We start from the raw sequence: 143,617 nt of genomic DNA, 5'->3' as shown, positions 1-143,617 counted from the left end.
AGCCAATAATTTTTTACTACCCAAAAAACACATAAAGGGCATGAGCTGAGAAATATAAACATTATAAGATTTTTCACTATATTAGAGCAAAGCAGGGCCAACCATGCCACTCAGATAACATCAAACAAAATATTTTGATTTATACCCAATGAAAGCAATTTTCCCATTATTCCTCTTTGGTCTCTTTAATTCAACAAAGGGTGCTCTGCTTAGTTCTCTTTTCCATTCCTCTTCAACATGCACACATGGTCTCATGTCTCAGACATGCTGTCAAAAGCAAAACACAAAACTAGCATTTGTACCCAGTCTTTTCTTCATGGAGACTAGTTGTGACACAGTTTTCAAGTCAATCACAATATGAAGTGTTTTCTCTAGGTGAATTCTGCTTAGGCATACAGAGAAAAGAAACAGTACAATATCATACTTCTCCATTCCTCTAACATATTACCTGCACAGTGAGAAACATATCTGCAAAAATGCAGAGCACTTTCATGAATGCCCAGAATTTTCATATTTTCCTTGTGGGAAAGAAAGTAATTTATCTGGAATGTTCTATACAGGAAATAATTAATACTGCACCCCCATAGATATCTACAATTATTGTTAACATAAAATGAAAAAAAAATCCATGTTGTGGAACAGAAGAGTTGAGAGGTGGTGTGACCTTTCTTTCTTACTTTAAATGAGGTTGAACTTGAAATTCCTAGATCTAGAAGATCAGGCAAACAAAGTCAATTGAAGGAAAAACCAGTAAAGCAAATGGAAGCTGATTTAGACTAACATTTTTTTCCTCCATAGGATTCTTCTCACAGCATCTTTAACATCCTTATTTCTTAGAGAGTAGATTAAAGGGTTCAACATAGGAGTGAACAAAATGTAACAAACTGAGGCTACTTTGCGAAGTTCTGGGTTGTTTGGAGGTGTGAGGTACACGAAGGAGACAGTCCCATAAAGCAAACTGACAACCCCCAGGTGGGAGCTGCAAGTGGAGAAGGCTTTCTTCCTCCCTTCTCGGGAGGGAATCTTTAAAACAGTAGACACGATGTACATGTAAGATACTACAATGACAACAATCGTGGGCAGAATGATGAGGACCGCCAAACTAAACGACACCAGCTTGTTGATAAAGATGTTAGAACAGGAGATCTTTTCAATAGGATTTGAGTCGCAGTAGAAGTGATCAATGACTCGGGAGGCACAGAAGGACATAGAGAACGTTACACTGATCTGAAGGATGGAACTGACCCAACCACAGAGATAGGAACCAGCCACCAACTGGACACAGACGCTCCGTGACATACGCACGCTGTAAAGAAGTGGGTTGCAGATGGCAATGAAGCGGTCATAGGCCATGGCTGCCAGGACAAAGGCCTCTGTGACCATGAAAAGTGCGTAGAGGAACAGCTGAGCCACGCAACCTGCAAAGGATATGGTCTTTTTCTGAGAGAGGATGTTGGCCATGGCTTTGGGTACAATTACTGTGCAATAGGAGAGGTCAATGACGGAGAGGTTGCCTAGGAAGAAATACATTGGTGTGTTCAGCCGCGGATCAGTCACAATGATTCCAATCATGCTAAGGTTCCCCAGAAGGACCATCCCATAAATAACCAGGAAAAGTAGGAAGAGGAGAACGTGGAACTCTGGACGGACCCTGATGCCCACAAGGATGAAGTCAGTCACTTCCGAGTGGTTGTTTCCTCCCTTGTCACCCATGGCAAACTCTGCTTCAAGGTATGAGAGAAAGTCAGCAAATGAATTTACTCTATCGTAAACAATACTTCACATCAAAGAAGACTTCAGAACTGATATGCTTTCTCATCTATTATCTATTATCCATTTTCTTGAGATTACACACAAGCAAACTCAAGATGAGAGATGGTTTGACTTGCCTAGGGGAACATAACTGGTTAACATGGAATCTGAACTCAAGGCAAACTATTTTGTGTTGAACATTGGCATTAACTTCAATGCAATGTAACTTGATCCTTTTTTATATTTCTCTCCTTGTCATAATAGATGGTTTGCAAGATATCATTTTTGATTAAGATGGCAATTTCAAATATTAAAGTCTGAGAAGTTCCTAATATTTAGAAAAAGATACTGCCTAAAATTTTAACTTATTACTTAACACACAGTTTTCTCTTTAATTATATTTTATTTTACTATCTTAATAAAAAATAAAGGAAAAGGAAACTAAATGTACACTACAAGGTAACATAAATTTTCTACCAGACTCCAACAACTAAAATTAAATTACCAAAATGTTATTTTACTTATATATCGTTTAAAATGCAATCAACCATTTCACATGCATTTCTTTCTTCTGCAATAAATCACAAGTTTGGAATTGGTTAGCCTGATTTCATAAGGCAAATAAATCTTAAAACATTAAGCTCTACACCTTTATATGTACAAGTTTTTGTGTTAATGAATCTGAATAAAGCTATTTTTAAAAGTCACAAGCTGGTGACCAGTGCTGTGGCTTATTAGGTTAATCTGCCTGTGGTGCCAGCATCCCATCACATATGGGCGCTGGTTCAAGTCCCGGCTGCTCCACTTCCTATCCAGCTCTCTGCTATAATGGTCTGGAAAAGCAGTGGAAGATGGTCCAAGTGCTTAGGCCCCTGCACTCACGTTGGAGACCCAGAAGAAGCTCCTGGCTCTGGATCGGCCCATCTCCAGCCATTGAGGCCATCTGGGGAGTGAACCAGCAGATAAAAGACCTCTTTCTCTGTCTCTCCCTCTCTCTGTCCATAACTCTGCTTCTCAAATAAATAAATAAATCTTTTAAAAAATTTCACAAGCTTATAGGCCTTGTTTTTTGAACATACTTTGAAATAAAATAAAAGGAGGAGGAGGAAAAAGGAAAGAGAAGAAAAAAACTTAAGTTATTGTACTAAATCTTATGTTGCTTTTTTGAGTATATATAAAAGCAACCTACTAATTTTTCAAAGGCAATCTATTTCCAACTGTCTAATTGTGCATTAATGTGTCCATTCAACATTTTAAGGGTCTGTCTGTGGCAACTATTATGTTTCAGACAGAATATGAAGGCCAAAAGAATTGAATGTAATTTTAACTGATGAGATAGTACAGGATATAAAATAAAATGTTTAGTGTGATATAAAGCTGCCTCGAGTTCATTACTAAGTGACAAGTACAAGTAAATACACGCACGTCTAGCTTTTTAAATAACACATTTTCAAGGTACTAGCTGGAGATGCTAACACTTTGAGCTTTCTATGAGCACATCATGCAGATCACAGGCAAGCTTTTGAGAGCAAGCCTGACTCAATGGGCCCACAATATCCTCAAAAATTCATGGAAAATGTGAATATGAACAAGCTACACATAAATTTCAAAATTACCTACACCAATATAAACATATTTTTATTTCCATTTTCTGCACCTTTTAAAGTACCCTTATGTATTCTGGCCACATTGTGTCATTTTTTTTTTTTAATGCCTTTACTTACTACATATGTTATTTATTTGAAAGTCAGAGAGACAGAGATCTCCCATCCACTAGTTCACTCCCCAAATGCCTGCAGTAGCTAGGGTTGAGCCAGGGCAAAGACAGGAGCCAGAAACTTGAGATGGGTCTCCCACTTACAGGCTGCCCCCAGGGTACACCTTAGCAGAACTGTGGATGGAGTTGGGATCTGAACCCAGGCACTCTGATACGAGATGTGGTACCAAGAGTGCAATACCAAACAATCACCCGGCGTCACGATTTTTGATTCAGGATATGTGGTGAATGGGCCTGTGAGAAAAAGCTGATTAATCTATCCTCATTACTTGAGTACAATTGCACAGTGCTGCTTACCGCTTTCACGTAAAACTGCAGAAGAAAAAGACTATAAAATCTTAATCTCCATGAATACAGAATTATGAATAGTGAGTAGTCGGTATGAAATAATTGAAATGGAGATCAGAGGAGGATTTTATGACAATGAGATTTTTTCCAAGCAGTGAAATAAGAAAGATGAGCTAATAAACACCACGAGGACTATATTTTTATATCAATGATCACGTTCTCAGCCCAGTTTAGCCACGATTTTCCTTCAAGCAATGGACCGTGAATTATCCAAGTTTGTTCTCATCTTGGTCATTTTTAACTTTGGCAGGATACATTATTAAACTCAAGAAAAAACATATTTTTAATATCTAGACAATGTTCTTAGATATCTCATTATAGGATAACAATAGATATTATTGTTTTATGGTTATTCTTACCTGAATTGATATCTCTTTTCTGTCTTAGGAACTTTTTTACATGAAACTGTAGAGTCCAAATCTTTTCTATTTCATCCTAGAAATGAAGATGTATTTGACAAATAAAAATTATCAATGACAAAGTCAAAATTATCTCAAATAATCCCCAGTAAAATAACAACTCTCACCAGCAGGGCGCGACCATGCTCTCAAGGGCAAGGCCCAGGACTCTAATCTTACAGCACCTGGTGTCAACGTTTGCTCTTCGTTTGATATGATTTTGTCCAAAGAACTGCTGTGTCTGTCTTCCTGGACAAAGAGTGAAAGTGATGGACAACTCTTCAGCTGTCTTGCAGAACGGTGACTACCTCAGTACCCAAATTGAGTACGTGCCAACAAATCTGGGAGATCAAACTCCATGAAAATTTTCCGTCCCCATGCTGATGTGTTTCACAGACCTCTGAGTGAAGATGGGAACAAAATGGAAATTTAAGACGAGCGACGAGACTCCCTGATCCCCGAGGACCTCCAAAAATATCGGCTGCCAGAGTCCGCATTAGTGTGTTTTTCTCATCCCACAGATCTGTGTCGGAGGGTTGCAGCATAAAGTTTTTCAGAACTTGGAGGAGGAAGTCCCTCTGAGAGAGGGCTGAAAATAGATTAATTAAATTTCCTAACAAGAACTAACTTTACAGCCATCCCATGAGGGCTGTATGAGAGCAGACAGTGTGATCCTCACCTGTTCAATACTCGCGGGACAATCACAAAGTTATTTTGGACAGACTCCTTGTTAAAAGTTTTATTTTAAGCCTGTTTGATTCTTTGAAACTTTTCCCCACCCCAATCTGATTATCAGAGCTTCTCCCCAGTATTCTGCTTTCTGCAGCTATCATGAGTCCTCCTGTTTTACCTTCCAACATCCTTTCAAAATGTAAAAGATAAATATGGGCTTGCTCCATACCCTTCTCATCTCTGCAATGTCCAGCATGTCTATCAAGATCTGCTTTCAGCAGCAATCAAATGCTTTCTATTTTGCTGATGTTCATGTTAAAAAAAAAAAAAAGTTTTGTTGCCTGGGCCAACATTGTGGCACAGTGGGTTAAGCCATCACTTACAACACCAGCATCCCACACTGGAGAAGCGGTTTGAGTCCTGGCTGCTCCACTTCCTAGCTGGCACCCTGCTAAAGTAAGGCAGCAAAGGATGACCCATGTGTTTAGGCCCCTGCCACCTACCTGGGAGTGAATGCAGTTCCAGGCTCCCAGCTTCAGCCTGGCCCACTCCTGGCCGTTGAGACCATCTGGGAAACAAACCAGCAGATAGAGATTGCTCTATTGCTCTTTCTTTGTCTCTCCCTCTATCTCTGCAATTCTGCCTTTCAAATAAATAACCTTTTTTAAAGAAAACTTTGAATTATGTTGTTTCTTTTTAATCTGACAGTCAAAAAAAACTTAATTTTTCTTTTGTTTTATTTTGACCTTATATGTGAATTACTACTAAGCCAGATGTTCTCTATTCTTGTTCTGGGATTTCTCCTATAAAATCTGCTGTCTTTCCCACTATCCCCTCTCAACTTCCAGTGTTTTATGTGTAATCTCTTTTTAACCTTTTTGACTATTGCTTTTACACAACATTTCAATGTTAGAAAAATTTCAGAGTTAGAAAAATCTAATATACTTGAGAGCCCTTCACATTTTATTAGTGAATGCTATGTGTTTTGGACACAGAATGTTTCTGTAAATCACCTAAATTTTAATTGAAATGATTTTATATATTTTTTTTTGACAGGCAGAGTGGACAGAGAGAGAGAGAGAGAGAGAGAGAGAGAGAAAGGTCTTCCTTTTGCCGTTGGTTCACCCTCCAATGGCCGCCGCGGCCGGCGCGCTGCAGCCAGCGCACCGCGCTGATCCGATGGCAGGAGCCAGGAGCCAGGTGCTTCTCCTGGTCTCCCATGGGGTGCAGGGCCCAAGCACCTGGGCCATCCTCCACTGCACTCCCTGGCCACAGTAGAGGGCTGGCCTGGAAGAGGGGCAACTGGGACAGAATCCGGCGCCCCGACCGGGACTAGAACCCGGTGTGCCGGCGCCGCTAGGCGGAGGATTAGCCTAGTGAGCCGCAGCGCCGGCCTGATTTTTATATTTTATCTATTAACTTCCACAAATAAGGAAAAATATTTTATATTCGTCTTTCTGGATCTGATTTGCTTCACTTAGCTTAATTACCTCCAGTTGTACCCATTTTGTTGCAAATGTCAGTATTTCATTCTTTTTTATGGCTAAGTAATATTCCATCATATATATACATATAATATATATACATATGTTAGATTTTCTTTGTCCAATCATCAGTTGATGGACATCTAGATTGATTTCATATCTTTACTGTTGTGAATTGAGTTGCTATAAACACAGGAGTGGAGGTATCTCTTTCATGTGCCGATTTCATTTCCTTTGGTTATATTTCCAGGAGTGGGATAGCTGGGTTATATGGTACATCTATTTTTAGTTTTCTGTGGAATCTCCATATTGTTTTCAATAAGGTTGTATCAATGTGCATTCCCACCAGCAGTGTATTAGGGTACATTTTTCTCTACAACCTGTCCAGCATCTGTTATTTTTTGATTTTTGAAAAACGGTCATTCCAACTGGAGTGAAGTGATACCTCATTGTGGTTTTTGTCTGCATTTCCCTGATGGCTAGTGATCCCAAGCTGTTTTTTTCCTGTGTCTGTTGGCCATTTGAACTTCATCCTTTGAAAAATGGCTGTTCACGTACTTTGCCCATTTCTTAACTGGATTGTTTGTTTTGTTGTGAGGTTTCTTGAGCTCCTTAGATACTCTGGATATGAATTTTTTGTTGGATACACAGTTATCAAATATTTTCTCCCATTTGTTTTATAAAACTGGGTGCCCTAGTATTGGATGCATGAACATTTATGATAATCACATCTTCTTGTTGAATTGATCATTGAATTATTACATAAGGATCTTCTTTGCCTTTTAATAGTTTTTATCTTAAAGTCTATTTTGTCTGATATTGAAATATCTTTCAATAGAAATAATTCAAGGTTATTTGATAAAGCTTACTCCTAGGTTAATGAAGCTCAATCAATAACTTAAGAAGTGCATACTTTTGGATCAGTGTGAATCCAGCCTTTCATTTGCAGACTATAAGATATCTTAATAAAATGAAGGCACATAATATGATAAACTTCCCAAATGTCAATTACTTTAATCAGAAAAAGATTTCAATTTCCTTTTCCTAATTCTGTACTTATCGGATAACTTTGTAAAATCTAAGGATATATCAGAGCAAATGGTCAATTATATTCTAAGCCCTAAAATATATAACTATAAAATTAATATGTAAATAAATGTGTATTGGAGCTGGCACAGTGGCATAGTAGGTTAAGCCTCCATCTGCAGTGCCAGCATCCCCTATGGGCACCAGTTCAAGTCCTGGCTGCTCCACTTCAGATCCAGCTCCCTGCTGATGGCCTGAGAAAGTAGTGGAAGGGGCCCAAGCACATGGACCCTGAAATTACGTGGGAGACCCAGAAGAAGCTCCTGGCTCCTGGCTTCAGACCAGCCTAGCTCCAACTGTTGCCACCATTTGGGGAGTGAACCACTAGATGGAAGATCTGTCTTTCTACCTCTCTCTGTCTATAGCTGTTGTTGAGTTTCTTGATCTCATTATAGATCCTGGGCATTCATCCTTGATTAGTTGTATAGTTTGAAAATATTTTCTGCCATTCTGTCAGTTGCCTATTCACTTTGTTGAGTGTTTTCTTTGCAGTATGTAAGCTTCTTAACTTGATGTGATCCCATTTGTCTATACTTGCTTTTATTTCCTATGCTCTTAGGGTCTTTCCCAAGAAATCTTTACCTATACCAATGTCTTGCATAGTTTCTCCAATATTTTCCTCTGGTAATTTGATGGTATCAGATCATATATTTAAATCCTTGATCCATGTTGAGTTGATTTTTGTATAAAGTCTAAGGTAGGAATCTTGTTTCAAACTTCTGCATGCAGAGATCCAATTTTTTCAACACCATTTGTTGAAGAGACTGTCCTTTCTCCAGGCATTGGTCTTAGCTCATTTGTCAAAGATTAGTTTGTTTTAGCAGCATGGATTAATTTCTAGGGTTTCTATTCTGTTCCATTGGTCTACACATCTATTTTTGTGCCAATACCATGGTGTCTTGATTGTAACTGTCGTATAGTACGTCTTAAAATTTGGTATTGTAATACCTCCAGTATTGTTTTTGTTGTTTTGTTTTGTTTTGTTGCTTAAGATTAACTATCTTTCTCTGTTTCTGTGTGTAGCACATCCTTAAGGATCATCTGTAAGGTTTGACAAGTGATGACAAAATTTTTTCATTTTCTGTTTGTTTTGGAAGATCTTTATTTCATCTTCATTTATAAATGAGAGCTTTTCTGGGCACAGTATTGTGGGTTGACTTTTTTTCTTTTAGGACTTGGACTATGTCTCTCCATTCTCTCCTAGCTTGTAGCGAAATCAACTGGGCTGGTGCCGTGGCTCAATAGGCTAATCCTCCACCTGTGGCGCCGGCATACCGGGTTGTAGTCCCGGTCGGGGTGCCGGATTCTGTCTAGGTTGCCCCTCTTCCAGGCCAGCTCTCTGCTATGGCCCAGGAGTACAGTGGAGGGTGGTCCAAGTGCTTGGGCCCTGCACCTGCATGGAAGACCAGGAGAAGCACCTGGCTCCTGCCTTCAGATCAGCACAGTGCGGCAGCAGCACGCCAGCCGCAGCGGCCATTGGAGGGTGAACCAACAGCAAAGGAAGACCTTTCTCTCTGTCTCTCTGTCTCTCTCTCTCACTGTCCACTCTGCCTGTCAGAGAGAGAGAGAGAGAGAGAGAGAGAAATCAGCTGTTAGTCTGATTGGAGATCCTCTGAAGGTAATCTGGTATTTCTCTCATCCACATTTTAGAATATTTTTGTTGTTTTACTGTTGAAAGTTTGACTATAATATGTCATGGTGAAGGTCTTTCTTGATCATGTATATTAGGAGTTTTATGTTCTTCCTGTGCTTGGATACCTCTATCTTTCTCTAAATTAAGGAAGTTTTCTGCTATTATCTCTCTAAAAGGCCTTCTAATCCATTCTCTCTTTCCACACCTTCAGGAACTCCTAACATATATATGTTTCATCATTTCATAGTATTCCATAAATCTTGAACACTATTTTTGGTTTTTCTAATTTTTCTCCTTTTTTTCTTTTCTTTTTTTTTTCTGTCTGACTTAGATATTTCCAAGTAGTTGTCTTCTAGCTTTGACATTCTTTCTTCTGCTTCACCAAGTCTGTGTTAAGGCTTCCCACTGTATTTTCTATTTAACATATTGAATTTTTCATTTCCAATATTTAAATTTGATTTCTCTTCAATATCAACATCCAGAGGCATGTGCTGGGTGGCGCCAGAGCTCTGGCCAGTGCTCGAGGGTGGGATAAGAATCCCAGGTGACGCTCAAGTTGGACATGGTAGATCTCTCTGTAGTCAGCAGAGGGCAGGATATGATCCCACCTGATGGCATGATCAAAGAGTCAGACCTCCTCTACGAACCAACCACCCTGGGTGAACCCACAGTGCCCAGGCACTGACTGCATGAAGGATCTGCGTGCTCCTCAGTGTGAGCACTGGAATCCTGAACCTCTGAAACCAGACACAGCGACTGCCCAAAGACCCTGCCAACCCTATCATACACCCTATTGCAGTCACAGGGAGCAGGTGTCTCCAGCCACAAGGAAGAGGGGATCCACTCTCAGTCCCACAAGCCTCCCTCATCCATGGAAAGAGCTGTGGCATTCCCAGAGCCAGCTGCCTAACCAATAAAGATAGGTCATTGCTCCACCTTAGCAAGCTGAGGCAGGGTGCCTTGATAGAGTGATGGGAAGGGGGAGCTTCAGGTGCCTAAGTGGAGACCCTCCGCCTCCCCCAATCCTCAGGACAGACTCAAAGTCAGTGGTGACCAAGGATTTATCCTTTTGGTAAAATCCTCCATTCACACAAGGGCCACAGCAACCTCTGCTTAGTGTTTCCTCCCTGCTGGTTGCCAGGTGCCTTGCTCCAAGAAGATGGCATCTCCTCCAGCAGTATCTCCTCCTGCTGCCGATACAGGGAATCATCGGGTTTCCTGCTCATTGCTGCATGATTGTAAAGTCTCTGCTGCTCCACCATGTTGCTCCTCTTTTTCTAGAGTTTCCACTGCCAACTCCTCTCTAGCAGTCCTCTGGGCATGCAGTTCCTCCCTTTTTCCTTCTGTCTTCTCTCTGTGGTCAGAATCAGCACATCTTTTCCCTATTCAGCCATCTTGCCAGAGTTCTGATTTTTTTTTTTTTTTTTTTTTTTTTTTTGCAAATCCCTTGTTAATAGCAATGGAATAGAACATTTCAACATTCGTTTTAAAAGCCAGAATAAATGCTATCCTGAGGGGAGTGATACTAGCGGGACACAAATGAGCCAACACAAAAGATTGAAATGTGTTACCCTTCCAACCACCAAGCACACAGGTCCATCTCCTCTCCTCCACCACACATCCATACACACACACACACACACACACACACACAATCCACATCAGCTAACAACAACCACAGCTTTTAATGGGCTTCTATCCCAGTTACAAAATGTCTCTAAGTATTGGGGTCATCGCAGCATGTTAAGCTGCTATTGTGACCCTAGCATCCCAAGGCTCCACATGCAATGCAGCTTGGCCCCCTGTCACCCATGTGGGAGTCCGGGATGGAGTTCTGCCTCCTGGCTTCAGCCTAGCCCAATTGTGGCTGTTGTGGACATTTAGGGAGCGAACCAATACATGGATGATTAGAAAATCTTTCTCTCTCTCTTTCTCTTTCTTCTTCTTCTTCTCCTTGCTTATTATTATTCTTTCTGTAACTCTACTTTTCAAACAAATAAACAATTAAATTATTTTAAGAAATTCCCCAAATATTAAAAGTATATTTTCTATTTTATAAAGTAATATATAAAATCTGGTACTCCAAAATAATCGTCAGGTTCATCCTTCTTTCTCTATATTCACTGCTACGGTGGTACCCAGAGTTGGACTTCCTCACCTCAACTTGAATGAGCAATAATAATTTTTTAAATCATGTGAGATTTTTTTGTGCTCTCAGTATTCATGTCTTTATAGTTCCAGATTTGTCTTTCTAAAATACTATTTTAACCATGTTAAATAACTGTGTTCTTTCTTAGCAAATTGGGTTTCTATTGCTCGTCCAGTTGCAACCTCTGTGAAATCAGATGAGATACCTTCCTTTGCAGTCATTTAGCTCCACAGTGTCACCTCAGCACCTTGATTTAAATGACCCTCCATGCCTTTTCCCTCTGTCTGGTTCCAGTTCCTACCAATACCTAATATTCAGTTGAGATCTCTCTAGTAGCTCATTGCAGTAGCCACTTTTTAAATCACTTTCAATTCTCTTTGTAACTTGATTATACGAGTTCTCGCATACAGCAGCACCTACTTGTGCTTCAGTTGTTTCATGCATCTCATTTCACATTTCCAACTGAATTCTCAGCTCCCTTTGGATGGAGTGAATCACTCTGCGAGCCCCTATGACGATAACCACAATCTGAAGTGCCTCATAAGTGCTCATTTTTTAAATTATTGAATTCATTTATTCATCTTTATCCTTCAAAAAATAAAATGAATTTTGGATTAACTAAGCAGCAGTGACAGAATAATATAATAAATTAATGGAAAATTCTATTTGTGTCAAGCATTTTCTATGGGTTGAATCTTTTAATCCTAAAAACAATTCATTCACAATTCTGATATGTCAAGTCTGATTTGTTTCTTTGTAGAGATGATGAAACAGAATTGCAGAGAAATTTACTATAGAGCAGACAAGAATGAATTCTAATTCAAAAAATAAATGAATAATTCTAACTCAAAATTCTGGTTTCAGAAATAGTGATCTTAGTCATTAAGCAACTGTATAGTATTTAGAATTTTAAGGTGAAAATCACAATATCACACAAAAACAACATAATGACACACTTCATATATACTAGCAAGATTGTTTCCTGTTTTTTAGCTTTGTGTTTATATAAACCAGAAGTGAATAGAAAAGCTTGAGTGTTAGTGTTTCTCTAATTTCCTGCTCCTCTGAGCATTGTACATTAGTAAATGCCTACTTGAATACATTAGTTGCAAAATAATAACAACCCAAAAAGGAAAAGAAGAGAAATAAAACACACCTGTGTTCTATATCATCAAAGACTGAACTATAGTAAATATAAAATACAAAGAGGACACTTTCCAAAGAGGACAAATACCATTGCAAGCATACAGCCAGAGTTCATGAAATGGTTATGTAATTAATAATAATAATAAATTACATTGAGATCACGCAACTTGATCCACAGCTGGAGTAAAAGGCCTCTGAAAATACACGGAAAAGCAGGTCTCCCACACCAGTGGCAGGGACCCAATTACGTGAGCCGTCACTGCTGCCCTTGAGGGTCTGAATTGGAATTGAAGGGAGCATCAGGACTCACATGCAGCCACTCTGTTATGGGATGTGTGTGTCCCTATCAACAGCTTAGCTGCTAGGACAAACAGCCACCCTGCCATCAGATTTCTAAAAGGCTACACTAAAAAAAGAAAAAAAGAGAGAGAGTCAGCAAATTAGAATCTAAAACTGTAAAACTTAAAGGAAGGGATGTCATAAAAATATCCACAGATACACAAAGCCTAAGAAACATTACCACAAAAACAGAACAGTTTCAGGGCTGGGCACTGTGAGCTAAGCCACCGCCTGCAGTGCCAGCATCCAGTGTGCTCACCAGTTCACTCTTGAGAAAACAGCAGATGATGGCCCAAGTGCTTCAGCCCTCAAAGTGGCTCACATGAATGGAGTTCCAGATTCCTGGCTTCAGCCCAGCCCAGCCCCAGACAGTGTGGCCGTTTATGGAGTAAACCAGTGGATTCATTCATTCTCCACACCCCCCCCCACTTCCTCTCTCTTTCTCTTGTAAGTAAATAAATAAATAAATGTTTTTAAAAAAGAATATTTTCAGAATTCTTGGAATATGTACAAAGCAGCAGAAGAGCATGAAAGTAAGATGAAGTCTGAATGGCTATATAAGGACCCCAGGTAAGATCTGTAACTCCTCAGATTGCACTTTTTTTTAATTGTTAAGGCAGGACTGGTGATAGCGCATACCCCTGAGGACTGGGATGATCAAATGGAGCAACGCACCCCACGCGTTTGCAGGACTTCTTGAAGACAGCGTGCACACCATCAATGCTGTCTGTGAAGAGCCTGCTGCTAACATATTTAATGGTGAAAATCATGAGGCCAGCACTGCGTGTAGCAGGTAAGGCCACCACCTGCAGTGCCAGCATCCCATATGGGCGCTGGTTCAAGTCCCAGTTGCTCCACTTCCGACTCCGCTCTCTACTATAGCCTGGGAAAACAGTAGAAGACGGCCCAAGGACCTGGGCCCCTGCACTCATGTGGGAGACCCAGAGGAGGCTCCTGGCTCCTGGCTTCAGATGTGCGCAGCTCCGGCCATTGCGGCCATCTGGGGAGTGAACCAGCAGATAAAAGATCTCTCTCTCTCTCTCTCTCTCTCTCTCTCTCTGCCTCTCTGTAACTCAGCTTTTCAAATAAATAAATATTTTAAAAGGTTGTTCATTTTATTTCTTATAAATGTATTTATTTTTCTGGGGCCAGGAGCTTCACACAGGTCTCCCCTGTGGGTGATAAGGGACCCAAACACTTAGGTCATCTTCTGCTGCTTTTCCCAGGCCATTAGCAGGGAGCTGGACCATAGTGGAGCAGCCAGGACATGAACCAGTGCCCATATGGGATGCTGGTGTCACAGGCAAAAGCTTTACCCACTATGTCACAATGCCAGCCCTCCACTTTCCTTTTATTTCCAAGTGGCATTCTTTTGTGTGGATATACTACCATTTGTACATTTGCCTATCAGAGAACACCTTAATTGCTCACAATATTAGGTGATTATGAATAGGGCTTCTACAAACATTTTTCATTTTTAGTGTATGTGAGTTTTCAAGTCACTTTGACATTTTGTGTACAAATCCTCATTTGATTCTTTAAAGATTTATTTATTTACTTGAAAGTCAGAGTTACACAGAGAGAGGAGAAGCAGGAGAGAGAGAGAGGTCTTCCTTCCGCTGGTTCACTCCCCAGTTGGCCGTAATGGCCGGAGCTGCGCCGATCCAAAGCTAGGGGCCAGGAGCTTCCTCCATGTCTTACCATGTAGGTGCAAGGGCTCAAGGACTTGGGCCATCCTCTACTGCCTTCCCAGGCCATAGCAGAGAGTTGGATCGGAAGCGGAGCAGCCGGGACTCGAACCAGCGCCCATATGAAATGCCGGCACTGCAGGCGGTAGCCTTACCCACTATGCCACAGCACCCTCATTTGATTGTGTAAGCAGCTGACAACTTGCCTGCTCTAGCACTGTGCATCCCCACCACCAGTAATGGAGGAAATTCTATCATCCTGCATTATCACATGTACTCAATACTGGCAGGTTTGGGGATTTTAGCCATTTTCATAGGTGTTCCATTCTGCTTTGAAGATTTGCCTTGTTGTAAGCAGGTAAGGCATAGCCAGGGACCAGTTAGTTATCCCCCACTAACAGGCAGACAGGTACCCAAAAGATGGTCCAGCTGGTACTCCCGGTGAGCATTCACATTTACAGAAAAGGGGAAAGGAGTTTCAAAATGCTTGCAGTTGACATGTTTCAGATGTCCATGAGCCTGGATTCTTTTTTTTTTAACTTTTATTTAATGAATATAGATTTCCAAAGTACAGCTTATGGACTACATTGCCCCCCCCCCCCCCCGAGCCTGGATTCTGTCAGAAAACTCTTCTTCAGCTCTTGCTACGGCATTCCTCGGGGTGTGTCAGTCTGTATCCAGTTAAAAGGCGTTGCTGGTTGAAGTGCAGAATCATCTGAAATATAGTAATTGACTTTTTGGAACCATTAGCTAAAAAGTGAGAAGAGTCTCTTTTCTCTCGTAAAAGATGTTGAACTTTTGGTGTCATCTCCTATGCCACCCAGTTTTTTTAGTTGTGAATTGTTGCACATCTATAGAAGCTGAGTTTGAAGATATCCAAATTGCCAATCACCGCACGAATCAAGTTACCATATTTATTGTTGTATAATGCGTTTCTCTACATCTAGTCAATGCCTTTCATGTTGTAACATATGTACCTTTTACACTTAAAATGTTATTTCTCAGGGCCGGCACTGTGTCATAGCAGGTAAAGCCACTGCTTGCAGCACCAGTATCCCATATGGGTACCGGTTCAAGTCCCAGCTGCTCCACTTCTGATCCAGCTCCCCGCTAATGCATCTGGGAAAGCAGCAGAAAATGGCCCAGGTGCTTGGGCCCCTGTACCCACATGGGAGACCTATTAGAAGCTTCTTGCTCCTGGTTCTCTCTCGCAATATCTCTCTCAACTCTTTTTGACTTTCAAATACATAAATAAATCTTTAAAAATAAAAATGTTATTTCTTTATACTTATTTGGTGCCTATTTGAGCTACATGGTAAGTTTAATGTCTAAAGAACATTTCTTCTTACCTTTGACAATTTCAAGTTTATTCGTTTTGATGCTCAAAAGTGCTTCTGGGGCCTGTGCTGTGGCTTAGCGGGTAAAATCGCTGCCTACAGTGCCAGCATCCCATACGGCCCCGGTTTGATTCCTGGCTGCTCCACTTCCCAATCCAGCTGCCTGTTGATGACCCGGGAAAGCAGCGGAAGATGATCCAAGTCCTTGGATCCCTGAACCCATGTGGGAGAACAATAAAAAGCTCCTGACTCTTGGCTTCAGATCAGCCCAGCTCCAACCATTGTAGCCATTCGGGGAATGAACAAGCAGACGCTTCCATCTCTCCCTCTCTCCCTCTCTCCCTCTCTCCCTCTCTCCCTCTCTCCCTCTCTTCCTCTCTCCCTCTCCTCTCTCTCCCTCTCCCTCTCTGCCTCAGCCTTTCTGTAACACTTTCAAATAAATAAATAAATCTTTTAAAAAATAAAGAAAATAGTGTTTCTATTTCACAACCAAAGGACCAAATTAAAGAGTAATTTAAAACCTGTTAGAGAACACTACACTTTAATGGAGGTTAGCTTGAAATAGATTACCAAAAGATGTCATTGAATATCTTTTAAAAAAAATTCTTGAAAAATGGGACACATTGTCAGCTTGTGGAAGTACACAAATTTCAGACAGGCTACCAGGAAGAGATGGCCAAGAATCTCACAAATCTTCCAAGAGGCCAATTTGATCTTCGCACCTGTAAGAAGAAAGGAAATTTCGAAATAGTACTTTGGCTAAACAAAGTGAATTTTATGATCTCTGCATTTAGAGAGAAATGCATAAATGTTTCAAAATCATTATTTTCATAATTATATCTTTGACTTTGTCACAAGTAGTAGACTGAATTGTTTGTCCGATAACTTTGTAAACTTTCTTTTTTCCCCAATGAAACAGGACAGCTGCTTCTTTTTCAAATTCAGACTTCAAAAATCAACTATTATATCAGGCCAGCACTGTGGCACAGCTGGTAAAGCCCTGGCCTGCAGTGCCAGCATCCCATATGAGCACCAGTTTGAGTCCCAGCTGCTCTGCTTCCAATCCAGCTCTGTGCTATGGCCTGGGAAAGCAGTAGAAGTCCTTGGGCCCCTGTACCCGCATGGGGGACCCGGAGGAAGCTCCTGGCTCCTGGCTTCAGAACAGCACAGCTCCAGCTGTTGCGGCCATTTGGGGATTGAACCAGCAGATGGAAGCCCTCTGTCTCTACCTCTCTCTGTAACTCTGCCTTGCAAATAAATAAAAATAGGTCTTAAAAAAAAAAAACTATTATTCAAGCACCTCCCCCACACACAGAGGACAGTGATTATGTGGCTGCATCAAAAGCACAAATGCTCTGAAAACATTCATTTTTGGTTTGGTGGGAATGGCACAGTCACTAAGCCTTGACCTAGACCCTCAACCCTTCATGCACAGGACTCTCTGTCCTCTTTCTCTTCTTCCCAAATCCTTCAGCTCCTGTTGTCCTCATCTTTTTTCCCATCATTTGATCTTTCTCCTCTCCACTCAGTACCAACTTCTCTTAGAAAGTTAACAAATTAGTTCCCAAGAGGAAAAACGGAGGATACTAGCTCATGATGTGATGGTTAGACCTCTTTCTACCCTGCTGCTCCTATTCCATACTGAAATCCATTTAGATAATCTTAATTAAATCTGCTGATGGGAAAAGCATTAGGTACCCCATGTTAGCTTCTATAAAAACAAGTAGGTACCCCATGTTAACTAAAGATGTAGAAACGAAGCGTTAATGGGAGAATTGCATCCATCCATTGTGAGATACATGGATAACACATGGAAAAGATTCAAAATTCTCATAGAATGTAAGAAAGCCTTGTCAAAGCTACCAAATTCACACCACAGAACTGGGTATTTGAGCAATAAATGTTCTGGGTTTCATTTCTAGTTCCCAATTTTTCAATCCAATTATTTAACACAAGAAGAGACTACATTTTCTCAACTGAGCTTCTATTACATATATTGAATGGATATTAAAGAAATCTTAGCTGAGGAACGCATTCCTGAAAATGAGTGAGAGCATCCTTCCAGGAGTTCAGTGGAGTAACCCACACTGCCTTCAAACAACGGCAGCCCTAGGAAACAGGCCAAGGCCTTTCCCATTGGGATTTATTACACTCATATTGTTTGGTGTTAGTAATTATTTTTAATTAAACAAAATAATTAATTTTGACTTTTTTTAAAAAAATACTTTTTTCTTGCCGCCTCACTAACACATCCAGTTTAGTGATTTTCCATTATCATCACTATTTCATCTTAATTACTTGCATAAGACATTGGAAGTAGTTACTTCCTTAAAAGAATTACGTATTTTATTTATTCAAAAAGCAGAGTGACAGAGAGAAAGAGAGAGAACTTCCATCCACTGACTCACTCCCCGCAAGGCCACCCAACAGCTGGGCCAATCTGAAATCGGGAGCCAGGAGCTCCAGCCAGGTCTCCCACAAGGGCGGCAGGAACCCAAGTACTCACGCCCTTATCGGCTGCTTCTCAGGCACATTAGCAGGGAGCTGGGTGGGAAGCTGAGCAGCCGGCACTCAGATCAGCACTATGATATGAGCAGCTTAACCTGCTGCACCACAGCCCCTGCCCCTGAAGCAGTTTTCTTTATATATCTATTATATATATAGTTTTCTTAATATATATAAAAATAATTTCTTAATACATATATAAATAGTAAATGGTCATTGAGAAAAGTAAGAGGACATAACCAAACAGTTTATCATTTCAGTACTTTCGAATACCTCGTTTAAATACGAATGCAAATTCCAGAACAGTTAAGGGGATGATAAGTGTGAAGAGGAAGAGAAAAATATAACTCCTCCAATCTGTTCTCTAGTATAAAGAGTAGAAGGCAAAGAACGTTAGCAAGTAGTCTGTATCACAGGACTCAGTACTGGGTGTCCAATAGACTGTTCTTTAGCGATTATTAAATCAAATTGTCTTTCAATGAACTTTTCATTATCCCTAGAAAAGTGTCCTATAATCATTATTATTATTATTATTTTTTGACAGGCAGAGTTAGACAGTGAGAGAAAGAGAGACAAAGAGAAAGGTCTTCCTTTTTCCATTGGTTCACACCCCCAAGTGGCCGCTACGGCCAGCGCTTTGCGGCTGGCGCGCTTTGCCGATCTGAAGCCAGGAGGCAGGTGCCTCCTCCTGGTCTCCCATGCGGGTGCAGGGCCATCCTCCAAGTACTTGGGCCATCCTCCACTGCACTCCTGGGCCACAGCAGAGAGCTGGACTGGAAGAGGAGCAACCGGGACAGAATCCGGTGCCCCAACAAGGACTAGAACCCGGGGTGCCGGCGCCACGGCTCACTAGGCTAATCCTCCGCCTGTGAGCCGCGGGGCCAGCCCTATAATCATTATTATAACACCAATCCCATTTTATTGTCATGGGTGTGCCACCCAGACTTCAAAAACACACATGAGGGAATTTCAAGAAGTTCAAAGAAATGCGTTTTATGGAAAAGTATGTGCCAGCTCCAGGGGCCAGTGCTGTGGCGTAGCAGGTAAAACCGCTGCCTGCAGTGCCAGCATCCCATATAGGCATCGGATCCAGCTCTCTGGTATGGCCTGGGAAAGCAGTAGAAGATGGCGCAAATGCTTGGGCTCCTGCACCTGCGTGGGAGACCTGGAAGAAGCTCCTGGCTCCTGGCTCCTGGCTTCAGATCCGCACAGTTCAGGCCATTGTGGCCTTCTGGGGAGTGAACCAACGGAAGGAAGACCTTTCTCTCTCTCTGTCTCTCCTCTCACTGTCTGTAACTCTACCTCTCAAATAAATAAATAAAATCTTTTAAAATTTTTTTTAAAAACAAATAAAATAAATAAATCTTTAAAAAAAAAAAAGTATGTGCCAGCTGCAGGAGTCTTTGTACCAAAAATAATCTTACTTCTTAATTCCATTTTCTATAAACTTTTTAAAAATATTTTATTTGTTTACTTGAAAGTCAGAGTTACCAAGAGGCAGAGGGAGAGACAGAGAGACAGAGACAGACAGAGACAGACAGACAGAGAGAGAGACAGGCAGAGAGAGAGGTCATCCATCTGCTGGTTCACTCCCCAAATGGCTGCAACAGCCAGAGCTGCGCTGATCCAAAGCCAGGAGCCAGGAGCTTCCTCCGGGTCTCCCATGCAGGTGCAGGGGCCCAAGGACTTGGGCCATCTTCTACTGCTTTCCCAGGCCATAGCAGAGAGCTGGATTGGAAGTGGAGCAGCAGGGACTCGAACCAGCACCCATCTGGGATGACAGCACTGCAGGCAGTGGCTTTACCCGCTAAGCCACAGCGCTGGCAAGAAGCCCTACTTATAACAGAATGTGGGTAAAATGTGATATTGAGCAACGTGTTTCTGGAAACTGGTTAGTAAAAAATATGACTTTAAATTTTATAAATTCATGAATCAGAGTATGATTACATTTATATAAACAAATGTGGTGCGTGATCACTTATAAGATCTGCAGAAACAACCTCAAGGATGAGGCCTGATGTCCTAAAGTTTCCAGTTGACAAGCAAATGTTTGCATTTCTTTGGGAGAAAATAGTACCAAACTATTAAAATAAGAAAATTTCCCTGTCAGGCTATTGCATGCAGGCAGCCTAAAATACCACCAGGTGGCAGCACATCCCCGTGGTATCACCATCAATGCCTGAACCAGTCCGTGGTCAAATGAAGGGCATCCTGTTCTCAAAATTCTATCTATGGACTACGTTAAATCTGTGCTCCTTGTCTTAGTATCACATTAACATGAAACTATGAGGTGGAACACAGGAAGAAAAGGTCAGCTTCTAAGATGGTCCCCTATATCCTAAGTGTTAGATTTAGAACAAACTTCTGATTTCAATTAAGTCCAAGTTTCCCTGTATATTCCAAAGAGGAAACTGAGTGTCTGAAAAATTAGGCGCTTTAGCCAAAGTGAAAACAGGTATGGGTGAGTATTTGGCATAGTGGGTAACACGCCACGTGAGACTCCCACATCCCGTATGGGATTGTCCGGGTTCACGTCTCAACTTCACTCCCGAATCTAACTTCCTGCACATGTGCACTGTGGGAGGCAGCACATGACAACTCAAGGGCCTTGGGTCCCTCCACCCACACGGAAGACCCAGATGGAGTCCCCAGCTCCTGGCTCCAGGTTGGCCCAGCCCTAGCCATTTTGGCATTTGGGGAGTAAATCAGAGTATGAGATCTCTCTCTCTCCCCGCTGCCCTTTCAAAGTTTTTTTTTTTTTTTTTAATGTTTTGGGGCATGCACAGTGGTGTAGTGGCCTAAGCCTCCACCTGCAGTGCTGGCATCCCATATGGGTGCCAATTAGAATCCTGGCTGCTCCACTTCCAATCCAGCTCTCTTCTATGGCCTGGGAAAGCAACAGAAGATGGCCCAAGTCCTTGGGCCCCTGCACCTGCATGGGAGACCCAGAGGAAGCTCCTGACTCCTGGCTTTGGATCAGCCCAGCTCCAGCCATTGTGGCCAGTTGGGGAGTGAACCAGTGGACGGAAGACCTTTCTCTCTTTCTCTCTCTCTCTGCTTCTCCTCTCTCTGTGTAACTCTCTGACTTTCAAATAAATAAATAAATCTTTTAAACAATTTTTAAAAATTCACAGCACACACTTGATGGAGGAATGAAAGGTGGATGACTTTATCTCTCTGTGGTTTAGGAGACCTGGATTCTCACTCTGGGCTCGCACGTGCTCAAGAAACTGGTACTATCCTAGGCTCTAGCCCCCACTGCCATTGCTGCAAGCCTGGTGACTCACATGGCTCAACCACTGGTGTCAGCTTCACCCCTACCCTACTAGGATTCAATGCTCCTACTTCCCTGCCCGCACCCCGGCAAAGTTTTAAGAGGACCTGTTCCTGAACGCGTGGCTCTGTCTCTCTCTCTTTCTGTCTCCTGATCTCTCACTCGCTCGCTCGCTCCCTCTCTCTCTCTTGATCTCTCTCTTATACTCTCCTTCTCCCTCTTTTCATTCTTCCCTTCATTCTGTCAGTTTTCCCCTAATAAACCCATTCCCTTAAAAAAAAAAAAAAAAGAAAGAAAAGAAAAGAAACAGGACCTCTCACTGGGCAGGTGCACGTGTGGCCAGGCTCTGAGTTTGTGTCAACTTTTGCCTGCCCTGAGAGTCGCTTTCTCATTCTGTGCCTCACATGTCCCAGCCAGGAAGTGCACAGAACCATCTCAAGTCTCCCTCAGAACTGTGTTAGGATTCCCATCTTCAACTGCATGTCTCTTCCTATTACTATAACTTACATTTTCTTTTTTTAAGATTTTATTTATTTGAAAGACAGAGTTACAGAGAGAGGTTGAGACAGAGAGAGAGGTCTTCCATCCACTGGTTCATTCCCCAACTGGCCGCAATGGCCGGAGCTGGGCTGACCTGAAGCCAGGATTCAGGAGCTTCCTCTGGGTCTCCCATACAGGTGCAGGGGCCCAAGGACTTGGGTCATCTTCTATTGCTTTTCCAGGCCATAGCAGAGAGCTAGATCAGAAGAGGAGCAGCCGGGACTAGAACCGGCGCCCATATGGGATGCCGGTGCTTCAGGCCAGGGCTTTACCCCACTGTGCCACAGCACCAGCCCCCTTACATTTTCATGTTAATAACCTATCATAGCTGGCTGGTGCCGTGGCTCAATAGGCTAATCCTCTGCCTTGCGGTGCTGGCACACCGGGTTCTAGTCCCGGTCAGAGTGCCGGATTCTGTCCCGGTTGCCCCTCTTCCAGGCCAGCTCTCTGCTGTGGCCCGGGAGTGCAGTAGAGGATGGCCCAAGTACTTGGACCCTGCACCCACATGGGAGACCAGGAGAAGCACCTGGTCCTGGCTTCAGATCAGTGCGATGCGCCGGCCGCAGCGCACCAGCCATGGCGGCCATTGGAGGGTGAACCAACGGCAAAGGAAGACCTTTCTCTCTGTCTCTCTCTCTCACTGTCCACTCTGCCTGTCAAAAATAAATAAATAAAAATAAATAAATAATAATAAATAAATAAATAAATAAATAAAAATCTACCATAGCACAAACATCATGCAAAGGTACTTCAAAAAAGATCACAGAAAATTGAAACCAAGTACAGATTTTGAACTTTATGTACCAAAAAATAAAAACCCTTATTTTTTAATTCCATTTCCCACAACCCTCTTGAAGTACCCGTCTGTAAATTGTATTTTTGTGATGTACAAAGCATTACGCTCTAATCGTAATCATTATAAAAGCAAAAAAAAGATTTTGCTCTCTTTTTACCAATCTTGTTGCTGACCTCTCCAAACTACACTCAAGTCCACTGTTTTTGACCGATCACTAACCTCACTGTGTGTTGAAGGAAGTTACCCGGTGTAGCCTTTCATTAAAGCATTGTGATGGGTCCCACAGAACTAAATGAGAACTGTCACCAGACCTTGGATTGCAAGGGCAGGGAGATGGTGACTGCCTCTTGCCACCTCCCCTCTCCACCCCCTCCACGCTTCTCACCCACAAGGGCCTGGGAACGCAGCCCTCGCTAAGCTGTTGTTCTCCGCGGCAGCCACTGAGAGGCGCTGGTGAGCGCGGCTTGGAGGGCCGAGGATTTGCACCCTGAATAGCCCCAGAGGGAGGGGCTCCACCCGGGGCGGCACGCGAGGGAACAGCTTGTCAGCAGCGCCCAGATGGATTAAGCCCTGAGATTTAACGACTTGCTCAAAGATAGGCTTGGAAACAAAATCAGAGCCGACTCCCAGCCTGCCCACAGCCTGGTCCTCCCTGCCACTTTCCACGGCCTGGGACTCCAGGTGTTCCAAGTTTGAGACCCCCTCAGCATCCTTCCCGCACTCAAAATCCAGAAATAACATGGCGCTGGGCCTTGGCCAGGAGGGGGCAGCGGGGACAGATGACTGCATCGCGGCATCGGGAAAGAAGGCTTTGCCAAGGCAGAAGAATGCATTAATTTCCTACTTGTTTCCATGGTCCAAATTTGCAAAAGCCCTGTGTGTAAGACAACCTCAGATATCAATACACCCTGCCCCTGGGTGTTTTCCTTCCACCCCGCAGACAGGTCTGACACATGCCCCACCCCCACCTCCTCTGGCTGCCGCTTGCAAAGCCCAGCTCCCTGCAAGCTGAGGCGCAGGCCGGAGACCCAGACTGCGCTCAGCTAACTGGGGTGGGAACCGAGGGGCAAGAGGCTGGCTGGGGACTTCACAGAAATGTGTTTATCCTTCAAATAAACAAATGCATATAGGACAGGTTCTCTGAGTGAGACATTGTTTGCAAAGGGACTCCCTGCTCCCAAGGATCATAAATGAGGTCCGTGATGAAAGGCGTTAGAAAGAGCTGTAGAATCCGTGACGCGTAACTGATCACTCCATGCCTGCTGGTGCCCACGGAAAAAGACCCCTTGAACTTTATAGATGCTGAACTTGAGATCCAAAGTTGGAAGATGAAAGATGCTTACTCTATAGGCAGGCAGTATACAGCTGTGGGCTTCATATCTGTGGACTTAAACAGTCAGGGGCCAAAAAGTAGTCAGAAAAAAAAAACCAACATGTCTGTACTACATACAGGGATGTGTCTTTCTTGTTTTTATTCCCTGAAGGACATAGAATAGCAACAGTTTACATCCTGTTAGATATGATAAGTAACAAAGATGATTTCAAACAGTCCGGAGGGCTGCGCAGGTTAAAGACAAGCACTATCGTCGCTTTGCTGAAGAGGCTGGAGCAGGTGGGGGCTTTCATCATTTGGGGGATTGGAACTAATCTCCCACAGACATTGGGAAATAACTCTATGTGTGCACAATATACATGTCTAGCTTATGTATTTCTCATGTGTGTGTATGTGTGTGTAGTGTGTGAGAGAGGAGAGAGGAAGGGGATAATATATTTCTTTTTTTTTATTTTTTATTTTTTTATTTTTTTGACAGGCAGAGTGGACAGTGAGAGAGAGAGACAGAGAGAAAGGTCTTCCTTTGCCGTTGGTTCACCCTCCAATGGCCTCCGCGGCCGGCGCGCTGCGGCCGGCGCACCGCACTGATCCGATGGCAGGAGCCAGGAGCCAGGTGCTTTTCCTGGTCTCCCATGGGGTGCAGGGCCCAAGCACCTGGGCCATCCTCTACTGCACTCCCTGGCCACAGCAGAGGGCTGGCCTGGAAGAGGGGCAACCGGGACAGAATCCGGCGCCCCGACCGGGACTAGAACCCGGTGTGCCGGCGCCGCTAGGCGGAGGATTAGCCTAGTGAGCCGCGGCGCCGGCAGGGGATAATATATTTCTAAGGCATGAGAGAAAAAAAGTTAAGATTAAAAGCAATAAATAACAAAGATGGAGAACTGTCTAGAACACTTAAGGAAAAGGCCAAATCCCCTCCAGCAGATTTCAAGGAATCAGGCACAACAGAGATAGAATCGTGGAGGGGAGAACTACAGTGAGGCAGAGCTGGATGCCAGGGCTTCCCAGCCAAGGAACTGAGCTAGGAAAATCCAGGAGCAGAATCTGCATCCACAGGGAAAAAGCAAAAGCCCGGTGGCTGGGGTTAGCCAGTGAAGTTCATGTCTGGGCAAATGGTCGGAGTGCGCACTGACACTACTGTGTGGTAGACTGTTCTTGGTAATCCTGCTTCATTCCATAAGAAGTCCTGGAGCCCTTATCGTTCCAAAAAAATAAGTAAAAGGAAGTGTTCTGATAAGATGCTGTCAAAGAATAAGCTGTAGGGAACCTAAAGGAAGAGACATGGAAATCTCAGCTGTCGGGGGTCTGTCCATTCGCTCACCTCTGATCCAGCTCCCAACCTTGCCCCCTACTCGAAGCCCCCTCCACACTGCCCCCTGGGGAGAACACCTGAGCCCCAAACAAATTGTCACCAATGTCTCAGCTTAGCAAAAATACCTGTGATTCTAGGTTGTCCTGTTTTTTGTTGTTGATGATGTTGTTGTTGTTTCCCTCAAATAAACTGCAAAGCAATTCCAGTGAAATTTGAAAGTCAGGTGGAACTATTGGAAGCAAATAAGCAGATGAAGTTTATAACCGATTAGCAAACTTGTAGATGTTTTCTCTGCAAACATTCTGGACAGTGTGCGTAACCAGCCAATTAAAATCCACATCCTTCCAGCTGTGTCCAGCACGGCAGAGATGAATGACTTTCAGACATGCCTGATATTTACTTGTGGAATTCTTGGTATAATCATAAGATGGATGAGGTGTCTATTTATGTCACTTTTAAGCTGATATCCTGACATGATACCATTTAGGATAGCCAAGGTAGTCTCTCTCTCTCTCCCCGTGTGTGTGTGTGTGTGTGTGTGTGTGTGTGTGAGAGAGAGAGAGAGAGAGAGAGAGAGAGAGAGAGAGAGAGAGAGAGCGCCCTGGAAATCTGCATGACGAAGGCAGGCACATGTCTGCTGCAACTCCCTGATTCTTTTCCACCCTGCCTCGCTGTCTGTCCCTCCTGGTCTCTCCTCTGCTTTTCTGTCCCATTCTCTTTCTCAGGCATCTGTGAGGGGTTAACAACTGTGTCCCCCCCCCATCTCCATCCACTCTGGAAGAAAATGAATACAAGAGAGCAATGCGATTCCCCCTGGGGCTCCACATGGCTGATTTCCATAGGAAACAATCAACTTCACTCAGGTCCCGATTGTTCAGGGCAGAGAGGGAGCCGGAGGTGGCCCTGCCCACTGCTCTAATGAGGGACCCGGTCGGCAACTGGAAGCTGGCAGATGGGGGATGAATACCAGGCTGGCACCTTAAAAAAATTTCTCATGGCCCGCGAGGGGTAGGCGTCAAGTCCACATCTGAAGAGCCAGCCCTGCCTCTGACCCACGCCTCACTTACGGCAAAGGCACTGAGTGTTCTGAGTCCTAGACCAGTTTGGAAGAAAATACACCAGCCGAAGAAGACCCCACAGACTTCCCTGTGGGAAACGCTGGTGCAAAGAGCACCTCCTCTGCCAAGATGGACCATTCCTCAAGCCAGCAGGTGGCACCGGAGAACCCCGCGTCCTTGTCACTGCCCTGTGTGCAAACTTTGTCTTACCTCTCTACCACCAGCAAGGCCAAGTCCAAGCACCTCGGGCTGATGCTACTTGGTCAGAGTTTACCTGGGCTCATCCTCCACTAACCTCCTGCACACACACATAAAATCCTAGAAACGGGTGCCTTGGCACACTCCCTACTCCCGAAATAACCCCAAAGACTTGGAAGCTTGTGTTTTACATTGCCATTTCCACTGTTTGGATTGCTTCTTTTCTTTAAGATCAATTTAATTATTTAAAAGGCAGAGTTGCAGTCAGAGAGAGAGAGAGAAATATCGAGAGGTCTTTCATCTGTTGGTTCACTCCCAAAATAGTCACAATATCTGGGACTGGGCTAAGCTGAAGGCAGGAGGCTGGAACTCCACTTGGCTCTCTCACATCAGTGATGAGGACCCAAATATCTGGGCCATCTTCCACTGCTTTCCCCGGGCACATTAGCAGGGAGCTATATCAGAAGTGGAGTGGCCGGGACTCAAAACCATCAGTCTTTCGGGATGCAGGTGCCACAGGCAGCGGTTTAACCCACTGTGCTACAGCGCCAGGCCCATACTTGGGTTGCTTTCATCTGCACTCCTTGAGAACAGCTTAAATGCCTCTGTGACACTTTCTCCCTTGAACTCCTTGAAGATCTCAGCATGATCTGAAGTTCTGCATCCCAAGAATAGATCCTGGTGACAGTTTGAAAAAGATGCCTATGAAATTGAATTGTTTGATACAGGTCAACACTTGAGATGATGGATGTGTTTGAAGCATAGGTTGTGCTGTGTTCTGGTAAATTCCCTCTGCTTTCATGGCAGGTACAGAAAGTGCAGGCAGCTTATATGCGGATAGCGGATGTCTAACCGATACCTACGCTTAGATGCCACGTGGCTGATGGCTCGTGTGTGCCACTCGCCCACAGCCCCCTCACCTGTGTGCTCTTCTTTATTCTCAAAGCCATCCTGTGAAGGCCACGCTTTCTCATAATTTACAGACGACAAGAACTGAAGCTGAGCTCCGGGGCTTTCCTCGGCCACACACAGGGTGTGGATGAGGGGTACTGTTGGAACCCTGACCCCTGACCCCGCACTGGCACTTTTTCTAGGGACCTGTGTGTTCTCGCTAAGGCCACAGTTTAACGAGAAATGTGTTGGCCAACTTGCTTTTGTGCTTTCCCTCTACCTCAAAGCAAAGGGCAGGAGACAGAAGTTTCAGATTTCCCACTGCCTCAAATACAATGACAGTGCTTCAGAAACATCGTGGACAACAGAATTCAAAAAAGTTTCAGTGCTTAAAATTTTTAAATCCATGCATTCTCATGGGTAATGCAAATTTGAGGGAGAAAATCAGTGCGAGCAAAATGTTCCATTTTTGGCTGGTGCTGTGGTGCTGCCTGTAAAGCCGCCATCTGCGATGCTGGCATCCCATACGGCACCGGTTCGAGTCCCGGCTGTTCAACTTACAATCCAGCTCCTTGCTAATATGCCTAGGAAAGCAGCAGAGGATGGCCCAAGTGCTTGGGCCCCTGCACCCACATAGGAGACCCAGAAGAAGCTCCTAGATCCTGGCTTCGGATTGGCGCAGCTCCAGCAGTTGCAGCCATCTGGGGATTGAACCATCGGAATGGAAGACCTCTTTCTCTGCCTCTCCCTCTCTCTGCCTGTAATTCTGCCTTTCAAATAAATAAATAAATCTTTTTTAAAAAAAAAAAGTTCTACTTTCAAGCCAAACCCTTTCTCTATGGAAAATATATATAAGTTATAAGCACTGCAGCTTTACAAAAATGTTAAAACATTGAGAGAAATTGAATTCTGAAATAATTGTATGCAGGGAGATGAAATGCAAAGAACACTGTTATAGGGGTGAATAGTCCTAAGTCACAGCTTTCTCATCCCATAACTAGATGTAGGGTCATGAACACCTTGTTAAATATTTCATAGATTCCTCTTCCTCATCTTACTAATATAACTGAAGGAATTGTATTAGACAAGTTTATTGCCATATGTGGTTACCTTAAGTTCTAGCCTGTCATATTCTGGTCTCTGTCAGTATAGTCTAATGATTTAAATAGGAGAAATAAATGCCTTTCTCTCTCGCTCACTCTCTCTCTCTCTCTCTCTCTATATATATATATATATATATCATAAGTATTAAATAGATATCTTTAGAATGGATGAACACAAAGGCAGTGGCATGAACAGCTACTCCAAGAAAGGAAGATGCTAGAACATAGGTTGACTTTGGTGTTTCCTTGAGAACTTCAGAGGGGCAGAGATCTAGCTTCAGCTGAAAGAGAAATACTTGGTGCTAGGCACCCAGGAGGAATCAGAGGCAAAGACAAAGCCAATGGAAGGAACAGAGGCCGTGTGGCCCAAAGGAAAACAAATCCTGTCTCCTAGCTGCCAAGTCACCTGTGGATGCGGAGTTCCAGCCCCAGTCCAGTTTCTGGGGATGGAAAGCGCTTCACTGTGTGGAGAGAGAAAGCAACCCTCCCACTCTTGAGCTGTTGGGAAACAAAGACGAATAAAGGAGGTTAGATCCTCATCTGAGCCCTATTTTCTGCAAAGCTGGATGCATTAGATGCTAATCCCCCAGGCCTTAGGGGGCTGCCACACTGTCTATTACCCCTAATCCCCTCATAGAGGTCCCCCAGAGGAAGTGGCACTGGACCGACTGTCCGGATGGGACCCTGGCCACATCTGGTCCCAGGACCCACTGCTCTGCATTGAAATGGGAGGACGCAGAAACAATTTGGACCTCCTTTTATGCTCACTTGGAAGGGTGCAACCTTATTACCCGAAGTGCTGAGCTCCGACTCAATCAGTCTGCTAATGTGATTATATGTTAATCTGGGCTTTATTTTGCATCTGATTTTCATGTTATTTACTGGATTTGAAAATAAGCAGAGGTCCTCCATCTACGGTGCCCAGTCCCTGTTGGAGGGCATCAATCCTGACTCCATCTGGGCTCCAGGTTTTCCCCAGGACAACTTAGATTCACTGAGAGTGCGGACCCGTGTGAGGACACCGGCCTGGCTCTCCTGTCTGATGCTTGCTAAATGTTCAACATGTTTCGGTTCAGTCCCTGACATGTATGTATCCCTTGCAAGACTATAGAGTATTTTTAGCCATGTTTTGAAAGTTTGCTTCTCTAAAGAAATCTGGGCTGTGGAAATGAACTCTGAATGATTCTTAGAATACAGGAAAGGACTATCAATGACTCGGCTGGTGTTTTTGAATTTGACTTCCCTGCTTTAGATCATTTGGGAGAATGGCAGGAACAAACAGCAAAGAATTGCATATACTTGCTGTGGCACATGGCATACAATAGATCCATAGGGAAGTTAAAATACTTATTCCTGTCTTACAGATATGGGATAGAGATATCTTATTACTTGCTTAATGAAAGTTAGAAATAAAATGTGTGCAAACTATGTTACTAAATTGGCATATACTCATAGGTGGCTAAATAGCAAGGCATTCTGGCCCAAGTGCATTCAGAATTTCAGGAAAATCACGTATTCTTCTGGGGCTTCCCAGAGATAGACTTTAAATTAAAGCAGCCTGGGTGAAAAATACTTACAGCTGGATGAGGAGCAGGGAAAGGGCAAACGACTTGTGAAAGCAGCTTCAGGTTCTAAGTTACATTGTGTTTCTAACTGCATCAGTTAGTGTTCTCTTTGGAAAAGGAAATTAGGCAAGGAGAAGAGCAGGCATTTAGCCTAGTGGTTAAGGGGCCTGTGTCCCACGTTTGAGTGCCTAGGTTTGATTCCCTGCTCTGGCTAGCAGCTTCCTGCTAATGTGCACCCTGGGAGGCAGCAGTGATGGTTCAAGAAGTTAAATCCCTGCCACCCACGTGGAAGACCTGAATGGAGTTCTCAGCTCCAACTTCAGCCCTACATGAGCCCTGGCTGTTGTAGGTGTTTAAGGAGTCGACCAACAGATGGGAGCTCACGCTCCCTCTGTCTCTCTCCCCTTCTATCTCTTTCCCTCTCAAAAAAATTTTTTTTTAATTTAAGAAGAGTTAAAGAGGTCAGGGTAAGCAATGTTTCTCATATAGGTATTTATGCTCAGTAAACCTGTACTTAGTGGCTATCATATACACTAATATATTATTATATCCCAATGCAGAGGATATAGAGATTTGGAAAATACTAGAAATCAATTTACATATAAACAAGTTAAAACAATATGATAAACTTGAGCTAATGCAAAGTGTCTCAATGGAATATTATGGATTCCTTTGAGAGAGTTACAAAGTGCAACGGATGCTTAGACAGGAAAAACAGCTGACAACTCTCTAGAACTTTTGGAGTTGTGCCGTGGGCCTTGATGGGTGCAACTTTGCACCAATGAGGTAGAGTGAGAATGAGTGCCTAAGGGCTCTGTGGCAGAATTGGGAGAGATTCCAACAGAATGATATTTTTCTCGAAATCCCAACGACAGGCTACCCCTTGCCTAGATACATGCCTGTTGGCTAGGGAAGGGGAAAGCTGAAGAATGAGAGTCCAGGATCTTTGACACAGAAGAGATATTCAGGATTGTGAAGACTCTAGGTGCCCCTGGGCTCTATCCTGGGAATGAATGGGGGTTGGAAAATCAAAGAAACTTTTTTTTTTCTCTGACCCTGACACGGAAAAATACAAAATCTAAAAAGTGAGTGCTTAGGCCCGTTAAAAAGAAAGCCACTGATAGGGAGCACTGTTCTCGCCCCATTGTGTTCAGTAAGGTTCTGTCCAGCCCCTAACGGCAGAGCCTGCTAGCACAGATGGGGCCTTTCAACCTTGGGGGGGTTTCTATTCTGTGGCTCGCACCAGATTCCAGCCAACACAAAACTCCCTGCGAATTGTAATTGAATCCACACTTTTATAGCTCATTACCTCTCTGACAGATTCGATTAGAGTAAGCGAGGCTGTGGCCAGCCCCACCACCCGCTCAGGTTGGGGCACAGAACAAGGGAGCAGGCGAAGATGGAAAGAAAGCACCTGACCCGGGGTCTGTCTTTCCTCCCAGCCACTCATCCATCTCTCTCCACGGCAACCTCCTCCTTCTGCGCTCCTACCCAGCACACACGTCTGCCCTTCAGGGATCAAAGGTTGCGACTCTGTAAAATCAGGGTGGGTAAAGACATGCATAGGACCTCCAGGTCATCCAGCGCCAACTACTTTATTTTATAAATGAGGGAACAGAAGCCGCAATAAGGAGGGAAATAATTGAAATGGCAGAGAACACAGTTGCGTCGGCCGTGGAAATGCACTACTCAGATCTTCGGTGAGAGACCTACAGGGAGCAAAACTGACCGACAGATGCAGCTTCGGCGCCGCTGGCTGCACCACGGTGCATGCAGTGAGATCCCATTACCCTCCGTGCTGCGCTCAGCCGATGACTAAGCACAGCACAGACCCTGAAACATGCAGGTCTCCTTCCACAGATGACTTTGGCCCAGGGACCCGCCGTGGGCAAGACCAAAACTTTCCTGAACCCATGCTGCTGCAGTCTACGTCTCTTCCTGCTGGATCCTCCGGCCCTCCGCTCTCTGTGGGTGTGAGACCTGCGTCACCATTTGAGGGCTCTCCCCACCTACGCATGTTCCTTCACAGACATTTCTAACCCATATCTTGGCATCTTATCTGTTTCTCAAATGTGCCAAAGTAGCACCACTGGTCCCTTGCTTTCATCATATAGTTACACTGGCACCTGTCGGGAGAAATCCCGTCTTGATCTGTATATAGTTTTTGCCTCTGTTTTATGTTCTCTCCGAGTGAAATTTCCTAGGAATTCATGGTTTTTGTTAAGGTCACAGGTGTGACGGGGCTGATTTCTAGACTCCTTCACACCATGGGGTCTTGTTGGGTGCTTTTGTGGACTGGTGCGGTAGCCTGTTTCACCCTCTTTAAACTCCATATTAACACACTCTCTTCCAGAGAACACCACCCTGATGGCAATCATTGGAGGGATTGGAGCAGAATTTAAAGACAGGATTATTCCTGTACAAATTCTGATTAAAATGGGCTTCCCCAGCCTCAGCCAAGAAAGATTAACAATGGCCCAATCTCCTCCAGCCAGCAAGTCCTCGTGAATAGCGCCCAATCTCTCCACTGTTAGTTTATCTGCCAAGGATTAAACCGAGAGGCTGCTCCCAAAACCTGTATTAAAAATAACCTCAAAGTATAGTGCTCTCATTCCTAGCAGCTGTTGAGCTCAAATCAAGGGGCCTACACATCTCTTTCCAACCAAGCTTAGGGTAGGGAGCAGGTTGGGAGGGAAGTGAAAGAGCATTGCTACCTTGAAAAGTATCGGCAGGACTGAGTCACAGTGAGTTACTGGGTATAACTGGGAGGTGAGCAGAGCTCTTTCTTCACATTGCTTTAGTGGAAAGAATAAGAACCTTGACATTGGAAGACCTGGGCTTAAAGACAAACTCGGCCACTTGTAACTTATGCCTCTGGTTTACTCATCTTGAAATGGAAATAACACTGACCATAAGCCCCCCTTGCCTCACACTGATAACATCAAATTCATGGCTGAGGTTTGAGAAGTGAACACTTGCCTGTGGGAAGCACTCCACTGAAATTCTGCAATGTCTGGTTTTAGTTCTCATCAAGAATCTTTGCTGAGGCTGGGTGTGTGCAAATCGCTAAACACCCTCTCCCTCCCAACCCGCATCACCAATCCCTGTCTTTCCTTCTGCCTGGAATGTGGCTATGAGGTAGGGATCTAGAGCTACCATCTTAAGGATAAAGAAAGTCAGCCTGTTTAAGATGGCAAAAGCCAGAGTCGTGGCACAGTGGGGTAAGCTGCCGCCTGTGACACTTCTATGGCATATCCGAGTGCTGCTTTGAGTCCTGGCTGTTCTGCTTCCAATCTGGCTTCCTGCAAAGGGGTCTAGGAGGCAGCAGAAGATGACCCAAGTACTTGGGCTTCTATTGCCCATATGGGAAACCCAAATGGAGTTCCTGGCTCCTGACCTTGGCCTGGCCCACTCCTGCTATTGTGGTCATTTGGGGAGTAAACCAGTAGATAGCAGATCCACCTCTCTCTCTCTCTCTCTCTCTCTCTCTCCCCCCCTCCCCCCACCCCTGTGTGTCTGTGTCTGAGCCTCTGCCTTTCAAATAAATAAATCTTTCTTTAAAATGTCTAAAAAAGCCTAAACAGAAGCATCCCAAGTCCCTGGTAACTGGGTATTTCCCCTCCCATGACTGCTCACACCTTCCAGACTTTTGATAAGGAAAAAATAAACTTCTACATCTTGTTTACTGCAGAATTGCTTTGGAATTTCGTGATTAAGTAACCAGACTGATATCCTGAGATCCTCACTGCTCTACCACTCTGGAAATTAAAATTCTTACTAGTATTCCACCAGCAGAAAGTACCAAAGGAAAATCTAATCTCAGTATTTTGAAGTGACTCGGTGTCCCAGGAACTTTCACACTGGCTGTGGACGACACATTCCTCCCCTCCCTTTTCATCTGATGGTCTCAAAACCTCCTCCATCCCAGCGCCTCAGTTCCCAGGATCCCCTTTCCTTTTCTCATCTCCCCTCCCTCCTCAGTCCCCCACTAGCATTGAGTCTCCCCATCTCCTCTCTACTTTCTTCTCACCTAAAACACCTCTTTAACCTGTTAAATGAATACATTTTCTGCTTACTGTCCATGAGGTTCTTGCCCGAAGTCGAGGGTTGGCATGGCTGCTGGTTGAAAACAGGCTGTTAGTACCCCCAAACCTGAACCTTTGCCAGCTCTGCTTTCTCCCTCACACACACACAGTGCAATTCTGATGCATGCTACAAGTTGAGTGCCACTGACGTTGGAAAGGCACCCCTATAGCATTTGTCATTTGCCACCGTCCAACATCTAGAGTGCTACTGCACAGTCTTGGGGCAGCGGAGGTCATCAGAGAAGAAGTGCATGTAGCAGTGAGGCTGGCATAATGGTCCACCCATTGCAAATTTTTGAACTCATTATGTCACACACGACAAGCTGTATGTGAAAAATTATTACAGGAAGGTGGGTGCTTGGTCTAGCAGTTAAACTACCAGCTGGAATAGCCACATAAGAGTGTCTGATTCAAGTCCCAGCTCCACTTCTGACTCCCACTTCCTGCTACCTCATGTGTGCCCCGGGAGGCTGTGGTGATGGCTCAGGCAGTGGAGTCCCTGCCACCCAGTGTAGAAGACCTGATCTGGCCCAGCCCCAGCCATTGTGTGCACTGAGGGAGGGAATCAGTGGATGATGAAACTCTCTCTATCCGTGTGTGTGTGTGTGTGTGTCTGCCTCTCAGATAAATAAATACATTGCAGACAAAAAGAGTCCATCCTCTGTCTCACTTCAGTCACTCCAGAGGAAGGTTAAACCCGCCCCTTTGCTGCAGCCCTTAGCACCAACCGAGAACAATGGGCTATTTTTGGGGCCTTCAAGGGGGCACAGAATTGCTCGCAGGCCCAGGGATGCAAAGGAGAGGCTAGAGATGCCCTGTGCAAGTGCCTCCCCGCCCGAAACGACACCCTTCCCCCTGGAAGTGTAGCACGTTTGCTGGCAAGGGAAATCTCCCTCCAGGGCAGGCCAGGGAGGACAATAGAGCCACGTCACCACCCGCCATCTGTCGTGAAAGCAGGCACCAGCTGACAGGGAAGGGAGCTTCAGAGCCCCGCTCCCACCCCCACACCAACGTCAGCAACCTCTCTGCCTGACCTTCCCAAATGGTGGCGGGGAGGAGAGGCGGGGATTAGCCCAAGGGGCCTGTGGGGATCAAGTTCGGGGTCACCCTGCCCAGATTGCTCTGGTTCTTCCATCAGGGCCCCAGAATCCTCAAAGCTTCCTTTTCCTCTGTGAGATGAAGAGACAAACCAGTGCAAGTTAGCAGAGACCAGTGCACGGGGAGCTCAGGAAAACAATCCCATTTCCAAGGGACCAGACTGTCTGTGGATGTCCAAGGCCTTGCAGAGACCCCGACAGAGGCACGGGCCAGGCAGCCCTGGGTAACCGGCAGCAGAAACAAGTTAACACAGTCGAGGCAGCAAGCAGAGTAGAGGCCGTTGACACGAAGTCCCAGAGGGAAGGTGGCTTCTGGGAGGGAGTCCTTTTAAGAGTTGTTCCTGAGGGAAAAGGCTGGACTTCCCAGTGAGTGTTTGATGCACTACCCTGGTAAGAAGAATCTGGAGCCACTACTTTACAGCTATGATCACAGGCAAGCTCCCTCTTTGTCCAACAACTCAGTCCTGGTTCTTCTCTAGTGTAATATTATGAGGTTGGATGAGCCCTCCAGGTGTCTTCCCTAGCTCATGGGTAGCACTGGTGAGTGCTCAAACAGAAGCTGTCAGAAGGAATCAAATTGTCTTAAAGGGCCCAAGACAAGGCCAAGAGTTGCCAAATCTTAACAGAGTGAAATAGGGGCTGACATTGGTAGCACAGCCGGTTGAGCCACCACCTCATATGCTAGTATCCCATATAAGTGCCAGTTGGCGTTCCGGTTGTGCCTTTTCTGATCCAGCTCCCTGCTGGTGCACCTGGGAAAGCAGTGGAGGCTGGCCTGAGTGCTTGGGTCCCTGCCACCCATGTGGGAGAACTGGATGGCATCTGGGCTCCTGGCTTTGGCTTGGCCCATTCCCAGTTCTTCCTGCTATGGCCATTTGAGGAATGAACCAGTACATGAAAGATCCAGCTCTCTCTCTCTCGCTCTCTCTCTCTCTCTTTCTCTCTCTCTCTCTCCTTGGCTGTCTGACTTTCAAATAAATAAATAAGCCTTTAAAGCAGGATTAAAAAAAGTGGACTAATTCCAGCCCCTCCCTCACCCCCAGGACAGCTGTGTTGGCCTCCCAAGTACAAGGAAGCCCCTGGTCTGATGAGAACACACCCACAGAGCACACCCACAAAGGAGCTAGGGCATGGCCGTCCCTCTTGTCTAGCCTACTGTACACTGGGAAAGGCTACGTGATGTGGCCAGGCTAGAAGGAGACTGAAAAAGGAACCATGGCTAGAAACCAGCAAGATTGACACCCAACACCTAACAGGTTTCAGTGAGTCTGGGGTGTCTGGGACCTTGACCCAGAGGGCCTTGACACTACCCTCAGCTTTGATGAAACTCTCGATAGCCTCCAGTCTGACCTTTCTTTTCTTAAAGCATTTTCTTTAGACTGCTAATCCGGCTGCTCGCGCCTGTTGCAACAGCCTTGAACCACGTCTTCCTTGCCTGCTTAACTTCGTCCAGTGCAATTTCTGCTTTGACAATATCCTCAGCACTATTTGCTACAGCGAAGTACATTTCCTCTACTTTAGGCTTGTAATATGTTGTGCAGATCCAAGTCATGCCTGACTCGTTTCGTTCATTCAACAATTATCAAGCATCAGGAGTTGAGTTAAATCCTGCCCGGGATTGTGTTTTAATAAAATATGGGGACTGGCACTGTGGCGTAGCAGTCAAAACCACCACCTGCAGTGCTAGTATCCCATATGGGAGCCGGTTCAAGTCGTGGTTTCTCCTCTTCTGATCCAGCTCTCTGCTGTGGCCTGGGAAAGCAGTAGAAGATGGCCCAAGTGCTTGGGCCCCTATATCCACATGAGAGACTTGGAAGAAACTCCTGGCTCCTGACTTCAGATCAGTGCAGCTCCGGCCATTGCAGCTGTCTGGGAAGTGAACCAGTGGATGGAAGACTCTCTCTCTCTCTCTCTCTCTCTCTCTATATATATATATATATATATATGCCTCTCTATATCTCTGCCTTTCAAATAAATAATATAATAAATCTTTAAAAAATAAATAAATAAAATAGGGTATATCTTCAGTTCATCTGTGAGTGATTCTTTAAAAGGTAGGCCAAGATTTTCTCCTTTTGGCCTAGATGGACAGTGCCTAAGTCCATGTTACCTTCCAATCGACCACATTCAGAAGAAGTTCCGTATTACTTCTCTGTACTACTCTGTACTAGATTGAGAAAATTACAGAAGTATACAAAATAAAATACATCCCTGCTTTCCAGGTAGGTAAGCAAGTGCCCAAGAAGAAACAAATGTAGACACAAAGCTCCTCAACCCAAAGAGAAAGACTCAGTGCTCAATTAGCCTCTTCGCTAATGTCTGGCTCTGGGTGCACAAAGAGCTGTGCCAAACTCTGGCTCTTCTCCCTTGAGTTAGGTAGGTATAGAGCATGCACGAAGAAAAATGAAAATATTGAATTCAGTCTTGGGTGGATAGCAATTAATTTTTCTTTGCAGAATTCAGGGGCTAAAACTCAAATGTGAAGGTGAGTTGAAGGATTCCTGGGCATAATAGAGGCACAGAGGGTCTCTGCGTGGTGGGCGTGTTCTGTATCCACAGCTTTGTAAGACCCCTCTGCAGCTGAAGTCCCTGGGAAGCACTGTGGTGACATCCACTCTGCTCCCTCCTGGTTGAAACTTCAGTCACAGCATTCGAGCTCACAGAGGGTAATGGGAATATAGGGAAACATCCTGCTGGTCTCGCTTCCCTAATCCAGCTCCCTTGGAAGATGTAATTTCCCTCCCCCATTAGATTTTCAGGTGACCACAAGGAATGTAGTTTTAGGACTATAAAAGAACTCTCTCCTTTACATTATTATGTTTATAAAGGTTGTGTTCATCTATTAAACTTAATAAGATAGAAATGGAAAACAAATATCCCCAAGTGCAAACGTATTGAGGCATCAAATATTATAAGAAGAGAAGATGAAAGAAAGCCAAGAAACAAAGCAGGGATTGGGGAGTCTTGAGGAACCATCACCATACAATCTGCAGCGGGAGAAATGAAAGTCTCAAACGCAAAAGTCCTCATGTGATCTATAAAACTTACATGGATATCCTAGATTTCTGACTTCTACAGAAAAGGGATAGAAAGAGCATGCAATTTTATAGGAGAAATCAAAAAAACCAGAAGAAGTATTAGATTTGTAGAGGAAAAAAAATAGCTGAAAACCCAGAAAGACCACTAAGTTCAGGTGAAGGTAAAAGGAATTTGGAAGGCAAACAAGACTGAGCATCCGGGAGCCAGGAAGGTGGAACATGGCGGGCCACAAATGACCCTCCATTTTGCAACAGTGGGTAAAAGCAGATGAACAGAAACCTGCACACAACAGCTAAATTCCACATGGAGTCAAGCCCTGGGCTGTGCATGCAAGAGAGCAGGTGGGCAGGCAGATAACCCACGGATGTCTAATTAGCTGATAATCAGGTAGACATCCTGGAAGGCACTGGCAGCATTTCTGGAGCCTCGGCAACTATTGGAGGAATGGAGTCCAACAAGAACTTAATCACTAAAGAACAGAGCAGAAAATTTACATTATCAGGATATCGGGACAAAAGAGAAGTATTAAAAAAACCTGGGAGAGGCAAGGAGTTTAGTTATAAGCATCAGTCAAACTCCCCAAAACAGAGAGAGTTCAGCCACTAGACGATTCAAACCCCAAAAGTCCAGGGTTCTTCTTGACTGCAGACCTGACCCTAGAGGCTGGGGACTGGGGAACCCATAAGTGGGCATTATGTAAACAAAGAAGTCCCAGATGGAGAGGCCAAGAATCAGCTGACTCTTTCATGAATTGAAAGTCAGAGAATTTACTTCTAACTCTAACCCTGACTCTGTGTGACCCCTGTATTTGTGTCTCCAAACTGAGTAAGTCTCCTTCCAGCACTGATACAAGACTGAAGCCAAAGTTTACAAAGGCCATTACTAACAAATAGCCTAGGGTGTGAGATGTTTTTTCTAGTCATCTTCAAATCTCTCATATCCTTAGATAGAACATTCTTAAGGAAAAATAAGTAGTAATTTAAGTAAGAAAAGAAATCTAGGAGTGGGGTGGGAAAGTTTTCCTGGGCAGCTGAACTCAATCAGAGGGAGCTGCTGTGACAGACACGGAAGTCTCCAATGGTATAAGGCCCATGTAAGAAGACTAGCCTGGGGTTGGCATTGTGGTGTGATGGGTAAAACTGCCGTCTGCCATGCCAGCATCCCATATGGGCACCAGTTTGAGTCCCATCTCCTCCACTTCTGATCCTGCTCTCTGCTATGGCCTGGGAAAGCAATAGAAGATGGCCCAAGTCCTTGGGCCCCTGCACCCATGTGGGAGACCTGGAAGAAGCTAGGGCTCCTGGCTTCAGATAGGTGTGGCTCTGGCCGTTGCAACCAACTGGGGAGTGAACCATCAGATGGAAGACCTCTCTCTCTCTCTCTCTCTCTCTCCCTCCCTCTTCTTCTCTCTCTGTGTAACTCTGATTTTCAAATAAATAAATCAATAAATCTTTTAAAAAAAATGAACAGGAGGGATGCAGTGCTGGTTGATGGAGATGTTGTCATAGTAACAAGTAACAAAGTTGACTGCTCCATCAGAGATGAGAGACTGGACAATGTAAGAGAACTTTTATTTTGAAGGGGAAATGAAAAGGTCATAATAAGAGAGAAGACTATCGAAGGTCATTGAGCTGTGTTAATAAACTCAAGCCCCTAGGAACCGATAAACTGCATACGGACGAGCCAAATTCAACTCAAAGATGTGATTGTTCATGTATTATCTGTAATATATAAGAGGCGTTGGGATTGAAAAAAAAAAAACAGTTACAACACTTTTCAAAAGAAAACAAAATTCTGCAAGCCGTAGATAATGTGCTTGACTCTCGTCCACCACAGTGTCGCAAGCTGATGGCACAGCCCATGTTTCCTCTTTCCTTTCATGCCGCCTTAGTCACTGTTTCTCAGCACAGCTTTTGAAGAAACCAATTTTGTTCAGAATGAAGTCTCCAAAAGTCACCCTTCATTTTATGTGTCCAGGCTTCAAAACGAATGAAACACAGTGAGGGCTCTGAGGATTGCTTTTTTTCCATAACAGAAAAGTCTACGCAGTAAGAACAGGGGTGGCTCAAATGAACACAATTAATTATTTGTGTGCAAAACAATGCTCAAGTTAGAAAAGCATGTATGTTGTATGGAGACACTGGGCTATTTTACTGTGGCTTGTAAATTCAGAGGTCATTCCAAGGTTTTGTTAAATTTTACTCTGCCAGTCAATAGTCACCCTCTTTCCCTGATTCCCCAGTAATACCAGGTAAATAATACTGGGACTTAGTAGCTGGTCTGTCCTCCAGCTAGGGGAGAGGAAAGTCATCCAGTGCCAGTCAGTGCAGTGCAAAAGGTATTCTGCAAGTGAACTTTCTGGATTTTTTTCCTACTAATTAAACAAGAGAAACAAAACAGTGATGCACCCACCTTGCCTCTCCCACCTGACATCGGCTGGAGTCAGAAGACTGTGCTCAGGTATTGCTCGGCCATCTGCTGCCCCTCCAGCAACAGGGAGAGGAAGAAGCCCTACCTTATATCAAGGATTTTGGTTGTGAGAGAGTGCAGAAGATGTAGGCCAGGAAGCAGAGGAAAGTTCATTAGAATCAAAACTACTAATTGTTTTTGTATGCCTAAAATCTATGACATTCGGCAGTTGGTTTAACATGCAAATTCTCATATATGATTAAGAGATACACACACACACACACACACACACACACACACACCTGCAGAGTCGTTAGCTTTCAGAGGTGCCTGGATAATGGAATCTTTGTTAAAGCAGTTGGAGGAGGAATGGGGGAAGAGATGGCTATGTTGACTTGGAGAGGGAAAACACAGCCTGTAGCCCTTTTGTAAGAAATTTGTTTTTCCTCATCCTTACCTACATGTTTTCCTATTAGTTTCTGGGGTATCTTTCTCCAGAAAGTGCAGATAATTTATGTGACATTTAATAAATGCTACAAAAGTTCTGCAAAGTGACCCAGTGCCCAAAGTTTTCTGAAGCTGCCAGTCAACTGGGACAGCAGTAAGCGAGGGTCACTTTGCTCTCTCCGTATGCCTAGGCCAGGGCAAGCAGGCACCACCCTCCGTCCCCAAGGCCGCTTCTTTCCCTAGAGACCCTCAACTCAGAATCTGGGAGTCAGAGACTGTCATCTGAGCTTGAGCTCTACCTTAGCATCTCCAGGGGCGATTCTGGAAGTCACTTATATCAGCTTATAATTCATAGCATTTGGGTTTGTATGTCTGTCATCAGGATGAGAAATCACCCTAACACGATGTTGATCATTGGAGATGGACTGAGATTCCAGGGATTTTTTCTGGCTCAGGATTCTGGGTGTAGAGTAGAAGGGAGAAGATTCTTTGTGTTGGGGACCAGGAACAGAATCTGTAACTGCATGGTACTGTTACTGGTGAATACTAGGATTCTTGTCTTCGCGCAAGAAAGAATTCAGGCATGAGACAGAGTAGTAGAAAGTAAAATAGCAAGGTTTATTAGGGAAGGGACATCCATAAGAACGGATGGGCACCTCTCCAAACAGAACCGGAGAGAGAGTGCCCAGTCGCTCAGACTGGGGGGAGAGCGAGGTTACATGGTTGAGTGGAGACAGTACACCTAGCCAAGCCAGGTGGGCAGCTCAGAAGAGAGGCAGAGGGCTGAGCGTACAGTCTGGTTGAGGCCAGGGGTTTTTAAGGGGATGGGTCTTACCTCCCCACCTCTGCTCCTCTTGGAACAAAGGACTTCTTGGATGTAAATAGAAAAACTCTTATCTGAGTGTTCCCCCTGAAGTTATCAGACAGGAGGAAGCCTGGCTGGCACCGCCCTGGGTTTAGAGGAAGGGTGAGAAAAACCCTCTGGAGGATCAGGATCCAAGCAGGGTATTTGAAATGCAGATACTGGGCTGCATCTGGAAGATTATCAGGCAGAAGGAGCGGGACCCCCACCTGGCAGGTTATCAGGTAGAAGGGGGCAGGGCATGATACAAGTACTGGGCTGCCCCTGAAACATTATCAGGATGACTTTGAGACACATATGCTGGACCTAGATGTCAACTCTTTAGGTCTTTATGTAACACACACATAAGTTCATATCTGACTTCCTACCTAACAGTACCACGGTAGAAAATGAGAGTTCTTTAGCTTATTGAAATCCTTCAGACCTAACAAAGAATTGAGAAATCTCTGAAGAAGATGTATTTCCCACTTGTCCATAACTCTCTGCTGAACTCAACTCGTCCTTCTTTCTTTTTTTTTAACTTTTATTTAATGAATATAAATTTCCAAAGTACAGCTTATGGATTACAATGGCTTCCCCCCCATAACGTCCCTCCCACCCGCAACCCTCCCCTTTCCCACTCCCTCTCCCCTTACATTCACATCAAGATTCATTTTCAATTCTCTTTATATACAGAAGATCAGTTTAGCATACATTAAGTAAAGATTTCAACAGTTTGCTCCCACACAGAAACATAAAGTGAAAAATATTGTTTGAGTACTAGTTATAGCATTAAATCTCAATGTACAGCACACTAAGGACAAAGATCCTACATGAGGAGTAAGTGCACAGTGACTCCTGTTGTTGACTTAACAAATTGACACTCTTGTTTATGGCATCAGTATTCACCCTGGGCTCTTGTCATGAGCTGTCAAGGCTATGGAAGCCCCCTGAGTTCACTGAATCTGATCATATTTAGACAAGGCCATGGTCAAAGTGGAAGTTCTCTCCTCCCTTCAGAGAAAGGTACCTCCTTCTTTGATGACCCGTTCTTTCCACTGGGACCTCACTCACAGAGATCTTTCATTTAGTTTTTTTTTTTTTTCCCAGAGTGTCTTGGCTTTCCATGCCTGAAATACTCTCATGGGCTTTTCCGCCGGATCCGCATGCCTTAAGGGCTGATTCTGAGGCCAGAGTGCTGTTTAGGACATTTGCCATTCTATGGGTCTGCTGTGTATCTCACTTCCCATGTTGGATCGTTCTCTCCCTTTTTGATTCTATCAGCTAGTATTTGCAGACACTATTCTTGTTTATGTGATCCCTTTGGTTCTTAGTCCTATCATTATGATCAATTGTGAACCGAAATTGATCACTGGGACTAGTGAGATGGCATTGGTACATGCCACCTTGATGGGATTGAATTGGAATCCCCTGGTATGTTTCTAACTCTACCGTTTGAGGTAAGTCAGCTTGAGCATGTCCCAAATTGCACATCTCTTCCCTCTCTTATTCCCACTCTTATATTTAACATTGATCACTTTTCAGTTAAGTTTCAGCACTTAAGAAGAATGGTGTATTGATTACAGTATTCAACCAAAAGTATTAAGTAGAACAAACAAAAAAAATACTAAGAGGGATAACATATTAAGTTGCTCATCAACAGTCAGGGTGAGGGCTGATCAAGTCACCTTTTCTCAGAGCGTTCATTTCACTTTAACAGGTTTCCTTTTTGGTGCTCAGTTAGTTGTCACCTATCAGGGAGAACAAGTGGTATTTGTCCCTTTGGGATTGGCTTAACTGAAAAGTGATCCCTGTTAGGAATTTGGAAAACATTATGCTGAGTGAAATAAGCCAATCGTCCTTCTTTCTAACCAGTCTTTTTTAAAAATATTTGTTTATTTATTTGAGAGGTAGAGTTACAGAAAGAGAGAAGGAGAGACAGAGAGAAAGTTCTTCCATCTGATGACTCCCCAAATAGCCGCAATAGCCAGTGCTTGGACAGGTGGAAGCCAGGAGCCAGGAGCTTCTTCCAGGTCTCCCATGTGGTTGCAGGGGCACAAGGACTTGGGCCATCTTCTACTGCTTTCCCAGGCCATAGCAGAGAGCTGGATCAAAAGTGGAGCAGCCAGGACTCAATCCATATGGGATGCCAGCACTGCAGGTGGCAGCTTTACCCACTATGCCACAGCACCAGCCCCACACTCTTGCTCTTAAGGGGCCACAGAAGCTAGAGAAGATGGTGGAATGGAGAGCCTTGACTACCTGGATCAATATTTGCAGGGCTCAGGCTATGTGACAGTGACAGATTTGTAGCTGGAGCTAACTGTGCAGGTTCTGAGTTGGGATTTGGCATTTTAGGGATGCTCCCAGGGTAACGGCACTTAAGAGGTGACTGTGAAGAGGTGTGCCTGGCAGTGCAAATAGCCCAGAGCAAAAACCAGACAGATTTCTCTGGTTAGGCCTGTACCTAGCTATGCCGATCAAAGGGGCCCTAATGGTCTGTGCATAAAGGAGATGGCGCCTGTGGGAGGGCACAGGGACCTAGGAAAGTGAAGGGAGTTGTCATATCCAGCCCCTGGCTGCTGAGTAGTCCAGCACCTGCCGGGAATGCTCTGGGGATGCCGTGCCTGCCTGCCCGCCTGGGGCCCAGCTGTCACCCAGGTCCTCCTGCTGTAACAATGGGCAGTTGAGAGGTCAGCAGAGAATAGGGCATGTAGGACAATGAGATTCCAATGCTATAGAAAGAGGGACAATTGGGACAGAGGGAGAGAGAGGCCAAATGTTGCAGAACTAGGCAGGATTGGGGGGAGGGGGAGGTAAATGGGAGGATAAAATCAGAATTAGCCTGGATTTTTGCAGGGGTGTCAGGAATTGAGGAGGAGAGAGCCAACCCTTGACCATTCTGTTAGAAAAGGAAACAGCAGCTTGGCCAGGGGACAGGATCGCTTGCTCCTGACCTTGGGCTTGGTCATCGATAGCACTGATCTGCCTCCCAGAGGAGTCCGCTCTTGTCTCGCTCTACTGTTGATTCTTCTGTCCATTAAATGACTACTTATTTAAACTCTTGCCATGTATCAAGCTCTTTGGAAGATAGTGGGAACCACAGTCTGTAATTTCTCTCCCTACAACTGATGAGATAGTACTGCAACAGATTGAGTTAAATGTTCTGGTAGAGGAGCAAGTAAAATGCTTTGCAGGGGTGAGCCTGGGAGAAACTCACCCAGCCTGGGAGACGTGTGTGCTGGAGCTGGATCACAAAGGCCAGGCGGGCCAAGTGACATTTGAGCTACATCTTGAAATCGAGGCAGGAATTGGATTGGCAAAAAGTAAGGGAAGGCTGGGGCAGGCGTTGGCTGCATGGGTTAAGTCCTCACTCGGGACACCTGCATGCTATGAGGGAGAACCCATTCCACAGCTATTCTAGCTGAGCTTCCTGCTAACGTCACCCAGGGAGACAGCAGCTGATGGCTCAAGTACTTGGATCCCTGCGTTCCACATGGGAGACTCACATTGAGTTCCTGGCTCTGGGCTTTGACCTGACCCAGCCCTGGCTACTGCAAGGATTTGGGTAATGAATCAGCAGATAGAAGATTCTCTCTCTCTCTCTCTCTCTCTCTCTCTCTCTCTCTCCTCTGCCATTCAAATAAAGTAAAATAGATAAATAATATTTTCTTAAAGAAGAAGGAGGAGGAGGAAGAGAGCTGGCATGTCATTCCAGGGGGAGAGAATAAGCCAGCTAGGAATCAAGCAGGTCCCAGAGTTCCTCATGGCATCTTGAAAGTGGAAACCAGAACTCGAGAGAGAGGATGATGTGGAGAACTGTTGCCTCTTTTTTTTTTTTTTTTTTTAACAGGCAGAGTGGACAGTGAGAGAGACAGAGAGAAAGGTCTTCCTTTGCCGTTGGTTCACCCTCCAATGGCTGCCGCGGCCGGCGCACTGCAGCCGGCGCACCGCGCTGATCCGGTGGCAGGAGCCAGGAGCCAGGTGCTTTTCCTGGTCTCCCATGGGGTGCAGGGCCCAAGCACTTGGGCCATCATCCACTGCACTCCCTGGCCACAGCAGAGAGCTGGCCTGGAAGAGGGGCAACCGGGACAGAATCCGGCACCCCGACCAGGACTAGAACCCAGTGTGCCAGCGAACTGTTGCCTCTTATGTGTCCACAAGAACCAGCATCTCCTCATAGAGGATCTCTTCAGTGATATGTTTAGAAGAAAGAAAAACATGTTCCTTGGTCTCCATTCACATCTGCCCATAAAAGAAGCAAGCATCCAGTACAGCAAAAGTGGCTAAGATCAGGCCTTCTGAGAAAACCAGTTAAAAATGTCGGTGTTGCAAAAAAAGTAGGTCCCCCCTTCTTTTTAAAGTTTAGACTTGGGGCCGGCACTGTGGCACAGCGGGTTAATGCCCTGGCCTGAAGCACTGGCATCCCATATGGGCACCAGTTTGAGACTCGGCTGCTCCTCTTCCAATCCAGCTCTCTGCTGTGGTTTGGGAAAGCAGTAGAAGATGGCTCAAGTCCTTGGGCCTCTTCAACCCCATGGGAGACCCAGAAGAAGCTCCTGGCTCCTGGCTTTGGATTGGCACAGCTCTGGCCATTGCGGCCAACTGGGGAGTGAACCATCAGATGGAAGACCTCTCTCTCTCTCTCTCTCTCTCTCTCTCTCTCTCTCTGCCTCTCCTCTCTCTGTGTAAGTCTGACTTTCAAATAAATAAATAAATCTTTTTTAAAAAGTTTAGACTTAAGAGGTGAGGAGGGATTGTTAGATGGGGACAAGGACAACTTGATGGGGGTGTAACTGAGTTTGAGGGAAAAAAAGGCAAGGTTACTTGAAGGTTGAAGGTGGCAGGCAGGAGTAGTGGCTTCCATAAGGGTGTCCCTTTCCATCCGAGGCCTAAATAAGGTGATTTTCTTTGAAATTTCTGAGTTCACAGATGGATTTTGCCTTCTTCTCAAATAAGAGTTTAAGTTCTTTTTTGAAAGATATATTTATTTATTTAAGAGGCAGAATTACAAAAAGAGAAAGAGACAGAAAGAGAGACAGAGACAGAGAGAGAAACAGAGAGAAAGAAAGAGAGAGCGAGAAGGGGATGGGGGAGAGATCTTCCATCGGCAATTGGCCACAACGGCCGCAGCTGGGTCAAGCCAAAGTCAGGAGCTCCATCCAAGTCTCCCACATGGGTGACAGTGGCCCAAGGACTTGGACCATCTTCTGCTGCTCTTCCAGGCACAGTAGCAGGGAGTTGGATCAGAAGTGGAGCATCCGGGACTCGAACAAGTGCCCACGTGGGTTGATGACATCACAGGCAGTGGATTAACCCACAGTGCCACAGCACCAGCTGCTGTTTTATGACGGATTCTGAGGGATGTTGGGGCTTGGTGATAAAGAGTCATATTTGACGAATGAGGTTCACACGGGCAGGCAAAGAGGAAGTGGTACAAATTATTTCCTGTGTCTCCCACCCATGAGTCGAGTCCCCCAATTTTCAGATGGAAAAAATAATCAGCAACTGAGGCTGACAGAGGTACAGAGAACTGTCTCTTTAGAGAACTGGTATAAAGCTGTGCTAGCCATTGAGTAACCCTCAGCCACCTGCAACTAATAAATTGAGATTAATTATTATTAAATAAGAGTAAAACTTCCTCAGTTGCATTAGCCAAATTTCAAGCCCTGAGTGCTATAGCACATTGCCGACACTGCTCAATGTTCTGCTGGATGGCTCGGGTGGAGGGTGATGGATAAAGCTGCAGGCTCAGAAGTCGCATGCCCAGGGTTGAAGCTCAGCTCCCACACTCGCTTGCTTGGCACCCCACTAGAGCTGCCTTTCTCTCTGTATCTCAGATTTCCGTCTGTAAAACACAAACAAGAACCAGACTAGTGTACTTCTTATAATGTTATAGCAGACACTGCATTAGTGCATATATGTAAACGAGTAAGAGAACGCCTTGGCTAACACTCGTTGGGTGTTAGCTCTGATGCTTATCTGCCCTTACTTATGGAGCAAAGAGCCCAAAAGAAAGACACCGATCTGCCGTCCAAGCTCCTTGTATGACTCCATCAGCCTGCTTTTAACACTAATGGTCATCTCTCATTCAGAGCACAGCCTGCTTGCCTCCGCAGACCTCTCTCTCTCTCTCTCTCTCTCTCTCTCTCTCTCTGCATTCCCTTATTTCTGTGCGGTGGAATCTCTCATGCCGGGAACCCAGGGTAAGAACCCCTGCCTGTCCCTCCCTCCCCTCAGCTCTGCCTGATGCCCACTTTCCCTGGGAATCCAGGCTTCAAGAACAGCTGCAGCTGCCATCCTTGCTTGCAGCTGCTGCCCAGAAACAGGGCAGCATGGTTCAGCGGTGCTCCCTCTCAGGACTGATTTTTTTTTTCATTTATCCTTGAAAATCTTGTCGGGCTGTGCCAACTGTGGGCACGGGATCAGCTGCCCCCTGTCTGTCCCTGATGCTTCTGCTTAGGGACCTTTTGTACTCAGACTCCAGCTGGGTCACACACTCCACGCTGCAACCCAGTAATTCCTTCTGATGCTTTTAGGCCTTAGCCAAAACGGCTCGCAACCCCTCAAGGGTCACCTTTTCTACTGCTCCACCCCTTCCTCAGTCTCTCTGCTAGCCCAGTGTAACGGACATCTTGGCCACATAAGAGGGAGTCAGTCAGTCATGTTGATGACGATGATGGAGGTGACGATGACTAACAGTTATTGATCATTAGTAATGTGCTCAACCTCCTGCTACAGGCATTATGTCAACTGTATTTACTGCCACAAAAAATCTCATGGGAGGGGCCGTGTATTGTGGCTCAGTGGGTTAAGCCCTGCCTGGATTGCCGATATCCCATATCCAAACCCAGGTTTTGAGTGTGTGGCGGCTCCACATATGATCTCTGCCGATGCACCTAGGAAGACAGTAGAAGACAGCCCAAGGACTTGAGCCCCCCTGGCACCCACATAGGAGACCAGGATGGAGTTCCTCATTCCTGTCTTTGGCCTGGCTGGGCCTTGGCTGTTGCAATTATTTGGGGAGTGAACCAGCAAGTAAAAGATTCTCTCTTTGTTTCTCTCTCTCCTCTCTCTCACTCTCTCTCTCTCTCTGCTTTTCAAACAAGATCTTACAAGATAAGGTTATCGTCTTTTTGTAGGTAAAGACTTTAAAGTTCTACAAGTTCATGAATCTTGCCCAAAGCCAACAATAGTATGTGGCAAACACAGGAGACCACTTTTCTCCTAAAGTTATAGGAGTTTGTTGCAAGATAAAGTTAACATCACGAAGTCCACCATATGTTTAGGTGCTCCCTCCAATAATTCAGAGTTTGTGGAATTCATAAAACAAATCAGGAGCCTTCAATTGCTGTGAGAGTTTGTGAAATGCGTTCATCCATATCATCAGTAAACAATGTTTTGTTCACTGTATCTGATCAGTAAAGACTTATCCAGCGACCAAATGGAAATGTAAGCCTTCTGGTGAATGGGAAAATGGGAAACCTGTGGTCTTTGCTCTTCTCTGAAAGCAGTCACTGTGTTGATTTTCTGTTGCTCAGAAGACAGACAACCATGGGCCATGCACACAAAGATTTGTAGAGAGCATGTTACGTAGGAGACATCACGTGCCTCCCACCTGAGACACACAGGGGCAACTGCTGCCCAGCTCCTCCTGCTGACTTCTTCCTCCCACTGCCCCAGAACCCGCAGAGCCCCAGGACGACCCCTAAGAATGCTCGAGCTGCCCCAGGAGAGGGAGCTGTACACACACCCGCTTTGCTTGCCTTCACTGAGCTCTTTTCCACACCCTGTGGTGACTCCCTGCTCTCTGCTGCCTGCTCCCACGTCCCACTCAGCCTGTGTGTTGCTTTATTTTTGTTTCTCTGGTTGTACTTGTTTCTAAGGCTCAGCTTCTCCGGCAAGTTTCATTCCCCCCGCTATCTTACTCACATCAGATCATTTGACCACTACGGTTTTGTCTAAATAAAATTTTTTTTGAATCAAAGTTTTAGTATAGCCAACAGCTATGTGAACAGTTGGGTAGACGAAACTCAGGAAATATTCTGGCATTTTTCTGCACACATATATTGGTGCCAAAAAACTACCTTGGCAAAAATAACAACCCTAAGATGAGAATCCTCAGCATTGCTTTCTGATAGACTGAAGCAAGAAGACCACTTCTGTCCTAAAGTTCTAGCCGTCTGTTCCCATGTAAGGTTACCATCACGATGTCCACCGCAGGCTTCAGGGCTCCCCCTGCAAAACCATTTGCTATAGCCCTTCCTTACAGAGGGCAGAGGATGGTACTGGGTGGGTACTGCCATTAGAACAAGTCGATAAAACAGCCTCTCTTCAGGTACACATAAACCACTAGAGGAGATGGAGGTGGAAACAGCACCGCCCTCCCTGGGACCCAGCATGACAGTTTTCTAAGCTGCAGAAAAGAAGGTAAATGATGATCACGAGGATACCCAGGAAAGGCTTTACCAAGGAGGAATTTCCCCTGGGCCTTGAAGGATTGGCACAGCTCCAACGAGGCGAAGATGGACAAGAATGCAGTCCAGGGAAGGGCATGGCAGGAGCAGTCTCTGATCACATTGATTAGAGGATCAGTAACCCAGCAGGGCCACACAGAGGAAGATATGTACATGGGGAGGTTCCAGAGGCTCGGGGAGCAGGACGGTGGCTTCTGATGAAAGGATGGGAAGACCTAGAAATGTGGAGCAAGACCAGCTGTGGCAGGGAGGGATGTGAAATGCTAGGCTGAGTAGTCTGGACTTCATTCAACAATGATTGAAGAACCAATGCAGGGTTTTGAACAAAGAAATGGTGCTGTCATAGGTTTATTTTAAGACAGGATGGGTTTGTATAAGAAAGGAGATGTTGGGTGCAAGAATCTGAAAGTTTGAAAGAATGCTGTTGCGTAAGAGCTCAATACCGGAGACCCAGGACCCTAGCAGCGAGGGGTGAGGAGTGTGGGAAATTCGTGCCCTGTGATGTTTCCATCTCTGCCTCACCACCCTGTGTGCTCTGCAGCTCTGTGCCTCCCAGTGCTGTTTCTCTCACGGCTTGGCTATGGCATTCTCCTCTGTAGGGGAAGCTCTGAGCCTGTCGGTCGCAGTTCTATCTCAGGGACCTTGGAGGAGAGGATAGTTCCAGGCCTGCTTGCTGTTTCTCCAGGACTGAACAGTTCTGAATCCCCCTGGCCCTCCATCTGTCTGCATGTGTCCCAGATCTCCCTGGGCAGAGATTAGGTAATTGTGCCGTTCCCAGTCAGTATGCCCAGGGGTCTGGCACAGGGAAGCTGCCGGCTGGCAGCATTGGGGTGGGCAGGAGCCAGGGGAGAGTCTGCTCCCGGAGTCCCTGAGCAGCTTGCGGCTGTGCCTGGCCCTCCGTGGGCCAGCCACGTGCCTGCCCGTCCTGGATCTGCCTCGGCTCAGAGGCCAGCTCACAGAGGCACAGCATGCACAACCAGCCAACCCAGCCAAGAGTGTCTGCCATTATCAGGCGGCCCCTCGAGGTCCACCCGAGGGAAAAAGTAGGTCCGCCTCCCACTTCCAGCCTGCTGCTCTGCCTCCACCTCCTCTCACAGCCGCTAACCTTCCAGCACGGTTATGAATATAGAATCAACGAAGGCAGGAACTCAGTCTGTAGACTTCCAAAAAATTAATTGGTCCAAAAGGTTTCCATTTGACTATAGGGTGCATTTAAACATATATAAATATGTGCGTGTGTTCCACATGTACCAATATGTATGTGGGCAAATGTATGAAATTCAGGCATAGTTTTTTCATAATCTGTATTCTTCATGAATTTTCAGAAGATTCCTGTAATGCCTAGGTTTCAAAATTTTGTGCCAAAAAAGCTTATCTTTTAATTCCATTCTTGATAAAATTTTTAAAGTATGCATTCACTTTTTAAATTGTGCATGTATGTACACACACAAAACATTCATACAAGCACACATATATGTGTGTGTTTAAGTATGCACACATTAATATTTGTGTGTATACATACACACAAAAAAAAACACAAAAATTAGGGTCATATTAACTGACATGGAGAAATAGACTTCATATTTAACATTTTTTGTTGACAATGCTCAAATTATTCCTCTGAACAACTGAGAACTCAGTATATTTGCACTCTAGTGAGCAGTATGGGCAACGTCTTCCCATTCTTGCCCACTGAGGGAGGAAACAGGGAAATGGCACAATTCTAGGAATAGTCCTGTTTCCTAATTTGACTTTTGATAACTCAATGTAGAATACACACCTTTTTAGTTGTCAAACATGTGGCGGTAATTGTTGCTGGAGAATAAGTTCACTATCTAGAAAATCGCCTTCGGTTCAAGCCGAGCTGCTCAGCTGCCATTTTAGCTTCTTACTAATCTGCCTGGGAAGGCAGTGGAAAATGGCCCAAGTGCTTGGGCCCCTGCCACCCATGTGGGAGACTCGGATGGAGTTCTAGGCCCCTGGCTTTGGTCTGGCCCAGACCTAGCTGTTGCAAACCAATGGATGAAAGATTCCTCTCCAATTTCCAGTTGGAGAGCAAGAAGTGGCAGATTGAAGATGCAGATGGAAAGATGATAGCTCTCATTCTATTTTTTAATTCCTTAAGTATGTTGAATCAAACCCTTCTCTTAATAAACCAGCCCTGTTTTATATACATTTATTATTTTTAACCCCTTCAGCATTATATTTCCTTGGAATTAGTGTTCTGTGCATGTGAGAAAGGACCCCAGACAGCTTGAGTGAGAGAAACTTGAAAGACAAAAGATCAGGGGAAAAGACCTTCAGAGGCAGTTGCCAAAAAACACACTTCATCATTTTTTGAAAAGTTAGTAGGCTCGCCTGTGTTTTAGAACCACCTTCCCCGATCTGCCTCTCTCTGATTTCATAGCTCAGAGTGCCCGTAGCCATGAAGATTCTTGTAAATCAGACATTGTTTTTCTCAGCTGCAGATTCTATAGTTTGCTGTGTGAGTGGCAGGGACAAGTATGTCTGTACTTCCAGAGACTTAGTTTAGATCCTTCGAATCTCTGGCAAGACCAACTGAAATGCAGGCTGCACCCACCCTCTAGACTGGCCAGCCCGTGCTCTGCTAGCTGCATGCCAGACACAGAGCCCAAGAAAGTGAGTAGAGACTGAGGAGAACTTTTGAAGACTGAAAACACAACACCACGTCTAACAAGACTCACAGCTTTATTTCTGCTATAAAATGGGGGGAGGAGAGGAAAAACAGTCTTTCTCTTAATCAAAAGATTTAAACAATTGCTTCACTTTACCTGAAAAAGTCCTGCAGAAGAATGAGACCGCCTAAGTTCTGAGAGTAGGTTCTTTCCCTGTGTACTGCACTCCTACATTTTAATTCAACCTTGAAATCCTTCTGCGCCATCCAGGGGAATGCTGGTTCGTGGATACAACTCTCCCCAAAGGCATAAACAATAGATTCCCCCAAAATAACTCTGGCTCAGCTTAGACTGAAAGAAAATATCTAAAACATTAACTTGCATAGCCATTCAAAATATTGCTGTTTTAAATAAGATCATTACAGGTAATTGTGTACTAAATCCATCCCTTCCCCTCATCCCAAAACTCTAGCAAAATTCTGAGCTACGTTACAAAGGAAGTTTTAGGGAGGGTTAGCAGGCACATCAGAAAGGGCCCAAAGAATTTACATGAAAGGAAGAGAGAAATAAATTAAATAAATAATATCTAATAAATAATGCAGACAACATTCATTATCTACAAACTTAAATGACAGAAAATTCTAGCTTCAACCATAGATCCTTCCACAGCCCATCACGAAGCTAGATACTAGCTCTCAGAAAGCACACGGGGTGGCCTTGTCAGTCATTCTGCTTGCCTGTTGCCTCTGGGCAGACCATTGAGGGAAGCCACTTTCAGTGGCTGCTGGGGTTTGTGATCCCTCTGCAAGGCTGCTTTGAAGTGTATTTACAAGCCACGGCTTCAAAATACGGCAAAGTAAGTGCTGCGAGTGAGATGGGAAGAAAATTAGACTGCAAGGAGAAAATAAATTATAAAAAGTATAAAAAGACAAGATCCACTTACAGTGTGGCTGATTTTAGGGGCGAGCTGGGCCATCAAAGTGACACATTAATCTGTCATATCCACTTTACTCATTGGCCCGATTGCTATACCCTAAACACATCCTCTCTGGCAGAAGAAGCAGACCTAATCTATGATCAAATAAGCCTTTTTGGCTCTTGCTTTGACTTAAAAAAATTGTGCTGAGAATTTGAGCAAGGTAGTATAATAATCAGATTCGATTTCTCTGGAAAAAGACCAATTTGACAAAATGAGCATCCCTATCAGTGAAAGAGGAGCTACACGATAAAGATGCTGCTGATTGGGTTGAATCTGTGGTCACGGGTGGGAATGTAGCCAAGCAAAGATGCTGGGTGAGATGCACTCACTCCACACTGGAGGGAACGGGTTGCCTCCTGGCTCTAGCTCCCTGCTACCAGGATGATGGCTCAAGCAATTGGGTTCTTGACACCCAGGTGAGAGACCAGGATTGAGTTCCAGCCCCCAGCTTCACTCCTACATGCCACCACTGAAGGAAGCCATTTGAGAAGTGAACCAGGGCCGGCGCCGCGGCTCACTAGGCTAATCCTCCGCCTTGCGGCGCCGGCACACCAAGTTCTAGTCCCGGTCGGGGCACTGGATTCTGTCCAGGTTGCCCCTCTTCCAGGCCAGCTCTCTGCTGTGGCCAGGGAGTGCAGTGGAGGATGGCCCAAGTACTTGGGCCCTGCACCCGCATGGGAGACCAGGAGAAGCACCTGGTTCCTGCCTTCGGATCAGCGCGGTGCGCCGGCCACAGCGGCCATTGGAGGGTGAACCAATGGCAAAGGAAAACCTTTCTCTCTGTCTCTCTCTCTCACTGTCCACTCTGCCTGTCAAAAAAAAAAAAAAAGTGAACCAGTGGATGCAATCTCTCTCTTTCTCTCTCTCTCTCTCTCTCTCTCTCTTAAAAAATAACACATAAAACTGATGGAAACCTACATTGGTAAAAGCATTCACTGACCATGCATTTCATGTCTACATCTTTAAGTCTGGTTCACTGGAAGTGGTATCCGCCATATATAATAACATATTACATCGGAGAAGTGAGGAAGAGGTAACAATTTTGGGGGGTGAGGGATGCAGGGAAGGAACTGAGTATGTGTTGGAAAAATTCAAACTTGGTCAATCCTTTGATTGACACTTGTACTTCTGGAAATTGTATTGCTATGGGAAGAGGTCAGTGGTTTTACTTATATTTAGCCAGATGAAATTGATCATGGCAAGGAAAATGCAGTGGTTTTCCTATAGGCAAGTGTGAGCTGAGAGTCTCAACTGGAGTAGTTCGTTAGCCAGTGACCATTTTATTGCTCTTTAATGTGAACCCAGGCTGTGTGCTGATTCTTAGAGCAGTATGTGAGCTTTATCTGGCTTTCCAGAGTGCTCTGGTTATGGAGGCCAGGAGCAGTCTAAATGACTTCTCTAGGTCCCATTTGGTCATAGGAGCTTAAGGTTTCAGTGCCTTGCTTGTCCTACATGTAGTTCTGAAAAAGGTGCTTTCGAAATGTTATCAAGGATGTGATAAAGTTGCCATGAGGCCTCTATTATGGCTCACAATTCAACTTTCAGACCAAGGAGAACGAGAGCTAATCACATCACGAACATGCTTTGTTACTCACAATAACAGCCGTGTGAGAGCCTTAGCCTCTGGAAACTGCTTTTCAATAGACACTAAGAAGTCTTGCTATTTAGTTCAAATGTTGCATTCTGTGAGCCAAGTGACATACACCTTCTGCTCCCTTGACCATCCCTTGCACAGCATCCACTTCCTATTATGGCTCCATTCTTTCAGTTTCAAGAAATTTATAACAGTGATCAACAAAGCTGTGGAATTTCAGAACCGTGAAGAACTTCAGAAATCATACAGACTTAGAAAAACTGCCTCAGGTTACTAATAAATAAACAAATGTGGGAAACGGAAAATCAGTTGGCATAGAGTATTCAACTTTTTGGCAACACAGGTATGGAGTCTGAGTGTTCTATTCCATTCCTACATGGTTGTAAGTCATCAGATCATTTTGCCCGAGGATTCTAAATAAGTAACCAATAAAATGTGAGAAGTTGATGAGAAAAGAGAGTAGTAGATGTAAGAGGGTCTAAATGGACTAAGACTATTGGGCTTGGATACATATCCATGGGATTCCTTTAAAGTCACTGACTCTTCGTTCAATCACGTCAGTTAAGGGAAACGTCTCCACATCATTCTCTAACGTGCCGATTCTACTGACCTAATCAGTGAAAATGGTATTGAGTTGGGCCCCAATACCATGGTGAGGGTAGGATTCATAGGACATGTCTATGGGAACGTCATAGCGGGGGGGACCAGCCTGAAATGGAGTCGAATGCACGTGCCCTGAGCTTAGACTTGTGGATGAGTAATGTGGCATGAAGCTGTAAGATTTTTCCAGGTCAGGGGAGCCATCTTGCTTCAAGGAGAAGTTCCCACTGATGCTCAGTGGTGGGGTGAGTGGCCCCTCATAAGGGGGTGTGCTGCAGTCGGGTGGGTGGCCCCCGAATGGCGATTCTCCCAGACTCTTGAACACCTGGGGCTTGAGATGGAGAAGATGTGTTTCCAGATGGCCGTAAGGAGGGCTAGGGAGCCCTGGAGACTGATAGTTGAAGTTGTGGGCAGAGATGGCAGAATCACAAGTCGGCGATTTCTCCTCCCGTTTCTCCAAGAGAACAGCCTGAGGCCCCAGTTGGAGGCACCCAGCCACCAGATTGCTCGTGGGCTGGGAGAGGCCTTTACAGAGCATCTCCACGAAGCCCTTGCCCTCAAGTGTCTGGCCAGTCTCCAGGACTTCAGACAAAGCCCAGATGTAGTTCCTGGCCAACCTGAGGGTCTCTATCTTGGAAAGCTTTTGGGTTTTAGAGTAACACGGCATGACCCTCCTCAGGTTGTCCAGGGCGTCGTTCAAGCCATGCATCCGGGTCCGCTCCCTGGCGTTTGCCTTGACCCTGCGAGCCCTGAATCTCTCAAGGCGAGCTTTGGTCATCTTCTTTTTCTTGGGACCCCTTCTTTTAGGTTTCTCCCCGTCTTCTTCCTCCTCCTCTTCCTCTTCAACACTGTCATGCTCTTCAGTTAAGCTGCCAAGCATCCCATAAGCACCCTGCCTTCTCTCCTCCTCCTTCATCTCATTTTGAGAGCCCAGACCTTTGTCCATCCAGGATGGCACGGTGACCAGCTCCACCAGCTCCTTGGACTTCACGTAAGTTTTTGCCATTTCCAGATTCTGGAAAAGGGAGGCAGCAAGGGTTAATTCTGGTGAGCATCTGATTTGGTTTAAAACTAAACTTTCCTTTTATACTTTAGGAACAGAATGCATGCCCTCTATTTGAATTCAACTTAGAGTTAATTACCTTGTCCAAGTCTTCCATCCTAAATGACTTAATCCAAGCCTCAAAGAAATGTCTAGAATATTGATCTACTTATGGCATGTTATTTTAAAAATCAACTATAGAAACAAAATTGACTTGATTATTCTTTATAGTGCTACTGCCTTTTTTTATTCTCAGGTTCTTCATGGACATTTTTATACAAAAATAATGGGAATATTAGTCCAAACACACATTTTTTATCTCTTCCAAGAATTCATAAGCAGATTCATAAGTGGATATACAAATTATTGCCCAGATAGAGAAATTAATGAAACAATGATGCTAAAATGATTATAACCATATACCATGTATATAATATATATATATACCATGTATGTAATAATTATTATTATGGAAAAATAAAAAGATCATCAAACACAAATAAACTGTTGAATATTTACATGGTGAAATAAATCTAAAACTGCAGCAATATCATTTGGATCATTTTCTTGCTATACACAGGACTGCTCAACCTCTGTTGAGAGGCATTTCACATACATCTCACTTGTAATACCCTGTTTGTGATTGCTCAGCCAACTGGCAGCTTTAGGCACCTCCTAAGTAACGGCTATGGCACAACTGGCTGGGGTACCGCAGAGCCATCAAGCTCTTTTCTCGCCAGCACCAGAGAGCATTTTGTATTTCAGTAAGCAATTTGTGTTATGTCTAGTGTCAGTGGTGTTAGAGGTGTTAGCGACATCAGGTCTTGAAAGGATCAGGGAAAGAAAGGAGGGTTATCGCTGGTCCTGTTTCAAACTTGCCCATATGTTAACGTGCGAACTCTTGTCATTGCACCTCACTTGCACCTCACACATCAGACAAGACCATGGCAACAGCTTCAAAAACAAGCCGGGACTCTACCAAACCCATCCAAGATGATTTCAGTGAAACTATTATTAGAAACACTTTATTTAAAATGAAAAATCTGGAACAAATGCTAAATAGAATACAATGATTACAAATGTAAAAGAGGACTGTTTCAAACACAGAAATAGCCCGACTACTTTAAAGTCACTTGCCTAGTGGATATGCTTAATCATACTTGGCTATGCAAAATTCGCTATCTGAAAACAAGAGGAGAATGGTGGTTTCGTAAACATTTTGCACTTAACTCAAGTTGTTTTGAAATTTGATGAGAAACTTTCAGGGACATAGTTTACCAAATAAAACGACCCGATAAGCTCCACTGAGCATCCCAGTTCACCAGCTAGTCTTTGAAACAGTAAACCCTCCATCACCTTTGATTATGAGAAAGAGGAGAACATGATAAATGTTTTTTGATCCTTGAAGCTTGAGCCTCAAATCAATGAATGCAGGGATTAGGGCATAGCTTTTAAAAATATAAATATATGATTGGATCTGTTTCTGGTAATTGGAGCTTGTTTTCCTTGTAACCTCATTTACCTCCTATAAATAATTAATGTCACTGCATTGCAAAAACAGCCTAGGTTTCATGTTAATCAGCATGGAAATCATGTCAGCTTGACTTACTCACTTAATAAGGCTTCCTGGGTAAGCAGCTTTATTGAAAAAACACATTGGAACCTATTGGTCAACTGGCTGCCCAGGCCAAGTCAGAAAATCCCACTTTTAATATGGATGATGGAGCTTGTGTGCTGAGCTGCACTTCTCACTCCAGCAGACATCCAGAGGGAGAGTGAAGGACCTAATTAACTTTCTGCTAAAGAAACACAGATCTTCCAGAGGCAGGTGCACTCTGAGGCCACAGAGGGTGGAGTGGGCTTGGGAAACCTAATACACCCCCACGTAATGATAATGACATTTGTGTAGCATTTTAAAGTTCACAGAGCACTGCTGCAGCCATTAATTCCTACGTTCCTTGTAGCAAACTTCTGTGCTTACACGGGATCCCTGTGGGTCATGTCGCTTAAGTGATGAAAACGCAGACACAGAGCCGGTGGAGCAGGACATAAAGCCAGCTCTTTTGATTCCGTCCTGAGTTTTATGCTTTTTTTTTCTCTTCCTCTTCTATCAGCTACAGGAAGAAAGAAAGGTATGTTGACTTCAGATGTAGATCAATAGAACTAAGTCAACAGGACTGACCTCACTCAAAGGAAGGCCACAGTCGGTGCTCTCCGGGATGCCTTTTAATCCCCATATTCCAGGATTTCTTCCTCTTCCAATGGTTGCCTCATTACTTTCACCCACTTATTCCCACTTCCTCTCTCACTTATCCTCCTCCTCCTTTTTTCCCCTCTAATCGTCATCTTCATTGTCATCACTGGGTCACACTTACCTGCATGCAGAGGAAAAAAAAAGAGGAGGAAGGTGCAAGAGAGGGGTGTCTCCTGCTTTGCCCCTGGATCTGGACACCTTCCTGTCCCAGCTGCTCGGCCCTCACCATCCCCATCTCTGTACCTCTGGATTCTTGCTCAGATCTGTCAATATTCACCTCCTTCAAGAAGTGAGATTGAGAGAACAGAACAGCTCACCATTTGCCTGTAGCCTATTAATAGTTTCCGTAAAAGCTGCTTTCGAATTAGATTGTTGGTAGATGTGAAGGAAAAGAACCAAGTGGCATTGATCAAAACAATAAAAATGCAAGTCAGTTTCCACATTTTCTTCTATCCATGGGAAGGACAGAGTTGACTCCAGCTTTACTTCCTTTGTTCCCTTAGGAGCTGGTCTATTAGCTCTGAGGGAAGTCCATGAATGTACAGCATGGTTTCAAAAACATGCAAGAGGGGATAACACTGATGTGGACTCCATTTCCAATTCTTCTAACTCCTGGTTGTTGATCTCAAACATACTACATAAACTTTAAGTTCTTCCATTCCTTCTTTGGTGAAATAAGCATATATATATTTAAAATGAGAAAATATTTTGTATTTATACAGGCTATAAAATATCTATATTTTTCTTTTGTACTCATTCTTAGGCTTTTTTATCAAATCCATTCACACACATTTACTTAATTAAAATTAAAAATGGTTTCACACAAGTAAATAATGAAAATAAACTATATTAATTAACGTGTTCCCTACAATCTAGGTGTTACCTCATCTGATCAGCTCACAAAATGATCTGCCCTTCGTCCCGGTGTGGACTGACAGCACAGGCTCAGAGTCCCATTAACTGCATTCAAATATCAGCTGTGCTACTTCCTAGGCCTGTGACCTTAGATGAGTTGTGTAGTTCTTATCTGTCTCGGTCTGCTCTGCTTTAAAACAGGAACAGTAATAATCCTATCTCACTGGATTATTATGAAAATAAAATTAGTTAATACATTCAAAGCATTTTGATTAGTGCCAGACATCAGAAATTCCATTTTTCATGTTTTTCTAAAGATTTCTTTATTTATTTGAGAGGCAGGTGACAGAAAGACAGAGAGAAAGATCTCTTCCATCTGCTGTTTCACTCCCCCAGATGGTTGCAACAGCTAAGGCTGGTAGAATCTAAGAGCCAGGAACTCCATGCAAGTCTCTCACATGGGTGGTAGGAACTCAAGTACTTGAGCCATCATCCACTTCTTCCCAGGCTCATTAGCAGGGAGCTGGGTCAGAAGCAGAGTAGCTGGGATTCAAATCAGGCAGGTGTCCCAAGCAGCGGCTTAACTCACTTTGCCACAACACTTGCTCCTATATATTGTTATTCCTAATCTCTACCATGGGTTTTGTTTTTGGTTGTTGTTGTATTACTTGGACAAAATCAGTGTGACAGTAATCACACCTTGATACTGATATTCATGTCAATGGAAGCCAATGGCTCCATTACAACATCGATCTCAAAAAATTCCCTCACAAAACTACTGCCTTGGTCTCCTCATGACAATAAATATCAAAGAGCCTATTCCTCTGTGAGTGATAAGGAAACAACTCTATCAAGTACCTCCCCTAGACTGGCTAAGGCCCGTCCATAGTTAAGAACTTTCCATTCTGTTTTATGATGGGGAGAAAACACTTGGCTGGACACTCATACTTGGTCACACACATTTTTGGTTTCATGAAGCTTTTGGTGGACTCCCAACAACCCTTGGCACTGGTACATTTTTACCTTTGGTGAAACAATAATGAGAACACAAGTTTCCCACCAACATCGAATGGCAAAGCTGTGAGAAGACTATGAAGTATCTCTCAGATAGAAGTAAATGCCAAGATATCTCAAAGAGAAAGAAAAGAAAATACCACCTGAGTTTTTCCACCTGCATGTTTGTTAAGGCTCAAAAAAGCTTAGCAAGAAAAACAACAAGACAAACTCCACCTTTGGATTTGAGTGTTGAAAACATGTGTGATGTGGTCTGAGTTTGGCTCACGGAAAACTTAACTGGATTCCCTCCTGAACAGGCACCTAAATCTAAAACTGCCTTTAGCTTGGTTGCAAATCATCTTACAGGTACACTGAGAATCTATGAAAATGACCCCTTTTCTATTGTTCACTCATGAAATGAGTACAAAAAATTATCTGAATTCTTTTACTCTTAGAACAAAATAGAAACAATAGCTTAGCCTTCCTACTATGTAGAAGTTTTCATGAAAAGCCAGTACATGAGGCAAGCCCACAGTGACTGTAGAACCATTATGCAAATATAAGCCTTGGCAATTGTCTTATGGAGGCTGGCCAGGAACGTCTGTAGTACTATCTCACAAAATCGTGCCATACCATCTTAAAGTTTCCTCAATTTCTAGAGAAGAAATTAGCTCTTGAAACAGAGGAAATGGACTCCAAAAATCAATGAACACTGCCTTTGAAGACAGAACCCATTCACTCCTCCCTGTCCAACACACACACACATTCTGATTTTAGAAAGCCCTTTCTGCTGGCACCGCAGCTCACTAGGCTAATCCTCCACCTAGCGGTGCCAGCACCCCGGGTTCCAGTCCCGGTCGGGGTGCCAGATTCTGTCCTAGTTGCTCCTCTTCCAGTCCAGCTCTCTGCTGTGGCCCGGGAGTGCAGTGGAGGATGGCCCAAGTCCTTGGGCCCTGCACCCGCATGGGAGACCAGGGGAGGCACCTGGCTCCTGGCTTCGGATCAGCGTGGTATGCCGGCCCGCAGCGCGCTGGCTGCAGCGGCCATTGGAGGGTGAACCAACGGAAAAGGAAGACCTTTTCTCTCTGCCTCTCTCTCTCTCACTGTCCACTCTGCCTGTCAAAAAAAAAAAAAAAAAAGCCCTTTCCATGCTTAATCTGGGCATTTGGATTTTCTTATACATATACCATACAAGAGAATTTTCCTTTTTTTCTTTAGACTCCTTCAGTGAAACTTCAAATTTATCCTTTGTCTCTAATTCCAAATATTTCTCCCACTATTTTCATTTTTAATAGGTGTGTTACAAAGTGTTCACTCTTAGGTGGTGATTGCGATGAACGAATACGTTCACCACTGGTGCCAAGGTCACTGGACACTACAACCACACAGAGCTATGCTTGAATTCTTCCTGCACTTTCACTAATACTTTTATTTTCAACTGATGAATAAGTGAGAGGTGCACACACGTGGGAGGTGTTCTTCCTCTTGAAAGCAGGTGGCACTCACTTCACCTGCTTGACTCTCAGTGCAGCACAATGGGACTCTCCAGCACAGGAATCTAAGAACCAGAAGGACTAAATGCCTTGCTCAGACTTGTGGAGCTTTTGACACACACACACACACACACACACACACACACACACACACACATCCCCAATGTTACTCACAGGTTGCCCTGCTCAGAAGCAGTCAGCGGGACTTTCTGTGCTTTCTGTCTGATCTTTTATACTCAACCATTCCTGCCTTGATTACTAATTGTGCACCTGTGTGCATGTACACATCCTCTCCAGCAAAGTCATGTCCTACTTCAGATCCACCAGAGTTTAATAGTGAACTTTGTAAGCATAAGTTACTCGGTCTTTCAATTCTTCCCTGTAGGTTCATTAGTATATCATGACTGGTCCCTCTGCTGACAACAGAGGAGGACATTTTACACTTACTTGTAGTTTCTAAATGCAACTATGTTTGAGTGGGCGAATGATGAGTGTGAGGCAGAAGAGTGAAAAATACGCTTGGACAGTTTTTATCTTATTTCTCATCTGAAAAAGAAAGTTGTGGAAAGGAATTTCCCTCATCCTACTCCAACTACCCAAGGAGTTTTAGCAAATCAAATGGGTGATAGTGAGAATTATGTTCATAGCTATCCAAGATTTTTCCTGACTCCTTGTTCTATTTCCATTTCCCCTCCTCTCCATCTATTCTTTGCAGAAAAAGCCCTACTGCTCTGTGAGCAGAGGGTTAGATGCAATCGGTTCTTCTAACCTCCTTGCTGGGCCGCTTTGCAAAAGCTGTTGAACTTTTGAATGTTTCTCAGCATTAGTGAAATAGGTGGGTGGATGTGACAGGAATGGGGAGAGGCATGCATTGCCCATAATCTCCACCTTATAAAAAAGATTCAGAGCCCCTCTGAGTTCCATCGCAGGTCATGGGTACTGTGAAATGTCAAATATTAAAATGTTCGTATCTGCCCCGCCTGGAGTGACTCCCTTTGATTCTATGCTCCGGTTGCCCAAGTCCTGCTCCCTCCTCCCTTGGCACGGAAGACACTTACCTGGCCCCAACCACTCCTCCAGGTCTGTGGGTACTTTCCACAAAAACTTGTGTAGCCTCCCGGTTATCCCACCCACTGGCTCACCTCGATCAGCAGCAGTCGCGGGAGTGAACTCTGAATCTGTGTTCTGAGAGTCTCCCTAGACATCCAGAGGGCGGGAGAAGGAGGTGCTCTCAACGATCCATGCTAACCTGGTGGCCCCCGGATCAGAACCCTCTGACTGCTGCTTCCTTGGACTTCTGTGTACTCCTCCAGGTGGCCTCCGGTCGGTCTTCAGTACCTCTCCTCCTGGCTAGCTCCCGGGAGTGGCACTTTCAGTACCACAGCCGCTGGGCAGCTCCTGCGCTCTGGCCGGCGCCACAGAGTCGCAGCGGTTTTGATTGCTCTCCCAGCTGACCAGGGAGGGGGGGGATGCTGCCCACTGCCCAACTCCTCCCCTTCCCCAGCCGGAGACACGCCTACCTCCAAGGGCGCCTCCAGCCAGGACGGCCTCGCTACTGAGCGGTGAGATAGGGCTGGGGGTCCTGGAAGGGGATTTGGGGAGGCGAGCTAGAACGTGGAGGGATAAAGAAAAAGGACTGAAGTTGTTTGTGGTTTAAAAAGGTAAGGAACAGGAGTCGAGCAGCAGGGGGAAAGAAAGTTGGGGGTGGACTCGGAGAGAGAGCTGAGAAGGGGAAGAAAAGCTACCAGCCCAGGTCTGGAAAGAACAGAGTGAGAGGTTGCTGTCCAGCGCACAGCCTCAGCCGCAACCAGCTTGCCCCTGTGTATGGCGTCTTTGGTGTTCAAACTTCAATGTTCTGAGAGCGGAAGGAAGAAACTCCGCCTCTCCCTTCGGTTCAACACATCACACACTGATTCCCATGTATTAATTTGTGAATACAACACACCTGCGTGGGTTTGTCCCTTGTACTCTTTCAACTTTCTGTTCGCTTGAAATTTATGAAAACAAAAAGGCAAAGCAGAAAACTTGTCGCCTAAAGCATATTTATTTCTTTGAATTACAAACTAGATCTGCTATTGTTTTTCAAAAACACCTCACTCAGCATACAGGTGGGGCAAGTCCCCTGAGAGGTTATAAGCTTGGAAAGAAAGACGGATCACACAATTCCTGAAAGCTCTTTGGTATTATGAGGTGGAATTAGGTTGTTAGGCGATATAAAGAAAACTACTCCTGAAATAATTTGAAGGAAACTTACGGATATGTATGCTCCCTTATTTAAAAGTTGACAAAGACTGGGTGGTCACTGACGTCATACATAAGAGTGTTAATTGTTAAATTAACACCAAGAGTCACTGTGTACTAAATTTCCATGCAGGACCTCTGTCCTCAAAGAGTTGTATTATGAGAGTTAACAGTAAAACTTGTTCTCAAAGAAAAATACAAAACAAAACAAGAGTAGACAAAGAGCAAATAATTCATCGTGACGGCATCTTCAGGTGTCAAGCACTTGGTAATCTTCTGGTGGTGCTGCGGAGTAAAAGAAATAGCTCAGATCCAGCCAAGAAGATCCTGAGGAAGTCAACCTCACCCTGGGTATCAGTTTTCACATCTGCGAAATGAGCTGACTGCTTAGCTGTTCCCATCAGCAGCCTGATGGAATTCTGAGTTGAAGGTCATCTTCCTTTTGAAATGCACTGGAATGCTATCCCTGGGCTCTTGAGGGTACCATTGCTCTACTATGGTAACTAGCACAGGCATCAAACAGACAGGAACTGCACTTACACCTGGGTGCAAGGAAAGGGATCCAGGGCTCAAACTAAAGACCATTTCATGGCCAGGAAAGATGCTGTTGGATTTGAAACAGTTGATTTCTTTTAAAAAATCTAATATAGATATCATGAAATTTGTCCTTTGTAGAAAACCAGAGAATGTGGCTGGCACTATGGCTCAGCGGGTTAATGCCCTGGCCTGAAGCACTGGCATCCCATGTGGGTGCTGGTTTGAGACCCTGTTGCTCCACTTCCAATCCAGCTCTCTGCTATGGCCTGGGAAAGCAGCAGAAGATGGTCCAAGTCCTTGGGCCCCTGCACTCATGTGGGAGACCGGGAAGAAGCTCCTGGCTTTGGATCTGCACAGCTCCGGCTGGCTGTTGCAGCCAATTGGGGAGTGAACCAGTGAATGGAAGACCTCTCTCTCTTTCTCTGCCTCTCCTTTCTCTGTGTAACTCTGACTTTCAAATAAGTAAATAAATCTTAAAAAAGAAAAGAAAAGAAAACCAGAGAATAAAAATTATTACTTTTTTAAAGTATCCATAGGAAATTATTCCTTTCTTGTGTCATTACTCAGACAGGTTCTTCTCAGCAAAATAAACGTCATTTTAAAAATATGTTGAAAAACACGTGATAGGAATGGTGGATTTCTGGAAACCAAATCAGAATCCAGTCCTCAGCCAGAGGAATCTTGTCTATGGAGTAATTCGTGTCTACTGGAGGGCTGCTTAATGGTTGTGCAATGAGCAGTTATTGAGTAGCTTCCTTGCTTGCTCTGTTTCTTGTAAGCCGTGCTCATGGAGATTTAAAAGCTGGTGATGTTGGTGTCCTGCCTGTGCCATTGCAGGGGGAGGGAGGAGTCTCAGATTAGCAGAAAGGTGAACATATTGAGTCAAAGATGAGGGTGGGAACAGACCTTCAGCGGGGGGGGGGCTTGCTTCTCTGACAGATGTAAGGGCCTGGATACAATAGGATTAGCCTCAAAATGCATTCAATTGTGTGTGTGTGTCTGTGTGTGCACGTGCATACAAGTGCTGCATTGGGAGGGAGTGGACGACTAGGTTATCTTGACAAGTTGCTTTTGGCCGAGGGCTGGGCAGAATCTGTTGCCACAGCCCCCCCCCCCGCCCCCGCCCTGCCCCTTGTCCCCACTCTGCCGGTTGTACAGTTGGTTGTTCCACTCTGGGAGGGCAGGAAAGGGCAGGAGGCGGGTGTGCCCTCAGCAGCGGAGCCAGGCTGGTGACTGCCCTAGGAAAGGAGACTGCAGGCTATTTGCATTCGCTCTCCTCCCCCGCAGCGTGGTTCCTGGGCCACAGGGCCAATCCCCTGCCTTTCTTCTTTCTCTGCTGCTTTTTGTAAAGCTCTGAGCTAACCTGTTAGAACCATCTGCTGAGTGGGGAAAAGGAGACCAGCGCTCAGTTGCTGGCCCACAGGCCTGACGCCGGGAGCCATTGAATCTGAGAAGGGAGGCAACAGGCAGATTTATGGGCAGCAATCTGTTCCCTTCCCCCCCTCCCCGCCCCCCCCCCAGGCTTCTCTGCCAGGAGACAGCCTGATAATCCATCAACTCCACTAATGAATTAATTAGTATTCCCAGTAATCCTGACCCCCTAAGGAGACCTGCCCGCGGGCCCCTAAAGGGAGTAGAAACTGCCTTTTTCGACCAGGCCCTGAAGACCCGGCACCAATGTCTGACATTAGGCCCCAGGGTTCTAAGCTGTGAGCCACAGATCCTGTGGAAAACAGACCCCAGATGTCCCTCCTTCTCACCTTCCCTGGGGAGCCCACTAGCTCTTGCTGAATTAAAACCGATACCGCTGACACATGGGGGCCAGCGACATCCATCAGGAGCCATAGAGAGTGGGAGAGTAAACTTCCAGGAAAGAAATGATTATGCCTGCCCATATGCAGGAGGAGGCTCTTGCAGGATTAGGGTCTGGGAGCTGGGATGAGGCTGGGGTGCGGTAAAGGTTGGGGAAGAAGCTAACAGAAATACAGCCGCTGCGGTCCGGCTCTGAAAGCACATGGGTAAAAGCCGGGTGCTTGGTGACAGGAACCTCTCTTTGAAAGAAGACTGGAGTCAAACATGCAGGTGCCAGCTGAGTCTCCGGGGAGCCTGGGGGAAAGCCCCTGGGAGACTCCTTCCCTCACAGCCACCAAGCCCCTCTCTTCTTGTCAAAAACCCAACTGTGGCCTGGGGTAAAAGCAAAGCTTGGGAGTGAAGAAACCCAGGTCCTAAATCCCAGTGCAGCCGTGCTGTGTGGTCTACCCATGCAGCGCACCGCGCTCCTCATGCGTCAAGGACCAGCTTGGATTATGCCTCCCTAGGTGACTTTCAGCCCTAGCTTTCAGTGATGATGATGCAAAGTCAAAACTCCTCTCTGAGGGTAAATGATCGTGGCCCCCTTAAACTCGAGCAGAACACATCCTTGGGTTTAAATAAGGCAATAAGACAGTGACTAACTTAGGTCCAGAAGCCAGGTAACAAATGTCAGTATCCTCTTTCCACTTGGATTACTGGTCCCTGTTGGGAGGGACACTCGACCCAACCCCATTCATGCAAGGTCTGTGCAGCTGGGTATTCACAAAATACATAGAGGGACTCACTGTAGCCACTTAAAACTGTTTGCATTTGTTTAAATCTGTGGGGAAAACTCAGTGCCTAGGCAAGCTTAGCGCCATTTGCCTGAGGCAACCTTCTCTGTGTGCACTGCACCCAATTCCTGAGAGCAAAGCCCCTTAGAATTCGATTGAATCCTATGTTATTTACTAATAAAGTGACTTTAGACAAGTTATTTTGCCTCTCTGGATCTCAGTTGCCCATGTATAAATTGGAGGTGCTAAAGTTGAGGCAATAATCTCACTCTGAGAAGTGCATAAAAGACAATAAATGCCAAGTGCCTGGTAGAGAGTCTTGCACTTAGCAGGTGCTCAAGAATTAGTCACCACCACTGGGATTTTTGTCTTAAACATTTAAATCTGATTTTTCACCCCTTAGGCATTAAGAGAAAAACTAAAATCAGGATTCTCCTTATAGACATTCTGTCCCTATGCTCCTACCTCAATCCAAATATCCCTTTAGTATAATCATGATCACACTACTTCAAACAGTTTGTCAGAAAGCCGAACTAAAAACTAATTTATCGGGGGCTAGCACTGTGGCATAGGAGTAAAGCCACCACCTGTGGTGCCGGCATCTCTTATGGGCGCTGGTTAAAGTCCCAGCTGCTACACTTCCCACCCAGCTCTCTGCTCTGGCCTGGGAAAGCAGTAGAAGATGGTCCAAGTCCTTGGGCCCCTGCACCTGCTTGGGAGACCTGGAAGAAGCTCCTGGCTTCAGATTGGCACAGCTCCAGCCATTGTGGCCAATTGGGGAGTGAATTAGCAGATGGAACACCTCTCTCTTTGCCTCTGCCTCTGCCTCCGCCTCTGCCTCTCCTTCTCTCTTTGTGTAACTCCGACTTTTAAATAAATAAATAAATATTTAAAAAAAATTTACCTTGATGCAAAAACATTTTGAAATCTGTGCATACCTTTTCCATAATGTACATTTTCTGTGAACTTTTTGAAGACCCCCTCTTATAAATGTATCCAACAAATGTGTTTCATGAATATATAAAGGCCTATGCACTGAAGAAAGTTCTAGAACTATAGAACTCAACACAATGTCACATTCCCAATCAATTTTAGGTATAGACAGAAAACTAAATATATAAATATAATCCAAAAGCTTTACTTCTCTGTTTCATGACTTTCTAACATAATTATATGTGTGCCCAAGAAGCTATTATGGAGCAGAAATGTTCATGTGGCACTATTTTTAATAGTGAAGAAGTACATTATCAATGCATTAAGTAATCAATGGTTTCATCAAACATTGGGCACAATTTAATTTGTCTGACTTAGTCTATAAACACAAACAAAAAATGTGCTATATGTACCAGCTTGCCTTGGGGAGAAATGCGAAACAATTTGTACAACTATAGTTTCAAGGTGAGAAATTTAATTTTAAAACTTTGCACATATACATTAACAAACACATACATATTTATACACACTCACACACATACACACACACACATGAGGTACTTCAAAAGAACTATTGGAAAAATGAAATTAAAAGGTAAGCTTGGGGGCCAGCATTGTGGCATAGTGAGTAAAGCTGCCTCCTGCGAAGCCAGCATCCCATGTGGAACAGGTTCATGTCCTGGCTGCTCTACCTCTCTTCCGGTTCCCTGCTAATGGTTTGGGAAAAGCAGCAGAAGGTGGCCCAAGTGTTCCAGCCTCTTCCACCCACGTGAGAGACCTGGATGAAATTCCTGGCTCCTGGTATCGGCCTAGCTCAGTGCCCTCCATTGTGGCCAGCTGGAGAGTGAACCAGCAGATGGAAGATCCTCTCTCTTTCTTGCCCCCCCCAACTCTGACTTCCAAAATAAATAAATAAATCTTTTTTAAAAAAACAAAGGTGAATTTGTTTCGCAGCACGAACATTTTAAAGTCTATGCATACATTTTGCATAATTTGTGCTTCCCATAAACCTTTTGAAGATTAATAACTGGGTCTTTATCTCAAGATTATCATAAAGTAGGTTGAAATTGCATAGTTATAAAAGGAGATTCTCTGATCTTTTTACAGGTCTATAACTTGTGAAGGTGAGAGTAATTTCTAAGACAAAAGAAGCTGTCTTTTTTTTTTAAAGATTTATTTATTTTAAAGTCAGAGTTAGAGACAGCGAGATCGAGAGCGAGTGAGAGAGAATCTTCTATCCACTGATTCACTCCTTAATTGGCCGCAATGGCCAAAGCTGTGCCGATCCAAAGCCAGGAGCCAGGAGCTTCTTCCAGGTCTCCCACGCAGGTGCAGGGGCCCAAGGACTTGGACCATCATCTTCTACTGCTTTCCCAGGCCAGAGCAGAGAGCTGGATCAGACGTAGAGCAGCCAAGACTCAAACTGGTGCCCATATAGGATGCTGACACTGCAGGCAGCGGCTTTACCTGCTACGCCACAGTGCCGGCCCCAACATACCGCCTATAAAATCCCATTCTCCCACTCAAAGCCAGACTTATTTTCAGGATGGGACCCGATAGCCAGATCCCACAGCACTGAACTCTGGCACATATATGCTGGGGTGTCTCTTCCATGAGATCACTGCCCTAGTTCCCACCCACTCTGCTCCAGGGGCATTTGCCTAGTCTTCGTAGCAAACCTTAATTTGAACTTAAACAGCTCCAGTAACATGATTCTTAAGTTCTAGGAGGGTAGTGAGGATTTCCTGAGAATCCAGATTTCATTTATACTACTGCAAAAAAAAAAAAAATTAAAAATAAGGCAAGGAGTGGCCGGCGCCGCGGCTCACTAGGCTAATCCTGCACCTTGCGGCGCCGGCACACCAGGTTCTAGTCCCGGTCAGGGTGCCGGATTCTGTCCCGGTTGCCCCTCTTCCAGGCCAGCTCTCTGCTGTGGCCCGGGAAGGCAGTGGAGGATGGCCCAAGTCCTTGGGCCCTGCACCCCATGGGAGACCAGGATAAGTACCTGGCTCCTGCCATGGGATCAGCGCAGTGCACCAGCCGCAGTGCGCGCTGGCTACGGTGGCCATTGGAGGGTGAACCAACGGCAAAAGGAAGACCTTTCTCTCTGTCTCTCTCTCACTGTCCACATTCCCTGTCCAAAAAAAAGAAAGAAAAAAAAAAAGAAAGAAAAAAAAATAAGGCAAGGAGGATAAAGAGATAAATAAAGCCAAGTAGTAGTCACACCCAGTATTCCAGGGGGACCAAGCAGAGCAGTTCCCTGGGCACTCTCAAATCAAATCAAAATCCATTACTGCAGGTGGCTCCACACCACTTTGAGGGCAGATCCTCTGCATCTGTGGGAGCTTTGAGTGCTCTCAACCACTAAGCCAGTGCTCTGTCGGTCACCACTCCTAGGCGTTCATCCCAAGTGAGGCAGAAGCCAAGGAGACTACGCTAACTGCAATGATTCGAGTTAAAGCTTATAGGGTACGAACCACACATCTCGTGTTCTTTTAAGTGTTCGCATGGATTAAGTTATCCTTACAGCAGCCTTTTGCAGTATTACTACTGTTGTTATTATTATGTTTAATCTCTGCTTCACAAACGAATCCAGAGAAGCTAACCCATTTCTCCAAAACCACACAGGAAGTGATGGTGCAGTAACTGACGGTGCTGGGGTTCGCATACACACACTCCACCTTCATAGGCTTTATTGCCATCCTCAGGCCGGTAACGAATAGCTCACTGCAGCCCAGAGTCTATATTGTGGATGCTCCAGGTAGGACACTGAAATACAACGGTGAGCAAGTGCTTCCCGATGACTCAGCTGGAAGCATGTGCCTGTGGAATCTGTTGTCCCACAATGTGCCTGCCTGCGACTTAGTTTCAAGAAAGGCTTTTTTTCCTTTTAAGGATTCATTTGTTTATTTGAAAGGGAGAGTCACAGAGAGGCAGAGAGAGAGAGAGAATGGGAGAGAGAGTGAGGGAAAGAGGTCTGTCTTTCTCCTGCTGGTTCACTTCCCAAATGGCTGCACAGGCCAGAGCCAGGCCGATCTGAAACCCAGAGCCAGGAGCTTCTTCTGGGTCTCCTACATGGGTGCAGGGGTCCAAGGACCTGGATCATCTTCTACTGCTTTCCCAGGCCACAGCAGAGAGCTGGATTGGAAGTGGAACAGCCAGGACTAGCTTTACCTGCTATGCCACAGGCCCGGCCCCTCAAGAAAAGCTTTTACCACAACACTTGATAATGCAATACAAGATGATGAGAGTGTCTAGGTCCCTGGAAGTGCCTATGAGAGGAAAGGTACTCTCCCACCCTTCTGGCCTTCTCTAAGTCTTACTCCAAATCCTGTGTCCTAAGACAATATTTTATGAATTTAGAGCAGAGAAATAACCTCTCTTAATGAAAATAGAATAGAAAATCTTTAGTTTTTGGAATGAGAGTTGAAACAAGTGTGGGGAGAGCTGTGGAAACAGCTCACATACTGTTCACCAGTCTGAGCCTCATCTTTCAAGTGTGATTTTCCCCACAATCTCACTAGTTTTAAGGAAACAAAAATAGCAAACAAATATAGGAATCACTTTATAGGCCAGTTCTCAGACTCCAACACTCTTTTTTTTTTTCTAAAGATTTATTTTATTTATTTGAAAGTCAGAGTTACAGAAAGAGAGAGAGAGTGAGAGAGACAGAGGTCTTCCATCCACTGGATCACTCTCCATTTGACCCCAACAACCGGAGCTGTGCCAATCCAAAGCCAAGAGCCAGGAGCTCCTTCCAGGTCTCCCACACGGGTGCAGGGACCCAAGGACTTGGACCATCTTCTACTGCTTTCCAAGGCCACAGCAGAGAGCTGGATCAGAAGAGGAGCAGCCAGGACTCGAACCGGTACCCATATGAGATGCCCGCACTGCAGGCGGTGGCTTTACCCGCTATGCCACAGCGCCAGCCCCTCCAACCCTGTTCTTTTTTTATTTATTTTTTTTATTTTTTGACAGGCAGAGTTAGACAGTGAGAGAGAGAGAGACAGAAAGAAAGGTCTTCCTTTTTCCATTGGTTCACCACCCTAGTGAGCCGCGGGCGCCGGCCTTCCAACCCTGTTCTAAATAAATGAGTCTTCAACCACAAAGTCCTAGCTGGAAGTCTCGCTCCATCTTTCTTCCTGCTGTCAGCTAGAACTACATTGATTTCTAGACACAGCACTGCTGATACGAGCAAGAAAGGCAGGAAGTGAGACAACACAGAATACAAGTCTGCGGTGGGCCTTTGGGGGTCCAAACTGAAGGTATCAGAATTAGAGTGAAGAAAGAATAAATATAAATGAGGAACTGACATCTGCTGAATGTCCATATCATGCAATTATTGCACCAATTGTTGTGGTCTGTGTGGATCACCTCCTTTAAAAACACAGTCAACATTTTCTGAGGTTTTTTGTTTTTTTTTTTTTTTTTTTTTTTTTTTTTTTTTTTTTTTACAGGCAGAGTGGACAGTGAGAGAGAGACAGAGAGAAAGGTCTTCCTTTGCCATTGGTTCACCCTCCAATGGCCGCCGCGGCCGGTGCGCTGCGGCGGGTGCACCGCGCTGATCCGATGGCAGGAGCCAGGTGCTTCTCCTGGTCTCCATGGGGTGCAGGGCCCAAGCACCTGGGCCATCCTCCACTGCACTCCTGGGCCACAGCAGAGAGCTGGCCTGGAAGAGGGGCAACCGGGACAGAATCCGGCGCCCCGACCGGGACTAGAACCCGGTGCGCCGGCGCCGCTAGGCGGAGGATTAGCCTAGTGAGCCGCGGCGCCGGCCAGTTTTTTTTGTTTTGTTTTGTTTTGTTTTATTACGTTTAGCTATTTATTTGAAAGGCAAAGCAACAGAGAGAGATTCCAGATGTTGATTCACTCCCCCAAAATTCCCACAACAGCCAGGGCTGGACCAGGGACCCAAAACTTCACCCAAGTCTCCTACACAAGGTGGCAGGGAGCCAAGAACCTGAGCCGTCATCTGCAGGATGCACTGGCCGGAAACTGAACCACAGGCAGAGGCAGGACTGGATCCGAGGCTCTCCTACGTGGGATGTGGGCATTCCAAGTGGCAGCCTAACCTGCTGTGCCACACACTCACATTCTGAGTTTTTATGTTGAATTGAGAGCTTTAGCTGTATTACCTCATTTATTTATTGCAACAATTCTGTGGGATGTCTGCTATTGTCATCACCTTTACTCAAACAGATGAAGAGAATGATGCCCCTTCAGTAGATCGTTACATCTTTTTGATGCACTGTAGGCATGGGGGTTTTATCAGGGAGCGGAACAGAAAAGACAAGTGACTTGCCCAAGATCTCTCAGCCAGGGTATGCGTGCTCTACTTTGCACACCTGCTTCTTCCCATGCCTCTTTCATTTGTTTTTTTTTTTTTAAGATTTATTTATTTATTTGAAAGTCGGAGTTACACAGAGAGAGAAGGAGAGGCAGAAGCAGAGAGACAGAGAGAGAGAGAAAGAGAGAGAGAGGTCTTCCATCTGCTGGTTCACTCCCCAATTAGCCACAATGGCCAGAGCTGTGCCTATCCAAAGCCAGGAGCCTGGAGCCTCCTCTGGGTCTCCCACGTGGGTGCAGGGGCCCAGGGGCTTGGGCCATCTTCTACTGCTTTCCCAGGCCATAGCAGAGAGCTGGATCAGAAGAGGAGCAGCTGGGACTAGAACCAGTGCCCATATGGGATGCTGGCACTGCAGGTGGCGGCTTATTGGCTACAGGACAGTGCCGGTCCCTCATTTGGTTTGATTATTATCCTTTTACTTCCCTGAGCAGTGGGAGGACAGATTTGAATGAAAATGGCTAAGTCCACACCCCAGTCCAGAATCCTACTCCTCCATTGGTAACATGGGCTAGGTAAAGGGAAGGCGTGAAACTCCCTGTGGCATGGTCTCGGCACCCCACCCCTGCCTTCTCCCCCACCCACCCACCCACATGATGCCCGGCTACACGGGGCATCTTTAGTCACATCTAGGGTGACCGCTGGGTTGGGTTTCCTTAGTGTACTCACAGTTCCCACATCTTGTGGATCAACTGATGCCTGCTAAGTACTTTAGAGCTTTCTCCCTTAAAAAAAAAAAATCCAAGCTTGGGTGGGCATTACGCAGCCACCCTACGCACACCCTTCTTCATCCTACTGAACTCCAAACCTTAGGAAAAAGTCTACCTCGCCTTCCCTACACTAGAAAGAATGATGATGACGGGAGTTGGGATGCCCTTAGAGATACTAGGGGTTTGGGGAATCACAAATAAAAGATGATTAAAATGAGAATCGGGAAAAGTAAAGTGAGGGAGAGGAGGTAAAAGGATAAACACAAAACTTCTCATTACCCTACTCAGGGACTCAGTGAAAACTTCTTGTCAGCCCCCATATGTCTACTTCACATAGACAAACCCAGAAGTTAAAAGCCCAAATCCAATTCTAAGGGTAAAATCTCTTTCCCCGGCACAGCAGGTTAAAAACCTCTACCACACCAATATCACATTATGCGTCCAGGTTCGAGTCTCAGCTGCTCCACTTCAGATCCAGCTCCCTGTTGATGCACCTGGTGAAGCAGCTATTGATGGCCCATTAAGTGTCGTTAGGGCTGAATGAAGGCTCTGAATGTTTTCCACAGATGCCAGCTGAGCCCAGTTGCCACCGACCACCGCCCACCTCCCACCGCCCCGAGGAGGTCCTTCCCTGATCCTCGCTGAGGTGTTACCACCTGTGACTAAGGCAGCCTTGGCCTCCCTCCAGCTCCTCAACACACATGTGCACGCTCCACTGCGGGTTCAGGCTTGTCTCCACTCCCCAGCATGAGCAAATGAGGCCTTAGTAGAGCGGACCCCTGCCGCTCCCTGTCCTCAGCATCCCCCCACCCCACAACTGCTCTGGAAAAAGCAGGCCTCCCAGGAGCCGGCCGGCGGCTCCCTTTCCCTCTCCCAGCTCCCTCTCCTTGCTCTTCTCTAGGCTCCAAGGGCACCCCCCTTTCCCAGACCCCTCCCTACTGTGTGAGTCCCCCACCCTTTCAGCGCACGGGGCTCCCCGATTTGATTTACTTGACACAAAGTGTGGCTGTGCACCGGTCGGTCCTCAGAGAGCCCTCCACGGGAGCTCCCCATCTGCCAGCCTTCCACTGTCCCCTTCCTGGCCTGCGGCCATCGGCCCTCCCCTCCCCAGCCCCGGGGCTCCTGTCCCTCTCCTCCACTCCTCCTCTCAGCCCGGGCTACAGCCTCCGTGTTCCCTGCTTTCCCCAGCCTCACTCAGCTCACTTCCTGCTCCCAGTTCCTGGAAGCCTGGGATGTCACCCGGACCAGTGAGGGAGAGGCCAGCCCAGGGAGGTTATTTTGCATCTGACGCTGTGTAATTAAGACTTCCCGAGGTCCTGGTCCCCGCGTGCATGGTGCTATCCATTTGCTCAGGATTAGGCATGCTGACAGAAGGGAGCAACGGTGCAGAAAATCCCAATCGCAGCTCCCTCAAAATTATAACAAATAAGTATTTGTTCCAATCCTGCGAGATGCCGGGAGACAAACACGAGGAAAATAGGACGACGCCCGCCGGGGACGGCAGAGTTGCATTGGCTCTTTGCACACGGGAACCTCTGCTGCCCACAAAGCAAGCCCACAGGACACAGGAGAAGCTGCCCAGGGGCTGAGAAAAGCTGCCTCTGGGCAGAGGGGACAGCAGGAAGTGGAATTTGAGCTCTGTTGTGAGCCGGGTGAAGCTGTGGACAATTTTTCTAATAATTCTGCACCAAATGTGGACTGGCATTTACACACAGTTTTTTTTTTTCCCCTCTAAAGCTTCACACTAATTTCTTTTACATATCACATATTAAAGTTGCAGGCGGTTATTTTGTGGAAGATGAAATCCTAGGCGTGTTTTGATTTTTATTTTTGCATGCTGTTTGCTTAGGTTTCTGGTTGTAGGGATTGGGAGAGGTGGGAAAAGCCAGTTTTCCTTGTTCAGTTGTTTTTGACTGGAGTTGATAATTCGATGATTTGTTTTCTGAGAACAGTGTTTAACTATATGGAGCCACACAGAAGAGCAAACCCGTGTTTGCAAAGAGCTGCATATGGCTGCTTTGTACGGATTTTTCTCCTCTTAGGCAGAAAGTCTGAAATCTTTTGTGGATGGGAAAGAAAAAAAAATGAGATAAAACACCCAAAATTGGGGCCGCCGCCTGCAGTGTCGGCATCCTCTATGGGCACCAGTTCGAGTCCCAGCTGCTCCACTTTTGATCCAGCTCCCTGTTGATGGCCTGGGAAAGCAGTGGAAGATGGCCCAAGAGCTTGGGCCCCTGCACCCACATGGGAGACCCGGAAGAAGCTCCTGGCTCCTAGCTTCTGATTGGTTCAGCCCCAGCCATTGCAGCCAATTGGGGAGTGAACCAGTGGATGGAAGACCTCTCTCTGCCTCTGTCTCTCCATCTCTCTCTGTTTATACTTCTGCTTCTCAAATAAATAAATAAAATCTTTTTTTTTAAAAAAAATTCTCAAAGTGACTTCAGTGAGGTTAGCCACCAAGGTGACTGGAATCACAGGTCTGGAGCTTATCTGAAAGCAAACCAAATCAAAAACCAGTTACAGTCACTTGAGAGTTAAGAGGTGGCAAGAGTCTTTTGATCCCATAATTTCATCTCACATTCAAAGGAGAAAAATATGTCACATTCAGATTCTCCTCATGTACAAATGAATTCCCCCCTGTGTTATTTATATAAGTTAAAATAGTAAACAACTGAAGTTAAAATAGTAACTGGTTGTTGCGGCTCAGCCAATGAAGACATGGCCTTGAACGCCCACATTCCATAGGGAGCGCTGGTTCAAGTCCCAGCTGCTCCACTTCTGATCCAGCTCCCTGCTAATGTGCCTAAGAAGCAGCACATGTCTCAGTTTTTTAGTCCCTGCCACCTGCAGGGTAGACCTGGCTGGAGTTCTGGCTCCAAGCTTCAACCTGGCCCAGCCCTAGCTGCTGTGGCTGTCTGGGGAGTGAAGCGGCTGATGGAACATCTGCATCTGTCTGTTTCCCTCTCTATCTCACTCTGTCTTTCAAATAAACAAATAAATCTTTAAAAAAAAACTAGGAGATAACTGAAATGGACTAATAGAATCATTATATTTAGGTGAGTTCATAAGATGGAAGCTTGCAGCTTTTAACTGCTGATGGTAGACACACGCATAACAGAAAAATAGTATGAAGTAAATAAAAAGAATACAATGCATGCGATTTTGTATACAACATGATCTCAGCTATCCACAAAATCTAGAAGATCATCAAATTATGGCTTATCAGCCAACACTCTTCAAAATTTTCACCACAAAATTCTTATCGTGCTTTCTCTTGCAATCCTAAACTACCCTCACTCACGTTATGCACCCTATGCACTCTGCACACTGGAAGATCCTTCTTAGCCTGTGCCTGCAAACCTTGGAAGTCTCCAGACTCCTACCTCTCGCCCACAAACATTGAGATTTTAACAAGTTAGTACTCACTCTTGCCATAGGAAACAAGAAGCTGGGTTTGGTCTTACTAAGCAGTGATTTATGTTCTACCAGTTTAAAATAAGTTAGTCAGGGGCCTGGCTTTGTGGCATAGGAGATAAAGCTGATGCCTGTGACCCCAGCATTCCCTATGGGTGCTGGTTCAAGTCCTGGCTGTTCCACTTCCAACCCAGCTTCCTGCTAATGGCCTGGGAAAAACAGTAGAAGAAGATCCAAGTGTTTGGGCCCCTGCCACCCATGTGGAAGACCAGAAGAAGCTCCTGGCCCCTGGCTTCAGCTTGGCTCAGCCCTGACCACTGAAGCCATCTGGGCAGTGAATCAGTGGATGGAAGATTACTCCCCACCTTCGTCTCTCTGCAACTCTTTCAAACAAGTAAATAAATCTTGAAAAATGAAAGAAAGAAAAGGAAATACACCAGAAGGTGTTGTCACACAAAGTAATGTATTTACTTGCAGCAAGGAAAGAGATCACAGGGAACTGTTTCCACAGTGGTGACCAGCAAAGGGAAGCTGAACGTGCAACAGAAGTTCTTGCTACCATGTGCTGGGGCAGGCACAGGATCAGAAACATAGATCCCTGTGTTAGAGATTTATTTATTTGAGAGGCAGAGTTATAGAGAGGGAGAGGAAGAAGCAGAGAGAGGGGTCTTCCATCCACTGGTTCACTCCCCAAGTGGCTAGAGCTTGGCCAGTTTGAAGCCAGGAGCCAGGAGCTTATTCCGGGTCTCCCATGTGAGTGCAGGGGCCCAAGTATTTGGGCCATCCTCTGCTGCTTTCCCAGACACATTAGCAGAGAGCTGGATCAGCAGTGGAACAGCTGGACTTGAACTGGTGTCCCTAGGGGATGCTGGCACTGCAGGCGGCAGCTTAACCAGGGACGCCACAGCACTGGCCCAGAAACATAAATCTCATGTTTGGTAACAAGCAAAGCCTGAACTTGGATGAAGGCATTGCCTTGGCAGCAGGGTCTGGACCAGGTCAGGTTCAGGCTGGTGATTCCATCTCTCCCTGAAATGTAACTAAAATCCTGAAAAACAACTTTGGAAAACATGAAGTACTTTTAGGATCTTGAAATAGAAGCGAGTCACAATGAAGGCTTTGGGGTTGCTTGGGGCATCGGCCGGTGACAAAATCATGGACATTGGAATCACCACTTTGTCTTCCTGCTATAATCAACATTTCACCCTTTGGACTGACTCTACGGACGCTAATTTCCTGTGTCGAACTCTACATGATTATGCGCTAAAGCCATCTGCAAAAAAGTGCTGGTGCCCAAATGTGTGTTGTCAACTCAGACCACACCCTAGACTCCAGAGCCACTGCTCTGCCAGCTTGCTGTCACCATGATACTTTTCCAGACTCATTGCTGGCTACCGTTTTGTCTCATCCCTTTTTCTTGCAGGTCATAAAATGTCTAAGCCTTCCTTGCCTCTGTATCCTTAATCTCCCCACTCAAACTTCCTGTCCTCACCTTTTAGAGTTCACTCAAACATCACTGCCTCAATTATTTCTTTCTCCAAACATCTTGTGCCTACACAGCACCCTGCACAGAGCGCTTGACTTCTGCCTATCCCATAGGACACACACCGCGCTGAGACCCAGCACGGAGCCCTACCCCCTTGGAAAGGAGCGCCCCCTTTCGGTTCTTATTCTTTACCATCCACATCACTGTGTGGCATGCACTGTGCACACGATGTTGGTGCAATAAGGAAAGGAAGAAAATTGTGTCTCTGGGCAAGCTGAACCTTTCAGGGTGCTCCAGCCATGCATAAGGAAAGATAAAAATTTCAGTAAGGACAGTAGCAGTGTTTTCTGCAGGAGACAAGTGTAAAAGAATTGGGCAATAAAGACTACAGGGTGGGTGGCAGTGAAGACTTGGGGCAAAGACTTTGAGGTTGGGAAGGAAGGCAGGCTCCACCCATGCGGCAGTGGGATCTGGTTCTTGAAAAGGCCTCCATGCCTTTCTCTCTTCCTTGGTGGGAGAATGGTGGCCAGGCCCAGCCAGGCCGGCCAGCAGGAGAATGGATGGGATGGAGGGGGTCCTTTGAGGAAATGTCTCTTCTCTGGCTCTGGTCTAATCTAATTCAAGGGGCCCCAGTGTGCTGGGGAGGACAAAACCACCCAGGCACGAAGCGTCAAATATCCTCAGCAAATATTGGCCCTGCTCATTCACTCTTTCTTGGCCCACTACCCCAAAGGTGGGGGAAGACAATTCCAACCCAGGAAATATAATTAGTCCGCCTGCTGGTTTGAGCTCTAATTTAATCTGGGCAGCTGTGCCGGGAGCTGGTATTAGCATGACACTGGGAGGCGGAGAGTATAATTATGGAGCAATAGAGAAGGGGAAGAGAATTGGGATGGTGACCGGTGTGCCCTTGCATTGGAGGATGGGACGGGGCGGGGGGGGGGGGGGGGGGGTGGTCAACGGAGGGTGAGGAGCTCCTTCTCCCAAAGGAAGGGGGCTTCTGGCAGTGGATGGACGGTGACTTTAATTTGGCTTTTGAGAATTTATGTGGTGTGTGTGTGTGTGTGTGTGTGTGTACACACTTGGCTCCTGTGAGTGCTGATGTGTGCTGAGAGGAGGAGGGGAAGGGGCTTCATAGCTAGGGGCTAGTCCACTCTGCATGACAAAGGTGAGGTTGAAAGTTGATGGATGGGCCTTCTGGGATACCCTGGGAGAGGAAGGAGGAGGGGGTATTGGAGCAGGTTATGGCTAAATTTGGGACAAATATTCTCAGGACACTTTTTTTCAGAGGATCATTTCTAAACAGGGAAAGCAAAAATAAGGATTTGAAATTTACACCCATCATCACCTTCTTTGCTTCAGGTGGTGGACATGTGACCAAAAGAAATCCTTAAGTGGTCTTATTCCTGCAGAAAAGCTCCCAGCTTGCAAGACACTTCCAGACACTGGCCTCAGCTTCTTACACTTACCATCTTAAGGAGTGAGAATGGAGCTCAACAAAGTGTTGGACATTAAAATGCCCATTTAATAATTGAGGAGGAGCCAGCGCCCTGGCACAGTAGGTTAATCCTCTGCCTGCGGTGCCAGCATCCCAAATGGGCATCGGTTCTAGTCCTGGCTGCTCCTCTTCCGATCCAGCTCTCTGCTGTGGTCTGGGAAAGCAGTAGAAGATGGCTCAAGTCCTTAGGTTCCTGCACCCGCATGGGAGACTGGGAAGAAACTCCTGGCTCCTGGTTTCAGATCGGTGCAACTCTGACCTTTGTGGCCATTTAGGGAGTGAACTCGGGTAGTAAACCAATGGACGGAAAGACCTTTCTCTCTGACTCTCTCTCTCTCACTGTCTGTAACTCTACCGCTCAAATAAATAAATAAAATCTTGCTCAGAGACATAAACGAAAGGCCCCGGGTCACAGAGTTGGCAAGTGTGGAAGAGATGATTCAAATGTGGGCCTGCCAGACTCTGCACACTAGGCTCTAACCCTGGGCACACACACCAGGCATGAGCATCTCCGTTTGTAGGTAGGCAAACTGAGGCACAGAGTGGTGACATCACCTGCATTGGTTCAAAATGTGTGTTCTGATCAGAACTGGAAGTAGAACTCGGATCTCACGCAATTCTGCCTGATCGCTAGAGGACACAGAGGAACCGTTGGGGCATTGGAATCTTAATCTTTATTCCAAGTTCTTGTCCCAAATTCAAAGCAGAGGCATAAATACAATGCACAAGTTGAGAGCAGGATTTACTTAAGAGAGAGAGAGAAAGAGAGAGAGAATATTATGCTTCCTCGCTTGGGTGAGGGCCATCTTACATAGGGAGCTGCCTGTCATGAGTGGCCAGAGGGCTGTGTGTGAGGAAAGATTGTGGAGGAGGCCAGAGAAGTGTAATCTAAAAGCCAGGAAGAAAAGAAAGGTTACTCCCTCATTATCAGTCTCTTTTTTAAAGAGTTATTTTATTTATTGGAAAGGCAGAGTTACAGAGAGAAGTAAAGACAGAGAGAGAAAGAGAGAGAGAGGTCTTCCATCTGCTGGTTCTCTCCCCAGATGACCACACCAGCTGGTCTGAAGCCAGGAGCCAGGAGCTTCTTCCAGGTCTCCCACATAGGTGCAGGGACCCAAGTACTTGGGCCATCATCCATGTCTTTCCCAGGTGCATTAGCAGGGAGCTGAATCAGAAGTGGAGCAGCCGGGACTTGAACTGGTGCCCATATGGGATGCTGGTGCTGCAGGCTGAGGCTTTAACCTGCTGTGCCACTAGGCTGGCCCCTGTCAGCCTCTCTTGTGAGATGGGGATGGAGTCCTAACGGGGCAGAATTTAGCTTTCTTAGAGTTTCACAGCACCTCCATGTGGAGCCTAGCGTTGCCATCATGGTGTCTCCTGTTTCCTGGTCCTGGATGAGACTCAGGTGCAGCATGAGAAAGGGAGCACACTGGATTTACAGGCAAGGGGGTTGAGTTACAATGCACAGCTACACGGAAATTATGAAAAAATTCTTTTTACTTTATTTTATTTTATTTTATTTTATTTATTTTTTGCCAGGCAGAGTTAGACAGTGTGAGAGAGAGACAGAGTTATGGGCAGTGAGAGAAATAGAGAGAAAAATCTTCCTTCCATTGGTTCACTCCCCTAATGGCTGATATGGCCAGTGCTGCGCTGATCCAAAGCCAGGAGCCGGGTACTTTCTCCTGGTCTCCCATGCGGGTGCAGGGCCCAAGGACTTGGACCATCCTCCACTGCCCTCCTGGGCCACAGCAGAGAGCTGGACTGGAAGAGGAGCAACCGGGACTAGTACCCGGCGCCCCAACCGGGACTAGAACCCAGGGTGCCAGAGCCACAGGCAGGAGGAGGATTAGCCAAGTTAGCCACAGCGCCAGCCACAAAAAAAATTATTACACCTTTATTTATTCCTACATAACTCCCCGCCTAACTCCTCCCTATCAGAACGAAGGAGCGATTGTTTGTCAAGGGAAAGATCTAGAAAGAAATCAATAGAAACCCGACTTTCTCATGGTCAGCCCAGTGGTCTTTTCTCTGTAAATGAGAGGGTGATGGCAGCTGCACCCTTCATTTGGTCACTATGTTCCAGGTGACAGAGCTGACTTCACCACCTCCCCCCTGTCCGGTCACTTCTCTTCACCTTGTGATGGGCTGTGTAGTTCTGCAAACTCAACTGCCAGCTGAGATTCAAACCCAGATCACCCACTCCCCGGGGAAACACACTGCTCCTCCAGGCATCCTCCCCGCCCCTCCAACTGCACCTGCAAGCATTTCCACCCCATGAGGTGACAGAAAACCTGGAGATGTCCTGGAAACCCTTCCTCACATCCAGCGTAAGCCAGACCTCTCTCATACCAGCCTCTTACTGGGGGAGACTGAAGCCTCATAGAGAGAAGTTGAGGATCTTTTATTTACCCTCTGCCTCGGGGTCAACTTGCCCTGGGCTTTTGTCCTTTCTTTTCCCCTGTAAGTCCCTGTGAGCTGTTCTCTGCCCCCACCCCAACCGCCCTTGACCCACAGGAGAAAGTAGCGGGGACGCCCAGGTCCTCCTTTTCCTTCCCACCTTTCCTACCCTCTAGCGCTCTCCTTTCCCATGCAGTGCCTGCCCTCTGGGGCTTTGAGAGCCTCTGGGAGGCAGAAGGAGTGAAGCCCCCTTCCTGTTCCCAAAGCTGTGCTCCCAGGGCCTCTGCAGACCCCAGCTGGTGGAGGAGGGGCCCCACACCTGGCCCTGCCTGCTCAGCTGCTGGACATCTGCCTTGCACCCAGGAGGACGCCTTCTCTAGGGTCCCTACCATCTCCTGGGCTCTGGCAAGAGAGACCAGAGAGGGCGCAGATGTGCCACGCGCCCTGAAGCCCGTGGGGGCCCGTGGGGCAGCTCCGCAGCCCCTGTCCTGGAAGCCAGAGAGACACCTGGGTTCCAGGTCTCCCAGCCCTGATTCCCCGTAGACCCCTGCAGCTTCCCCTCCCCCAACCCATCCTGGACCCCCTCCTCACAAACAGGACCTGCGTCAAAATCAGAGTGCAGAAGTCAAAGCCTCGAGTTCCCTTTGAGCCGTGAGGGCGCCAATCATCCTCTGCCAGCCGCACAAGCTGCACCCGCTCTGCTTCCCACTGGGTGCTGATGTAGGCAGGCAGATAGGTAAACATTGATTAGGTTTGTGAGCTGGAAGGCCACGCCCCCTGTGAAATCACATGCCCCTACCTGACCCCACCTGTACACCCACTTGCCAATCAGACTACATAAACACTCCCCCTTTGGGAGTAAATAAGAGGTCTGTAACATGAGGGTCCTCCCATGTTGCCCTGTGGGCACTTGGACTTTGGGCTGCCCAATGGCTGATTTCCTGCCTGCACACTTGCTCCACCTGCAAAGCCTGCTTGGTATGGACCCAACTTAACTTCTAGACCTCTGTTTCTCCCCTAAATAAAGCCCTCACTCTCCTGTACATTTCTCTCACTGAATAAAAAGCTTAAAAACTTACCGTGTTGTCTGGTCTATTTGAGCCAGTTTTCAGAATTCTTCTCTAAATAAATGGCCAGAGCCCACAGGGTTATTAATATTGAAAACTAATAAGTTGTTCCATATCAGTGCTGTGAGAACACACGGCGCTGCGGGTCAGTGATGAGACCATCGCTGGCTTGCCCTGGGACCGCCCTGCAGGCAAGGCTGATACAAAGCCACAAAGCTGACACAGGGGTCTCGGCCTTCTGCCGAGACTGCGGGGCCATAATCTCTTCATTCGTGTCATGGGAGTCACAAAGCCTTCCTGGAAGCGCTGTTCTGGGACAAGAATGTGAGTTGGGTTACTGAAACAACTAGAGCAGGAAGCTATGGAGGCAGAGCTTCAATGTGCTTGTTTTCCTCCGAATTCGAATGTACCTCCAAACCCAGGCCAGAGTTGCAGGTCTCTCTGCTCACGGCCAGCCTGGGTGAGCCCCCCACAGAGGCACCTGGCCACGGAAACGTGTGGTCTGAGACCGGGCAGCACCAGCCTGGAGGCCGGGCATCGGTTCCCCCTCTGAGCTCCGAAGAAATGCCGTGTGCTAAACTCAGGGACAGAACTTTCTGGAGTGAGTGGAAACTCCAGTCCCAGAGCTGCAGGCAGAAGGGAGCTGGAGACAGAGAAAGCATGCTCACAGCTTCTGGACGGATGGTTCCCTATATTTTTCACATTTTTATTTATTTGTTTATTTTATATGTTTGAAAGGCAGAGAGAGACAAAGAGACAGGAATCATTCATCCTCTGGTTCGCTCCACAAACAGTCACCAACAGCAGAGTCTCCCACACGGGTGACAGGGACCCAGCTAACTGAGCCGTCAGTGCTGCCGTCAGGATGTGCTGTATCAGGAACCTGGATGAAAGCAGAGCCAGTACTTAACATGCAGGCACTCCCGGGACCAGTCCTAACTGCAGTGCCCACTCCTGCCCGGAGTGATCTTTCTCAGTATACCCAGGTTGCATTCTGCCCCACATCCTGTGTTGTTGATGCCTCTGCACTGGTAAGCAGATACATTGACACAAGCAAGCATGGGGTGGCAACATGGGATGAGCCATAGGATATTTACATAGCCTTAAAATATTTGGAAATATTTGATAATTTTAAATTGGGGGGTCGGCGCTGTGGCGCAGGCATTCCATATGGCGCTGGCTCTAGTCCTGATGCTCTACTTCCAATCCAGCTCTCTGCTGTGGCCTGGGAAAGCAGTAATAGGTGGCCCAAGTGCTTGGGCCCCTGCACCCGCGTGGGAGACCAGGAAGAAGCTTCCAGCTCCTGGCTTCGGATCTGTGCAGCTCCAGCCATTGCAGTCATTTGGGGCGTGAACCAGCAGATGGAAGACCGCTCTCTCTCTGTCTCTGTCTCTCCTTTTCTGTCTGTAACTCTATCTTTCAAATAAATAAATAAAATCTTAAGAAAATTTTAAATGGGAATATTTTAACTTCACAATAAAAAGAGGAGATGGGGGTAGGGAGCGTTGCATGCTATATCCCCGAGGGAAAGACGTTAGCATGTGCTCCCTGGTCTGAAGCCCAACGCTGACAGAGTCCCCCACCCCAGGTTAATCATGGCAGCCTTGGACACACTGGACTGAGGGATGCCGGGAGAAGCTCCAGGGCCTGGGAGAAACAAGCTTCCTCCATCTCGGGAAAGATAAGGAAAGCGGAAGAAGAGCTCCAGTTTAAAAAGACATGAAAAATATATGCTGTAGGCAACTGGGAAATAGTTATTCCATGCTATTGAGAAAATAATGAAATTTGAACAAGGTTTGTAAGACAACACTCATTGTCGCTCCCCCTCTTCGCGGAGGAGCGACACTAAACCCTGCGCTGTTCTTTTGTCTGCTCGGCCCTTCCCAGGTTTGCTGCTGGTTCTTCCCGGGTTGGCTACCGTCCCTTCCACCTCCGTGGAAGGGCGGTTCCCCCTGCCACTTTCCCCACTTCCGCGGGGGAGCGGCACACCGCCGGCCGGCTCTCTCGGGGGCTGCACAGGTGTTCCTTCAGATAGATGTTCCTGGTGCATGTTGTCTCTCTCCTCCTTTATAGTCCTCTTCCACCAATCCCAACTCTGCTACCCACACGCCGAGTACGCTGCTCTCCTCCAATCAGGAGCAGGATCAGCTCCTGCAGGTTACTGGTCGAACTGGAGGCAGCTGTGTAAAAGCTGTTTCCTCCTCTCCCAGCGCCATATTGTGGGAGAGCAGATGCATAGAATAAGTCTTAATTCCAGTAACAGTCTAGTCCGAGTTGCTCCCCACAACTCATCATGCTAAATGTTCTGGTTTTGAAAAATCACTGTCCCCCTTTGTAGACAGGCAGAAAGGGTGTAAGAGCTACAGTCAGACGGAGCTGTCATGTGACCTGGTGGCTGAAACACCCACATCTCATGTCTGGGTGTCAGCTCCTGGCCCCGGACGCCCTGCTGATGCACACCCTGGGACCCAGCAGGCGATGATGGCTCAAGGGCTTGAGCTCCTGATGCCGTGTGATGAGTTCCTGCCTCACAGCTTCAGCCTGGCTCAGCCTTGGTCACAGTGGGCAGCTGGGGAGTGAACTCACTCTCACTCTGTCCTGCTCTTCTGTTCTCTCACGCGCTGACTCTAAAATAAGAGAATAGTAAAATCATCAATTTAAAGAAGAAAAATTCAGTTGCGCCTGCAGCCTCTAAGCTTGTCCAACCTCTGGTCATCGAAATCACACAAGGACAGACTGCCCAGCTATTCCGTAAATGGGTAAATCATCACTTTGGGTTAGGAATTCTGGTCAGTGGGTGAATGGATGTGCTCAGCGAATGGGTATAGGCTGCCCCCTGCTGGTCATTTTGGGGTACAATGCGCTGGGAGATAACCGTTTTTCTGTTTCTCTTGTGTGCTTTCTGAATTAAAGTTAATATATATTCATCGTTTTCTACAGAACTTTCACTCAATAAGCAATCTGTAGTGTTATTATGAAGAAAATACTGTGCTGGGAAAATCTTAAAAGTAATTGACGTGGAAAATTCGGAACAGGTGCTGAGCAAGGGTGAGAAGGATCGGCATCTGTCATCACCTCTTTAATCTTGCATCGGCCAGGAAAAACGAGCTCAAGGTGAGTAGAAGCCTCTTCCAGCCGCTCCCACGCAGTCCCTCGGGTGGGGAAGCAGAGCGAGGGGGGAGGGGCAGGGCTGTGTCTGAGGAAAGTGAACACCCTTTTGCAGGTTGGGTGCTGGTCACACTTCAGGGTGCCTCTCTCCCATCCGTGAACCACTTCCTCTCAGAGTCTCTCTGATTCAGCCTCTCCTTTTTCTTCCCCTTCTCTTGCTCCAAACCTGACAGAGAGACTGGGCTTTGGATCCTGGGCTCCTGCTAAGACCTGATTTGGGCTTGACGCACATGTCCTGTCCCTGGCAGACACCCCTGGGGTCAGGTGGAGGCAGTCGCCCCCTGCCTCTGACTCAGGGAGTCACCACGGAGGCGGTGGCCGACATTTTCCCACAAGCCCTGCTCTGTGGCTGTCCGCCCATCACTGTGTCCTGCCCCCGTCATTTTCCCACTGCCCAGCAGGCTCCCTGGACTGCAGCTCACTACAGGCTAACAGACAGAGGGGCCCCCGGGTTTCCAGGCTTCCCTCTTGCAGAGAGGAGAGAAGACTCTACACTGGAAATAAGCTGCCCCTTCCTCCAGTCTATGACCTCCTGGCCCTTTTTCCCTGCAACCCCGAATCACAGGTTCTACCTGGAAACTAGCCCCAGGCTCACTCTACTTCTTTCCCCTTGTACCACATCTACAGCAACCTCCTAATTCTGCCTGCTGCTGTGCCTTTTAAATTCCATCCTCTTTAAAATTTTTTAGGGGGCCGGTGCTGTGGTGAAGCAGGTACAAGACTGGCTGTAGTAGCAGACAAACTCCCCAAAAGTAATTTCCCAGGCAATCGTCTGGCCCAGCAGTAAGACACCTGCACATCCGAGGACTTGGGCTCCTTTTCTGGTTCAGCTCCCAGTTCCAGCTTCCTGCTACCGCAGACCCCCAGAAGAGGGGGTGATGGCTCAGTGTTTAGGTTCCTGCCACCCCCACGGGGTACCCAAGCTGCATTCCTAGCTCCCAGTATCAGGCCCAGTCCGGGCCCAGCCATTGCAGTCACTAGGGGGAGGCAATCAGCAGATGGGACTCTCTCTTTCTCTCTCAAAACAAATCAATTATACTGTAGAAATGAATAACTAGTCATTTCATTGAGACGTTCCTCAAAAACACAGTTCAGCCATGTGCTTGGGAAACATGACCCTCCCTCTCCCCACCAGAGTCACCATTCCTCCCAGATTATTCAAATTCCCGGGAAGTTGTGCCCTAAAGAAACAGGTTTGTGCTTGGCTAACCTTGGATTCCCCCAAAATTATTTCATCCTACTAGAGAGTAAGCCCTCTACAGGATAAATACTGTCTATTTTGTATTTGTTTCTCTTTACATGCACCCCAGATGTAGCTTGCTTCTCCCACTTAAAAAAAGCACCCAGTGAAAGACAATTTGAGAATGGCCATCCCAATCTCTGGAGAGCACCCTGTGCAGAGACCTGAGACCCATCCCTCTTCAGATCTTTCAAAGAAGGAAGGCCCAGTGGACAGGAAGCACTCCCAGCATTGAGCAGCATGAGGTACAGATCAGGGGTGTGGACAAGGTAGAGAATCCCATTTCATCCCAGCACCCAGAACACAGAGCAGAGAGAAGGGCCAGTGACCCTGGGGAGCCCATTCTGCCTGGAGGAAGTTCAGAAACCCTTGAGGAGTTGAGCCTGTTTCTCCCCATTTTTGAGCTTTTGGTACAGAGATGAGATGAATCCAGACTTCCACATCAGCAGTTTTGGTAACAGATTCACGAAAAGGAGGGGTGCGGGCAGTTTTGCAGAGCCCAGGATCTGAAAGAAGAAGGCCGAGGGCTGAAATGGAAGCAGATGACTTGCATCTGGACCTGGGACAGCGCAGCCCAGCTGCCCGGCCCAGAGCAGCCGCTCCCCTGTCATGGGACAGCCTCTCCGGGCAGCTGTCCTGGCCCAGCCCCAGCTCTGGGCGGCATGCCAGCCCAGGTCTCAGCTCGGCAGCTTCACAGCTTCTGCCCAACTCCAGCCCAGGGGCCAGATGGGCACATTGGTGTTTAGAAACCCTTCGTACCTATCGGTGTGTGCAGGTTCCAGGTCAGGAGGAAAACAGCACTCAAAAGCAGTGTGTGCTTGGCTTTGCAATAGGCTAGATAGATAGATACATTGATAGACACATAGATATATAGATACATAGAAGATACATAGATGCAGACACATAGATACATAGATACCCACATAGATACATAGATAGATACATAAATAGACAGATATACATAGATACATAAATAGACAGATACATAGATAGATAGATTTGATTACCTTTCTAATGACTCCTTGCAAGTATCTGACACTTCATATCTTCATTTTGCATAATAAACCACACAGAGTTATAAAAACGATGGGAAACAAGCAGTTTGTGTGAACGTTATAGATTTCTAAAACCAAGAGAACCTTAGAAAATATCTCCCTAGCAGAAGAGAAAATTGGTATCTGGTGAAATTTAGTCATTATTACACAGTTAGTGTTAAGGACACATAGCTCCTTTACTCCCCATTCAGTTCTCTCCCTGAGTTCCATAAACATGAGGGAAGGCACGCTCTGGCATGGAAACCGGCCCAGCGATGCGCATGGACTGCTGAAATGCAGAGGCGATGATTAGCTCAGTTAGTTAAAGGGTTTTGTTTTTAACAGAAGGGGAAAAAAATGAGCAAGGTCTCCTCGAAGCCGTCTGACATGCTGAGTGTGTCATGTGTAGCAAGGACAAGTGGCCTTAGTGAAGCATGTTGGGATTTATGATCTGAGAGTTCACGGTGCCCATGATAGAGGAAGTAATTGTTTGCAAAGGATGGAGGAAGGGCAAGAGAGAAGGGGAATAGGGAGAGGGAGAGGGAGAGGGAGAGATTGAGAGAGACCCTCCTCCTCTTCCCAGGAAAAATAGTCTTCATCCTTGTCTTTCAACAATTGTTTGTAGAAGAAGAAAACATCTTTTTTTAGGAAAAAAAAAACACACACAAATAGCACTTTTTTATTAACAAAAGTTGCTTGCGAAATGGCTTATTGGGGGCTGGCACTGTGGCATAGCAGGTTAAATCGCCACATGCAGTGTTCGAGTCCCAGCTGCTCCACTTTCGATCCAGCTCTCTGCTATAGCCTGGGAAAACAGTGAGAGATGGTCCAGGTCCTTGGGTCCTGGCCCACCCACGTGGGAGACACAGAAGAGGCTCCTGGCTCCTGCCTTCAGCCTGGCTCAGCCCTGGCTCTTGAGGCCCTTTGGGGAGTGAACCAGCACGTGGAAGTTCTCTCTCTCTCTCTCTCTCATTCTGTAACTTTTTCAAAATACATAGATAAATCTTTTAAAAGAAACAGCTTATTTGGTGAATGAGGAACCTCATAGCCTCCTGGATAGAGTGATAACAGGGTACTTCCAGAGTCTGCAGTGCACCCGCAATGTGGTAAGCATGGGGTTGGGAGGTCAGCCTCGCAGTAAATACCCTCTATTCCTTTACTCCTAGAGCTGTGCAAGCACTCCTGCAGTCAAATCATCCCTGCTCTACAGCCAAGGACTGGGGCTGGGAGACACCAATGTGTCCAGGACTACGGTGTCCTCAGTGTCAGGGCCTGACCCATGGCCGGATCGCCTCACCAGGAAAGCATCAGGGCTGATAGAAAGCAGAGACGGTCATTCCTTCTGTTGACCAAGCCAGGCCTTTAAAGGCACTCAGCGGGATCCCCACTCCGACGCTAAACACCTGAACACTGCAGCTTCTGTCACTCAACATTCAAATCCCTCACACCTTTCCAAACTGCCTCCAGAGGCTGTGCCTTCCCCATCCCAAATACACCACAAACACCGGTTATGTGTGAGATGAATTTTAGGAAGTTGGGATTAAAATGAAGATTAAGGGTTCCATGACGTCAGTTGGTGCAGTTGATTAGTGCATGAAAGATTGGTCACAGAGAACATTAAAGTCTTGCTTTTTATTTGTTTACTTCAAGGCAAGCCTCAAAAAGGCATGTATCTGGCATCTTCCACATCCTGAGAAAAATGGTGCAGAGAGTATCAAGCTCCATGGAGATGAATGTGGTGGGAGGGGAGGGGAGAGAGAGAGAGAGAAATAGGGAAGTACAGGGGGTGTTGCATTCCCCATACTTGTATTACTCTTTTTTAAAAAAAAATTATTTATTTATTTGCAAGTCAGAGTTACATAGAGAGAGAAGGAGGGGCAGAGAGAGAAAGAGAGAGAGAGGTCTTCCATCTGCTTGTTCACTCCCCAGTTGGCCACAAAGGCCGGAGCTGTGCTGACCTGAAGCCAGGAGCCAGGAGCTTCTTCTGGGTCTCCCACATGGGTGCAGGGGCCCAAGGCCTTGGTCCATCTTCTACTGCTTTCCCGGGCCATGGCAGAGAGCTGGATCGGAAGCAGAGCAGCCGGGACTAGAACCGGCACCCTTACAGGATGCGGGCACTGCAGGCCACGGCCCTACCTACTACGCCACAGTGCCGGCCCCCATGCTAATGTGCTTTTGAAGGCACTGGAAGATGGCCCAAGTCCTTGGTCCCCTATCATCCTGTGAGAGACCTGAATGGAGTTCCAGGCTCCTGGTTTCAATCTGGTCTAGCCCTGGCTGTTGAGAGTGAACCAGAGGATAGATTTCTCTCTGTGTGTCTCTTCCTCTCTCTCTGTCACTCTACCTTTCAAATAAATAAGTAAATATTAAAAAAAAAAAAAAACACCAAAATCAACACATGAGAGGAGTGCTTTGTGTGATGTATATTGTGATAAATAATTGACAGAGGAACAGAAACAGAAAAGTATCAGGAAATCCAAAGTGGAGCAACATGGAAGGAAGAGGAAAGTATGCTAGGGGAACCTGGAGAAGTGGGGTGGTGGTGGCTGGTGGCCGGCAGTTGCATTTGACACTTTGGGTGGGGGTGGAGGGCATGGCTGAAACCTGGGGAAAATGCTGTGGGGTTCCATAAGGCACTAAACGGAAGACAACTCCAGGACGTAACAGAGTGCTGAAGTCTGGCTTGAGATTGGGAAAGCAGTCATTTCCTTTAAAAGGAGGACAAGTCGGGGGCCGGCACTGTGGTATAGCGGGTAAAGCCACTGCCTGCAGTGCCAGCATCCTATATGGACATCAGTTCTAGTCCCAGTTGCTCCACTTTCAATCCAGCTCTCTGTTATGGCCTGAGAAAGCAGTAGAAGATGGCCCAAGTCCTTTCTGTGTGGGAGACCCAAAAGAAGCTCCTGGCTCCTGGCTTTGGATCGGCACAGCTCCAGCCATTGGGGCCAATTGGGGAGTGATCCAGGATATAAGACCCCTCTCTGTGCCTCTCCTCCTCTCTTTGTGTAACTCTGACTTTCAAATAAATAAATAAATAAAATAAAATACTTTTAAAAAAAAGAGGAAGAAAAGAAAGGAAGAGACGAGAGAAAGAGAACAGAAAAGAGAAAAGACTTTGAAGTGGTTTAAGCATAAAAACAAAGTGTTAAGAAATCAACACAGGGGCAAATGTCTGGCCTAGTTGTAAAGACACCTGTGCCCCCACATTGGAGTACCTGGCTTTCATTCCGGGCTCCAACTCCTGGTTCCAGCTTCCTGCTAACACAGATCCTGGGAGGCAGCAATGATGGCTCACGTTCTTGGGTCCCTGCCGTCCTGGATTGCGTTCAGCCCGACTCAATCCTGGCTGTTACAGGCATCTGGAGAGTGAACCAATGGCATAGGAGATCTCTTTCTGTCTAGCCCTCTCTCTCTTTCTCTATGCCTCTCAAATAACCTTTTTAAACAAAGGAGAGCAGGTGTTTGGCCCAGTGTTTAAGCTGCCTGTTGGGACCTGCAATCCCTGTGAGAGTGCTGGGTTCAAGGACCAGCTGCACTCTCAGTTCACGCGTCCTGTTGATATACATCCTGGGAGGCGACAGCTGACGACTTCAGTGATTGGGCCCCTGCCATCCACGTGAGGGACCTGGATCTAGTTTATGAATTCTGGCTATAGCTTGGCCCAGCCCAGGGGGCCAATGAGGTATTTGGGGAGTGAACCAGCACATGGAAGATCTGTCTTTGTCTAGAAGAGAGACTAGAGGAGGGGAGGGGAAGAGTAGGGAGAGGAGGACAGGAGAGGGGAGGAGAAATCAATGGCACAGGAAAAAGTTGCTTCCAATGGTATGCAGCTTTGAAGGCAAGGACCTGGGCCCTGGGGACAGATCCACTCAGGCCAGAGCCGGCCCAAGCATGGGGCAGCGCTGCAGGAATCTTCTCTGAGAAGATGAAAGGGCTCTCCCCCTGCAGCAGAGGGGCCCTGGGGTGGCAGGAACTCTCCTACTCTCACATCCTTCAGTGGGCTGTGCTGTGCCCCTAGGCAGCAGTCTGGCAGGAAGGGCTCCCTGCTGTGACTACAGAGGATGTGGCTGGGGTCGGAGGCGGGGCCTGTGCATGTGTGTGTGTGTTTGCTAATTCTATTTCCGCTTCCTCTTTTGAGCAGAGAGCGGCAGATGAATGAGAGCGGAGGGGAAGGCTAGGTCCACACCATGCGGCTTTCTCGCTGCTGTCACCGCAGTCTCCACACCTGGCAAGGACTTGGCTCGACTTTGGGCACCACTTTGCCAACAACTGGGCTCTCCACCAGCAGACAAGTGAGTATGGCCTTGAGCCAACTTTTCTGACTGCACTGATCTGGGATGATGCTAGGAGATAAAAGGAAATGGGTCAGAAAAAAAAAAAAAGGCTACCAAGAGAAAGGTGAAGAGGAGAGAGACCTCCCACCACCCCACCTCTGACCTGCAAAGCACTTGCCACACGTGGTGCCTGTCGGAACCAGCATGCGCCGCCCTCACTTTTTCTTTTCCCCTCCCATTGCCAAGGTAAAAACACTGGTTCCTTTGATGGCCTGAGCTAGTGTCTAGGAAGCTTCCCCTTTATCACCTGAGAAGCTTTTCTGTGTGTCTTGCTGAGTTCACCTTTGCCATAATTTCCATCTGGTTTTAACTTTTGAAAGACCTGGAGGAGAAAAGTTCCCCAGTGTCAGAGCAGGGCCCGGGCTAGGTTCCATCGCCGGGATGATTGGGAAGACCCAGCCTCAAGGAAGTTTGCACTCTGGGGGGGTTTAAGACCTCGTTCTGCAGCCCCTGTACATGGTTGCTGAGGAGGTGAATGGCAGCAAGGCATTCTGGGACTCACTAGGGGGGAGGAGTCACACAGCTGGACACTGCTGGGAGTTCCGTGCAGATAAGCAGACTTCCTGTCGCAGAGATGGAGATGGGTGTGTCATCCTCTCAGTGACCTACATGATGCTGGGGGGAGGGGTCATAGCCAGGCTAAGCACCTGCCTCCCGTGTGGGTGGGCAGATTCCCCGCACCAGGGCTTTCCACACCCCTGCTGCGGCAGTGAGCTCATGGTGGAGGGGAAGAGATCTAAATCCCCAGAGCAGAGCGAGGACGAGAGGATTCCAGGGTCTTCCAGCCGTGGTTCGACAAGACCAGGAGGGCCACGGGTGTAGACCCGGAAAAGACTCATGACTGTCTACCACAGACGGCCCTGGTTACAGAGGTGAAGGGACTTTCCAGACAGTGCTAGGGCGGAGCTGGGGTCGGAGGTCCCCAACGCGGGGTCCGCACTTCAGACTCAACAGTTGTCTGGATGGAGTGGTTGCAGCCAAAGACTCAAGATTTCTCTATAACATGGAGCAGTAGTGGGATGAGTGGAAGCCCCATGTGGGGTCTGTCCCCGCTGAGGATATTATTGGAGATGACAGGCTGAAGGGACGGCGGGAGGGGGGCAGAAAGAAACCTGACACAAGACTTCTTATTCACAGGCACCCAGGGAGAGAGGCCACTCTCTACAACCATGCCGATGCAAGGTGGTCTCTTGTAGCCCCTTGGGTGCTCTCTCAGGATGGAATCCTGGTCTGATGTGTGGAGACCCCAGCACAGTCACTCTGCTCAAGATTTACAATTCATTTCTTTTTTAAAAAAGATTTATTTATTTGCTTGAAAGTCAGAGAGAGAGAGAGAGAGAGAGAGAGAGAGATCTTTCATCCACCGGTTCATTCCCCAGACAGCTGTGAAGCCCGGAGCCTGGGGCTTCTTCTGGGTCTCCCACGTGGGTACACAGGGAGGGTGCAGGGGCCCAAGGACTTGGACCATCTTCCTCTGCTTTCCCAGGCACCTTAGCAGGGAGCTGGTTCAGAAGTAGAGCAGCTGGGACTTGAATCGGTGCCTGTTTGGGATGCCGGTGATGCAGGTGGTGGCTTTACTTGGTACGCCACAGCGCCGGCCCCTATAATTCAGTCTCTAAGAGAGACGGGAAAGAAAGTTTGGCCTCAGCCCATAAGATAACTCACAAGGCTCCCGCTGGGCTCCGGCGGGGAAAGAGCAAACGTTTATTTCCACGTGCATGCTGATGACGGTACTGCTGCTTTCCACCTAAGGGGCAGAAGCCAACTGCGTATCCCAGAACTCTCAGCGCCCTGTGCCCTGACCATGCCCAGGCCTAAAGCACAAGGGCTTCAGCATGGGTTTGGGGCTGAAAATAGAATTCAGTCAAATGAGCTGAGGCCTGAGAAGACCACGTGTTGTGTGTGGGAAAGGAAAGCAGGAGGGAACGAGCGTTTAGTCCAGTGGCTAACATGCCCGCCCCCAATATTGGAGTACCCGGGTGCAGTTTCTGGCCCTGTTCCTGTCTCCGGCTTCCTGCTAATGCAGACCCTGGGAGGCAGTGGTGACGTCTCAAGTACTGGGTCCCTGCCACCCATGTGGGAGAGCTGGATTGTGTTCCTGGCTCCTGGCTTCAGCCTGGCCCTGCCCCAGCTATTGCAAGCATTTGGGAAGTGAACCAGCAGATGGGAGCACACTCTCTCTCTCTCTCTGTCTCTCTCTCTCATAAAGCACATCCAGGAGATGAAGAAGAAAGGACTGGAGAGAGAAGGAGGTCTACCATGGTCATCTTTTTGCATTCTTTCAGCTAAATTCATCTGTGGAAGGGATTGTGTGTTGGGGAGGGGGAAGAATTATATTGATTAATTGTCATTTTTCTTGCTTTCTTACTTCACATAACATCCTTCGTTTTCCCTAAAATAGATCAAACCGCTGCCTTAAGCCAGAGTTGTGGAATGCCTAAATGCTAGGCTCAGGGTAAGCTTCATCTTGATGAGCCTCCAAATGCAGTGACATGGAAGAGGGTGTATGAGAACCCGCCACCGAGGGCAGCGTGTGTGCGCAGTGGGCACGGTCAACGTCGGGCTGCAGGAGGCGTTCTTCCTGTCCGCGGACGGAAAGGTAGGTGATTTGGGATTCCCCAGAGCTGTTGACAGTGACACCGGTGTGTGTCTTCACTGTGGATGCAGACGATCTTATGGCCACATCACGGAAACTCCATTTCCTTTTTCTCTCCTCCTACTCTCGTTCTCACTCTCAGTCCCAGTTCACAGTCACTGCTTAGGGCAAAGGTGCAGACAGACAGAGGCAGAGAAAGGTCTGCCCTACCACGTCCCTGGGAGCAGACTCCACGTGAACTGTGGGTTGGGCCATGGAAACTAAAAGTAGCTGGAGAAAGGTGAGAATACAGGGTTAGCAAACATCTGGGGCTCTGAGTTTGAGCTCCGTTGACTATTATATTCTTCATGACCCCAGGTAACCTCTCCCCCCCCACCTCCCTTCTCCCACCTTCCTTCTCTCACCTTCTTTCCCCCCTCCAACTCCTCTCCCTCTCTGCAGCTTCCTCAATTGCACAATGCATCAACTGGACTTAAATGATCCCTTTAAACATCAGGTAGGAACCAAGGTCTTTTGCAGCCCATTTTGCACCTCTGCTTAGTAGCAAATCCCTCCTGTGCTGTCTGGATTTTGCACGCTCTACCGTACTCTCCTGCTCACCCCTTCTGCCTTTTTCCCTCATCCCTGATAATATCCTGACTTTAGTGAATGGCTTAGACTGAGAACAGGTGAATAATAATCATAGCTCCTCCTTTATACATCAGAGACTTAACATACATGACCTGCTTATAACCCCCAATAGCGCACAAGCCTGATATGCTGTTTTTCAGTTGGAGAAATTTAGGTATAGGGAAGACAGGATGTTTTGCTGTAGATGCTACACAGGAAGAAGATGGAACTGGGATTCCAAACACCAGTCACTCTTCACTCTGGTTCCCAGCCCCAAGCTCTTTCTACAATTCTCCTGCTAGTGAGTTTCTAAATAAACCTCTGGAATTCAAAGAAGCATTGCCAGTACTTACTGGACTCCTGGAAAATACCCCTATGGTGAAGTTGATATTAGGCAGATACAAGTTGGTAGAACAAGCCAGTACTGGTTGGTCTGATATTCAAATAAGTCCCTGGCGAGTCGGATACATGCCTATGGCCCCAAGCCCTCTGAGGGCTCCTTGTCCATGTGGCTCTCCTTGCTCTTCCCATAAGATTCCCCAGACTAGCATGGGAAATTCAGGGCCAGTCAAACCCAACAAACACCTACAGGACAGCCACTGGTGGCAGCTTTGGCTGGGGGGCCAATAGCCATGGATGAATGTCCCCAACACCATAGCCACCTGAAAGTCAAGTGGAACTTCAGGCACGTTCTCCTCTCAACTGGAACCTAGTTGGAAGCTCACTGGAAAAACCATTCTGTAATCCTGAAAAAGGCTACATTGGTTCATAATCACCTGCTTGGAGTCAAGAAGGAAAACCAGGCTAATAACACAAGGCAAGCAACACTGCCTCCACTGGGGCTGCCCCAAAGACAAGTGTAAATCACATTGCATTTGTGCTGCCTCTTTGAGACTGGACTACCAGGTAGAGAATTTACTAAAGCAGTTTCTCCTTTCCTCCATCCCAAATAACATTTTCCATGGATGTGGCATGTCTCCTCATCCCGTTTGAAGTGAAAAGACTACGCCACATGGAGTCAGAACAACCTGAATTCAAACATCAGCGTCAGGAGGCGCTAAACACATGACCACAGGCAAGTCCCCGGTCACTGAACTTCAGATAAAGATGATTATCTCAGCAGCAGTTGTCAGGATTAAGGGAAGCAGTGTACAGGAAGGTTTTATGTGTAAATGTAAGACACCCTATACATACAAGTTACTGTGAGTACCTGCCCTTTTTGACATAACCTGTGTTGATGTGCAGCAAAATTCTGGCTGCAGCCCTTAAAAGAAGAGAGACTGGAGATAGATGATGTTCTCAGTGCAGTCATAATGACAAATGACTAAGGTTTCTGCTGCTGCTTCTGATGGGAACTATTGCCGGAAAACACTCCCTTCACAGTTCTTCAACAACTCTACAATCTCAAACCCCTGGGGGTGATTTTCTTGTCTGACCTCAATCCTGTCTGCCGCAATTTCTGCTTTTACTGTAACATCCGGAGAACAAGGAGAATTCTTTCCTACTCTGTGAGATTGTAGTCAGATTCCAGAACTCTTGACATTGGTGGAGAAGAGTTTGGGGAATGAACCTCTAGAGAAATGGGAAAAAAAGGCTAAAGATAAAGGGCTGGAAATAGTAACAAAGGGGAAAACAAGGCTTTGGATGATGAAGGCAAGAAGTAATAGAACCAGTGTAAGACTTCACTGGGACTGCAGGGACAGTGAGAGAATTACCTACAGGCTTCAGGCTTTATCCTCTTAGAGGACAGATTCACACAATAATATAATTTAAACCAGCATCATGAAGGATGGTAGCAAGGTTCCAGAAGGAGATTTTGACTAAGAGATAATGAAGATTTGGGATGAAAAGCTTTGGAAAATATTTTTTAGGGTTGATTGATTGATCTGTCCATTTATTTGAAAGATAGACAAGGTGCTAGCACCGTGGCACAGTAGGTTAATCCTCTGCCTGTAGCACTGGCATCCCATATGGTCACCGGTTCTAGTCCCAGTTGCTCCTCTTCCAGTCCAGCTCTCTGCTATGGCCCAGAGGGCAGTGGAGGAAGACCTTTCTCTCTGTCTCTCTCTCACTGTCTATAACTCTACCTGTCAAATAAAACAAAAGAAGATGGCCCAAGTCCTTGGGCCCCTGCACCCACATGGGAGACCGGGAAGAAGCACCTGGCTCCTGGCTTCAAACCGGCAGAGCTCTAGCTGTTGTGGCCATCTGGGGACTGAACCAATGGAAGGAAGACCTTTCTTTCTGTCTCTCCCTCTCACTGTCTGTAACTCTACCTGTCAAATAAATAAATAAAATCTTTAAAAAAAGAAAGAAAGGTAGATGGACAAAGAAAAGGGGAGACACCCCCCAACACACACACACAGATCTTCCATCTACTAGTTCACTCCCCAAATGCCTACAGTAGCCAGGGCTGGGCCAGGCAGAAGCCAGGAACCTTAATTCAATCCGGGCCTCCCACATGCATGGCAGAAACACAAGCACTCTGGCCATCATCTGCCACCTCCCAGGCACATTAGCAGGACCCTGGATTGGAAGTGGAGGAGCTGGGACTTGAAGAGGCCCTCCTATGTAGGACACAGAAGTCACAAGTGGAGTCTTAACCTATTGCACCACAACACCCACTCTGGAAAATTCTTTTTTTTTTTAATATAAGAAAATGTTATTGTTTGAGGCTTATAAATTTAGTCAGACTTGGGTGAGTCCTATGTTACATCAATTAAATACTGGAAAAACTATAACCCAACTACAATTGTTCAAAGTGTGTACATTATGATCTGACTCCATGAGAAGAGCCAGGAGCTCCTGTCCCATAACATACATCAGTTAAGGACAATTTTTTAACTAATATATTTCAGAGGTAGAGGTACAGGAAGTGAGAGGGAAACAGACAGGGGGCTCTCATTTACCCAAAGGCCTACAATAGCCTAGGTTGGCTCAGGGCCAGCAACAAGAGCCATGAACTCAACCCAGGTCTCTCATGTGGGTGACAGGGACTCAACTACTGAACCATCACTCAGTGGCTCACAGGTAGGGTGTGCATTAGCACTAGTCTAGAATAGGGAGCAGAGCCAGGACTGGGACCCAGACACTCCGACTCAGAATACGGGTGTCTCAGCTGCTAGGCCAAACACCCACCCCAGCAGAGGCTGATTTTCAGGCAGTGGTGTGATTGCCCTTTCTCTGCAGGCACAGCATTTGCTGGGACTCTTCTGCCGAAAACACTGTGCTATGTCCTGGGCTTGTGTTTAGGGGAGAAGTTATAAGGAGTGGTGGCAGTCACCTATAGTCTGTTAAATATGACACAGGCATATGATACAGGTTTTTAGAGGTGGGTCAGAGAAAGGGGATGACTTTATAGGGCCTTAGAGACTAGACAGAATTTGCTTGGGTAAGAGTCAGCGCTATAGCATAGTGGGTACAGCCACTGCCACCATCTCATACAATCACCAGTTCAAGTCCCAGATACTCCACTTCTGATCCAGTTCCCTGCTAATTGCCTGGAAAAAGCAACTGAAAATGGCCCAAGTACTTGGGCCTCTGCCACCTATGTGGGAGGTAGGAAGAAGCTCCTGGCTGCTGGCTTCTGCCTGGCCAAGCCCTGACCCTTCTGGTCATCTGGGGAGAGAACCATTAGATGAAAGACCTCTCTCTCTCTCTCTCTCTCTCTGCAAATCTTTCAATATAAATAAATTTTTTTAAAAAGTGGGTGGAGATGAAGACAGAGTTTTTCAAATTAGAGTAAAAAAGCAGAGAAGTTCAGCACGCACTGGAGGCCAACAAGCAACCATGATGGAATCCCTTTCATCAGTCACTGGGAGCTGAAGTCCAGGAGCCCCATAATTCATGTTAATTGAAATGAAAGAGGATTTTTTTTAAAGATTTCTTGTATTTATTTGAAAGACAGAGTGACACAGAGAGAAGGAGAGACAGAGATCTTCCACATGCTGGTTCACTTCCCAAGTGGCTGCACCGGCCAGGAACCTAGGACCCCCATCCAGGTCTTCCATGTGGGTGACAGGGCCCACATACCAAGGCCATTGTCTGTTCCTTTCCCAGGTGTATTAGCAGGGAACTGCATCAGAAGTGTAACAGCTGGGCCACGAACTGGTACTCTGAAATAGGATGCTGGCATCGCAGGCAGCAGCATAACCCATTGCTCAACAAAGGAAAAAAAATTTTTTTGACAGAGTTAGACAGTGAGAGAGAGAGAGACAGAGAGAAAGGTCTTCTTCCATTGGTTCACTCCCCAAATGGCCCCCACGGCTGGCGCTGCACCGATTCAAAGCCAGGAGCCAGGTGCTTCTTCCTGGTCTCCCATGCAGGTGCAGGGGCCCAAGCACTTGGGCCATCCTCCACTGCCTTCCTGGCCACAGCAGAGAGCTGGACTGGAAGAGGAGCAACCGGGACAGAATCCGGCACCCATATGGGATGCTGGCACTGCAGGCAGAGGATTAACCAAGTGAGCCACGGTGCCGGCCCCCAAAGGAAAATTTTTAAATGAGAACTGTAGATTTCTTCATTTTTCTGGCAAACTTATATAAATGCATTCCCTTTCATAGGTACTATTCCTATAAGTATTTCAAACTCAGTCTAGTGTGTGTGAATTCATAAACTGGAGGTAAATTCATAGGACACCAAGTCACATTCTAGATGGTATAACTGATGCACAAAGAAAAAATCCAAATGACCTTACAGACTCAGAAGACCGCCCAAGCCTCCTCCTTTCTGGTCAGCATTCAGTGTGCCCAAATCTATTGTCTTATAAGTGTAAGGGTTTTTTTTAACAGCTCCGTGCCCCATGACCTTCACACATTTGCTGCTGATGTGTTCATCTGATAATCACTGACCACTTCCCCCAGGTGTCCACAGACGCTCAGTCTCTTGCCTGTCAGTATTTATAGCTTCTCTTGTTTCCACTAACAAGACACTCCCATTCCTCCCTGCCTCCTGATGTTGCTCTATGCATAATCTTCCCATATAACACCCCATGAACAGGCCTTCACAGCCCATGGGTGGCAGAGTTTGGGGAAAATCAATTCGCTTGGTTCTCCAGGCCCATGTCCAAGGCAGCACAATTGTGAAGATTAGCTTCAGCTGACCTTGATCTGCTCTCAGCCTGGAGAACACTGCTGCTTTGTCAAGTGAAGAGAGTGCTCCATGCTCAGCCAAATACCTGGGACATGGCCCCCTTTCTTCATGGGCAGTAGAACCCTAACCCATCTAGTTTTATTACCATACCTATAATATCCATTGTTTTGTAAGCTTTTCTTTGGAACTCTTAAACATTAAGGATACTACTCTTTTTAAATTTTAGTTATTTAAGTGAGATATAGAGTTACAGGCAGAAAGAGAGACAGAAAGATCTTCCATCTGCTGGTTCACTCCCCAAATGGCTGCAACATCTGGAGCCTGGACCATCCAAACCCAGGAGCCAGGAGCTTCTTCCAGGTCTCCCATGCAGGTGCATGTGTTAGAGTCGACCGCCCGAAAAACGTCACCAAGAGACGTCTCTTATGCAAACAGCAAGGGGAAGCTTTATTGATTATCCAGCATGCTGGGGCTGTCTGATCATCATGAGCAGAGCAGCCACGAATAACTAAAGGTTAGGGTTTATAAAGGCAAAAACCGCAAAACTGGGAAGGGGAAGAGAATACACGGTTGTTAAGCGGTTGCTAAAGTCTTACAATCAGCAATTATGATCTTAAGACATAGACAAATCACATCTTCATTATTAGCCCAGGTAACCCAGGTGCAATCTTTCTACTTTTAAGCTTGAGCAATCATGCTAGGGGTTTTCTGTGCTCTGTCAAGGGTGATGTAGTGCACTGCTATTGTCCGACTATTTGAGATCATAGTTTCGGACCAGAGTCTCACGGGGGGGTGGGGGGGATTGCTTTCCCAGAATGCAGTCTCAAGTGCTCCAAAATGGAGTCCCTACTGTCAAGGTGCTACTTCACTCTGTTTTATTTTTACAGCTGCACCAGGAAGGTTTAAACCTGTAAGCTTAAGCTTAACTTTTTACACCCGCACATATACAATTTTAACTCTTCACATGGGCCCAAGCAGTTGGGCCATCTTCCACTGCTTTCCCAGACCATAGCAGAGAGCTGGATTGGAAGAGGAACAGCTGGGACTTGAACTGGCACTGGCACCACAGGCACGGAGGCTTAGCCAATTATGCCACAGCACCAGACCCAAGGATACCATTTTTATGATCATTTTCCTTTAGGTGTTTACATGAAGGAAAACTTCTGTGTATATGAGGGAGCTTCAAAAAGCTTGTGTAAATTTTGCATTGTTTATTTTTATTCCATTTTCCCACAAACTTTTAGAAGCCCATGCAACACACAGGACAGACAGCAAACAAGGGTAGTCAATGAAATACAACTGCTACTCTATTATAGAAATTCCTATGGCAAAATAAGTCATAGAATAACCTCCCCCTCTTTTCTCCCACTTGCAGCCCAAAATGTTTTTCCATGCTTAGTACGCACATAGTTAAAAGTTTATTATTATAGCCTTGGAGCTGCTCTTACTACATTTCTATGACAACTCTATCAAGTACTGGGGTCCTATGGGGAATGGAAACCTACTGACCTTTATTCATTTAGGGAGCAAGCATTTGTGAAGCAACTACAGTGGAATTGACTCGGTCTTAGGCAGTAGAAACATAAGTAGTGTGGGGCTGGTCTTGTGGCACAGTGGGTTAAGTTGCTGCTTGAGACACTGGTATCCCATACTGCAGTGCTGGTTTGAGTCCCAGCTACTCTGCTCCCAACCTAGCATTCCTGTTAGTTCCTCTAGGAAGGCAGCACAAGATGGCCCAAATACTCCACCCCTGTGGAAGACCAGGATGGAGTTCCTGGCTCCTGATTTCAGTCTGGCCAAGACCTGGCTATTGCAACCATTTGAGGAATGAACCAGCAAATGGTAGATTGTCTGTCTGTCTCTCTCTCTCTCTCTCTCTGTCTTTGTTTCCACCTCCTCCTCTACTATTACTCTTTCAAATAAATCTTTAAGAATCATTTAAAAAACAGAAACACAATGGTGAACAAGTCAGAGAAAAACCTCTGTATTCATGGAGCTTATATTCTAATAAGAAGAGTCAGCAATTAGACAAATAAGTAAATAATATAAAGCATGCTAGTGATGAGAGCTAAGAAGAGACGCAATCAAGCAGGGAAGGAACTTGTGGGAGTTGGTAAGGTAGGGCAGACCTGACTTCATGGCTGCACCTTGGGAGAGAGGGCACGAGGGGGAGAGGAATATGAGAAAATTTGTGGTTAAAGGGGAAGCAAGCATTTCCAGGGAGTGAGGGTGAAATTAGCCTCCCAAGCTGTGGCATACTCGCAACACTGTAGGAGGAATAAAAATAGACTCATTTCACAGAAGCTATGGAAGCACTCTGCCTGCCCTCCCTGTTGGTGAGCTTCTGGCCCTGTGCTGCCCACGATGGTATTCAAGATTCAACTCTAAAATGACTTACAAAGAAGTCTATAATATTAGGAGCATCAGATCTGAGGGCTGTGACGTCATCATCCAAAAGCCCAGAGAAAGGAACTGACTTTCCCAAAGTCGTGACCCCAGTGAAACCAGAGCGAACTGGGGACTCGGGTGTCCCCTCCTCCCTCCACCCCTGCCCTGGCTCCACTGCCCCTCCTTTCTGTCATCCCGCCTTCCTGCCTGGCTTTGAAGCCGCCCCCCGCCCCAAGCCACCGAAACTGTTCTCATGAGCTACAGCTTCCCCATGATTCCGGTAAAGTCCATCTCCTTTGGGAACTGAAGACGCTGGCCAGGACAGCCCCCTACGTTTGCACTCCTGGGCTGCCGGGGACCAATCTGTTAGATATGTTGGCGGACAGGACTGGAAAGAAAACTCTGAAGAAGGCTGTTTAGATCCCTGTCCTGCGTTCTTTCCAGTGGTGCCTCATCCAGCTGTTCTCACCTCACCAAGGACAGCTTGTCGTCTCTGCTCCACCACCTGTGGCTCTCCAATAACGGAAGCTTAATTCGATGATGTATTTACTCCCAAAAGCACAGACAGGGCCAGGTGCTCGAGCTTAGCAAGCAAGGTCTGGTAGCACAAACTGCTCTGTTCCCAGGAAGAAAAGTATATCTTGGACCAGAACTGAAGTGGAAGACTTCAGATCCGCATTGATGTAGTATTTTTCTCTGGCTATGTTTGGTCTGTAGCAAGCAGAGGCACCTGAAATAGTTTTGTTGCCCTAGGAACACATTTTAAGGTTCAGGATGTTCTTTTTGCAAATAGCCATTGTAGTGCCTCAACCATCGAATGCCTCACTGGTGGGGATTTTAAGTGTGGGAAGGACGGAAAGTGATGGGAACTGGCCCTTTTATTTTCTCTGACTCCAACTGTTCAAAGAGGAGCTCTAAGAAGCTTCCAGCAACTCAAGGGAGAACCTTGGTCCCATTTCTGCTGATTCACCATGTGGGATGTGAGCCTGGTCGACGGGGAAGAGGCCAGGGGACAGAGGATGAGCCGATGAGTGCACGGAATCCTTCTGGGGCTGTCTCTGGATGACTGAGTGACCCCTGCGCGCCTTCTTCCTCACTGGCTGCATGCCTCCTGCCATCGGAAAGTGTCGTTGAGAAGAATCTAGAAGTGGAATTAAAGAAATACAAACACAAAAGATCAGCCATTGTGATCACCAACTGGGGACTTAATTTGTGGTTATGGCACAAACCCGTTGTCAATGTGGAAATTAATTGCTTAAGGCACGGTCTCCTTGTGTTTTTTTTTTTTTTTTTTTTTTGACAGGCAGAGTGGACAGTGAGAGAGAGAGACAGAGAGAAAGGTCTTCCTTTTGCCGTTGGTTCACCCTCCAATGGCCGCCGCGGCCGGCGCGCTGCGGCCGGCGCACCGCGCTGATCCGATGGCAGGAGCCAGGAGCCAGGTGCTTTTCCTGGTCTCCCATGGGGTGCAGGGCCCAAGCACCTGGGCCATCCTCCACTGCACTCCCTGGCCACAGCAGAGGGCTGGCCTGGAAGAGGGGCAACCGGGACAGAATCCGGCGCCCCGACCGGGACTAGAACCCAGTGTGCCGGCGCCGCTAGGCGGAGGATTAGCCTAGTGAGCCGTGGCGCCGGCCTGTGTTTTTGTTTTTTAATCACAGGATTTGTTTTACTGAGAGAAATCCTGTGTAGACCCCCAACATATAAAACCAGAAATGAAGCGAGTTTTAAGACAAAAAAAAAAAAAAAAAAAAAAAAAAACACAGAATTACGCTAGTTGGTTAGATATCTGGCTGGGAGATTTTACTTCAAAAACCTATTCGAGTTTTCAGATCCTAAACTTTTTCATGTATCGTCCCAGGTCAAAAAAAAAAAGGTGAATTTTATAAATTGTACGTTTCAAGATATTTTAGTTTAAATAGAAGTTTCTGACAGACAGTACCCTTAAGGTAAAAAAAAAAGAAAAAAAGACTACCTGTTCTGCCCAAGCATTTCAGGAACAGGGATGCTAAGCCAGAAGAGGTTTACATGGATCCTTATGCCCTACAATGTCAGATGCTTTCAGACTTAAAGATTTTGAAGAATCACCCTGGTATATGGATTTCTCAGAGATTTTCGTTTTTAGGGGGAGCCAGAAGACAGGGCAGGCAGCTCCTCCCACCTCCTGAAAGGGCAGAGGTCAAGGGCATGTGTGCAGAGGCCACGATATTTGGGGCCCCCCTTGCAGCGAGGATCTCTAAGCAGAAGCTATGTCTCCACCCTCAGGGCACCCCTCGCGGGTCAGGAGGCCCTGAAGTCGGAGCTGGGGCCATGGAGGCCTCCGTGCTGAGCCCCACGTCCTGGGAGAAGCGGCGAGCCTGGGTCCGGCAGAGCCGCTACTGGCAGGCCCAGGTCCTGGAGGAGGAGGCCGCGGCCGCCCTGCAGGAGGTCCCAGAGCTTGAGCCTTCCAGCCTGGACGACGTTTTCCAGGAAGGTGAGACACGGCTGGACGTCGCACGGATGGCCACGCCTTCGGCCCGGGGAATGGGACAGCAGGTGCGGGCCCCTTGTCTAGGCTGGGTTCCCAGGGAGGCTCATTCTGACAGTTCAGATGAGTTTGGGGGAGAGGGTAAAGTAATATAAGAAATGAGTTCCCTGAGGATCAGGAAGAAGAAAGGGTCTCATTTCTGCACCATCCTGAGAAGCTTCCCTGCACCCCAGGCTACAGCTTCCCTTACAAATGCACAAAGATGGCTGCACCCCGTCTCTGTAACAAGGCTCGGGCCAGGGTGGACGCCTGGGCTGCGGCCACTAACCGAGCTGTGTGGCCTCGGAGACGGCACTCCCATCCCCTTTCTGAGATCAGACGAGATCGGGCGCATGCAGGGTGGTATGGCCGTAGACACTCCCATCCCCTTTCTAAGACGGGTACCTGGTACCTTTCCCACGCGGCTGATTCAAATGAGACCACAGAGGGAAAAGTAAAACAGCGGTTCTGACAGACATAAGCCTACCTTTGCTTGTTCACTAGGAAACAAAAAGTACAAGCACAGGTGGCGCTTTTTTTTTTTTTTTTTTTTTTGGAAGGATCTACCCCTGTTTCTAAAACCTGGGAGAAAGAGGGCAGTAAGTAACATCTTGGGCATTTTTCAGGTTCCTGGAAGGAAGGGAAGAAACATCCAGTATTTTAACATATGGGTGTGAGCCTCCCATATCTTAAAAGAAAAGCTTTATGGAGAAAATAGATTCTTGTCACAGCTTCTGCGAGGCTGAATTTGTAGGAGGGTGTGGTTTCCAGGGGGGCTCTGGTTTTCTTGAGTTTCACATCGAGAGATGTCTGACTTTTGCAGGGAATCCAAGCAGCAAGATTGAACACTGGCTGCTGGACTGTGGGTAAGTGCTGGGCGGGCACCGGGGTTGGCTGCGGCCGATGGGTGGAGACGCTAACAGGCTTAGTCTTGGGCACAGACACCGGGACATGGGCTTGACTCCGGGACATGGGCTTGACTGGGCCTGAGGAAGTGAGGCTGAGACGGCAGTTGGAGGGGATGTTGTTGGGGTTTGGGGGCCGCTGGGTAACCTGGGCTGCGTATGAGTCAGCTGCAGCGGTAAACCAGGGCTTAGGTAGGCTGGAGGGCTGGGAGTATAGCCTAGATCTGCGCCAAAGCTAAGAATGCATTGACAGCTGCATCCATGGGAGCGGCTGGGCTCAGTTCCAGAGCCCGGCTCCCCTGCTCTCCCCTTCAGACAGGAGTCTTGCATTGTGTTACAGAAGGGGTTCAGACACCTGGCCGTCCCGTTCTTACTGAAGAGCAATCCACCATGGTGTGGTTTGTTTCTACTACAGAACACAGGGGCAGGGGCCCAGGATTTACCAGCCTTCAAAGCAGTGATGAATTGGGGCAGGCAGGCACGTTCAGGCAATTTCTCTGTTCAGAAACACTTTACAAACTGGGACTCCGCACACCGTCAGCCTGTGCCGTTGCAGGCTCAGCCTTGTAGACACAGAGGGAGAGCTTCTGACCTACTTCAGCCAGATGCTCTTGTGAGCGTGAATTCTCAGGATGGATAGTGCCTGCCCGCTGCTGATTTTTCCCTCCAGAAACATCTCAAGTTTTATATAGCATTTCATCTAAACGTATCTATTAAGTGACATAAATAAACCCATCCTTACTAATTTGGTGGGAAATAAACAGCACTGAATAATCCCAGGTTGCTTACTTCAACACTGCCCCGAAGGCAGTGTCAGGGATGATTTACGTTGCGTTGCTTTCGGTTGTGTACAAAACACAGCGTCCTCAGCCTAAGCACAATTCATGGACTTCGCACTCAGTTAAGGAGTCTGCAAAACGGAGAAGTACAGGGACGATAGTGAGAGGAAGGTTTTCAGGTTTAGATGAGAAACAGGGTGAGAACTGTCTTAGGACTTAAAATGCTCTGGCATATACGCAGAAGTGGGCGGCCGGTTAAAGTCTTTGTCTCATTAACTACTCTGCTCTTATCTGCTCGCATCAATGGTGATTGATTGTGCCTTTGCTAACAGTTTGGTTGTCTGAATGGCCAGAGCAGTGCCGAGTGGTTTACAAAAGTGAATTCTCAGAAAAACAGATCCTACGTTCTAGACATGGCTTTCCCCTCCCTCCCTCTACAAAGATAAACCCTGAACCAACATGTGATGAAAAGGCAGGCTGCTGAGTGAGAAAGCTTCAAAATTGGAGTTTAATTCTCATGTGACTACTGTGGCAGCAACTGTAATCAACTGGGCTTGGCATTGTGGCACAGCGGTTTGAGCTGCAGCCTGTGTTGTTGACATCCCATCCACTTCTGATCCAGCGCCTTTCTAACGCTCCTGGGAAAGCAGTGGAAAATGGCACAGGTGCTTCGGTCCCTGCCACCCGTGTTGGATACCTGGATCGAGTCCCTGACCCCTACCTTCAGCCTGGCCGGGCCCTAACCACCGGGGCCACTTGGGGAGTGAGCCAGTGGATGGAAGATCTCTTTCTCTCTCTGTCTCTCCTTTTCTTTCTTCCACTCTGCCTTTCAAATAAAGAAAATAAATCTTTTTTAAAAATAATAAAATTCTTTCCATAGCAGACTCATGATCAGTAGAGTGGGAGACCAGAAAAATCAAGTTTCAGAGTGTCGTGTGAGGTTGAAATGAGATGATGTGTGTCTGAGTGCTTTCTTCTCTGTAAGAGTGTGCAAGTGGGGAGGTTTACATGGGAGGAGCTGTATGCCTACTTCCAATGGCACAAAGTAAGTCCATCTGTCTATGTACATCTCTTATATCAGAAAAAGTGTGTCCATAGATGAATCACAGCAACTCAAGGATAATGCTTACAGTAGGAATGAAGACAATGGGAAAGAGTGGGAGCTGAGTGGGACCTTAGTTATCATTTTAGTAATTTATTTCTTTTAGAAGCAAATATGGCAGAATGTTGATGTGTATGGAAAAAAAGTGGTAGATGCAAATGTGTCTGTCATGTTTGCTTTGTTTTCCCATTTTGGAAAAACTTCAATACTTAAACCTTTACAAGCCTGTAAGGGAAGTCTAATAAGTTTACAGTTGTCTGTGGAAAGAGTATTGTTAGACTCAGCAAATCTTTCCATTTTTTTTTCTATTTTTTAATACTCTATAACTAGGGAGTGTTTTTTTACTTATTTTTTTTACTCATCTGGGGAAACCAAAAATATTAAAGGGTGATAAAGATTACCAACAGTGAGAGAACACTTGACTATAGTTGATAGATAATGAAGAGAACAAAGGAAAAAATGCATCCCAAGTCACCACAACCTTGGATTTGTAGGCTGCCAAGTGCACTGAGGAAAGAGGACGGACCAGGAAGCCACGGGCACTTCTGGCTGCCCAGTGTGTTGGCAGGTGCCCTGGGAGGCTCTTGACAAGTTGTGTCTCAAGACCAAGTAGTTTCCACTTTCTTTGCACTGCCAAGAACCCTCAAGGAGCAAGAGAGGTTTCTTATCTGAGGAGCTCTTCAAGAAAGTCTACCAGCTTCTGGCAATTCCATATCCGTGTCTCTGGGTGCTGTTGATCTCATGGCAGAGCCGCGGGGCTGCTCCAGGATTAGGTCGTGCCTGTCTTCAGAGCTGTGCTGCTCCTTTCTGTTTGCTCCTCTGAAGCTCTCAGAGGGTTTTCTGGGACACAAAATGTGTCTCATGAATCATCAGAGGCAGGATTGGAAGCCCCAGAATCATCTGTGTGGGCATCAGTTTAATTCTCTGCAAAGCAGGCATTCATGGAAGCTGCTGGAGGAAGCTAAAAATAGCTATGTGCTGCTTCTCACAATTATGCCTGCCTCCCACTGTTTGGTTATGAACCGTGTATGCAGGAAGAGCAGCACTCTGATCTGTGATGCTAAGGGACTTTCAACATAAAGCTAGAAAGGGCCAACTATGGATCTACTTCCTAGTCATTGATTTTTTGAAAATTTCCATTCTTTTAAATTTCTTTTTTTTTTTTTTCAAAATTTATTTCATTTTATCTGAAAGGCAGAGAGCTAGAGGGACAAAGAGAGAGGGCTTCCATCTGCCATTTCACTCCCCAAATGTTCCCAACATCCAGAGCTGGGCCAGACTGAAGCCAAGAACCTTGAACTCAAACCGGGTCACCCAGGAGGGTGGTAGGGATGCAAGAACTTGAGCCATCACTTGCTGCCTCTCAGGGTGCACATTAGCAGGAAGCTGGGATCAAGAGGAGCTGGGACTCGAACCCAGGCACATACGGGATGTGGGTGTCCCAGGTCTTAACCACTACGGCAAATACTCCCCTAGCCATTGATGTTTATGGTCTAACCATGGAAGGCCTGGGACCTGGGTGAGGACCATGAAGTTTCAAATCGCCATGCTCAGTGGGGTGGCATCCATAGAGCCAGGCCTGTATCCTTCACATTCACATAGAAACATTTACTGCCCCAGGCTCATCCAGGGCTGGGCCTCATAACAAGAATATTTAGTACTGAAGGACCCCAAAAGAGGTGTCCTTTTGTGACGACCCCAGAAACACAGATTCCAGACCAGACGATGCAAAAGGCAGGAGGCAGTTTTATTTCATTTGCGCAAATGGGCCCTCTTCTTGCTGCCGCAAGCAGCGGGGGCAGAGAGGAGCCCCGAGCAGCTATCTCACACAGCTTTTAAGGGGCAAAACCACAAAATTAACATACCATAGGGTGGCATAAGTTTATTGGGTAACTACAAGGGGAGGAGGTCGTCGAGGAGGAGGAGAAACGGGGGGCTACGTGCCCTACGTGTCTAAGCTTGGACAAGGGGAGGGGGTCCTTGAAGAGCAGAAAGGGGTGGCTACGTGCCCTACGTGCCTTGTGGTTTTTTTGTTAAGCTTGAACAAGCACAGGGGAGGGGGCTTATGTGCGTACCAGGATGTTCTGTCGCCCTTATCTCTGGGTAGTAGCTATCTGCTTTCTCTGTGAACTTAGTTTACTCCCCATTTCCCAGGACTGTTTTATTAAGGCCATTTTTATGGCGGCTCTTGGCCGCTCCTTTCAGTACTTGCCAAGGCACAACCAGAGAAGAGAAAGGTCAGATGAGCCCCCAGCACAGTTTTATATCTACTGAGTAGCAATGAGTTCTGTTCTGGACACACCAGGAATTTTACCAGCACTATTTTCAAATGTAAATTCTGCTGAAGAAGAGCATGCCACGCCTATCAGTAGCATTCGTGGCATTTTTCTGTCTAATATAAATTATATTGCAGCCTGATGTATTTCCTGAAAAGTCAATGAGCACTTGAGTCATGGGTCAATGACTTCACAAAGGGGATGCACCCTAGAAACCTGAAGCAGAGTGTCACCCACACCTCAAAATCCCCTGTTCTGTCCCCTTCCACTCACAGCCTGTCTCCCTTCATTACCCTGGCTTGTAACATCCGAGACGAACTCTGTGCATACAGAATCATACAACATGTGCGTTTTGCGTGTGCGTCTGTTGCACGGCATCCTGCTGTGATGTTTGCCCATGTGTTTGCTTGCAGCCGTAGGTCATGCTGTCTCACTGTCGTGTGCTAGATGTCAAGCAGTTCTTCCCTTTTGTACAGATATTTGGAAACTTTCCTTATGGGTTACTGTGACTAGCATTTCTTTTGGCAAACACATACAGACATGTTCACTGCATACAACATAGGTACTTCAGAAAGTCTGTGGAAAAAATGGAAATAAATGGTAGGTTTATTTCAGTGAAAAAAAAAAAAAAAAAAACTTTGAAAGCTATGCCCAGGGTTTTCATAGCCTACATTTTCCATGAACTTTCTGAAGTTCTCTTGTGTGTTTTCTAGTAATTGCATTACGTGTTGAGCATCCCTAATCTGAAAATGTGAAGTCGGGAATGCTGCAGAATCTGCCACTTTTTTATCTCTGCAATGATAGCACAAGTGAAAACTTTCACAGCTGAACTCGTGTGACAGGTTGTAGTAGAAACCCTGACGCACTAACAATACTGCGTGAAATATCCTTCAGGCTGTGTATGTATGAAGCAGAGACAAATTGCATGTTTAGCCGTGGGTCCCATCCCCAATATAGCTCATTAGGTATATGCAAATTTTCAAAATAAAAAAAACTGAAATCTAAAACAAACGTTTTGGATACGGGATATTCAACATGTACCATATAGCTACAATGCAAGCATGAAATCCAGTAGTAAATCATAATATTCTAAGAGTATTCAACCATATTAGTTATAGTTTTAGTAGCAAGTAGGCATATTAGTTTATATTAATATTTTAATATTATATGCAAACATGTCTGTAGTTTATTGCAACATGTTTATATAATTTTTTATTAGGAAGACAGCCATACATTTGTATAGCTAGTGATATTATTGGCTTCCCATTCTTAATTAGCTTGAGTAGCATTTTAAATTATATGTCATTTCCTTTTTTAAAAAGATTAATTTGGGGCCAGCATTGTGGTCTAACAGGTTAAGGTGCCACCCGCAACGCCAGCATCCCATACGGGTGCGAGTTCAACTCCTGGCTTCACTTGTGATCCAGCTCCCTGCTAATGTGCCTGAGAAAGCAGTGGAAGATGGCCCAAACCCTTGGGCCCCTGCACCCACATAGGAGACTTGGAAGAAGCTCCTGGCTCTCTGGCTTTGGCCTGGCCCAGCCCTGGCATTGCAGCTATTTGGGGCGTGAACCAGTTGATAGAAGATTTCTATCTCTGCCTCTTTCTCTCTCTCTCTCTCTCTTTCTCTCTCTGTCACTCTACCTTTCAAATAAAATAAATCTTTAAGAAAAAAAGAATAATTTATTTCTTTGAAAGGCAGAGTGACAGAGAGGAGATTTTCATCTGGTGGTTCACTCCCCAAATAGTCACACAACAGCCAGAGATCAAAGCCAGAAACGCCACACTTCACCCAGGTCTCCCACGTGGGTGGCAGGGGCACAAGCACTTGAGTCACCCTCTGCTGCTTTCCCAGGTGCATTAGCAGTGAGCTGGATCAGAATTAGAGCAGCAGGGACTCAATTAGGCACTCCCAATTTGAGAAGTTGGCATCACAATCAACAGACTAACCCGTTGAACCACAACACCAGCCTCTTTATAACATATCATGATATACAGTGTTTTTTTGAATGAGGACATATAAAAATTCAAATTTTGGAAAACATGATTTTCTTCGCTCCTGAAAGAAAGTACTAGCAAAAGATGTTTATATGTGGAATGATTTATTCAGTGAAACTTAAGTACAGCTGGATTGACAGCTGTTCAACTATTAAACCTATTCCTATTACTAAGCATTTCATGAAGTGTTGCTCCACCAGCCTGGACCACCATTGGTGGATAAAGGAAAAGGCGTTCTTAAGATCAGCTCCAACAGACGCACGCCCGTTGGTTTCTCTGCAATCTCACTTTACACCCCTTCTCTGTGCCAGCCTCCAAATGGGATTACATTCTACACAACTGTACCTTCTATCTTAAAATATTTTAGGAACACAAACTGAACAGAACTCACCCCCTGTCAGTGCTTGAAGAAGACTTAGCTGGTGATAATATCTAGAGATCAAAAGCCCCTCACATAATATCTGAGAACATAACAACAACCAGAACCAGAATGCAGGTGCATCGGTCCCAGTTCAAAACTGTCTCATTGACTGCTTCACACAGCTGCTTTGGTCAGAGAGAATCTCTTTTTGGACCATAAAACCTGTTATTTCTCCTAACATTCCCCCCTTTTGTTTTTTATAAAGCAGGGTTTGTATGGGATTACATTAGTCCCAAAAGTCCAAGAGGGGTAGAGGGACGATGATCTGTTTTTAGAGCTACTTCCTGCTGACATGGGGCGATGATGTACTCTTTGCTGGCATGGGGCGATGTCTCAGGCCACTGTCTCCTGTGTGGGGAGCCGAGTACATCCTTGTAGCAGCATTTGGTTGACTGCCTAGTTGCTGAAGGCCTTCGTTTGTTTCATTATAACCTGCTGCAGACACTTAAACACTGTAGTATAAAGGACAGGGTGAGAATAGTAACCAATGATCCTAAGAGTAGCATAACCAGGTAATGAGAGGATTTTATAGAGGAGAGGAAATGGGGGGGGGGGTGTCTCTGGACCCTTGTGGGGACAGTTTGATGGATGTAGCTTAAAGTTGATTCCAGCCAAGACTGGGAGAAAGGCCACTTAACTTTTGCAGGTAGTGGGGTTTGTCTGTAGAGAAATTGTGAACAATCATACAACATTAAGTGGGAGAGAGGACCATCAGTACACACAGGTTGGGAGTAGACCCATTGGTGGTAGAGTAGAGGTTATGATTACAGAGGAATGAGGCTCAAGTGGGCTAGATACAGAGGACAGAGTTGTTATTAGAGAACCTAAGAAAGGTGCTATCTGAGCTACAATTAAGTTTTCTGATTGAGAGACAAATAGAACCTGACAGAAGGGGCTTGATAATAATCAGGTGGGCTTTAAAGCCTTGTAAATTATGAGGCCCAGACTTATCTATCTCTTCATAGGGTACATCCTACAGGAGGTGTGAACCTCATTGGGGAAGGCACCCTGTTGACTTCCATTACCTAGCTGGCCTGGGAGGAGAGCTGGCCAGTAAAGGCAAGTGGCAACTCCAACAGGAAATATACAGCTCTGCCTGCAATGTTACTGACCCTACTTGGCCATTTCCTCAGTTGCAGCGCGCAGTTGTAGCCAGGTGGCCAAATGGCCCAGCTACCTGAGCCAGGCTCCACCCCCATCCTAATGGGATTCGCTGCTCCTGCTTCCCTGCCCACCCTCAGGCAAAGTTTCAAAAGGGCCTGTTCCTGAACACGTGCTCTCTCTTAGCCCTTCTCTCCTGCTCTCTCTCGGTTCCTCTCTCTAGCCTCCTCCTCTGGTCTCTTGGCTCTGCTCTCCTCTCTCCTCTTCTCTGCTCTCTCTCTCTCCTTGCTGCTCTTCTCCTCTCTGTCTCTCTCTCTTACAGTCTCCTTCTCCCTTTTTCCTTCGCCGCCCCTTCACTCCAGTCTGTAGGGTGTTCCCCAATAAACCCTTTCCCTTAAAAAAAAAAAAAAAAAAAAAAAAAAAAACCTGTTATTTCTCCCTGACATTTGTGCTGATTTCCGTTTCTTCCTCTGCTAGAGATGGTAAAAGTTTGATAAGACTATATATCAAGATCTAAAACTCTCTCTACCCAGGATGCCGTTTCTGTCATTTCCTGAAAGACATGATATTGCAAGAACATGATTCCGAGATAAGGGAGAGGGTGAGGGTAGATAAGTGCTCTCCTCAAAGTTACGAGGAAAACCTGTCACCTGGAAGTTACGGCAGCCAAACTCCTGCTTCTGTACTTTTTCCCCTGGTTTTACGTCTGTCTTCTTTTTCTCCTGTGTTAGCGAAAGACTGAAGCAGCATTGCTAAGCTGACGTGAGACAATGGGGCCAAGAGAACAGCAGCATAGTCTAAACTGCAGTGCAGTCCCGTCCCATCTCCCATTAACTCCCTCTGTCAACTTGTCAGGCACATAACCACTATGTTTCCTCTAATAGAAAAGCAGATTACACATCACTGAATCCCATTGGAAACTAACATGAACGTGTGGGGGATATTTAGGAAAAACCCCTTTGAAAATGTAGTGATGTCAGCTGGCGCCGCGGCTCACTAGGCTAATCCTCCACCTTGCGGTGCCGGCACACCGGGTTCTAGTCCTGGTCGGGGCGCTGGATTCTGTCCTGGTTGCCCCTCTTCCAGGCCAGCTTTCTGCTGTGGCCCGGGAGTGCAGTGGAGGATGGCCCAAGTGCTTGGGCCCTGCACCCCATGGGAGACCAGGAGAAGCACCTGGCTCCTGCCTTCGGATAGGCGCGGTGCACTGGCCAGTGTGCCGGCCACAGCAGCAATTGGAGGGTGAACCAACGGCAAAAGAAGACCTTTCTCTCTGTCTCTCTCTCTCTCACTGTCCACTCTGCCTGTCAAAAAATATATAAAAAAAGAAAAAAAATGTAGTGATGTCAACCTGTAAAGTGATTTTTGGGTTTTAGCTCTTCCGAGGAAGGACTTTTGGAGGAAGCAGGACAGTCCATCAATAACGGTGAGTATAGACTCCATTCTCCTGCTGTTCTTATATTTGGACAGTGCTACAGCTGTGTTCATGTGTGTTTGTGCAGGAGAATGTTTAATGTCTTTAAACTGTCTGCAAAGCACACTTCAGCACTTTCAAGGCAAAAAAATGCTAACTCAGCGTCTATACGCTCATGACTATGCAAAGGTTGTCTTCTGCCATGATTGCTCAGCTAACAACCACTGCTGTGAGAAAAGAAGCTTGCAAAATGTGTGTGTGTGTGTGAACACACACCCCCATGTATTTACTGTTTGGCAGAGGATTGTGTACGTGAGTGTGTATTATGGGGGCTGGTTCTTACGGGTGAGTGTCGGTGTGATTCGGAGGTAGCACATGTATAACTGAGGGTGCTCTCATAAACATGTAGACACATAGTATGATTATGTAGCTGTGCAAGTCTTAGAATGTATGTAGATGTTCAGGCATGCATGCGTGTGTGTGTGTGTGTGTGTTCCAGCCTGATTTGCTGTGACCTTGATCTGGTTATCTGGTAGGATGCTCCAGCTTTGAAGATGACCTGACCCTTGGAGCAGAGGGTGAGTGGCGCAGCTCTCTGAAGCTGGCTGGGGTCGGGGAAGAGGCTGTACAGTGGATGAATTAAGGACAGGATGGGAAGGGAGAGTTTCAGGAGGAAGCATCATTGGGGTCTCACCTGCAGGGAAAGAACTATCTCACTAGGATCCAACTTGAAGCACAGCAGGCTATCAAGATTCCTTTGGCCTCTAGAAAGATAATATTAAAAATCGCCATGACATTTGATCCCAGATATCTTTGAGACTATCTTCCGTACAGGAAGCCCACATGAAGTCTGAGGACTGGGTAAGAGAGAGACATGGCACTGCAAGAAAACAAGGGCTTGAATAAAGAAAGGGTGGATGCACACAGCCTGCCAGTGTGTCCTGGGGCCCAGGCAGACTCATGGTGGGGCAGGAAGAGGATCCTGGAGAGTGGCTTGATCTCCTCTAGGCGCAAGGGCTCTCGCCTGGATGTCATTGTGAATCATAAGCTCAGAGGCCCCAAACCAGTTGTCCCTTGTCACATCTGTTCCCTGTCCACTGCCATGCCTAGTAAATTTGAGACTTCATTAAAAAAAGAATTCATGGGGCTAGCCTGCAGCTGCAGCCAAGGAAAACAGAGGGAGTTGAGTTTTCAATTCAGAGGAGCAAATCAAGTGATTGGCATTTTCCCTTCTAACTTGCTCTTGCTTTCTGTCCTTTGTGCAGCCACATTGCTGGCCACCAATGGCAAGCTCTTCCCCAGGTAAGTGTCAATCAGATTCAGCGGGCTGAATGGTCTCCTTCAGGAGACAGCAAGCTAACATCAGATCAAAGAGGCGAACAACAAAGAATGTGAAATGACGATAAACTTCATGGTCTGTGATTATTTTAGAATTTACTACAGATGGGTGAAATGGTCATTTTTCCATGCAATTATTAATAGTCATTGTCTATATTCCCACCAAACTAGGGTTGTTCTGCTTTTTACTTGTTAAACTTCTCATTTGGCAAAAAGGATAAGAACAGAGGACTAAAGACTCATAGTAGAGGATGAGATTTTCCCAACAGCAATGAGGGGACAGACTGAGGTTCTTTCTGCAGGGGGTCTGGAGGGACCCAGTAGGGGTCGCCTTGAAGCCAAGGAGCCTCCTATGACATGAGCTTTGATCTCTGCAGGAGATTCCTCCAGACGGCCAGGCCCTGCCAGCTACATGATCTTGGCTGTAGTTTGGCTTCCAGCAGCATGACTGGTGGGACCACCCAGACCAGTTCAAGGTAGGCGCTAAGCTTGGCAGATGTGGGAGGAGAGGGAAGAATGAGAGGCAGTGGGGAATGAAACCAAGAGCCAGTGCCCATTTTTTTCTGGGACATCTTAACTGAAGTCTCATGGATACTTTAGAATTCTGATATTTGCTTCAAGAATGCTGTGGGGGTGGGGAGCAGATATTTGGAAGAGCATTTTTCAGTAAATGTTTGGAGTCCAAGCCCCACTACCTCCAAACTAGCTTCCTACTAATGTGCAGCCTGGGAGGCAACAAATGATTGCTCAAGTACTTGGTTCCCACCTGGGAGACCTGGATCGAGCCCTGGCTACTGGCTTCAGACATGTAGGGAGTGAACCAATGGGTGAAAGATCTGTGGGTGGGTGTGTGTTCATGTGTGCATGCGTGCCTTCCTCTCAAATAAAATTAAAGTTGAAAAATTTTAAAGAGTAGGCAGTGGCACAGCGGGTTAAGGTGCCACTTGGGGCATCTAAATCCCATATAAAAGTGCCGGGAATCAAGTCCCACCTCCACTTCCAATCCAGCTTCCTGCTAATATGCACTTTGGGAAGCAGTAGATGATGGCTCTAGTACTTGGGTCCCTGTCATTCATGTGAGAGACCCAGATAAAGATCCAGGCTCCTGGCTCAGCCTGGCCCAGCCCCTGCTGTTGTTAGCATTTGGGGGCTGAACAAGAAAATAGAAAATTTCTCTCTCTCTTTCTCTCTCTCTGTTGCCCTACCTTTCATATAAATGAAAATGAATAAACAAAATTATTGAAAATGTATGAAGAGCTGGGGGTGCAGAAGAATCTCAGAGCTGAATGTAATGTATAAAACATGGATGAGCCTCTCCCACTGAATTTGTGCCTCACGAGGGAGAATACTGGAACCATCACCATTCCTGAAGTCACTGTAGGTGCTAATAAACAGTGTCTTGACTAATTGATTAATTATTGGCTGACTGAAGCAATGCCATATTAACTCATTCAGACAATTTCACACCCCATATGTAGGCCAGGCAGTGGCTGTAGGGAATTCCAAACAGACAGACAGCTGGCCTCCAGGAGCTCGACACTTCCATAGAATGAACACGGGAGACACAGTTATGATCCTAAAGCAAGGTAGGAAGTGAGGGGAACCAGGGTTGTATAATGAAAGCATCAGGACTTTGGAGTCAAAGCTGGAAGCTGAGACCTGATGCTGAGACTAACGTTTTGTTCATGAATATTTTCAGGGATTTAGCCTCACTGATCCTCAGCCCAAGCCACACCCCAGTTCAATTAGAATGAGAATGTCTGCAGCTGGGATTCAAGTATCTAATTTTTCTTTAAGTCCCCCAAGGTAACCCTAGTATATAGCCATGGATGAGAGCCACTGACCCAGCCTCTCCCCACACACCCGTACTCTTAGGAGACAGTATGAGTACAAGAGTGGCTCCAGAGGAGCCAGCTGTCAGCTCGTAGCAAGTTGGTCCCTATTCCAACCAAACTGTCCTGCATCCTCTCTGAGAAGGGCGGCAGTGACTACCCAGAGTCTGAGGTCACTCACCGTTCCCCTTGGCCCCACTGTTTGAAATGCAGTTTTTAAGTGCTAGTGTCACCCAGCCCATGGTACTCAGGTTTGGAAGTAGACACAGGTTTGTACCAGAGTGACATGGAGAGGGAGGGGGAGAAGAGAGAGAACAAGAGGGAGAGGAAGATCCATTTGTGACACCAAACTTCTGTCCTGAACACAGTGCTACAAATGGAGTATATTTCCCAAAATCAGGTTTTGAACATAGCTGTGGATTAATTTTCACTCTGAGGGTGAGAATAAAATGAGTTCTGTACTTCTTATATACTTGATAGCATGTATATACTTTATATAAAGTATATAAATGCAATTGTCCCACATGCAGGCTAGGTAGCAAATTACAGAGCACCTAGCAAAAGCCAGATGTGCCACAGCACATGCAAGGGAGAATTGCCCAGTTAGTAACACACCCACAAAGTGTCTTTGCATCTATACTTTTTATTTTTTCAAAGCCCGTTCATGCTTATTTAAATTTTTCTTCTTTTTCAATGAGTTGGTCAAAGTACAAGGCTAAACTTCTGTTCTGTTTTATAGCCAGGATTGCATTGCAGTTCTCTCATTTTGGACGGAGGCTGTAGGTTCAGAGAAGTGAAAGCTTTTCTGGACGTCACAGTGGAAGGTGGAAAAGTGCCCAGAAAGGAGTTTCCATCTCTTGACATGTTTATGAGCTACCCTGGGTCACTCCCGGTCTCACCATTGTCCCCTGTTTACCCAAACTCCCTCCTGGCAGCATCTCAGACATTCTGGACAAGGTGCAAGAAGACGCTGAAGCCGTCCTCTTCAGCCTGGGCTTCGGCCAAGAGGCCCACAGAGACACTTCGCGGATCCCTGCCAGATTTTTCACCACCCCCTCTCAGGCCAAAGGCATTGACTTCCAGCTCTTCCTGAAGGCCCAGGTGCGGAGGATTGAGATGGAGGACCCCTGCCTCATGCTGGCCAGTGAGTGTCCTCACAGACTCCCACTCCACTCCCTGAACTTCCGGCCTTTCGCAGCAGGGCCCACGGGCTCCAGTTCCCACTTTCTCTCCACTCTTCTATTTCCTCTCATGCCATCTTCCTGCAGGAAGGAGAGCTGGGATGCCTGCCTCTTTCTCTTCCAGGCCACTGGGGCTTCCTCTAAGACTTGGCTGCTTTAGCTGAATCAGATCAGCACAATGGCTTTCAATCTTATTCCCACTTCCTGTTCCCAAGGGGAGCATCTGTGGTGAGATGGGGGAGTCAAGAGTTCAAGAAAATGAAGAAAGGGAAACTCGAGCATCAGAAACCCTAGAAACAGGAAGCAGTAGTGGGGAAACTGGAGCCTCTCTGAGTTTTGAATTGGGGAAGGCTTTTGAAGGAGAGATTTGCTCATGATCCCTGGACTCACCATCTTCTGCTCTTGTATCTAGGCAGATTTAAGCAAGTGCAAACCCTGGCTGTCACTGCTGATGCCTTCTTCTGCCTCTACTCCTATGTGTCCAAGACGCCTGTCCAGAAGTTCACACCATCCCACTTGCTCTGGAATTACAACCCATCTGATGTGCCCTCCATCAGGATTCAGGCCCCAGAGCCTGAACCCCAGTCACCCCGAGACCGCCTCCGGAAAGCTATCTCCAAAATGTGCCTGTATACTGGTTCCCGGGATCGGCTGTCACTGCCCCCCACCCCCCAGAAAAGGAACAGTTTGGACCAAGTGGTGTGGGAAGTGATGGACAGAGTGAGAGGAGAGAAACTAGTCCTCCAGCAAGGCTCTGGGATTGAGCGAGACCCCCAGGAAGCTCCTGTACTCCCTGAAGGAGACATGGAGCTGTCCCCTTCTTCCTCTCCATGCGCTTCCCGCCCTAAAGAGGAAACACAGCAGGCAATGCCCATGGTGTTCTCATCATCGCAAACTCTGGAGCCTATCTGCAAGGCACCCTGTTGCACACATTCTCTGCCTAGAGAAGATCCACGGTGGAGTGCAAACCCTGCACAGGTGCGGAGAGAACTGTGGGAGCTACAGGCCACCGCCAAGGGAGCCCATTCCACTGAGGATGAGCCTTTTTGGAAAAGGAAGAGGAGGGCAAGAAAGAGCCTGTTTCAGAAGCAACCCCTGGACACAAGGACTGAGCCGTCGAACCTCTTCCCCAACCAGCAGAAGTGGACGCTGAGCCCAGGGAGGTCAGAACCACGTCAGGCTCAAATCTACCAGCTGCAGGGTGCATTTTACTGGGAGGAGGTGAGTGAGCTGGAGGTGTGTGGTGAAGGCTGGCAGAGAAAGGCTCTGGATTCTTGTCCAGAAAATTAAGCAGTAGGAAATCTTGGGCAAAGGAGATGCAGCCCTGGCTATTGTAGGCATTTGGAGAGTGAATCAGGGGATAGGAGATTTCTCTCTCCCTCCCTCCCTCCCTCCCTCTCTCTCTCTCTCTCTCTCTGTGTGTGTGTGTGTGTGTGTGTGTGTACATGTTCAAATAAATAAATAATGAAGGAAAGAAACCATTGGAAATGAGTTAATACATATAGAAAGAGAAATTAGTCCAGTTTCTTAAGGGTTTTCAGGTTTACAGAAATGCTTTTATAATTGTTTTTACTGCTTATTGTTTTATTTTATTTATTTGAAACACACACACACAGAGCACTTGCATCCACTGATTCACTCCCCAAACACCTGCAACATCCAGGGCTGAACTAGGCTGAAACCAGGAGCCAGAGCTCCATCCGGATCTCCCTCGTAAGTGGCAGGAACCCAAGTACTTGAACCATTATCTGCTACCTCCCAGGATGCCCATTAGCAGGAGGCTGGGTTGCTAGTGGTGTAGCTGGGACTTGAACCAGCCCTCCAAAATGGGATGCCGGTCTCCCAAGTGCCCACTTTAACCTCCCTCACCACGACACCTGCCCTGCTTCTGTGAGTCTCATTTGATCTGATCTGACCTCATCAAGCACACCTGCCCTTGTCATTAGCAGAGGTGTTCATGAGACTGCAAATGGAAGCTGAGCCACAAAGCTATTAAGTCAAACATATTTTGACAAATATGTTACCATAAGCCTATTCAGAATTCTCAGGCACTTAGGACTTCTGTGCTAGAACACGGCAGTGTGGACAGAGCCAAGCCCAGCCCCGGCTGTTCCCTTCTCTCCCCATGCCTAGATCTTTCCTGTAAGGGACTTTCTGCACACATGCGTGAGCACCCCAGACCACACATTCAAACGCCGTAACCCCGTGCCCATATAAGCAGCCATTGACCAGTCGTCAACCAGGTGAATACACTAATGGATGGTCAGACACAGGGCAAAGCCAGTACAGGGGCCTATGAGTGTTTCAAGGCCTTTTGATCAGCAGGTCTGGGGATTCTGGGTAATCAGGGCATGCTCCCCCAGGACTAAGAGCAGGTTTCAGATGGGCGTATCCTCTGAGACCACCAACTCTCCACGCTGTGGCCCTGCTAAACCTCAGGATTCCTCTGGTGTAGGTCTACAGACATTACTACAGATGGCCACAGAGTGTGGGAATCCTTGGCAAAGTTCTCCAGTACTTAACATAAACAGAAGCCGTGACTGTTAGCAATGTCATTTGCATGTTTTTCACCTCTCACGAATGTCGAGCTGCACCTCAACTCCTGCCCTTCCCACTCCTGGGTCCCTGGCACAGCAGAAAAGTCTCTCAAGTGTGCTCAGACTCCTTCCTAAACCTGCCTGCCACCTTGCACCTTCCCAGTGCACCTGCCTCCTTGTTTCTGATGGATCTGCTGGGATTTTGGTTACAGATGCAAAGCAACAGTGAGGAGGAGGAGAGCCCTTGGTCAAGCAGATCCAGGCACCCCAACATCTACCAGATTTGTGCTAGCAAAGACTCAAGAAGTAAGTGCTTTTTTTTTTTCTTTTTACCACCTACCTACTAGGACCACAATGATGATGGAATCAGGGATAATGTGGGGTTTCTCCTCCCCAACATGGTAATAATTGAAATCTTCCTTGAATTAACGAGTCTTGCTTAGAGCTCTGTCCATTTTGGATACCCTGGTAGCATCCAAAGTGGGGTATTCCTATCCCAACACCTCTTTCATCTAATACTCCAAAATTTCTGTGTTACTTGCCCTCTTTCATAAAGATCATTATGGTTCTAATCTTTTAATTCTGTTCTCTATGAGTTTTGGATTTTAATGACTCTTCTGACTGTCCTGCTCACTACTTTTACCTCTGAGGGTATGGCTGTATGGATGCAAGTCACCCCTTACCTGTAGGGGATATGTTCTGGGACCCCAAATGAATGCCTGAAACCATGGGTAGTACCCAAGCCGATAGTACCAACCCTGGAAGCTTCCTGAACGCACACACGGTGGCACCACAGCAGCCGATCTCATAACTGACATAACAGGTGCCAGCGTACACAGAGAGGATACTTTGAATAAAGCGACGACTCATGTCCTGAATGCAAGATTTCATCAACAGGGCTCAATTTGAAATGCGTGAGTTGTTGATCTCTGGATTTTTCATTTATTATTTTTGGACTGTGGTTGACCACAGGAACTGAAATGACACCAAGTGAAACTGAAGGTAAGAGGGGACAGCACACTGTCACTCTCAGGGGAGGTAAATGTTAGAGGGCAGCACCGGCGTTTGTGACGGTGAGAACATTTAAGACCGCTGACCTCTGTCTGGCATGGAGAGGGCTGGACATCCTTAGCCAGAGAAAAGTCAAACAAATGGAGAAGCCAACAACTCTTCCGGGACCCAGCAGAGAGATGGGCATCAGGGAACAACCACTGCTGTCAAACCAAAGAAACTGACAAGCAAACACAGAGATTTGTGCCTTCCCAGAGAAGAAACCCCCAGGCACAGACCTCCGCAGGAACCAGGACTGAAGTAGAAAAACCCAGACTACAGCGAGGGAGCTGCTGGGATCAGTGCGTCTGCACATGAGTTAGAAACCCTGGGAGGATCCAGCCACCAGAGCCCCTGCACTTCCAGGACTGGTACTTCTCGAAGCTTGAGCAAGTCCTCTTACGCTCTGGCAGGGGAGGAGTGAAGAATCTCTTCTGAGAGACCCCAGAGCTCTGTTCTTCTCAGCAAGACCCTGGCCTCACAAACATCCAGTTCCCAGACCCTAACCTGCTGAGGGAAGGGAAACAGCCAACTCCAGCCACTCTGGCCGTCCTGTGCCACTGAAGGGGGAGGCGGCTGGGACACCCACGTGAAGTCCACAGTCCAAGGTACAAACTCGCTGAGAGGCTGAGGGCTGTAGAGCACAGTCCCCTCCAGCTTACCACCATGTCTCTAAAGTTCCTTGTAGCAGGAGCATCGCTGCTAAAAAATGATGAGACGTTTACTAAAAGATACAGGATGAAAGACAAGGCAGGCATCAGAATGAGGCTCGGCTGTCTCAGTGATGCTGGAATGATCATATTGGAATTTAAAACGACTGTGATTAACACACAAACAGGCTGTGCTCTGAACATCGATGCCTCCCCAAATTCATGTCATGGCACCTAACACCCAATGTCATAGTATTAAGAGGTGGGGCCTTTACGGGGTTTTTAGGTCACAAGGAAGGGCTCAATCAGCATGAATGGAGTTAGCGCCCTTGTCCAAGAAGCCTGAGGGAGCCCCTTGCCCCTCCCTGGGGGAGGATGCAGCAAGAAGGTGCCTTCCGTGGAGCAGAGAGCCAGCCTCCCCAGCACCGTCATCTTTGACTTCCCGGCCTCCGTAACCATGAGAAGTAATTTCCGTTGTTTACAGATTACCCAGCCCAAGGTAGTTTGTTATAGGCACTGAGCAGATGGAGACAGAGGGGCTGTGGTGGATAAAGCAGGCTGTGGACAAGAACAGATGAGCAGTGAGGGCAGAGAAAAGGAAATCCTAAGAAACAGTAAAGAAAGACTAGAAGTCAAAAACGGAAATGACAAATGCCTTGGATGGGCAGTGGTAGACTGGACATGACCGAGGAAGGAATGTCAGTGTTAGGGTACGTAGATAGAAATTGCCCAAAGTGCAAAGACAGCAAAGATCAAGACCAAAAAGAACGAGCGAGAAATGTGGGACAACCACAAAAGGTGTAACGTGTTATGGAAATACCGGAAGACAAAGAAAAAAAGGGAAACACTTGGAACAATAATAATCACAGAGAATGTTAATGTCAGACACCAGACTACGGACCTTGGAAGCTCAGAGAACACTGAGCAGGAAAAATGGAAAAATAAAATAAAAGCCAACCTACCACACCTGTACATATCACATCAAACTATAGGAAATCAAAGACCAGACATAAGCCTTTAAAAAGCACCTTCTTCATAGAGGGCTGGAGGCAAGCATTATCCCAGATTTCTTCTCAGGAGCCTTGCAAGAAGAGAATGAGCGAAATATTGAAGGGGGGGGGGGATGCTTCCCAACTAGAATTCTATACCCAGTGAAATTATCATTCAGGTTTAAGGGGATAAAAAATGACTTTGTCAGGTAAAAAGTTTAAGAAAGTTGCTGCCAGTAAACCTCTCTTGTAAGAAACATTAAAATAAATTCTTTAGAGAGAAGGGAGATAATAAAGTCAGAAACTTGGATCCACATGGAGAAAGGAAGAGCACCAAGGAATAAGTGAAAGTAAACTATAAATTCATAATTTTCTTATTTCTTGATTGATAGCTGTTCATTCAAAGTAACAAGTGTGTTCAATTTTTCTGTATGTGTGTATATGTATATCAGAACACATACACACACACACTTACCTATAAGTGAAATTAATCACAATAATTATATAAGAAATGAGAAGACAAGTCCAAATCCTGCTAATGCATCATGGGAAACAGCAGGGGACGTTTCAGCTACTTGGATCCCTGCCACCCCTGTGGGAGACCCTGAATTGAGTTCCCAGCTCACGGCTTCCACTTGGTTCAGCCCAAGCTGCCTCAGGCATTTGGGAAGAGAACCAGTCAAAGGCAGATCTCTCTGTCTCGATCCTTCTGCCTTTCAAATAAATAAAAACAAATTAATTAATTTCACATCTTTTTAAAGATAATTTTATTTTGGTACAAACAATTTTTGAATCCATGCATAATTTTTTCACAGCATCATTTTCCATGAATTTTTTAAAAAGATTTATTTTATTTATTTGAAAAACAGAGTTACAGAGAGAGGTAGAGACAGAGAGGGAGGTCTTCCATCCGCTGGTCCACTCCCCAGATGGCAGCAACGGCTGCAGCTGCGCCAATCTGAAGCTGAGAGCCAGGAGCCTCCTCCAGGTCTCCCACGTGGGTGCAAGGGCCCAAGGACTTGGGCCATCTTCTACTGCTTTCCCAGGCCATAGCAGAGAGCTGGATTGGAAGAGGAACAACTGGGACTAGAATCAGCGCCCATATGGGAAGCCAACGCTTCAGGCCAGGGCTTTAACCCACTTGCCACAGTGCCAGCCCCTCCATGAATTTTTAAAAGATTTCTTGAAGTTTGCAAATGAGGTAAACCACTACAAAAGGGGGGTATAACTGATACACTAATAAAAGAGAGAAATGCAAACATTAAAAAATGCTAAATGGAAAGCACAAAAATGCAGAAAAGAATAGAAAGACAAAAATAAAAAGAATGAGGTTAACAAAAAGGGAGCAATAATGAATGTGATAGATAAAAACACAACTGAGTGAGTGCTAACTCTGAACATCAGTGGATCTAAATATAGCAATTGAAGACCAGAGATTGTCAAAGTGGATCAAGAAAAATGACGCTGCTGCTTGTTGTCTATAAGAAATCTACTTAAATATAAAGATCCATGTAGATTAAGAGTAAATGGGGTTGGGGCCGGCATGATGGCGTAACTGGTAAAGCCGCTACCTGCAGTGTCGGCATCCCATATGGGCACTGGTTCGAGTCCTGGCTGCTCCACTTCCAAGCCAGCTCTCTGCTATGGCCTGGGAAAGCAGTGGAAGATGGTCCAATGTGGGAGACACGGGAGAAGCTCCTGGCTCCTTGCTTCAGATCGGCCCAGCTCCGGCCATTGTGGCTATTTGTGGACTAAATCAGCAGATGAAAAAGCTTGCTCTCTCTCTCTGTCTCTCTCCCTCCCTCTCTGTAACTCTGCCTTTCAAATAAATAAATTTAAAAAAAAAAAGAGTAAATGGGTGGACAGAGATATACAATACTAATATTAATCAAAAGAAAGTAAGAACAGCTATGTTAATTTCAGACAGACTTTAAAGCAGGAAAAGTTATTAGAGCTAAAGAGGAGCATTACATACTGATAAATGCATTAATTTTCAAAAAAGACAACAATTCTTAGTGTATATGCAGCTAACAAGAGTGTCTAAGTGATGCAAAAACCTGGTAAGAACTGGGGTGAGCTAGTTTAGCCTAGCAATGATGCTGTGCAAGTCCCACATCAGAGAGCACTTAAGGTTTTTTTGTTTTGTTTTGTTTTGTTTTGTTTTGTTTTATAAGTAGAGTTATAGACAGTGAGAGAGAGAGACAGAGAGAAAGGTCTTCCTTCTGTTGGTTCACTCCCCAAATGGCCGCTGCAGCCGGTACTGAGCCAATCCGAAGCCAGGAGCCAGGTGCTTCTTCCTGGTCTCCCATGCGGGTGCAGGGCCCAAGCACCTGGGCCATCCTCCACTGCCCTCATGGGCCACAGCAGAGAGCTGGACTGGAAGAGGTGCAACCGGGACTGGAACCCGGCGCCCATATGGGATGCCAATGCCGCAGGTGGAGGATTAACCAAGTGAGCCATGGCACCAGCCCCAGCACCTAAGTTTAATACACAGCTCCAGTGCTGGTCATTGTGGTTATCTGGGGAGTGAACCAGCAGATGGAAGATCCCTCTCTCTTCCCACCCTCCACCCCTGTAACTCTGAATTTCCAAAGTAAATAAATAGATCTTTAAAAAAATAATAAAAGACTCTCTGAGGGTAAGTTCTCCTCCTAGAGCCCCTTCACACTCAGCTATAGCATACAGAATTGGAAACGTAAATTAACTACTGCACTCATCAAATTCAAACTGAAAACGTGTAGTACATTCTCCATAGCTAGACTTCCTTGCCAAAAACTGATTTACCCTAAAACACAAAGCTGTGCTTATTTGTGATTTGGCCAGCAGATGTCAGCCTCACCCAAGAAAAATGCCAAGATGCCCAGCAAAGCAGGCTGGGTGCAGATCTGTGTGGTTGTATGTGTCTGGGAAATTCATGCAATACCCTCAGCATCTGTTACTCTAAACAAAACTGCCCCATTTTTGGCTAAATGTCAGTATCCAGGAATATTATAATTGATTTGCCAGGGAAATGACATCGCTAAGGTGGGGTGGCTGTTTGATACAGCAATAAAGCTACAGCTTGGGAGGCCTGCATCCCATATCAGTGTGCCGAGTTCTGTCCTGCTAATGCACACCCTGGGAGGCAGCCCGTGATGGCTCAAAAACTTGGGTCCCTCCCACCCACATGGGAAACCCAGATGGAGTTTGTCTCCTGGCCTCCCCTGGCTCAGCCACATCTATGGAGTGTGTTTGGGGATGGAACCAGTGGATGGATGACAATCTTTCTCTCTCTGTCTCTCAAATAAATGAAAATAAGCAAAAACTAAATAAAGACAGCATTTCCAGGAATAAAGCATTTCAAGTAGTTATCTTTTTTTTTCTGCCAGGGTGATGGGATTTCCTTATCGCAGGAGAGATTACTGTCAGAAATGCTGTGTTCCATTGATCTAAAGGCACACATTTCTCCACACTCTAACACTTATGCAATCAGCATGTGTCTTGCAATTGGTGGTGCTAACTTATTTTAACTTTTAAAAATGGAATAGAAAATAACCATGTGCCTTACAAAATACGGTTTATCAGATTCAGTGACCTACATAATTGTAGAAATTAAATGTACGGAGTCTCTCAAGCAAGTGAGGGAAAGATTTTGTAGATTTCCCTTTTATAATTATCTAGAAGAATGAAAGATTTCTTCTTTGACAGCGTAGCCTTTGCTGAGGCAGGGGGTCTCAGTGGGTTCCCAGATCTGATTAATGTTTTAGACATTTGGTTAATTATCTTTTTTTGAAAAAGATTTATTTATTTATTTGAAAGTCAGAGTTATACACATAGAGAATGAGAGAGAGCGAGAGGTCTTCCATCCATGGGTTCACTCCCAAATGGCCGCAACGGCTGGAGCTGCGCCGATCTGAAGCCAGGAGCTTTTTCCCAGTCTCCCACATGGGTGCAGGGGCCTAAGGACTTGGGCCATCTTCTACTGCTTTCCCAGGCCATAGCAGAGAGCTGGCTTGGAAGTGGAGCAGCTGGGACTCAAACCAGCACCAATATGGGATACCAGCACTGCAGGCAGCAGCTTTACCCAGCACACCACAGCGCCGGCCCCTAATTATCTTTTCACAATCTCTCTCAATCTCCTCTTCTATCACCCTTTAAGAAATCATGGCAGGCCGGCACCGCGGCTCACTAGGCTAATCCTCCACCTTGCAGCGCCGGCACACTGGGTTCTAGTCCCGGTCAGGGCGCCGGATTCTGTCCCGGTTGCCCCTCTTCCAGGCCAGCTCTCTGCTGTGGCCAGGGAGTGCAGTGGAGGATGGCCCAGGTGCTTGGGCCCTGCACCCCATTGGAGACCAGGAGAAGCACCTGGCTCCTGCCATCGGATCAGCGCGGTGCGCCAGTCGCAGTGTTCCAGCCGTGGCGGCCATTGGAGGGTGAACCAACGGCAAAAGGAAGACCTTTCTCTCTGTCTCTCTCACTGTCCACTCTGCCTGTGAAAAAAAAAAAAAATTAAAAAAAAATCATGGCAGGGAGCTAAGAAAACAGTTCAATATTGCCAAGATGAATGTCTGTGCAATGCATATGGAAGGAGGAACTTCACCAGCAAAGGCAGAGCTAGGTGGGATGGGTTCTCAGACTTAAGAAGCACGGGTCCCATGTACACTGCTTTTAGTAGCTGTAATTATCTCCCAGAAGTGAAGGACGTCCCATCACAGTGCTGTATCAAGTCCCAGCTGCTAATCCACTACTTGTTAGCAGCTGCAGGAGAGATGTGAGCACAGGCACAGTGGCACAGTCTGGGTGTTGCTCAGAACACACAACTGAGTAGGCAAATCGGGGTTAGCACAGCCCTGCTGAGCTCGCCTTACAGAAGTCAGGGAGCTTCATCCTCAGAGGGGCAAAGTCTCCACCTGCCTCCAGGAGAGCCTGGTGGAGATGGAGAGGAAGGGGCGAGAAGAGACACCCTCCCACCCTGATCCAGAGTTTCAGACTCACAGCCCTCTCGCTTGTTTTCCTGTTGCTGAAATGTAGACCACGTGTGCTAAGAGACAGAGCCAGGGAGACGCTTTTTAGTTTTTGTTGTCTGAGGCAGCGCAGGCCGACATCTGTCCTATTTGTGAAGTGAGCATCTCTGAGGGCGGGAGGTTGGATTTGCAGTCAGTTCTGCTGGTGGCCTGACGCTGGTCAAACGCTGGCCCTCCCTTTGAGGCTGGGAAAGAGAGGCACTTACAGGGAGTATATTCCTGGATAATTACATTTAAAAGACATGGCTCCCAGCCTCTGATCAGGTTATTTGCTTTTTCTTGTTGCAGCATTACATTTTTTTCCTTCTTCTTTTAAAACATTTTTGTTTATTTTAATTTTATTTGAAAGGCAGAGAGATAGACGGAGATTTTCCACCCACTGATTCAATCCCCAGACACCCACAACTAGGGCTGGGACAGGCTGAAGCCAGGATCTCAGAACTTAATCCAGGTCTCTAGGGTGGATGGCAGGGAATCAAGTAGTCAAACAATCTGCTGCCTGCCAAGGTATTCATCAGCAGGAAGCTGGGTTAGAAGAGAAACAGCCAGGTGCGAACCCAGGCCTTCTGATATAAGATTTAGTCTCTTAACTACTGCACCAGAGACATACCCTTTGTGTCTATTGGGTTGAATGAGTTCTTTAACAGTGTTTTCTCCAAAGAAGACATACAAATGGCCAAGAGTTCTATCAAAAGATGCTCGGTATCACTAACCATCAGTATCAGAATGAGATATCAGCTTACACCTGTTACATGGCACATGTTAGGTCACACAAAACATGGAAAATGGTTCAGATGCATGGAAAACAGTATGCAGGTTTCTCAAAAATTATAAATAGGACTACGATGCGATCCAGCAATCCCACTCTTCAGTATTTATCCAAAGGAATTGAAATCAGGATCTCAAAGACACTTGTATTGGCACCACAATGATCATTGTGGCATTATTCACAGTGATTAAGACATGGAAACAACCTAAATGTCCACCAGCAGATGACTGGATGAAGTGTCACACACACACACACACACACACACACACACACATACACACACACAATGATGAATATTATTAAGCCTGAAAAAAGAAGAAAATATTTCAATATACCATGACATGCATGAAATTGAGGACATCATGCAAAGTGAAACAGGCCAGTCGCAGAAAGACAAACACTGTTTGATACCACTTACGTGAGATGTCACGTAAAGCCTCAGGCCAGTGTTCAGGTTAGGCTGCTGCTTGCAACACCAGCAGCCTAGGTTGAAGCATCAATCAAAATTCCAGTTGCTCTGCTTCTGATCCAGCTTCCTGCTAATGTGCCTGGGAAAGCAACAGAAGATGGCCCAAGTGCTTGGGCCCTTATCACCCATGTGGGAGACCAGGAAGGAGCTCTGGCTCCTGGCTTTGGCCATTTGCGGGGTGAACCAGTGGATGGGAGGTCTCTCTGTCTCTCCCTCTCTCTCCATCATTCTGCCTTTCAAATAAATAAATAAATCTTTAATAAATTTTTAACAAATATGTTGAAGCAGAGAGTGGAAGGGTGGTTGCCAGGCACTAAGAGGAAGGGAAAGGGAGAGTTGTTATTCTGAGATTATAAATCTTAGTTATGCAAAATGACTCAAGTCCTGTGAGCTGATGTACAACATTATGTCTATAGATAATAATAATGCATGATGCTCCTAAAAGTTTAAGAGGCTAGATCTCATGATAAGCATTTGACTCGCAGAAAAGGGGTTGGAGCATCTATATGAGTGATAGGGACCCAGACACTTGATCCATCACTTGCTGCCTCCCAGCGTGCCCATTGCTAGGAGCTAGAGCCAGGATTCCAACCCAGACCTCCATGTAAGAGGTGGTCATTTTAACTGCCATCTTAGCCATTAGGCCAAAAGCTTGCTTCCTGCCTCTTTTTTAAAAATGTATTTATTTACTTTGAAGGACAAAGAGACAGAGACAGATAGAGAGCACCTATCTGTCAGTTCATTCCCCCAAATACAACAGACAGGGCCCAAGCCAGGCTGAATGAAGCTCAAGCCAGGGACCCAATCTGTGTCCCTCACATGGGTGTCAGGAGAGCAGAGCTGAGGCTTGAACCCAGGCATCTCAAGTGGCGGCATTCACCTGCCACCATATTCTTAATTTCCATTCTCCCTTATACCTCGGTATCTTCTTTTCTCTTCCTCAGCCTTCTCTTTATCTTGTTCTTTATCTTCTTTTCTTTATTCTTGTTCTTCTTTAAGTAGTTGAGGCAAAGGTAATAGCTACCTGGTCCACACAGTGGTCATTTTCTGAGATGTGATTCAAATGATTATCGCTGTGTTGCTCCTGGAGATGGGCAGAGCCAGGTCCCTGGCTCTATCCACATGACCTTCTACAGCCCCTCTAGTAGAAAAAGCTTCTAGTAACTATAAGGCACTTTCAGACATATCTCTTTTAAGTCTTTTTTTTTTTTTTTTTGGCAGGCAGAGTAGACAGTGAGAGAGAGACAGAGAGAAAGGTCTTCCTTTTGCCGTTGGTTCACCCTCCAATGGCCGCCGCAGCCGGTGCACCGCATTGATCCAATGGCAGGAGCCAGGTACTTATCCTGGTCTCCCATGGGATGCAGGGCCCAAGTACTTGGGCCATCCTCCACTGCCTTCCTGGGCCACAGCAGAGAGCTGGCCTGGAAGAGGGGCAACCGGGACAGAATCCGGCGCCCCGACCAGGACGAGAACCCGGTGTGCTGACGCCGCAAGGCGGAGGATTAGCCTAGTGAGCCATGGTGCTGGCCTCCTTTAAGTCTTATAACCATATAGGGAGCTGACACAATCTGAAAACGTTCAGAGAAGGAAAATACTTAGCAAGATGGGCAAGTAGTTAAGGTCAGAGCCAAATCTAGACCCAAGTCTCCTCACGCCCAAGCCAGCCCTCTTTGTGTCAGAGCACATGCCTGGCTTGTGCAGGAGTCCAGGCTATTTCTGAGCCTCAGAGCAGCTTTGCTGCCTGTACTTGGATTTGACCATGACCTGTGCACCCTGGTCCTCTGAGCTCCACCTCCCTACCCTCATCACCACTGGCCCTTGCTTGCCTTCCCACGAACCCTCTGCCAAGATGAGTGTTCTACAGATTAGGTGGGGATGCTCACGGGACCATTGGAGCTTATAGTTTAGTGAAAGACATGGTAGGAAAATCAGCAGTTACTTTTCATTAAATACCAGCAGGACACAGAGAAATTGACTTCCCGGGAGTCACCATGCCTGGGCAAGTCTGGACAAAAGAGTGAAGGCTGAACATAGAAAGGGGAAAAGTAGAAGAAGCAACAGACCATTGATATTCAAGCAGAGTGGAAGACATGTGCAGAGACAGAGAGTAATGGAATACCATGTAGCATCTTCAGAAAATACACCTGTGCCTAGTGGGAGACGGGGAGCATGTGGGAGAAAGAGCAAAAATGAGAATGGAGAAAGTGGTTAGAAATCAAATTATGAACCAAAATCCTCTGTGTTGTTGGGCTTTTTATTTAGCCTCAGAATATAGGAAACCACTGAAACATTTATGAAGTGATACGGTTAGATTCACCTGCTACAAATGTCACTCTGGCAGAAATATAGGAGATGGACCGAAGAGGGAGCCAGGGCAGGAGGAAAATAATTGAGCTGCCACAGACACTGGAGGAGAAATGTGGTGATCAGAACCAAGGCAGGAACACGGGGAGTGGAGGGGAAAGGAGGGGGTTCAGGGATGTTTAGGACATGAGCGGCTGTCTGAGTCCCTCTGTGCTGCTAGGACAGAATACCTCATGCTGGGCTCTCGGTAGGTCATAGGCATTTATTTCTCACGGTTATGCAGGGTGGAAGTCCAAGTCCAAGATCGAGGTGTGGGCAGGTTGGGCGTCTGGGACAGCCCCATTCCTCCTGGATGGTTCCTCTCATGGCCATAGTGGCAGGGACAAAGAAGCAATCTGGGGCCTTTACAAGACACCAATCCGGTCATGAGGGCAGAGCTGTGACTTGATCACTCCCCAGAAGGATCCAATGGGAATGGAGTTTCAACATGAATTTGAGAGGGAGCACAGTCAAGCCATGGCCATGGCTAAGCCCAGCACCAATTATGCTTACATTCATGTGGGAGGGGAGGGATGAGGAGAAGGAAGAAACAGAGCCAAGTTAAAATTTCTTCTTGACTAAAGGGGTATTGATATTTTTTATTAAGAATGAAATTTGTTTTCAAATGAATATTTTATTTAATACTCCAATGCTATCTTGAAAGGCAAAATAATAACTCTCATACAAATATAAGGTAAAATGTGCTAAAAGATTTTACTCAACTTATTCATTATAAAGGATAGCCAATAACATGTTGAACTTGAACAAAGAGTATTTGAGAAGCTGGTGTATATACATGGACAACGTAATGAATGGCTAGGTTAGATACAAAACAACAAATTAACCTCCAACCATATCGTAAGTTGTAATCTCCAGAATTATTGGTTCCACTGAACAGAAATTATTTGCACCTCTACCCAACACAAACCTGTAAGGTCACGTCTATCCTACAAAATATGTTATAACATAGTCCTGTGAGTGGAAAATGCGGACTAGCCCTGTAGTAATAAGAATATCTGGCAATCTTGTCTGCCTGTTTTCAAGTTTAGGACCACTTGATGAGTTCAAATGTGGACACAGTGAGTTTCATGTACTCCTGAAATACTGAAATAGAGAAGTCCGTTGGGCAACTGGATTTATGAATTTGAGAGGCTTTTAGAGGTCAAGGCTGACTTACAATAGGTGAAGGAATGGAAACAGACAGTTCAGCCAAGGAAGGTATGCAAAGTCAGAAGCAGAAGAGAAAAGGAAAGACTTAGAAACATTAATCTTTAAGGATGGGTCAAGGAAAAACTGAAAGACCGGTAGTACTGATTGGAAAAATTAAGCCGCAAATAAAAGACACATGAGTTTGTTTCAGAAAGCGAGAGCTTCAGGACCATAAACCAGAAAGTCTCCATGAGGGAAGGCGAGTGCAGAGATACCATTGGATTTGCAACCTGGAATTTCCCTGCCAGGATCTGGAATTCCCCGAAACAAACCCTTCCGCACAAAACTGGCCAACAGGGTTTTATTTACTAGAGAAGCAAATGACCCCTTGACTCCAGTGATGAAAACCATGGAGGGCTGGCTGTGCCACTCCCTCACTGCAGTGAACTCCTGCTAAGGGACAGGCAAGGCCGCTTCAGGCTCTGGGAACTGCAGAGAGACAGGGTCCCACCTCTACATTACAGGGGTTCAGGCTCACTGCTACTGCCGTTTACTTTACCTATGACTTGTAGTAGTAAGAAATATTTCAACAGGTGGGCTGTGAAAGTTCCAACCAACTTTAGAACCCCAGGTTGTCTCAACATGTGTGACGTCTTTCTCCTTAATTCCCACTGCTGCAGGCTTTCCCCACCATCACAGCCGCACCTGCTCGGACAGCAGCGACTGCACAGAAAAAGCCACTTTGCCATCTCTTCTTGCGTGAGACTGTACTGCCTTCAGCACCCACACTCTGCCCCTTGGCCCTCCGAAACCTTGAACCTGACTGGAAAAAGGCAGCCTGGTATAGTAGGAAGAAAACCAGCCTGAGAGACTTGGAATCTACATCCTGATGCTGTCACAAACTGCATGCTGAGAGAGAGAGAGAGAGAGGGAGAGAGAATCTTAGGCAATGCCACTTCATTCCTCTGCACGTTGGTTTCTCTACTATGTGGGTATCAGAATACATATGGTGAAAGAGTGGTAAAGGGGACCAAGGATTTTCTCCCAGGCTTTGCCATTGGCAAGGGCAGTTGGAAGATTTAAGAAGTTCAAGTTTGGGGAGCAAGAGTTGTTACTGGAATGCTCTCAAAGGACTCAAGCTAAGAGGGGAAGGAGAAATCGGACACCATGGTGCAACCTGCCCTGGGACTCCTTCAGAATATGTTCATTTTTCGTTCTCCTAATTAAATTCCAGACTATCTTCCGCAGTAGATGCCTATTTTTCTTCTTGAGTTCTGATCCTGGAAGACCTACTTGAAGCCTTGTCTTAAATTCAGTTCTGCCCTCTGCCCAAAATTCTCTCTGCATAGGAAAAGGGATGATGGGCATTCAAGATGACTCCTCCTGACCACGGCAAACTTTCATTATATTTTCTGCTGGCAGAATACAACACAATTAAAAATATATTTTAAAATCATGGTATGTTTTAAAAAATAATTAACAGTTGTGGTTTGCTTTGCAGAACTGTCTCAGGGTTTGAGCACATAACGATAGTCTGCTCCATAGTACTTGAGTACAGAGCATCTTGCAAATTTTTATTTTGTTTTTTAAAAATCTATTTTATTTATTTGAAGGACAAAGTGACAGAGAGAGATCTTCCATCTACTGGTTCACTCTTCAAATGGCCAGGAGCCCAGAGCTCCATCCAGGTCTCTCATGTGGGTGCAGGGGCCATCTTCTGCTGCCCCAGGTCTATGAACAGGGAGCTGGATCAGAAATGGAGCAGCTAGGACTGCAACCGACTCTCTGATATAGGATGCCGGAGTTGCAAGCCGCAGCTTAACCCACTGTGCCTCAATGCTCTTCCCTGTTCGGAACATGTTAGCTACGTCCCTCCCCCAAGGAAATGTTATCAGAATCAGAGAGGTATGACAGGCACATGCCCAGTAATATAGTACTTCATGGCCTAATACATTGCAAGACAATGAAGACCAGAAGAGAAGCCTTTGAATTTGAGGGAAATCATAGCCATGTGTGTTAAAGAGAAAATTCCCATTGTAGGACCCCAAAAGCGGTGTCCTCTTGTGACGACCCCAGAAACACAGACTCCAGACCAGACGATACAATAGAACAGGAGGTAATTTTATTTCATTTGCGCAAATGGGCCCTCTACTGCTGCAAGCAGCAAGCAAGCGAGAGGAGCCCCGAGCAGCTATCTTACACAGCTTTTAAAAGGCAAAACCACAAAATTAACATACTATAGACTGGCGTAAGTTCATTGGATAATTTTCAGTAGCGGGCCTTGTATGGCAGTCTAAAAGTGGTAATGTCGGTGGAAAAGTATTAGGTCAAAGGGATACATTAGGGGAGGGGGTTTCTAGGAGAGAGGAATAGGTTGCTACGTGCCTTGCAGCTTTCTTTGTTAACCTTGAGCAAGCGTAGGGAAGGGGCTTATCTACAAGGCAGGTGTTCTGTGTATCTCTGGTTAGTAGCTGACTGCTTTCTCTGTGAACCGGTTTACTCCCCATTTTCCAAGGCCGTCTCTGGAACGGTTTGTCTCAGGAGTTTTATTTTATTTTTTTTTTTAAAGGCTATTTTTATGGTGACTCACAGCCGCTTCTTTCACCATGAGACACGGTAGCAGACATGCATTGTTCTTCTTCCATGTGGTTGTCAGCAACAGGGGATCGATCCTAGCTAAGCAGAGACAAAGGGCTGGGGAATTTTAGAGGTCTGGGGTCGGGGGAGTCTCAGAACATCTGTGTTTATTCATTGGCCTCACCCAAAGGAAAAGGAAACCTCCCCATATCTTCCAGCATGGAGATAGGTTGATAGCTTAGTGGGAACCTCAGCCCCAGTCTAAGGCTCCTACCCTTGGGAGACACAGAAACTGAGATGGGGGCAGTGTCTTCCCTGGGCTCCACATTTCAGACATTGGTCTCAGGGCCTAGCAAAGAAAATCATCCCTGGGTTGTAAAACTGGAGGGAGGCTACAAAATTTACATCTCAAAAGGACAGAAAAAAGATTTACAATAATAATATATAAATAATATATATATATATAAATAATATATAAATAAGTTACATAAACTTCCTACATGTAGTGCTCTAAGGGAGATCAGGAGCCAAGGGGGAGTGGGGGAGAACTCTGTTCACCCAAGCTGAAGAGAAGTTAGTGTCACCTTTGTCAAGAAAGAAAAAAGGAAGATCTGAGATTGGTTCCAAGGGCCCAGCAGATGCCAGAATCCCTGTGACCCAAGTCCCTTCTAGGAAAAGGAGTGGTGTTTGCATAAAACAACTGCCTATCTCCAGTATGTTTTAAGTCATCTCTAGATTATGCATGATACCTAATGCAATACAAACACTATGTGAACAGTTGTTATATTGCATTGTGCAGGGAATAATGACAAGAAAATGTGTCTGAACACATTTAATACAGGCACAATCTTTTTTTGAATATTTTTCATCCTTGGTTGGTTGGTCGAATACATGGAGGTGGTGTTAGGTAGGAAGTCAGATATGAGCTTATGTGTGTATGACAGGACTAAAGAGAAGACATCTATATCCAGCATATGCATCTACATCTCAAAGTCATCCAGATAATGTTTCAGGGGCATCCTGCCCTGCCCCCTTCTACCTGATAACCTGCCAGGTGGAGGTCCCTGCCCCTTCTGCCTGACAAATCTTCCACAATCTCCCAGATGCAGCCCAGTATCTGCATTTCAAACACCCTACTCCAGATCCCCATTCTCTAGGGGATCCTGCTCACCCTTCCTCTGAACCCAGGATGGCGCCAGCTAGGCTTCCTCCTGTCTGATACCTTCAAGGGAAAACTCAGATAGGAGCTTCTTAATATTTACAGCCATAAAATCCTTTGTTTCAGGAGGAGATGTGTGAAGACAAAGACCCATCTTCTTAAGCCCCCAACCCCACCCCACCCCCAGCCTCTGCCTCTCTGCTGAGCCGCCCTGCCTAGTCTGGCCAGGTGTAATCTCTCCACTCAACCATGTAACCTCACTCCTTCCCCCTGCCCGAGCGACTGCACTCTCTCTCAGGTCCTGTCAGGAGAGGTGCCCATCTGTTCTTGCGGATGTCCCTACCTTAATAAACTTTGCTACTTTTTACTTTCCACTACTCTGTCTCATGCCTGAATTCTTTCTTGCAGGAAGACAAGAACCCTCCATTCTGCGGTAACAGTGGGACACACGGATGTGCGGAGGGCTGGCTCTTCATTTAAAGAGACTAACAGTACATTTGATCCCATCTTTTCAAAGAACTGAATCTGGGCTGCAGAAAGAAACAATCCCCACATGCAGCCTCGCCAGAAGCTCCTCCTCGACACAGGGGTGGATAAACTGAAAGTGTATGGGCCCCTGTATCTCTGTCTCTATTCTAGGTTCTTGCCCCCACAGGGATAAGAATTCAAAGCAGAGGCATAACTGTGGTGCAAAGAGCAAGATGTATTCAAGAGAGACAGAGACATGCATGCTTGTGGGCAACCCCATAGGCAGAGATACCTCCAGTGGGCCGGAGAATTGCCTAAGGGAGTGGGGGAAGAAGCCAAAGTGGGACCCATAAGCACAGCTAAGAGCAAATGAAGAGAAAGGGTACTCCCGCATTATCAGTCTTTTTTATGATGCGGGGTGGTGCCCTGGTTGAATATACAAATGGGGTGGAGTTTAGTGTGAACAGGACTTTATGGGGTTTTCATGGTGCCTCCATATAGAGGTCAACTTCCACATGGCCATCATAGCATCTCCTCCGTCCTGGTCCTGGAGAAACACAAAGGCATCATGGGAAAGTGGGTGTGTTTGACTGACAAGTAAGGGGGTAGAGTTACAGTGCAAGACTGGCAGGAATCCCGGCTCATCTATTTTTACCTAACTCCCTGCCTATATACTCCTAAATCAGATGCATCCAGGGAGTGTCTCTCTGTAGGTAAGGATTCCAGGATGGTTTCAGGGGTGGTCAGGATAGCTTTGTCTGACCCCTAGAGGCCCCTTTTCTCTCCAGGGATGGGCATAGCATCTCCTCCATCCTGGTCCTGGAGAAACACAAAGGCATCATGGGAAAGTGGGTGTGTTTGACTGACAAGTAAGGGGGTAGAGTTACAGTGCAAGACTGGCAGGAATCCCGGCTCATCTATTTTTACCTAACTCCCTGCCTATATACCCCTAAATCAGATGCATCCAGGGAGTGTCTCTCTGTAGGTAAGGATTCCAGGATGGTTTCAGGGGTGGTCAGGATAGCTTTGTCTGACCCCTAGAGGCCCCTTTTCTCTCCAGGGATGGGCACATGCAATCTCAGGATAGGAGAGAGAAAACAACAGTGCTGCCTCCCCCACCCCTGCCATAAACAGACGGAAGAGCTGAGAGATGAGTCAGCATCTTTTGCAGAAGACTCTATTATTAGTCCCAGGAACCAAAGCTTCCCCTGCTCCCTGTCTCCTTAGCTCTCTACAGCTCCACCTCCCTCTGTTCACTACCAAGGAAGGAGGACACTGCCTCCGATCCCACGTGACAGGAAGTGGATGTTTCAGAACTCTCTGGAGTTTCTGGTCCCCAGGCCCTTCCCTAGTTCCCAGCTCCCCCTGGCGTCAGGTTGACTTCAGGACAGCCACGTTGCGAAGGGAAGGTCGGTTCTATGCAGTGACTCGGTGGCTGGTTCTGTGGGGTGTGGCCCTGCCATGTCTGTGATGATCTGAGCTGTGCATCTGCTCACCTGCTGAACTGTCAGGTCTACCTGGCATGGGGCGGCAAGGGCTGCCCTGTATTCAGGTCCTTGGCTTCATTTCCAACCAGAGTTCAGGAGTGTGTCAGAAATATAGTGAATAGCAATCAGCAAGCATTTTATGCAGAAAGCAAAGATACAGACTCCACAAAGTTTAACTGTGTTTACCATTATATGAGCCAGACCGGCACTGTGGCGC

The 143,617-nt window shown here is 46.4% G+C and overlaps 3 protein-coding genes across 4 annotated transcripts; 1 reads left to right on the top strand and 2 right to left on the bottom strand.

Moving 5' to 3' along the window:
• Window positions 1-771: 771 nt before the first annotated feature.
• On the bottom strand, window positions 772-1,713 carry LOC100342029 (olfactory receptor 9K2-like). The gene has a single exon (XM_002711043.3). It carries the CDS (start codon window positions 1,711-1,713, stop codon window positions 772-774), a length of 942 nt encoding a protein of 313 aa, XP_002711089.1.
• Window positions 1,714-53,456: 51,743 nt separating this feature from the next.
• Window positions 53,457-64,720, bottom strand: NEUROD4 (neuronal differentiation 4). Of its 2 annotated transcripts, XM_070052342.1 has the most exons (3): window positions 64,371-64,720; window positions 59,612-59,744; window positions 53,457-57,603 (listed from the first exon to the last, which is right to left on the bottom strand). In XM_070052342.1, exons 2-3 carry the CDS (start codon window positions 59,678-59,680, stop codon window positions 56,599-56,601), a joined length of 1,074 nt encoding a protein of 357 aa, XP_069908443.1. In that variant the 5' UTR covers window positions 59,681-59,744; window positions 64,371-64,720; the 3' UTR covers window positions 53,457-56,598. The 2 variants fall into 2 exon arrangements, with proteins under 2 accessions (XP_069908443.1, XP_017197666.1); XM_017342177.3 differs by lacking the exon at window positions 59,612-59,744 and having other exon boundaries at window positions 64,371-64,715.
• A 30,314-nt stretch (window positions 64,721-95,034) lies between these two features.
• Window positions 95,035-138,956, top strand: TESPA1 (thymocyte expressed, positive selection associated 1). The gene is made up of 12 exons (XM_017341920.3): window positions 95,035-95,177; window positions 97,621-97,818; window positions 108,166-108,373; window positions 109,230-109,272; window positions 118,362-118,411; window positions 118,936-118,977; window positions 119,665-119,701; window positions 120,115-120,213; window positions 122,505-122,713; window positions 123,163-123,971; window positions 125,500-125,593; window positions 138,390-138,956. Exons 2-12 carry the CDS (start codon window positions 97,726-97,728, stop codon window positions 138,470-138,472), a joined length of 1,767 nt encoding a protein of 588 aa, XP_017197409.2. The 5' UTR covers window positions 95,035-95,177; window positions 97,621-97,725; the 3' UTR covers window positions 138,473-138,956.
• The last annotated feature ends 4,661 nt before the right edge of the window (window positions 138,957-143,617 follow it).

Source organism: Oryctolagus cuniculus, chromosome 11, assembly GCF_964237555.1.
Source record: "Oryctolagus cuniculus chromosome 11, mOryCun1.1, whole genome shotgun sequence".
In the NCBI taxonomy this organism is placed as follows: domain Eukaryota; kingdom Metazoa; phylum Chordata; class Mammalia; order Lagomorpha; family Leporidae; genus Oryctolagus; species Oryctolagus cuniculus.
The sequence above is the reverse complement of the archived record's forward strand: the minus strand, read 5'-3'. Positions and strand labels throughout refer to the sequence as shown.

Excerpts from the sequence above, each read along its gene's own strand:
- LOC100342029 (XM_002711043.3), bottom strand. The coding sequence starts at position 1,713 with ATGGGTGACAAGGGAGGAAACAACCACTCGGAAGTGACTGACTTCATC.
- NEUROD4 (XM_070052342.1), bottom strand. The coding sequence starts at position 59,680 with ATGTCCTGCTCCACCGGCTCTGTGTCTGCGTTTTCATCACTTAAGCGA. Across the intron at positions 57,604-59,611 it reads ATGACCCACAGGGATCCCGT|AATCTGGAAATGGCAAAAAC; the intron begins GTAAGCACAGAA and ends TCCCTTTTCCAG.
- TESPA1 (XM_017341920.3), top strand. The coding sequence starts at position 97,726 with ATGAGAACCCGCCACCGAGGGCAGCGTGTGTGCGCAGTGGGCACGGTC. Across the intron at positions 109,273-118,361 it reads CACTGGCTGCTGGACTGTGG|CTCTTCCGAGGAAGGACTTT; the intron begins GTAAGTGCTGGG and ends TTTGGGTTTTAG. Across the intron at positions 118,412-118,935 it reads AGGACAGTCCATCAATAACG|GATGCTCCAGCTTTGAAGAT; the intron begins GTGAGTATAGAC and ends GTTATCTGGTAG.